The sequence below is a fragment of the Ammospiza caudacuta genome, chromosome 4, assembly GCF_027887145.1.
Source record: "Ammospiza caudacuta isolate bAmmCau1 chromosome 4, bAmmCau1.pri, whole genome shotgun sequence".
In the NCBI taxonomy this organism is placed as follows: Eukaryota; Metazoa; Chordata; class Aves; order Passeriformes; family Passerellidae; genus Ammospiza; species Ammospiza caudacuta.
Genome location: NC_080596.1, coordinates 48,897,215 through 49,041,393, shown reverse-complemented (window position 1 = coordinate 49,041,393; position 144,179 = coordinate 48,897,215). Strand labels below are relative to the sequence as shown.

At 36.3% G+C, this 144,179-nt stretch overlaps 1 protein-coding gene across 1 annotated transcript; it reads left to right on the top strand.

Moving 5' to 3' along the window:
• Positions 1–26,860: 26,860 nt before the first annotated feature.
• TUSC3 (tumor suppressor candidate 3) lies at positions 26,861–141,128 on the top strand. The gene is made up of 10 exons (XM_058803263.1): positions 26,861–26,992; positions 62,410–62,579; positions 70,185–70,302; positions 72,737–72,877; positions 73,432–73,572; positions 91,719–91,808; positions 118,402–118,465; positions 130,830–130,904; positions 133,630–133,720; positions 140,849–141,128. Exons 1-10 carry the CDS (start codon positions 26,864–26,866, stop codon positions 140,862–140,864), a joined length of 1,035 nt encoding a protein of 344 aa, XP_058659246.1. The 5' UTR covers positions 26,861–26,863; the 3' UTR covers positions 140,865–141,128.
• The last annotated feature ends 3,051 nt before the right edge of the window (positions 141,129–144,179 follow it).

Below are 144,179 nucleotides of genomic sequence, written 5' to 3'. Positions count from 1 at the left end.
ATATAATCTCTTTTAGAGAACTCAGATTGGATAAAAGAGGAGAGAAATTTATGTCCACTGAATACTCCTGAGCTAGTAATACAGAGCTCTGTACCCCGTGTTAACTTTAGCTAGAGAGCTCACTGATACCTCCAATGTAGTATAGATATTGTTTGATATATTGTGTGTTGATGAATTAATGCTTAAACACAAGTCTTAGTGGGTTACACATATATATTCCTTGATATTTTGCGAGTCTAGATGGTGAAATAAAAATTTAGGGGTTTTTTTATTTGTTTTTCTTTTTTTTCCTGCTGCTGCTGTTGTTTTTGTAGCAGCAAACCAAAATGGCAAATTAGGTACTTGCAGTCAGTAAACTTACACTAGCCAGATGAGAAATTTGTGTCACTCCTATGTATGATTGAAGTATTTGGTCTGTTCAGGAATTGCCTATTTTAGGATGACACTAGTTATTGCAAATTGGTAATCAAGCTAGACAAATCTGAAGGAATAAAAAGAAAGATTAAAGATGTAGTGAACAATATGTACATCTCTGCCAGTCATAACAGCTGTTAAAAATGTCTGTTCGATGCTTTCATCAGCTTTGCTTTCATCCTGTTATTCTGTGATAGCTGAAAAGAAATGAACAGTCTTTAACATTTTCTTTTAGAATTTATTTCATAGGATGAGTTACTTTAGACAAGAGGTAAACCAAAGGGCATGCAATAAGTATGCTGAATAGAAAAAGAAAATGGAGATATAAATTACATAGTCAGACCTTCACTCATAAAGATAACATTAAGAGAATCTGGAAGACAATACACTGTAAATGAAGTACATTTGCAGGAGAAGGCTAAGCCCTACAAATGGCATGGATGTGATCCCTTACTGAAAATATGACAAAGTTTCTCATTGGCCTTAATGAACTTTAGTCTCTTGTGGTATGAATCTGAAAGCTGAAGGTGAGATGATGAAAGAGATTTGTGCCCAGTAAGAGAAAAGCACACCTTGTTCCACCAGAGATTATTTCTGCCAAGATAAGGCTCTGCATTCTCTCATCTGAGAGCTGGAGAGAAACTTCCTCTCTTTGAATATAGCAGTGAAGGAAGATAAGTTTCTAGATTCCTACCAAAACACACGTCTGTTTGTCACCAGCCAAGATATAACACCAGAGTTTTTGTTGCAAGATATAATTTAGCAGATTTCAGAAAATAATGCTTATTACAACTTGCCTGATCAAATGGAAAATGTCCATTGGGTAAGGCAGGGAAGATAGTTAAAGCTGGAAAATTTTTATCTTCAGCGGAATTTTTTGACCTGTGAGAGTAAAGGGAAAAGCAACAAAGAAGTTGAAGAAATGTTTTCATCTTCAAGGGAGTTAGAAGAAAGCTTAAAAGCTTGCAAGTGTGGCTAGAGAAGGTATTGCTTACCTCACAGCCTAAGGAAATAATATTATTTCGGCTGAGCTTGGTCTATACTGGCAAAAAAAAGCTTAAAAAATATAAGAATTTTGAGAGGTATGTATGTAACTTTACACATGACCATAAAACATGCAGAGAAGAGCTGATAAATGAAGCTATGGCAGAAAATAACACAGGATTAGACATCAGAAAAATGTTTAGGTGAGAACTGCAGGTAAGTAATGTAAGTAGTGAAAGCTTGGATGGGACACAAAAAGAGCAAGCAGTACTTGAAGGGTTTGTGCTCTGTTCAGGGCTTCAGACACCAAATAGTGCCACCAGAATTACTGAAAGCAGTTGTTAATGTGGCAATCATGCCATAGCACAGCTACTGCCTGACACAAGCCACTCTGGAAAGGCAGATATGAAACTAAACATGATAAATACCACTGCAATTGGTTCTGTATCAGATGCAAATAATAAAAGGATAGCCAAGAATAAACTAAAACCTGCTTTAACAAAAAAAAAATCATTTTAGGATTATTAAGGTATATAAACCAGGTTGTGTTTGTGTAGTACTGTAATGAAGACACTTTCATTACAGTATTGGCTTTGGATAGGAAGAAAATACACAGAAATAAAGCTGGAGAATACATACAGAAGATTATATTTGTACTGAAGACCTTAATCTCCTAATGATAGACCTGACAATGCAGTTACAGGTCTCTGTATTCTGGAATCTCACAGCTGACAAAGTTTTTCATCAGCTAATCAATAATGGAAAATAATGCCAGAAGTAATTTCAGTAAGATCTTAAAATGTGCTCAAAATGGTGATTGGCATGAAAGAGAGATGGGAGGAAAGTGGTATCAACTATCAAAATTTATTTCTGTTAAATAGGAGAATGATAGAGTTCTTTGATAAATTTTTGAATTTCAGATGCTCACATTTCATTAGTGAAGAGAACTGGTTAGTAAAATGACAGGAACTAAGAGCTTAAGAGCTTGAATTTAGAAGAGGTTCAGAATTTCTTCAAATCGAAGAAATCTGATTTCTTAGCAAGGTAAAAATGTTATCAGAAATTTAAATAGATTCCAGATCCTTCTTCAGGTCATGATAGGATTACAGAATGAATTTAGAAAAAGGAGGATGAAAAGTTTCATTTTTTGAAAAAAAGTTGAATGTTACAGATCAAGAACTGCAGAGATAAAATAAATATAGCCTAAAGTAGGACTGATTGTGCAATATTAAAATCAAGAGTAAACATTAAATGCTCTACATACAAAAAACAAGCCACACAAATAAAATCAGAATGGGGGAAAAGTGGTCATTAGCAGTTCAGATTATATGGATACAGTCCAAAAGACAAAATGAAACCTTCATCTCATTTTATCCTAACAGGGGGAAATGGTGAATAGAGTTCCAGACTATAAGAAATGAGGATAGAGATATTTTCATTGCTAATTCAAGTAGAAATAATCCTCCAAGATTTTGAGGACCAACTAAACCCTCCTAGGAAATTCAATGAAAAAAAACCTAAGATAATAATGAACAAATGACATGTCTGATTTGGTAGTAAGTATGTTCTGGGAGGGAGAACTGTTTGAACTAAATGATGATGCTACTGGGTGACAAGGGTTTGGAACAGATCACAACAAAATTCATCTAAAATCAGGAGGTTTGAGTACTGCAGGAGTGGTGGTCTGAATGAATGAGGCTACCAGCTGGAGTACAAAGAGCCATGAAAACTGGTGCAAGTCAGTCTAGGAAGAGCTCTACTGAGCTGTCATGTCTCAGGACTAGACTGCAGAGACCCCTTCTAGTTCCTGAATATTCCAGTAATCTTAATGCAATACTTCCTTTTTTTGCAATCTTTTTTTCTTACACAAGAAGAAATTCTTCCCTACTCCATGATATTTCAGAGTTTAAATGTCAAAATGAATTATGCAGTGGAGTTCTCCTTTGTCTCCTTAATTTTGATAGACTTGAGTCTTCTATCTTAGACATAATTTTTCTTGCAAAATTACATGGATTATTCAAACACTAAAAGGAAAAATCAGCAGAAACTGGTAGCAGAAAAAATTAATCAGAATTGGATGTGTAGCTTAAATGTATTAAAATGCAAGTTACAGACTTTATTCATTTTTTTCCCATAATTTTCAGGATATTACTTGAAATTATTGCAGAAACATTTAAAGCCATTCAAGCCATCAGAACAGTAAAACAAAGGAAAAATCCTAACAAAAAAAGAACAGAAGCTACATAACATGAAGACTAAATTCTTTCCTCTAGCATTCAGTTTCAAAACATCCTTAGTTCCTGCTGTGCATCTTTAGCAAAAATGTTAGTGCCTTGGTCTCTGCCTGGCCTTTGCTGTAATTAGTGATAAAGTTCTGTTCAAAGCACCTCTGAACAAGTTGTCATCCTTCACTACAGCTTCCATCTTCAGCAAAGCTGAGCTTCTCTTCAAAGTAGGAAACATCAAACGAGTCTCAGCATTTTCAGAAACAAACTTCAGTTTGATGCTCCCTGTGTCTTTCTGCCCACAACCTAAGCACTCTTGTGGTTAAGTGAAAACTAATTCCTTCCTCTGGGAACTCCTACCAAGGACTGGGAAAATTGCATGGTTTTGATTTTTTTTATGCTGCAAAAGCCATAAAATTTCAAAGACCCTCCAGCTAGTTTTATTAAGTAAAATGACATCACTCAGCAGTCCTGAAAGTCTAGTTCAGTGCACAGAGGGAAGAAAAAGGAGCTAAAGAAATCCAATAGAAATCTCTCTCAAAGTGTTTTAGTTATTTAAGTTTCAAATCTCAGGTACTGTATAAAAATAAAGCTTTTCTACCTCTAAGCAGAACAGAATCTGCAGAATCGCTAATCTGCATAGAAAACATTTGGGTTTTGCTTTTCCCTAACTTTGCTAGACTTGTTGGGAAATTTCAGCAGCAGGGATGAAGAATGCAATTAATTTTCTGAGAAATATCTGTGCACACACACGGGTTTTCATATCCATATGCTGACGTGCAACTCTACGTCACTACAAACTACCAGAAGAAACATTTGTTAGACAATCCCTAAGCCAGTAAGTTTTCTCTTGGCTTTCATAAGATCCTTCATCAGTCAGATGAGATCAGTGGAATTCATTAAAGATAGCACAGATTTTTCTTGAACCTTTAACCAAGGGATATTGTCTGGCAGTACATTCAGTATATCTTGCACTGAAACTTAGACTTCATTACTTGTTGGTTGTTTGGAATATTTTACTTTGCATGTCCCCTGTATTGTTCAACATATTTTGCTCCAAATTTGGATTTTTGTTCACACATTTATTTTATGTCCTTAATTTAGTTTTAGCACTTTTCAAAAAACTTGCTACTTACCAAAGCAGCTATTATCACCTGGCCTTTTTAAGACTATGCCAGGTTTTAAACACATCTCTGTACAGAAGTAACTCAGGGTTGCTGAGTTTCCTTCGAGACAAGCAGCCTATAGCGCTGGTGGTAGAAATCATAGAAGTTTTCTTAGGAATACATTCAGGAATCTGCCATTATGCAAACTTTTGCTCCCCAACCATTACAGTACCTGTTTTCCTTGACTTAATTATGGTCCTAGATGGGCAACAGACTGACTTGCACAGATTTTCATGTTTTTTTAAATAGTCTCTTTAGATTTAGAGGCAAGAAGATACATCTATATTTTAAGCAAAATAAGTCATATAAGAAGCCACATAGAAAATCATTGTATGACATTTATGGGCTGGTTTCCAGTAGTGCTGTAGATGAGAATGCTGATCATTCTAACCTAATGTATTCTGCCTGAGAACAATCAGTGTAAATTTGAGAAAAATGCAAGAACAATGTGGTAACCTATTTTTAGAAGCTTTTTTTTTCAATTCTCCTCAGTCAGTTCTTGCACATGTCCTGGAGCATGAAAATATCAATGGATTATTTAAATTTTATCTAAAAAAACTGTAGAAGATTTTATGGTAAATTCTGAAGTTGCCTGTAAAATTCTTATATTTATTTTTAAAAATGAAGATTGTACAATGGATTAATTACACTTTCAGGTAAATAAATCATGTTCTTTACTAACTTTTAATTGTCTGTCTTATAATTGGAGCATGGCTGATTTTGGATGAAAAGATGAGGCTATTTTAATTTTAGGTAATTTTAAAATCAGATGCTGTTAATGAAATTGTATTTATCCTTCTTTCATTTCCTTATATGTGTATCTTTAAGTGGTAGGAGGTTTTTCTCTTGAGCCATAACACTCGATTCTCATTTTATCATTCACATCTTGTGATATGAAAATAATTCTTTTAGTTTTGGATGAATGGCCCTGGCGGCAATGCTGATTTCAAAAGCTCCTGTCACCTTCCAAACTCTCGCTGTGCCTGCTCTTGTTATTTCTCCTGCAGCTTGGTAGGTTGTCAGCTGTTTCAAACCAAATTACTGCATGGCCAGGTTCAAGCTGGAACAAAATATCCTCTTTAAACACTGCTGCCTCTTCCTCCCTCCCTCCTTTTTTTTTTTTTTTTTTTTTTTTGTCTCTGTACTCTTATATTTTATGCTGCCCTCAGTCCACAGGGGAATCCAGCAAAACACAGAACAGAGGACAGCGAGCTGTGACAGCTTGCCAAGGCAGGAACTTAGGCCATGATGTTTCCACAAACCCTTCATCTTCAAATTGAGGCTTCTGTCTGTTAGAGAAGCTATTCACAAGATTGGATTTTTCCAGAGAGTCAGGAAAAAAGTTTCATTGCTTATATATAATGATCTGACAGTCATTGTGATATGTCCCTGTTCAGGGAAAGGCTCAGTAGCCCTTATTTCTCTTTTGCTGATACAGGTGCAGCTCTTACAGGCTGCACTTCATTTATCTGTAAATAGTTTTTAAACTTGTTTGAGAAGGTGTAAACTGATAGTTTTCCCTTTTGTAACTCAGCAGCTTCCCAGTTCACATGGCATGCAGATAATATTTTTATCTATTAAAGCCTTTCAAATATAGTGTGTAATTTTCATTTTAAACTAGTCAGGCAGGTTGTTTGTGTGTAGCCATTTCCTAGTTTTATGTAGAGTCAAGAACCCAGATTGTATTAAGTGATGCAGTAGATATTTGTCTGACAACAAGGTCTAATTTGCATATATTTATCTTAGACATTCATGAGCTTTGTGTTTTACTGCACCTTCTCAGAACTGTTCTTAAGACTTTGCAGATGAAGCAGCAGAGACCAGCTACAAGAAAAGCTTCCCATCTTACAAAGGTTGAACAACAACTGAAGCCATCTGTTCCAAGGAGAACAAATAAAACAACTTTACCAGCAGCTTAGTTCATCTAGATACGCTCTTTGTTCAGGTGTTGGCTTTTTTCCTCTGAGATCTCAGGCAGTGTTCAAGCCATTATTTATATCCAGGATATAATATTTCTGCCTCAAATCTAGTGCAGCATATCCTGATCTGTTGCTGAATTCTGTTTTTTCTTGCAAGTTGTAAGCACTTAAATATAACCTATAGAAGCTGTAGATCATGCTCAGAAGTCATTTTGGGTTTCTAACTGCACAGAGCAAGGGACTTCAGCAAAGTGTGAGTATGTTGAGTTTATAGAAGCCCTGCCCATAAAAAATAGATTACATTAAGGGTGATTTTTTTTTTTTTTGATAACTAAGAACACTTTACATTTTTCTAGCAAATTAATTTTGGTTTATGACCTTTTTAGGCTGAAGCTGTATTACTAGAGGTGAGAGTCAGTCATTAGGGAAATTAACTTAAAGCAGATTTCTTTTATTTTACCGTTCAAACTTGCAATTTTTGTATGGAACAAGGAGGGAATGTGAAGCACTGACACATGACAGGACAATGACACTGCTATTGAATTTGCAGATACCCGATCATGTCTGTATGACCAGTTTATCCATACAGCGCAGCTACAGTGAGACCAATGTCACACCAGCTGCACGGGTATTGCACAAATGATTTGACTTGCTCAGGGTGGGAGTGGGATATAAATTCTCTGTACATTTGCAGTTAATGCCTAGCTGGTCTGACTCTAACAGGAGGTATGAGTCTGACTGCATGCATGCTCCACAGCACCTGTGCACACATCCCTACTCAGAAGGGTCCCAGCCAGAAATAAGGAAGTTTTCCTTGGCAGTTAGCTGGCATGCACATCCAAAAAAGGCTGATATGAACTACAGAACCAACATGTAATCAGTGCCATTTTTCTCCTGCAAACTATAATGCCAGGGTTAGCTGTACATGAAATTACTGTTAAATATTTTTTTGGTGGGAGAAATAATTCAATTAATTAACAAAAAGGAAACATTTAAAACATGGTTTGCAGCTTAAATTTCAGCACTATGTCTTGGTAAAGACAAAGATATTTTTAGGAATAATTCAGTCATATTCAATTATTAATTAAACAATCTATTGTAGAATACATTTTAAGAAATTGTTAATCTGTGAACAAAATTTCTGCTTTAATATCATTATTTGGTTATTTGGCAAATCAGAAATTTTACTGCTGGTTATATTAAGGTGCACATTTAAGAGCTGAAAATAATGTTGATGCAAATCATAAAAAATAGAGCTAAATTGCCTTTTAAAAAAGGTGGTACAAATTGTTTATAAGCATTATACTTAGAAAAAGCAGATGTGGTCACAGTGATAACAGGGAACATCTACTTTCTACAAGACAATTTTGTTTTTTGGGGAAGAAGGATAAAGGGGTAGGGAAGAGAGAGAGGGATGCTTGATCAGACATTTTCTGTATATAAATAATTAACTAACAGTTTCAAATCCATTCTCTTCCATCAAACCTTGAGTGTTGGCATCCAATTTAGCAACCTCATTGGCAATTCATATAGTATTACCAAGTAAAGATAAATAAAACCTCTTGTTTTCAAGAAAACATAGTAATGAAACATTTGGTACCTTTTTCTTCCCTCACACCTCTCTTAATTCCTGTAATGCCTGGTATAAGGCATCCACGTGGACTTTTAAAGTTTTTTTATAAATTCTCACTACTAGTGATGAGCACATTCAACAGTTTTCCATGCTTCTTCATAAAATGAAAGTGTTTTTCTAAATAATACTCATTTCACTTGCAATCACAGCCCATGATTACTTTTTACCTGGTTTGTTGGGAGCATTTAAGACTAGTCAAAAATTCTTCATGTGAACAATCATCTGCATAGAATGGTCTCTACAGGCCTGTTTCCAGTTTTATAGAAATGGAAGAAATGAAATTTGGCATTTTCTCAGTACCCATGAGAAATTTGCACAGTCTTTATAACTTGCTCAGGAACGTCAGCCAGATCACTGACACAGGTTTTGTAAACAGTTCAAGGTATGCCTATGCTCTAGCTTCCAGCTCCAGCTTCCAGCTAACAGATGCTATGCACTATAGTAAGAGGGAAAGATTTACAAGGAGCAATGGAAGTGCTGCAGTAAACTGGACAGAGCTGGCTTTGGTGTCCAGGAACATGACACAGCACATCACCTCTCCTGTCCCAAGTGACCACCAGAATAGATGGAGACTCAAGTCACAGGCTAAAAGAACTCAGTGGGCATGTTTCAGGAGTGGTTTATAGATTAGGTGATTGACATCTACAGAAATCAAAGGATGGTAAGGGGATTGATGGTTCATGAAAACTTGCAGGTTAGAGTGGGGCCTATGGATGACCTAAATGGTGTGGAATAAGGAGTAGAGATTATGCTAGTTTTGGCTGAGATAGAGTTAATTTTCTTCACAGTTACTGGTATATTGCTGTGTTTTGCATTTGTGATCAAAACAGCTTTGGTAACACAGGGACATTTTGTTGTTTGCTGAATGGGGATGAACAGTGTCAAGGCCTTTTCTGCTTCTCATGTTGCTCTGCCAGGCAGCAGGCTGGGAGTGCCCAAGAAGCTGAACACAGATGATGAAAGGGATCTCCTGTACCCCAGGATACCATGTTCAGCAACAAAAAAGCTGGGGGAAGATGGAGGAAGGAGAGATGTAACTCAGAGTTATAATATTTGTACTGTCAAGTGACTGTTACACGTGATAAAGGGCTGCTTTTCTTTGAATGAATAAATATCTGCCTGCTGAAGTGAATTAATTCCTTATTTTACTTTTCTTGGCACACAGCTTTTGCTTTACTTATTAAACTGTCTCTATCTCAACCCACAGCTTTTCTCACTTTCGCATTGCTGATTCTCTCTCCATCTCACTGGGATGGGGAAGCTGAGCAAGCAGCTGTGGGGTACTGAGTTGCCTATGGGGGCTAACCCAAAAAACCACAGCTAGAGAAACAATGACAACAGCAGCATTGAGTAGGAACAACACTGTGAAAGGTTTAAAAAATAATTACTTTATTTTTAACAATATAGTAAGCCATTTCAAGTAGTGAACAAGTTGTATTACATATCCAGCAAAAATTCTATATTTGATATAATTAGAAACCTGTGTTAGTAGGGTTGTTTAGATTAAACAGTCACAGTTTGTATTTCTGCAAATGTTGAAGAAACCTTTCCTTGGTAGCACCATGCTGTCATAGGGGCTGAGTGAGAAAATCAAAACCTGGAGTGCAGAGAAAACTCTGATTGTCTTATCTAGAAATGCAAAAACTAAGGACAAATACTGAAGAAAGATAAAAAAAGCAAAAAGAAAATAAAGGGGGCTTAACTCTAGGAGGAATCTCTTCACTGGAAAATTTTGTAACTTGCTATAAAAGTCAGGTGAAGCATACAAAAGCCTACTTGAGACTGAAACTTTGTCACCTCCAGGGAAGCTCTTATGTCATGTCGAGAATGTAAAGGATTTATTGGGCAACAGTATGTAACAGAAGAAGGTGTTTGGCAGACTGGCAACCTATCCTTGTAAAGAAAGACTTTTCCCCATTCAGCTTCACTTGAGTTATCAAAGATGTTAGTCAATGAGCACTTATGTCCTGACCTCAAAAGTGGAGATATTTGTGTTCTTTTGTGTTCTGCCACTAACAACTCAGGTCTGTGCCAAGTCCTGGATAAAGATGTTTTAAACAAGGTGGGAGTTGAACACATTTTCACCCAGGCAGTCATATTAAAAGACTTATCAAAGCTTGCCTGCACAGAGGTGTTAGTATACAGAATTCAGGGCTGTCATTTACAGCACTAACTACTTGATGCTACATCCACATGTTGGCCCTCACAGTGACCATTAGTTACTTCCAAGCTTGTATTTATTATAGATTTAAAGTTCCCCTGCCCTGGGTGTATGAGCCAGCAGGTGAAGGCATACAGCTCTGCCTATGCTGTCTGAAAGCAGAAGAGCAAGGTAATAGAGACACTCCAGTTGAAAGGCTTATTTCTGGATGCAGTGGTCAGGTTTGTTTTAGTTTGTCTACTTAATGCACCAGATGAGTAAACTACTCTTCATCTAGATGTGAGCTTAGTACTCCAGGCATCCCTTGCTCGGGTCACTTCTCTGATTCATGTTATGATATTTGTGTGCCTTCAGTAGACATTCTGGGTATGCAGCCTAGGAACACATAAGAATGATTTTGCTAGAGGAACTATAAACTCACAACCTAAATAATTGAAATTAACTTCATATTAATCTTAAAATTATTACCTTTTCATATTTGGAGATGTAAGCTAAAAAAATATTTTTCTTTTCTAGGGCTGGTTTTAGAAAATTAGTGAAGTATTTCTATGATCAGTAAGCCATTAAAAGCTTTCCCTATCAGGATCCTTGTAAGAAAGATAAATTTTTTTTCATTTTATCATTAACAAATTACAGTATATACCATAGTAACCATTAAAGAAAGGAGTTATACAAAGTCTTATTTAATTACACACATTATTAAGTTTTTATTCATATAGAATTACATCAAAATTAATATTTCTATTGTGCCTGCATAAAGGGAAAATTCAATATAGCACTAAAATTTGGGCAGTTGGAGGACAGTATTAAACAGCTGTAAAGCAAAAGCTGCACCTTTTAGATGTCTTTCAAGATTATTTTTGTCTTATTCAGTTGCACTTGACATGTGCTTCTTGCAGTGTGCATTCAAAGAAATCAATCTATTGGTTTTAGAGGAGAAAACAAGTTGTTTCCATTTTAGCTTCTGTAATATGCCAACAATTGAACCATCACAGTGTGTGTGCTTTGTTTCACAAGCAATGGTGTAAAGTCCTGAGTCAGAAGTATCTTTATTAATGTAGAAATAAGGATTATACAAATTTTACAGTGAAAACTTGACAATCCAGAATCAGTCTTGTTAGGGTCCCAGCATGCTCACTGGTAATTACAGTGATCATTGTGATCATTCCTTAAGAGCTACAACTCCTTTTGCCACTGGCAAGTACTTTCAAAGATGCTGCTAAACCAGGAAGGATAGCTTTATTGCAAAAAAAAAGATATATATTATCTCATAAAGGGCCATAATGTACCTAGAAATTATGCAGATGTATGCAGAGAGAAAGGGGAATCAATTTTTTCTTTTCATCCAGAGCATGTGAGGCTTGAATAAGGACATTGTCTAATTGTAGCCTTTGGACTTGCTGGATCACAGGGATTTCTCCTTTTCTACATTTCAAGAATTGTGAGACTGTTCCAAAAGTGAAGTGAGAGAAGTAAAATGCTTCTTGTAAGCCACCTACGTCAACTTGAAATATGTAGAGGAGAGAACATAGGTGGTGCACTTTGGAGATCAATTACCCGAGCAGCATTCAGCTGCCTTGGCTTTATGGTTAAATATAATTAAGAAGGTACCTTGTATGCAAATTTTCAAAACAGACTTGATTTATTCATATGCCCTTGAGGAATTGCTGAGAAAAAACCCAAGTTAATAGTAATTACCTCTAGAAACAAACTAAGCAATGTCTCAACTTCTTTCCAAGGTCACATTCCTTCCATCAGTGTCTCAGCTGTGAAGTCTTTAAGCTTAGTCATTAACATGTAATTTAGATATTGATTGTGAGCCCTTTAATTCTGGTCATGAAGTGTCTCATCAAAATTTACTTATGAAGTCTTGTGCTTCCTTCTGATATTGAAATGCTCTGGACCTCACCATACAGACACAGGAATACCCATTTATCATGTGCACTTTTAAATTCCTCTAAAAATTGTCAGCTTGTGCTTTAAACTTGCACACATTAAATACTTCAGTGAAATGTTTTAAAAGTAATTCAAATAAACTCAGTTACTGTTAAAGGCATTATGTAACATACATCCCCAATAAGGAATACTACATTCTTGCCTTCATGTTTTGTTTTGGAGATACTGACACTGCAATTTTTAAAATTTCCTTTATCTGTACAGGACTTCTTAACTAGATGGCTACCAGTTCTATTCCTTATTCAGGATTACACTGATCTAGTAATAAATAGTTTCTAAAAAATATAACCATTACCTAAGATATTTTTGTGTGATTGGATTCTCCAACTTCAAATCAGACAAATCTATTAATGAAAAATCTTTTTCTAGGTATTATGACTTAACACCTGAGGTTTTAGGTCATAGAGAAAAATATTACCATATGATTTTTGACTTTGCTAATTTCTTGCACTAATTCTTTTCTCTGCAAAGTGAAGTTCATTCTATTAATATAATTAACCTTTATTCCTTAAGAAAATATGTAAATAAGCTTAAGATTGGTTTGCATTATTTATAATAGGAATAAAACCCACCTCAATTTTTGTACAATTGGCAAATATTTCCAGATATTCTTTCCTAGTCTATATGTATCAGTATTATAGGATAGGATGAGGTAAGATACACAGCCAAGGTTTTATTGTCTACTACAAAAAAAAAAAAAAAAAAGGTTTTGGTAAGGATTTAAGGATTTATTTTTTTTTTAATGGTTGATATGGCTAAATCACAGAAGCAGTTGGACCAATTCTTACATTTTAACATAAAAATGAAAATTAAGAGGCAAAAGAACAGCACAGAATTGATTTGTCTAAGGAAGAAGAAAGACTGAAATTAATATGCAGCCCTTAAATTAGAGTTTTGGACAGTTTAGACTGATTATCATTGATTAGTTTTGCATGCTCTTGTGGTGAAGGGTACATAACATGGTGAGTTAGATGGGAGCCAGGCATTGCTGATGCCAGCCTCCTGATGCAGAAGACCTGTCCACACTTTAGTACAGTCACTCATAATCTGTTAAGCCTTTCTGGGCTCTCCAATAACTGCATGAAGTTTGTTTCCAAATGACTTGGCCCTTTATATACACCTTTAAATTCTTCTGCTGAAAAAAGTGCTCTGACAGGTGGGATGTCCATAAGGAGCGGGGGCAACCATATCACTAAACAGAATATCTGTGCTAAAACTTCACCTACTGGTTATCTGCTTGGCCACTTGGTGAAGGATACCAGTGAATTGCTCTTGTTGGGACAGAAGCAGAACTATATTTTCTTGTGTTGAGCTATTGCTGCTCAGAAGCAGAACTATATTTTCCTGTGTTGGGCTATTTTGTCCCCAGCACATCAAGACTCCCAACTTAATATGTATACCCTTGTTTGAGTTGATTACACTACATGAATTAAGTAGCTTTGTTTGCAATAATGCTCTACTCAGACATCTGATTGTAGAGTTCAAGTCCCAAAGAAGAAGATGCATATTATTAGCATCTACTAATGAAACTAATTATTAGTGTCTACCCGAAACACACTAGTGAATGTAAATGTGGCTCTTCTTTGTAGTTCTGATACTTTACATTCATACAGGTAATTTTTTACTTGTGTCTAAGGCCAGAAGGGAGCATTATGTCATCTGCTGTGACCTTATGTATGATATCTGCCACTGGATTTCAGCCAGTTGTTGCCAACTGTTTATTTTTTAAAAGGACATTTGATCTTGTACCAAAAATCAACAGTTAGATTCTGTCTCTTCCATCAGTTTGAGTCAGTGCACAAATATCCTTCTTTTAAAAAATTAATGTCCTCTTTCTACCTTGACTGTGTCTGGATTCTAGTTATTATGGTTCATTAAAGGTTTTCTTTGCTAAAATAGAAAGATTTTTGACGCCAGGTATCTGCTTCTCAAGGAAATACTTATGAATTGTGTCAAGCCACCCTTCAATCTTCTTTTTGACATGCTAAACAGATTAAGTTTTCAAGTCTCTTCATCCAAGGCATTTTCTCAGCACTCAGTGATTTTTGATTCTTTCCTCTGCCTTCTCCAATTTGTTAAACATGAAAAGCAGTAGAATATGCAGTATTCCAACAATGCAGTCAGACACATCACCCTGAGAGATTAAGTCCCCACTTCTTTGTTTACAGCCAAGGATCAGGTTATGCTGAGGTTACTGTGAAATGTTTTTCTCTTGTAAATCCTTTTCAGGATTCCCCTGGCCATGACCAAGGACTGAAATTATTTTTTATAGATGCATAAAACATTGTGCTCTTGAATATCTTACGCCTGCTATGCGATCTAAGTGATTCAACAAGATTGTTGATGATAACAGATAGTAACAAAACAGTCTCCAAGTTTTGTCAGCAGTATGTCTAGGGAGTTTTTTGTGCTAGAACAGTAACAAAAATGCCCAATAGTAGCATTTAGCTGCTCTCAGCAGAGCACCACCAGAAGCATTCTGATTTGATGATTCTTTATTATTCTGATACATGAGATGTAGCTGTTCTAGATCTACGTCGTTGAAGCTACTTAAATTGTTCAACATGCAATTGTATAAAAAAACTATCAAAAGACCAAATTTATTAGATTTACGATTACCTTTATTCACTTAAAACAATTCCATTAAAAGCTGAATATAATCCATGTAGATACATAACATCCCAAGAATTAAAATCCACAGACAATTTGATGAAGTTTGGAACCGCTGTCATTGTCACTTGCCTCCATGCCACTAGGACATTTACAATTTTATGGTTGTCATTCCACTTTTTTTAATGTGCATCTTTGGGATGAAAATCGCCTGGTTTTATTTCTTTGTATCTTCTTACCAACAGCTTCTGAACACAGAAAAACACAGTGTTGCTTTTTTCTCTTGCATTATGCTCTATATTGCAATATTTCAACAATCAGGAAAAATTTTTAGAAACTTATCAACAAAAAATCAACAAATGTAGCATGTGTGTGTTTAATGTGTTCCAGAAGTAACTAATGTGTTAATGTGTTCAAGAAGTAACTAAATAGATTTACAAAGCAGCTGGTTGTACTTTCATTTTTTTGCATTTTTAATGTGAAACATTCAAATAAAAACATATCAGGGCATCACTGGGATTTCAAATTGAAGCAAACATACAAATTGGGAAATACCAACAGAAAGGCCTCATGCATAGCATTGTTTGCAGAATCCCGACACACTGAAATTTAGATTGCATAGCAAAAAATTGTATTAAAAGTCTGTAGTAGAGACATATTTCCCCATCAGAATCTCAGTCTCATCCAAATTCTGTTCAATTATCACTCAGGTAATGAAGAACCAAACCCACACCATGATGCAAGGGTAGACTAAGATATGTGTTTATGTGAATGATAATAGGAACACCGTTTAAATATGTTGCCTTGTCAATGTGTTATTTTTGATCAATGAGGTACTCTGACTTTCTCAAAGCAGAGGTGGCAGTGATCTCAGGAAAATCTGTCAGTGGCACCAATGTATGGAAGTGCCCACACTGCTCTGTGTGCCTGGAATTGCATCATGTACATTTTCCAGAAGTAGATAATCCTAGAAGTATTTGCACCACAAGAAGAACCAGTGGGAGTCATTGTAAATCCCATAGCATTGGAAATCCCCTGGAATCACCTGGATAAATAAAATGGCCATGGAGGAATTGATGAAGAGCTGATCTCATAATAAAGCATTACCTCTCTTGGAAGAAGTGCTAACATAAAATAGATCAAGATACTTCTACCATGAATCCAGCAACAAGTAGGAGTGGATGAACAGCCCATGGTAGTTCTGCCAAAGACCTTGATTTGGCAGAAGAAATTAGTTCTGTACAACGTCTGTGAGTGACTGACATGATAGGGTGGTGGCAATGAAGCAGTGGAAAGGGTCTTGGCCCAGCATTACCGAGGAGAAGAATGAGGACCCGAGGTGCACCACAGCTGGAAAGCAGACCACCCTTGGCACTAGGTCAAGCTCTCAGCCTCAGGTTTGCGTGTAGGTCATGCACATGGTGTGAACCCGAGTGCTATGTGTGGTTACTGCTAGTAATGTTACACTTGGTTGGCACAGCAGCATTTGCAGTTCAAAGAATCACAGAAAGCTGGAATAGCAATTCTTCCTCACTTTAAGTTTCACTAACCAAGTGGGCAAAGCATCCATGCAGCTGCCTGGCTGTGGTGGTTTAACTGGGACACTGATCCTATGGGGTAAGTGACAACAGTTATCAGCTGATGTACAACATGAATCACAGGGAAAAAGAAAAGAAACTGGGAAAATAAAAATACCTCCATTATTAGCACTATAACTAACAGGCGAAGAACATATTTGCAGAGGGCACAGAAGTTTGCCATTTTTCTGATCCGTTGTAGCTTCCTCAGCCAACCAAGTGGGCTTTGCCCTCTGAAAACAAGAAATTAACAATCAGGGAGTAAATATAAACATAGCAACTAGGAGTTGAAAACTGAACGAAAGTAAGTGGGGAGAAAACCTTTCTAGAGCAGAAGTTTTACACTATCTGAGAGTCTGATCTCAGGGGTCAATAGAATAAAAAGGAAATAGTGCTATATTTGTCATGACTGACTTGGTGAGTATCATGTAAAGATTACAATCTAACACAATTTTTTTTAAATCCACTGTCATGTATGGTAAAACAAGAAAACTGAAAACCAAACCCAACAAACAAAGCAAACAATAAACAAACAAAAAATCACTTTAATCACCTGCAAGAAAAAAAATTAATAATCATAGTAAAAACACTTCCTAAGCCCATTATGTGTAGCTAGTCAGCTAAGATCATGTGTATATGGGGGGTTTGTATCCAGCATTGTTAATATCTAAAAGATATTAACTTGTAATATCCAAGTTGCTACTAGAGAGGAGCACTCACACACATTCCTTTTTTTCTTGCATATACAATTGGACTTGTTAAAGGTCAGAATTTCTACTTCAAACTAATTTGAGAGTAATTTAAGAGAATAATACTTTGTCTAAAGAAAAAGAAAAATACAGCATTCAGATCTGGTAAAGGCTTTAGGATCAGTATTTTATCTTGCTCCTCCATTCCCAGCAAGCATGGCAATGACATTTTTAAAGGCTCTTTCTGAATCTGGCCATCCAACTGCTTGTACTGCAGTAAGTTACTGAGACTTAGTAAGTAGCATGTCAAAGCTACCTCTCAAAAGTAGTAAGATCATAAGTGCCCCTGTTCTTTCCCCAGAAGGAGTCTAAACTACCTAGTTGAACCTGAAGGTTCAGGTAGAAATGAGTCTTTCCAACACAAGTGCTTATTGTATTTTTAATAATGAAAGAAAAATTGTGAGTCTGTTACTAACACTGTGTAGGTGGATGAATTTTCCAGAACATACAATCAGTGCCATTATTGACTCTATCTTTCAGGAGTGTCATGGGGGAGGGCAAAAAGGTGGGAGGAAGATGAATTTGAACACTCAGAGCATAACATGCAAAGTACTCACAGCTTTATTTAAGTCAAGACTATTTAGCAGCATAGAGGAGAATTTAAACTCTGAAAATAGACCCTGAAATCTTTACTAACCATATGTTAAGGGAATTAAAAAGCTAAATCTTCAGCTTTCTCTTAAATAATTGCTGTTTTCTGGTATTGCTGATACCATATTATGTGACTATTGTCGTAGAGGGTTGTAACTGTAGCAGATACATTATAGTTAAATAGGAACAGGTGATTTTGGTGTTGGAGGCTTAATTGCCATCAGGCTGAAATTGTTTCCCCAGAATCTTAGGAGACTCTCAGCAAATCCTACAATATTAAGATGCTTACATCCCACAGAACTGTCATAAGGACACTTGCAGCAACTTTACAAGTTCCACGGGAAATTCAATGCAATTTTTTTTTTAAATTAAAGATTATGTTTTTATATGTTAAAGGTAGTGCTGCAGTTCAAAAGTTGCAGGTATTATTTTGTGTTTTAGTAGTAATAAGCACAGAATTCTGGGTAAATTATCCATCTTAACCTGCATCATTCAGGTGTGACACCATCACAAATACACTCTTAAATTTAAGGCAGGCATAATAATTGGTAGGGTTTCAAGAATTAATGGTTTGAGATTGACTTACCCAACAGTGAAATAATGTGCAATATGCATGTCACAAATATTATGTCAGCATAATTAAATTGGAAAATTTAATTAATCTAGCATCTCAAGTAAATTTGTGTGGATAATGTTAATTTACACCTGTCCAATTTCAATGTAACAATAGCCTACTAAATAGGGATGGTAAACGATTTGCCTCTTGCATTGGGTTAAAGCTCTTTGGAGAGCTAGGCTCACAGATTTACCTCAATATCCTTTCATGCTGCTGCTAATTCATCTGTAACAGGTGTGATTCACTGAAATATTTGTGAAGAGAAAATGCTTCAGTGGGGCTTTAGTCCAAATGATCAGAGATGTATACACAAATTTTACTGAGTGGGATACAGCATGGTGCTCTACTTGCTTTGTCTGCAGTCTGAGATAAGAATGGGATCAAGACCTTGAAATGTAAATACTGAAAATATTTAAAAATTTATGTGCCTTTCATTACACATATGAAGTAAGTTAACTCCTCATACAGTTAAGGACAAAATAGTTGGTTTAGACAGAAATGAATATGTACAATATTTCATATGTATCCATTCTAGTAGGAAGACGCTGTAACAAATTAAGACATTAATAATTTCTTTGTTATGCTTTATATATACTCCCAGTTTCATATAGAGAATGCTTCCTACTTAATTTACTAGTGTATGGAGGTATTTTTTGCAATCTTTAACTTTCTAAGGGACTGCAGTTTTGTTGTTGGTTAGGAAACGATCTGAAGTTCACTGCAATTAGTTTTCAGATCCCTTATGTGTTATAATTTTCCTGTTACTTCCAGAACAGAAACTGTGCAATTATTGACAGTTAAAATTTTAAAAAGCAGATCAAACCAATCACTTAATAGAAAACCAGAGCAGGTGAGAGGTGGGTATGTCTGATATTCTCAAAACCGATGAATTCCAAGCTTCTTTGCAGGAAGGTGTCTGTTGGCTAGTCTATGGAACAGAGGTAATGAAAAGCAAATGCTTGCTCCTCTTGAAGCAGAACACAGTGTTGAAGCATTCACCTTACAAGACAAACCTTGAAAATTATTTCAGATGAGACCCCATCGGAACTGAATTCAGCTTTCTCAGTCTTTTCAAACTTGCCATGCAGACAGATAATACAGTTCAGCATAGGGAGCTTGGGGTTTTTAAGTGAGACATAATTATAGTGTAAACATTTTAAAATAGGACTGAATAGTGTGAAATAACCAAAGCAGTTCTGCTATTCTGTGGGCAAAATAAACTTTGGGTGTCACTTTCCACATTTCAGGACATCTTTCAGTTGCACTAATACAATTTCCAGTATTCCCTAGGACATCACTACTTTAACATTTTGTTTATATGGTCTGTTATTTCTACAAACCTTTTAATTTCTTGTACCTAGTGCCTCTCAACAGTACACCCTTCTTTTGACCGATGTGTTATTTAGGTTTGTACTCATATACGTGTGTGCAAGTGTGTGTGCTGGAAACTGAAGCAGTATCAGCCAAGCACTCAAGGTCCCTGCCCTACTGTCTTTATATTTTCTAAGGCAAACCCATTTTACCTGTTTACAATGGGAGTCCTACTATCTCTGTACAGAAACATGCTTGAAACTCAGCTTCTGAATAATATGGGTGAGGCTCTGAAATTTATTTAATTTAAAGTACCTCGCTTTAAAATCACCCTTGACTTGCAGCCTGTTGGAGGTAGAAGGTCTAGTGTGAAGTGTGTGTTCAGGCCTGTGCTTAGAAATGTAGTGCCATGTATTCACTGCAGGAACAGTTTAGTAATTTTACCCTGAATGTTTTTCTTCATAGCTATTCTTGTTCCTGTCTTTTTTTGTTATATTTTTTTGTTCATGACGATAAACTAGTAAGCTCTTCTGAAAGGTAATCCCCTGTTAGCTTTGCAGCTTCTATGCTAATCTCTTGTTAGCTTTGCTGCTGGTATTCCTGGAGCTGATTTGCATTTCCTAATCCAGAGCTGAATCTCTTTGCTCTGGGTACTTACATTTATATGGATATGTATTAAATAATTAGCTGAAAGATTGTCCCCATAGAACCTAACACAGACTGAGGACATTTTGTGTAAGCTGATGTTTAAATGGCTTTCAAACCAAGTATGACTTTTTTTTTTTCTGATTTATCTTTTCATCTGGGAACAGACAAACCATGGTGAGTTTTGTCTCACCAGCTGTGCCCCTGCAGCCCGTGGAAATCCATGGCAGAGCAGAGATCCACCTCAGACCCTGGAGGACCCCTTGCCAGAGCAGGTGGATGCCCAAAGAGGCAAGATCCTGGCAGGACCTGTGGGCCAACGGAGAGAGGAGCCTGTAGTTGAGCAGGTTTGCTGGCAGGAACTTGTGACCACATGGGAGGGACCCACTCTGGAGCAGTTTGTGAACACCTGCAGCCTGTGGGAAGGATTGAGGTTGGAGAAGTTGGTGGAAGATGGTCTCCTATGGCAGGGTCCCTGTGCTGAAGCTGGGGAATAGTGTGAGAGATCCTCCTCCTGGGGAGGAAGGAGCAGCAGAGACTACATGGGATGATCTGACTGCAGCCCCCATTCCCTGTCCCCCTGTGACACTGGAGGGAAGAGGCAGAAAATTCAGGAGTGAAGTTGAGCCCAGGAAGAAGGGAGAGATGGCAGGGAAGTATTTGTAAGAGCTGGTTTTATTTCTCATTACCGTATTCTGATTGAATTGTTGATAAATGGAACTAATTTCCCTAAGTCTGTTTTGCCTGTGGCAGGAACTGGTGAATGATCACTTCCTGCCCTTGTTTTGACCCATGAGCCATTTGCTATAGCTGCGGAGGGCAATGACAGTGGCATCCAGCCAAGGTCAACCCACCAAAAGTTTAAAATGCTTTACATTTTCAACCTGGATATGTTCTTACACTACAATGCTGATTTGGCTCTCATAAGTGTCTTTTCAAAAAATATTTTCCAGAAAGGTCAACAGACCTTAACAAACCTCCTGATACTTGAGGTAGGAACAGTTCAGTAACATAGAAAGCAGATTGTTTATTGGACCAGCTATAAATTACACTTCTTATATATCTATGTGTACTAGAAAATATGATATTGATGGAGAATATAATTTGTGATGATTAGATTAATTAGACTGCTGGGATTAATTTTTCAAGATACTCTATCCTTTTCATGCTTATAAACCCTAAATTGTGATTAAACCATCATATTAATACAGAGCTAAAGAACACTGGCATTTCTTATTTTTGAATACTCCTTAACTGGGAGAGATGATTCAGTTTAAGATTCCCATTAAAGCACTTAATAAAGAGTGCCATTTTTTTCATTTGCTGTGATAACAGTAAAACAAGCATGACTGATAGATACCTTAAGTATTCGTCCCCATAAAAGTTTAAACCATAAAAATATATTATATATCCTAAGAAATTCTTTTTATGCTAAGATTGCTGGTTTAGTTCCCCTGACTATATGGATTATTCTATTATGTATGTGTTTGTTTATCCAAGATAACATGCAATGAATTTCTCATAATATTATGAAAGCAATTTATGAACAAAGCACAAGGAAAGTTGACAAAGAAAGTTTCAAATGTATGGAGTGTTGGTGTAGATGTAGATTATTTCATGCTGAATATTCAAATCCAACTATTAATTCTTTGCCCAATATTTCTTGCATTCTTTGTTAGTCAGTGAAATAGGACGATAGAAATATTTATATCAGTAGATATACACAAATAAGAAGTTTACTAACACTAAATTCAATGAAAAAAACTGTAGTGAAGTTGGTATGAGCTTTTCTAGTCAATCTGGCTTGATAGTACTTATCTTTTATATGAGGGGTATAAAGCATGCTATTAAATTTATTTGCAAAAGCAAACACAGTGTGCTTTGTTGCAACTACTATAGCTGTATTCCCAAGGAAGAGATTGGTGTGTCTTGTTCAGGAACAAAACATTATGACTAAAATTATTAGTCTGGTTTCAATTTAGGTTGGTATTTTTCAGTATTACGAGCCTGGGCGACTGTTCCCTTTTTTATTTATTTTTTAAACTTTTTAAAATTATTTTTCCCTTTTTTGCCTTGTTTCCTTTTTATTTTCCTTTTTTATTTTCTTCTCTTCCCCCTCACCCCCTAAAAAATGGAGGGGTGAAATAGGTCACTCCATAAACTGATAAGCTGGGATGGCTGACACGTAGCTAGGCAGTTTTATTTATGGAGAGTAAACAAAGCTCAGAACAGAAATCAGCAATTGCTACACTACTGCCAACCATTTGCATGAGCAGGTTTTTTTCCAATGGCATGCATCAAGATCTGTGCAATGTCCAAACCCTAGAGCCTCAGTACCCTGAAAAGCACATCTGTGAGGAGTAATAGTCCTATTAATGACAGCAATTGATTAATGGCACCGTGCCTCTCTGGGAGGCAGCTTCACTCAGCAACTCTTAAGTTTTGTTTTGCACGCTTCATCTTCAACAGCAGAAAGAGAATATATAACTCAGTACACCACCCTTCAGACCTGAATTGGATGTGATGTGGCTCATTGGGTAGGGAGAGATCAATGGGGCTTGAATGAAAAAGGGCTCTCTGAAGGTTGACGGCTGAAAGCCAAAAGAGGATGTCTTTAAATTTTATTGTAAGAGAAAATCCATTTTTCAACATTAAAGTTTGCAACTTCTGACTTGTGACTGTTAAATGACCAAATAAAAGTAGTAAAAGATTTTACTTAAGAAACTGCGTTTGTTCAGAAGTTTGTAATATATTCTCTTGTGGAAGCCCTTACTACCACCTTTGACACTTTGCCTGTACCATCACCTACACACCACACCTTTCTCCTTAAAAGCAGGATTATATTAACTTGAATCAGTCTGCAAGCCTATTATCTCTACAAATTTCAGATGCAGGAATTAGAACAGAAGTCTGAAGTTCTTGCAGAAAGTTCTGACACGTTATTTATTTTGATCCCAGGTCACAGTGAAATTAATCTTTTTTTTTTTTTTAATATATATATATATCCTTGCAGTCTTAATGAAAAGTATAAAAATATTTTAGCATCATTAGTTTTAGGAAACACAAAAGCATTCCCAGAGCTAATATGGTTCATCATAGTTCAGTAAAATGATCAAACTGTATCATTTCATGTCAGTTAAATGTTAACTTGTATTTGACAAATGCAATTCCTCTTTCCATTAAGCTGAAGCATATAAGCTTCATGTGACATTTCTCTCATTTGGCCAGACTGCTACTGTAAGTAAATATTCCATAGATGGGCTTCATAAAAATCAAAACACCTGAATAAGTTTGTTGTTTTGGAGCTTGCAATACTGTACTGCTGCAAAAAATATTTGTAGTGTTGTGGGATTTTTTTCCAGTTAAATGTGGAAAATAATGATACCTGACAATCACAGCAGAAACTTTCTTTTATATGTGTTTATATGGCTAACCCTAATTCCTTTAAGTCTTCTGTCAGGATTTGATGGGCTATAACAAAGGTCAGATTTAATTTTAAGGAGACTGCTTGAAAAGAAAATAAATGCTGGCTTGAGTTCCATCTATAAACCTTTGGATCTTTATATATAACTGATTCTCTTCACTCATGAATCAATAACTAAATATTCTTATTAAAACCAGAAAAGTATGCATGCAAGATAGGAATAACTAATTTTCAAAGAATTACTAAAATGCTTTTAATCAGTTCATGATTTTTTTTTCTCCTAGGGAAGTGTTAGGCTAATGTTTCCCCTTCATGCAGCTATCTGCAGTCTTTAAATTTTTTTAAATGTTTCTGGATTGCAAGGTCTGGTTTGAGTTAGTGATTTGTTGACTCGTCATGTTCATGTTAGCTGCTTCTCACTTCATTCCCCCTAGCCAAGCTTCACAACACTCCTTGTCTCCAGAGCCACATATCGGGCACCTGCTTACTACTGCACCTTCTTTTCATTTGCTGTTGTTTTACGTTCCCTCTCTCCATTGTCTGCTCCTGAACTCGTCCTGTCTCTGCTATCTGAGCCTCACACTGCTTTTGTGTTTGCTCTGATAACCGCTCTAGGCAATTCCCACAGCTCCTCTCTGGTTATTCTATTACATCTTAGGAGGGCTACTGTGACACTAAGAAAGGCAGTCTTCCACCCCACAGGAGGCTTTCCAACACTTTTATTTAACACATCTCACAGGAAAATTTAGGTTCACAAGACATGCATAGGTAACAATTTTTCTTTTTAAGCCTTTAGAAGACTTTTACCCAAACTGTGCTTCCCTTGCACAGTTCCCAAGGTCCCCATGACCTTCCCCCAAGGTCATTTGCATTTCAGCACCCACAAATGTTCTAAGGTAAGAATGCCCATTCCCCTCATTATGCTGTTAACAGAGCTAACTCTCAAGAACAACAATACAGCAAATGTAAACCTGTCAGATTTCATGTAATCCTTCACATTCATCTCACCTTCTCTAGCACTGCACTTCTTTCCAGGCTTATACTCCTTCCTCTTCTTATGAACCTCTGAACAGAAAAGAAATAAACCAAAACTGTCTGTGTTGCTGTTTCCCACTTGACGTATGGACTTCAGGAGACTGAGAATTGAGATTATTGGTTAAAAATAAGTGTAAGAAATTTGAAAGTTAGAGTTGAGTTGTGTCAAATGGGTCAAAGGAATTAAGAGCTCCCAGTTGTTTTCATGTTCTCAGTAGTTTTAATGCCCTTTTCATACAGTGGTAATGTGAAGGGTCCACTGTTTATCAGGCTCAGGAGGATACCAAGAGTTTTTCAAACAAGGTTACAGTGAAATCACCTTCTGGATTTAGCAAGAGTGGCCTGAGATCTTCTAATGGAATGTTATTTTTTAGCACAGTAATTAACATATGCCTCTCTTCTTCCAGGGCAAAGTTTCCTCTGAATTTTTATCTCCTACCTAAATAAAGACAAGGAAAAAAGGTGTTTTTAAAAACACACAGATCTCATCAATATATATATACCTATATATTATATCAATATATATATAATATATATAGGACATATATATCCTGTCTCTTTAGTGCAGAGGTCTTAGAAATCTCTGCAATCCAATGTCATGGTTGAAGAGCATTTTATGGTTGTTATTATTGCCCAACAGTGGTCAGAATCTGACGGATGTTGACAACAAATAGTCTGATCTCTATTGAAATTACTGTTTGTTAGATTATTTGAATACATTCTACTATTCCTAGGGATACATGTAACTCCTGAAAGACATGTTGCAAATATAAGTGAAGAGAGAAAAAAATGGCCTATTTAATGTTTTAACTGCTTGGTGTTCAGATGCCTGATGCGTCATCAGACTAGCATCTGATATTATGATACCACCTAAAAATTCTCTGTCCAAAAAAAGGAGATACTTAAAAATATGTTCCTGGGGCCACAGCTTTCTATTTCATTGTGGTGTTATATTATAAAATGCACAAAATTTTCTAGTGATACAGCAAAATCACCAAAGAAATGAATAGTTTTGCTTTCTGAGTCTTCAGCACAGCTGTGTGTAACTAATGTAGCACAGAGTGTTCTTGGAATTCTAAGGGAAAAAAGAGAAGTATGTGCTCATTAATTTAACATTACCTATCCTGTGCACTGCAGCATGCACTTTCAAAAAATGCACAATCACTGACTTGAGGACTGTATCATGAATCAGAATATCAATTTAGACCTGCACAGTTAATGCTCTGGGAATTAAATTCGAATTAATTGTATCAGAATATTGCATTGATATTATTTTCTGCAAAGCTGTCTTTGTGCGTGCCTAATGAAATCTGAAAAGTGTATGCGCATAAACATATAAGAAAGAAGTCTTTGTAGTTTGGGTCTGGTTTTGGTGGGGTTTTGTGGTGTTTTGTCTTGTTTTGTTTTACAGTCTCCGTGCAGGATTGCACGGTGCGCTGCGGACAGCCGGGAGCAGCAGCGAAGCTGAGCCCGGGCAGATAGAACTCCCCGGTCGAGCAGAACCCCCCACCAGGGCGGCCAGAACCACTCGGGCCGGCAGAACCTCCCCTGGGCGGGCGGAACCCCCCGGGCGGGCGGAAGGAAGGAACCCACCGGGCAGGCAGAACTCCCCGGGCGAGGAGAGCCCCCAGGACGTGCGGAACCCTCCCAGGACATGCGGAACTCTCCGGGCCGGGCGGAACCGTAGCGCTGCCCGCAGCACCCGCACCGAGTCGAGCCGAGCCTGCCCCTCAGTGCCCGCAGAACTACATTTCCCAGGCGGCTCCGCGCCGCGGGGCGCTGCGATTGGCCGGGCGCGGGCCGGCTCAGCGTGGCGGTGCGGCAGGTGCCGTCGGCGGGGGCGGAACATGGCGCTGGGTGCCGGGGCAGCGCGGCCGCTGCCGCACCTGCCGGCCGGGGGCTGCCTCCCCCTGCGGCTGCTGCTGCTCCTGCTCCTCCTCTGCGGACAGCTCGGGGGAGGACAGAAAAAGAAGGAGGTAGAGACGTTCGCTTCTTTCGCCATCGCGCCCGGCCGGAGGTGCCCTGTCGCGCTGCCTCCCTCTCCGGAGTCCCCATGTCCCCATCCGTCCGCCCGGCGCCTCCCGCGCTCTGCCTGCCCCGCTCCTTCCCCAGCCCCGAGCGGGGCGCCGGTGGGGCGGGAGGCGCCGGGCAGGCGGTGCCCCTGCCCTGCCCTGCCCCGCTCGGAGGTGATGGCCGCCGGCGGCGGCGGCGTTTCCAGGGCAGCGGCAGCGCAGGGAGGAGCGGCGGGATGGCGGTGCCCAGCGTGCTGTCCGTGCCCAGCGTGCTGTCCGTGCCCAGCGTGCTGTCCGTGCCCGGGCCCGTGCCCGTGCCCTGCGCTGCCCTGGGCCTTGAAATGGCCGGTGCTGAGCAAAGCCCCCCTCCTGCGCCGGGCTCCGCTGGGCTGCGGTGGGCTAGAGGGGCCTGGCAGCCCGGCGGGGCGAGGAGCCCGCGGGAGGTGGAAGTTAAACCCGTGTTTGTGGTGCCAAGGGAACGAAATGCCCTGAGTTAATAACGAGCATCAAAGCGATGGCCGCAGGTGTGTGTGTGTGAGTGCAGGTGAAGGTGATGGTGCTCTGTTCGAGCTGTCCTCTGGGTAAGGGAGACGTGGAGGAAGGAGCAGTTTTCAGATTCATATCAACAGCTTATCTTCACCAACTTTTGTATTAAAATAGGGAAGTGTGCAAAAATGTGTAGTGTACATACGTGCCTTTTCCAGATTTCAATGCTGCTAAAGCTGCCTGTGCTTCTCTTCCCAGGTTACCCTAGATTTCAGGCCAGGCTTTTGCCTGCTAAGTGCTAGGCCACCCAGTAGTCTCTACAGTGTCACTATAACTTCATTTATGGGAGGAGTTAGCTTTTAACCAAACTGTAGAGTTTTTACAGCTGATTCTGTCTCTGAACTAGCAGCTCAGACAAAGAGAAGGATGGTCCAAATTCTAGGATTTTGTTTGTTTTGTTTTTCTTTAAAGAACTATGTAGGTTATTAAGGCTTACAAGCTAAAGATGTAAAAGAACAAGGATGACTTCCCACTGGTGTCCAGTGACAAGAATGGAAGGAATTACTTAAATCTACTTCAGGAGGAGTACAATTGTGGTGTTAGGAAAGAGATCCTAACTGAGAGAGTGGTTGGGCACACAATAAGGTACCCAGGGAAGTGGTCATTTCCCCAAACCTGTAGGTGTTCAGGAGACATATGGACAACATTTTTGTGCATGTGGTTTGACTTTTAGATTGCCCTGCATGAAGCTGGGAGTTAGACTCAATGTCCCTTCCAACTCACAATATTCTATGATTTTGCAAGGCCAAAGTTAGTATGTAAAATTCTTATTTAAGTATTTAAATAGTGGTGGGACTCTGGTCTTAGCAAGATAAGTAATCTGATAATTGAAATAAATCCCTTGAGCATCACTGTGAAAAATGAACACCTTCACTCTAGGCATTCATTGCCTTTTCCACTCTTTCTGGAATGAGTAAGCAGTAAATGTGTTGCCCTTCTGCTGCTATAATTAACTTCTTTTCAAAACTTTAACTTATTAGGTTTCCTTAATAAAATGTGTTTAATGTTTGACACTTGATTCTCTCTTGCTGTGATGTGCTGGCACTGCAACTTTTGTTGACACTTTCATGTGGAGCGCCAGCTGTGCTACCAAGATAGCTGAAATAATCTATCTTTTAAGTGAGATCCTTTTCCTAACAAGTAAATAATGGCAAATTAAAATAGACATGTACAACTACTTTTTAGAAAGTTTCCCAGTCCTACTGTGGAGGTGGTACATAATAGGATGGAAATGCTTGTTTATTTGTCCACCTATTTGGTATTGCAGTTCAAGCAGGTATTTCTCCTCTGTAAAGCTTGTTATTCAGTGTTTTCCTTGTTAACTGATTTAAACTAACACATCCCAGTCTTCTGGATCTTTTTGCTGCCATTTTCCATTTCTGTTTAATATTTTGCTTTTAAGACAACAGATTGCTCATACAGACAAACCCTTGGCTTTATGTTGACATAGGCATAGTATCTATGACTGCATCTTTACAGAAACTATTACAAAATTGTACGTTCTTGCTTCGCTTTAAATGCAAGCTTAAAATAAAGTATAACTTGGTTTTTCTCAGGGTTTTATACACTGCATGCTTCTGTGTTGTATATGTTAGAGCTAAAATCTGACTCTTCTTGCCCCATAACCTTCATGTTAAAAGCTGTAGTAGTTTACCCAATATCTTTAATGAGGAAAACATCTGTATGTGAAAAATGGGACTTGTAATTACAGCAAGTAGTTTGGAAGTAACATTTTAAAACTGTTCTGAGGAAAATTATGTGAATTGAAAGAGTGCAGGATATTGTGCTGTGGGACACTGCTGTTCACACCACTGTCCAGAAGCACAGTGGAAACAGGTAAAGGTGATGGAAGTTAAATGTGTTAAGTGAACTGAAGATGTTCTATACACAGCTTGTTTTTGGGAAGTTGGAAAAATGGTCGAACACACACTGAATTGTTTCGAAGTGACACTGCAAGAGAAAAGCTAATGTAGTGGGGTTGAAATGTGTATCTCATGAGATAAAATCAACCCACATCTCAGTTTCCTGCTTTCTCTGTGCTTTGTGTTTGTGTTTGTTGACATGGTTGTCCAGAAAGAGAGGTAAAGGACTAGAGAGAAGAAACTGGTTTCCCAATCCAAGTTTTAAAAAAAACCAAACTTGATTACTTGAAAAGTACTTCCCCTCATCATGACCATAAAGAACAAGTTATTGTTTGTTTAGTTGTTATTTTTAAAATTAAATAGAAGCAGCTGTATGTTTTTTTAAGGCTTAAGGTGTTAAATATGGTAATTTTTCTGAGAGAGTCTTCAGTCTTGATCATATTTTCCTGTTTTATATGAAAGTAACTGGGATAGATTGGCACTATCCCCTTGTTTCTGCACCATGAGTTTTTGTTTTCCTTTCATAGTGAGCCTGTTGTGTTTATTTGCAGTTATTGATTATTTCCATGTTGCAGCCAGAATGGCATCTTCCACTTAAAAATGTTTTTCCCATCTAATTTCTGATAGTGGTTCACCATAAAGGTGGCAATTCTCACCCATTCAGACCTAGGGCCAGCAAAACCTGCTGTCCTTGGTCTTGCTCCAGAATTGAAAGAATACTACTTAGTTTCTTACTTTATCTCTTAGTGCTGTTTTCAATGATCTCTAACATTCTTTTCTTCTGTTCAGTGTTCTGTGTGTGTATTTAATTGAAAGGTGTATTAGGGAACATGGTAAAGCGAGTGGAGAAAAGGAAAGGAGGAAAAAAAGTTTGTGGTGAATGGGAAGTGTTTAGCATATATTCAATTTTACTTATAGTTTAAAAAATAAATTCTCCATTTTTCAAGATCTCTTATATTATTTAAATAACAGTGATAATTAAAACCTAAGTTTTTCTTCTTGGTCTACTGAAATTCTGTTTAAAATTAAACTTGAATATAAAGCCTTCTTCATCTTGTGGTTGTGAAAATTTCGAGTTTGGTCTCCAGACTGTGGAGCACTGCATGTTTTTGCTTTTGACACAGGATGCATGAAAGTGTTTGGCAGTTACACCAATTACAGACTTCTCTTTAAAAACTTTATTAAAAATTGAGATGTGGCAAAGCTTGAATCTGTGGAGGGAAACTCAGGCCTCACTGTAGATTTGCCTTCAAATAATTTTAAAGATGTATTTTAAGTGGAGATTTTGTATGCATTTATGTAAGTGGACATTTTAACTATTGCTACAGTAGAGATAGGCTTTTTTAAAACAATGCTTAAAGCTTTAAATTAAGTGTTCTCAGTTTGAAGTGAAATAAGTTCTAACCCATGCCTGAAAATATAAAACTCATTAAATGCAATTCTAAATGTTTTTCTCTACTCTTGTCCTAAAAAGAATGGGGACAGCATAGAGGAAAAACAATATTTGCAAGAATTCCTTTTCTCTGCTGTTTTTTACAACCCCATAAAACATCTATATCCCTCTCTCCTTTATTTCTAATTAACTAAAGTTTTGCAAAACTTTGGCAAAATTGACTAGCAGTTCTGGCTTTGACCAATCTGTGTAGAAAACTTCAGTGACTGCATACAATAAGTGAAATAAGGGATGCCTCTAGTGGCCTGATGGCATTTTGTGATTGGGTTACTGAAACCTTTTGTCCCAGATGTCTCTGGCATCCTTGCTGTCATAAGACACATCAGTGACATAATTGATCTTTTCCCCTGTTCTGTTCTATAACTATTTATACAGCACATCCTGTGCAACCACAAGGAAAATACAGATTGTATCTGCTTAAATTCTACATGCTCTGGAAAAATGAGTTAGTGGAATTAGAATTTTTAATTCTAAGCACTGGGTGGAAAGCACTGGGGTTTTTGGATATTGGTTTGGGTCTTCAGATTTATTCTCTTGGTTTTTAGAAGTGTTTTCAAGGTCACATTTTATTGGCTAAGATAATGGCCAGAACTAAAGAAGGACCTTTACCTGGTATTTGGTTTGGGCCTCATTCTCTTGCTCTAATAAATCTGCTAAATAGAGTAGCAAAAGATTTGTACCCTTGCTATCACAGGCTTCTTCATGAAAACACTCTTCCTCCTGGGGGCTAAAGTAGGAGCAGGACCAGCATTTCTCTGGACAGACTGTTCTCCCACCTAATAGGATTTGCTATTAGGATTTTACTTTATTTTGTATCTGATAATACCATTCTGGAATACTCCAAGTTCATAATCTCTTTTTAAGGAATTGCAGTCCTTAGCCTAACTATGCCATTCCATTAATTTTTCTTATCCTTTGCTGCTGAATCTAAAGCAACTAATTTTTGATTTTCAGAGGAACTGGTCATTAAGCTTAGCAGAGTTTGGCTGTGTTGCATAGAACATTTTGTATATCAAGTCCATAACAGAAGTGGTAATTACAGTTATGCGGTCCCTCTGGAATGACATTCTGAGCTCACAGAGCTGCTCAGGGTTATAGGCTGTAGCATCTGCTTCTTGAAGGATAGAAACCATTTTCTACTCTGCTTTTACTTTGGCTTTTTCATAGTTTCAAATCACTATTGCTGTCTTCTCTACTATTAAAAAAATAGCATGTTCAACTGCTTTTGTTAACCAATTGCCTTAAAAAGACCAATTATGACAGTCTACTGAATCAATCAGATATTGACATTTCTGTTTAGCTTTTTTGAGATTTCACTGCGTATATATTCATGTCTGAGCGATGCAAATATCTCCTCAATGTAGATTTTTGAGCTTGTCAAGTAAAAGTTTAGGTAATACTATAAAATTCTCATTTATAGTTCAAGGTTCATTTCTGGGACTTTTAAAATAATTTATACTAGGCATTTTTGTCAACTTGATTGTTTTGTGAAGTCTTTTGATACTTAGCCTGTTTTTAATGAAAAATAATTGACAGTTACTCAGTTAATTAATTAGCTAATTCCCTTTATGTTTTCCTATTTTCTGGTCAGACATACACATTCAGGCTTTTTCACACATTTTGTGTCTCAGATCTTGTCAGTGGCTGGTTGCATTCTGAATCCAAAGTTGGGCCTTTAACTCAAGACTTTGCTGTCCTGCAAGAGTGTTTAGTATAATGACTTGTTATATTACAGTGATTTTCTGCACTATGCTGAGGAATATGGTCCTTTTAACAATAAAGTAGGAAAGGTATTTTTTGATTGGTATTGTTTAAACTTTCCTTGGTAATTGTAGCTGCTTTGTCTTTGCTTGCTTCAGTGGTTCAAATTGTTACTTAAAATATTTTGTTCTTTTTACTTCTCTTACTTATCTACATATGACCGTCTTGTATTTTTGGTAGTAAACTGCAGTGAAATAGAAATTCCATTTGATCCATTATTACTAGATTCACTGGAATACTGATACACTAAAAATATGAAACTTAAAATTATTTTTCTTTTTAATCCTATTAAAGTATTTTAGTATGAATCTTTGTCTTTCTATAAAAGACATAGCTGGAGATTCAGATTCTACACAGGAAATTAATGTAGGGAGTGAGAAAGCTAAGCCGACAGATTTTTTTGAGACACAGTTCCTTTCTCTACTTTGTTTTTTTCAAGGTTATCTAGAAAGATTAAGAAGGTATTTTAATATGGATAGAATACCTGTGGCTGTTTGACTGACCTAGGTAATGCTCTTCTAGATACCCTAGGAGTTACAGGGCTAGAGCTACATACAGTGAAGGAATAAATTAGCTGTATCTACATATGTTTAGGTGTCTTTCCAAGGAGAGGAATTCAGGCTGCAATTAGGTGAGGGAATTGTAAAGCAATTTAATTAAGAGTATAGCACCTCATCATAGGTCACAGTACCAGTACTCTTTGTAGTCAGTGATCTTGAACTAGGGAATACAAAATGCAAGAGGATGTTTCTGAAATCTTATAATTCTCCAGAATGTGGATGCTAAAGTCAAAACTGTAAAAGCTGTGCTGTTCAGAATATGTGCTGATAAAGTATTGTGTACTCTTCAGCTGCAGAAGGAGAAGGTAGTGATGACCACGTATGCTGATTCTTCAGTGTGGATTATGTACATGGTCCTTAACAATAATAACAACTAAAAATCAAAATAATAATATAATAACTTGATTAGAGTAGTGTTTTCTTTTTCTTTAAGTACATGGTGATGTACTGAAGGTGATGTGGTTAAGGTGGTATGTATTCTGGTTTCTGTTCAGGTCATGTGAGATGGTATAAGCGTGCTTATTGATTATGGTTTATAGGATAGCTTTCAGGGATTTTGAGATGTGGGACCTGAATGCTTTCACATGGGTGAAGATAATAGTGAATACACTTCACCCTACTTGAGTCAAAAACTGAAATTTAGAAGAGTGCACAAACTCCTGCACTCTTTTTGTTTTCAAGTGAATCCTTTGTGATACCTTTTACCAGGATGTCTTCAGTTATTGGGTATTTTCAGGTGATGCCTGGGGAAACTAATGCACTTGCCACCTCCTTTATCTGATTCTTAAGTGGGGCTATAAATGATCTCATGGCCAAGTCTGGCATGTTAAAGTGTAGGGCATGCTCAGAGGCCTAGAGGTCATTGAGAATTTTCTCCTCCATTACTGCAATGTCTGTGCAACTTAAAAGTTGGATGTGAAGTAGAATTACTGTGTTGCAGATGCCTGTGGTTGATGAACTTGGTTAATTTCTATCCTCAGATCTAGTCAGTGGAAAACAAGTTAGCTTCAAGATGTGCAAATCTTCTGTCTGGTGTAACATTACACATTCTTGTGACTTAAATGGAAATACCATCACATGTTTCCTGAACATTGTTTCCTGTTTTTCCTGTGTTTTGGAAAATAAAGGGAACTTGATGAAGTTAATTTCTTTGATAAAGTAGGATTTCTTTTTTTATCATTGGGCTGAAGGATAGAAAACGTGTGTATGGGAAAACAAAAACTATTAAGCCAATGATCAATGATCAAATGTAATCAGAAGTAAAGAATTCTTAAATCCTTCTGAAATCTGTTAGAGCATAGAAACTAGTAAAGTTATCTGAATTCTATATTATTTTTTGCATCACACTTCTAAATAATTTAGCCATGGTTTGTACTCTTAATAGCTGATGGCTCAGGTCTAAAACATTTCAGTGGAAACTTTTTCCATTTTTCTATTCTATGCCTGATTTTTACTAAAGCTTCAACTGAAATGGAAAATAAATGGCAGGAATTTCATGGGAATTTCAAGAATGCCATTTCCAAGAAGCTCAGTCCAAAATTGAAGATGTACAACTGTTATGCCTCTTGCTTGTCCCCCGCTGCTGGATTCAGTTAGTGGCAATGTGACAGCACATTGAGTAGATGAGATAGGAATTGTTATGAAAAGGACACGAATGGTGCATTAATGCTGAAGTTATTGCAAAAATATTTTTCTTCTCTTGTGACATACTTTTGCTTCTAAGCTAGTTATTAATAGAAGCTCTTGTCTAATTTTTTTTCAAATCTCTATTAGTTGATAGCAGTGCACTAACTTCTTTAGAGGGCAATTTTTTTAGAAGAAAAGATAAAGTTATTGATACCTGCTGGACAGACTCCAGATATTATAATTGTTCTTTATTTCCTTTATTCTTTTTATGGTTTGGGATGATAGTGAAATCAGCCAGAGAATAATTGTTCTCTCACAATGTGAAGTATTAGAAATCAGGCATTTTATATTATTATTAGTGCCGCACACATTCACAGTATTTTTCCTCTTTTTGAACGTGTATTATGAAATTTTACAACGGGGTATTTATTCCACCGTGACTGTACATGGTCAATACAACATATTTCCAAGCTAATACATAAACACCACTTTTCCTAGAATGAGTTTATGTGTCTTTGCCCCTTACTGGAAATTTTTTTATGTTCTTAGAGGATCATCTAAAGGTGGTCATATTCACTGTGAGCTCCCACAATTTTAAGGGACCTTGTCTGGAACTTCTCTTAGGGCATGCACTCTTTTTTTTTGTTACATGAATGCCACAAAACCACTTAGGTTCCTCATTATCCACTGGTTTATCCACTGGTTCCAGCTACATTTACAATCTAATGTTTACTTCTACATTCTTTCACCTAATTTCCTAGTTACCCCTTAAGCTCTACTTTGCAACTTCAAGGGATCTGAACATTTCTCCCTGTAGTCTGTCAGGGGCATTGCTAATTATTTTCCCCTTCAAATGCATTGTAAGCTTTTTCATTTTTTTGTTTCCTGTAAGCTGAATAAATCAGTCAGTGGAGATGTGGGGCTGTGTGCCTGAATATGCACATACATATTTACACTAGTTGAAATAGCATCATGATGATGGGCTAGATGAAATAGCATTTGCTTTGGTGTTGATGTCTGTGCGTTTTTGTCCTGTAACTCTAGGTGCTATAAATGATCAAAGTGCTTTAACTAGAGTTCATGGAGAATGTAGCTTTCAGAGTAAAACTTTAACTAAAATGCCCTCATGTAACTGCATATTGGTTTCTGAGGCTGCTAACATAGTGCAATTTCTATGAAAGTAATAGTTACCTGAAGTTCTACTTTAGTGCATAAGGAGGGACAGTCCTCATCTGATTTGACATCTTGTATTTTAGCCCATTCTGTGCACAGAAACTGAGCTTCCTTAAGTCATTGTGTGCTATGAACTTGTAACATTCACAATAGGAGTTAAATTTTCAATTAAATGTGACATCTCAGCCTCTTCCACAGTAGCATTATGGTTAAAGCATGTCTGGGAAACTGATACAGTGGGAGCAGTTGATATTAATTTGATTTCTGGGAAATTTTATGCTGCTTCACATAAAGTACCCTGAACACTTGTCTGTTCCTTTGGGTGCTTGGATCTGTTAAGGTGATCTTCATTATTGTAATAATTCAAAAGGTTCCTGCTCCGAAGTATAGCAGTTGTTTTCCCCCTCTAGAGCATTGTTCACACTCTGAACTGTCCTTTTACACCAACACAGAGGTTTGTACAATGTTGCAGAATTCGCTGGGCACAGAGGAGTGACAAGAGGAAGATAATTTTCTGGCTGAATGATGATCATTTGAAAGAGGAAAGTCCTGGGTTCCCACAGCTATTTATACATTTAATCCAATAACTGTTCAGTGTAAAACATTGTAATACAATCTGTTCAAGTAGGTTTACTTGCCCACCATCTGGACATGAGTACTGCCTGCCAAACCAGTTGGGAGGGCAATGGAAGAAATCAAGGTTACTTTAAAGTAGTGAAGGCTTCTCAGGGTAACCTCTGTACTCTTGCTTTCTCTGTTTAAGCAGCTATCACCTTCTCAGTTGTAATTTTGTGTGGCAGTGGAGGTGGCTGAAGGAACTAAGTACAGAGTGCACTATGCACAGTGCTCGAAGAGCCAGCCCTGGAATATTTAAAGGTAGTAGTGGTCTTGGTGGGAACATAAAGGCTCTCAAATCTGCATTTTTATTTCAGTATTCCAGGCCATTTGGATATTACAAGAAAGTAATATCCAAGCAAGGGGAGATAACACAAAATTTAGTATGTTTTGTAAGTACCTTGTGGCAGACAGGAGAAGCTTGTTCAACTTTAGAGTTGTCCACTCTGGTTTTCATTTCTGTTTGCTGTAGATCCAAATTCCTCAATTAACTGCTATGTGTGGAATAATCTAAGTACCTCTTTACCTCTATCTGTAGAACAGATACCAAGAAAACGAGTGTATAGCACAACAATTTAATGATTTATAGGTGGTCAAATGCCACATTCTTTGACTTTGTTTTAATAAAATGATAAATGAGAGGAGAGGCACTAAAGCTGATGAATTTTAGTGCAAAATTTTTTATACTGTAGAAAACATATTAGCAAGTGAGCTATGCCAGGAAGCAATGATGCCTTAAGTCACCCCAGTCTAGAATTTTGTTATGTTAGTATTGGAGCTTTAGCCACCTGTAGGGCACAGTACTGATGAAGATGGTCCCACCTGTGTAAGAACTGAATATTTCCCTCCTTATCCCCTTCATAAAGTTAGGACAGGTATGGTGTTCATTTTACAAGAGACTCAAGTGCACAATGTTAGAGAGGTTGTAAATGCATATATATATATATTGCACATTCAGATGACATGTAGAATCATAGGAAATAGAACTTTATTCTTTCATTTCATTTTTTGTCCCACCATATTAAAGTGATCTAGTTCTGGTTCTGTTAGTGTATTGGTCTATTGGCATGTGTCTTAAGTGATTAAAAAATCCAGCTGAAGCTGTTCAGTTATAGCAATATCAGTTTTTCTGAGCAGTGAATGCATTGTGCTGTCATGCAGAACTCATGCTTGCTTGGCTGTGAGGGAGAAAATTACAAGTTCATTAGCTGATACAGCAGCTTTGTTTTCAAAAGTAATTTGATGTCTGTACTTCTCCCAAGTGAAAATGGAACTTTTCCTGAATCTAATCAACTGTTTTGATAGTAAAAATGTTCTGGAGGAAACACGTCTTTACTCAAGTCTTTACACTGAATGTTGACTCTTCAAAAAATTTAAAAAGTGTGCTTTAAAAGGGGCTTAGAGAGACACTTTTAGCTGGCTTCCATCATTAGAACTATAGCAACTTTTTCTAAAAATGAAAAAGATGTAGAATTAGAAATTTGATTTCATGTGGATTTTAGAAGCTAATTTCAAAAGGTAAAAATATAGACTTCATGATAGTATGAGAATATTTTTATGAGAATTAAATGTAATTTTAGTAAGCACATCATATTTTTATTTTTCTAATGTAGACATTAATTTAACCTCCAGTTTCGTCAATATGACTTATTGAGTTAGTCACTATAAGGTAACTGAATTTTTAATATTCAACGTAGAAAATAATGCTGAGTATTGGTGTTTAAACAGTAATTAACATATTAACACCATTAGGTTTTGCATTAAAGCTTTCTGACTGCTTGTACAGTCATGATTTAATATTCCACAATGAACTTCTGCTTTAGTCCTACTAATTGCATTTTTTTTATTTAGATAAAAATGATGTGCTGGTATCTATGAATAGTTTTTCCTTAAACTACTCAGAAATAGATATAAAAGTGAAAAGTAATTATTTTATATTAAAAGGATTAAGTGCTTTATCTGCCACTGGAGATTGTCTACCTCCTGTTGTACCGCTGAATCCATTAATTAACTTAGCACCATGTTATGTCCTTTCTGTTCTAATGAACTACTTACTGGGAAGGTAGTATTCTGATTAAAGGAAATCCTGCTCAGGAAACTGATACTTCTGTTTCTTAATGTATGGGTAAATGGCAAGGGTGCCAGAACCTCATGTGGATGGCTGAGAGAGGTTAAAGGTACTAGGCACGAGGAAGAATGCTGAACTTGGTGGTTCTGTCATATTTATGTGTGTGGTTTTGCCTCCTGAGAAACAGAATTTGCTAGGAAATTGTGACAATAAAGTGACCAATGAATGGATGGCATAATTAAATAAAACTATTGAGAGTCAATGTCTGCTGTGGCGAAGAATTTATGAATAATGATTAGCAATCAATTGACAGTGAAGTAATGTGAGGGTAGATGCAGATTTCTCTCCCAATGACGATGAGTTGTGATGAAAAGTTTGAAGAAAGTGTTAGGGGAGATAATACTCTGAAACATTCATTAAAATAGATGCAGTGGCTGTAACGTGTACATTTTCTAATTTTTAAAAGTGAAGCTTACACTCAACTAATTGTGATACCTTCAAAACTTTCTCTACTGCCCACTTTTCTAGCTTTTTAAACTTGCATGTAGAATCTCTTTATTGAAATGTTGTATCATAAGAAAAAACAAGGAAAAGGATGGTTTTGCATATCTTGAAAAGGAAGAAGGAAAAATCAACAGTTCGAATTTGAATCCAAATTGTAGTGATTAGTTGTATCATATGAACATTTCTGTGTTACAATTTGTCATTTCTGGCAAGAATAGAAAATTTGAATTTTCTTTATTATGAAGTAGGATTTTTATTCTCATGCTTTACTTTGAACCCTTCCCTTTTGTTCTGATAGTAGGTTGTCCATTAAATTGGCTGGATCATGTTGCTATTGTAAACCATGTCAAGTGCTGTATATATTTTTGATTGTGTTTGGTAATTACTGATAGTATCCTAAAGCAGATTGATGTTTGGAAAAAAAAACTTGGAAGAGTTGGCTTTGAAACCAAAATGGTCTTTCATTAATTTCATGTGAAGCAATGAAACACAATACTACTTTCTGAAGTCCTTGTAGAAGAAAGAAATTTGCTGTCTTACCTTTTCAGCTTGAGAGAGAGACATTGATAGGACTGCCCCTAATGCTGAAGTCATCTGCAGATTTTAGGTATTTGAATTCAATTGTTGGATAGGTAACTGGTTTTCTGTGTAACTTCTTTGGTTGCTTGTCCATTTTATAAACTGTAAAGGATGATGCTTCCCTTTTTTCTTGCTTTTTCCATTTCATAGCAAAGAAAGGAGTATACATTGCCTTTACCTTTATTTTCTTTTCTCTCTTTTTTTTTTTTTTTTTTTTGTTATTTCTGAGGTATGGCAACACAAATTGTTTTCAATCCTTCTTGGAAAAGTAGTGGTCTTTATGTGCTCTATGCCTTTCTTAGTAGCAAATAATGTGTAAAATTTAGTTAATTTAATTTTGGAAAAAAGTTCTGTAAGTGCTCATGATAGGTTTTGTCAATCTGCAAAAGTCTGTTAGACTTAAAAGGATTTATTAAATTGAGTTGGGTGTGTTATGATAGTTTCTGAAAGCAGAACAAACTGAATGTATAATAGAAGTCCATCAAATATTTATGGTTGCACATAGGTCAAAAAACCCAGTTTCCCTGGTGTCTTTTAAAACTGTGACAATGCCAGCATGATATAGTCTTGAAAAAGTGTGGATGCAAGGGTGCGTATTTTTCTAATTTTATGCAGCTCTAGCCATAATACTCATAAAGAAAAACATAATAGTGGATTTGTCTCTTATAATCTTGTATCCTTCCTCTGATAGGGATTCTGCAGACTTTTGACATTTTTCGTCATCTTCTAATACAGTTTTTCATTGCCTTTTTCACCTGTTTTCTTTTCTTCTGTTTTTCAAGGTATAGCTTATTTTCAAAACCCTCTGGGCTTTTATAAAATGCAGATTCACGAGCCTCAAATTCCACTTGGTACAGGAAAAGTTACTTTTATTCTTCCTGCGACTACATTCATATCCTGTTTAACCTAAAAATCTCCTTATTTTCTTCCTATGACCCAGATGGTGGGGTTTTTTTTTGTTTGTGTGTGGATTGATTCTTATAATTTAATTCCTATTGTTTTTAGTTTTTTGTTATTATCCTAGCTTTTGCTGTTTTCTCTAGAAATGGAATATTCACATATATTGATGCGAACTTAAAGCCTGCTCAACTCAAAGAGCAGACTTCATCCTGGAACATTCGTGGCTGCCCTAGGGAAAGTTACGTGTGTATTTTCTGCCAAAAATTGTTATCTAGTCTGTTCAAAGACAAATTTCAGACTGCCTACATTCACTTCAGGCTGAATGTGTCTTGCCTTCAGTGTAATACTGCATTCTTTTTCTTCCAATCTGTTTATTCATGTTGTAACTCCCTGTTATTCTACTTTTTCCTCATATGATGGTTTTCCTTTGTATATTTTTTGTCATCGTACTTTTGAATTACTGTCACACTTCTGTGATTATCTAGATATTTTTCCTTAGAGCCTTTAGTTTCATCTTTTCTACAGTATTTATAACGTTCTTCTCAAGAATTTTGGTATTTCAAAATTTTCCCTTCTTTTCAATATTCTATTCTTCTTGGTATGTACAGATGGATTTTAAAAGTATTCCCACAATCTGTTTTATATCTGTTGTTCTAAGAGAGATTGTCAGATTTTGCTCTCCTCTAAGGAGAGAGATGAATGAAATGCAAAAGTAGGTTGAGTAAAATTTTGATATCTCTGAAGAGATCTGTATTGTTTAGAAATTTTTCTGTTGTTCCTTCCTGTAAACCCTCGGGATTTCTTTGGAGTGGGAGCAGAAGGCATACCTGTAATCATAATATCTGGAGACAAGTGTGGAAAGGAATCAAGGGTTTGATTTCATTATTTGGTGCTTATCTTTTCTCTTCTGATCTGTGTGATTTGTTCTAAAATCAGAGACCATGTGCACATTTAGTGCTGATATTTATACAAGTATGTCCTGTCAGGACCCAGATGGGCTCAGTTGACAGCACTCAAGAAAGACTAGGTCGTACTATTTTCTTCTTTCTCCTGTTTCCATCAGCCTATTTCAGTCATGATTTGAGTTTCTCCCTGTTGCTGAGTTGACTGAATGCTGTACTCATTCTCAATTCAGTTATTTGCCTTGTGTCAGCTTTCCTTCCAGGTCTATACCCTTTGCAGTGAAGACAGAAATTTAAGAATCTCTTTTTTTATTATTTATTTTTCAGCTTTTAACTTTTTAAACTTGCTCTTGAATCAATCATTCATTTGTTTCCAAGATGAAAAGTCACTGTTTAGAAAGTTATCTTGCAGTTCGCACTGCAGAAGAAAATACTCAGTTACTGTTTCATGTGATTCAGGTTTTCTCTGTGGAAATTCCTACTCATACTGTTCTGATTGTTACATTTACAAGTGTCATGTGCTCTCCTTGTGTTTCCAAACACTGCAAAGTAACAAGAAGGATAAATCTTTCAGATACCCCAATTACTATTTCTAACCATAAGATACTAAAGGACATTCAGTTTTACAGATATTCAACACAGATTGTTATTCTGTTGGACCCGACTTTTCTAATCATGGCATAAAGTGTGGTAGTTCTCAGACACTCCAGAGACTCTTCATGATTCTTTTTGTCTATGACCTTCTTTTGTCTTTGAGATTTAATAAGTTCCTTGCTTTTGGCTTGAAGGGCTTCATTGTGAGTTGTAGGTTTTAAGTTTGCATTTCTTCCCTGAAAATTCAAGCTAGTCTGCGTGAATTAGCTCTATTAATTCTTTGTACTTTGCTACACTTGGAGAAGAAAAATGGGATGACATGGTGTGAAATGCTATCAAAACAATATGATCTCTTTTAAATGCTTTTATTTTTCCTGCTTCAGTCCTTATTGCAGTTCCCTGAAATAAATAAAGCTAGTAATGGATTCTGATCTCATCATGATCACTCTCTGCTCTAATATATAAAAGGAATGATTCTCATTCATTAAGCTCTAATCATTGCCTCTCTTATTATCCATCTATTGACAGGAGCCCTTATGGAAGTGATCTCTGTCCTGTTGTTGTGTTCTGTTGCATGAAAATGGTTCAGATGATATCTCTTCCCAGAACAGGAAACCATGTGCCATATTACGATAATCAGAAGATATATTTTCTTTTTAAATTTCTTTCTGAGCAGTGGTTTAAAACTATTTTGTGCTTTGAATATTTTATAACATCAAATCATCTAGGATCTCAACATAAGATGGGTAAGAATGGCTTAAGTCATTCAGTCGAAGTTCACCTAATCCAGTATTTTTTTTCCTAAGGACATCTGCAAATGGGTTATCTCCTCACCAACCTGTGATCTTCCACTCTTCCACTGTTTTCAGTTCTGGTCTTCTTGAGCCTAGTGTTTTCCACTAATGGATCTCTCCATGAGGAATGCTCAGTCATAAGTAGTTCATCAATCCCAGGTCTTGCATGTCTCTCTCCATGCTTTACAGAATGATGCTGTTAAGGAATCTACATCTGTAGTTACAACTGCATTGAGAGAGGATTGACAAGTCTTACAGCTCATGCCTTTTCATTTTATTAATCTTCATCTTTGCCAGGTATTTTGCTGTCAAAGAAAGCAAGTGCTTTTCATCTCTCCTACTATCTAGAGCAGTGTTGTCCATTTGACACACTTCCGAATTTACTGAATAGTTACTCTTCAAAAGGCTTTACAGCTACTTTGCTTCATAGTTAATTTGTTCTTTTACAAGAATCGCTTCTGGCCTGAAGTAGATTTTTTTTCTATCTCTTAACCATGAATATTGAATGAAGTGAAGCTGCCAAATCATTTATATTCAAACTTATTATGTAATCAGACCTATATTTTGCCATGCACAAATTGGATTGCCATAATGTTTTTACCATCTCTGTGGAGGGGATTTGTTTACATCTTAATCAGTGTAGTATGGAAACATGTTCTTCACAGTGGGTCATCATTCTTAAGAGTAACATTCTCCTTTTTCCACTGTATACTGCACTAAGACTCTGCCAAATATTGGCCCCTGTACTGCAGCTGCATAGGAGCCCATTCTTTTACTGAAGCACATACTTCTTTAATGATAATTGAGTTGATATCTGGATCTTTTATTGATGATAGTCTTAGACTGTGAATGTAGTTTCAGCTTTCTGGGACTGAGAGTAATTAAGTAACATTGACCTAGGAGTAAATCTCTGATTGTTTGGCCTTTGAATTGGACATTACCTGTTTGACTTAGAAGAGATGTAAATTTTCAGAACTGGACTTGTATGTTACTATTATGATAAACACATTTGGTTCTTCCTATGCACAGACATAGCTGATATGGCATATAAAACTTAATCAGTTTTTCAGATTGTGTTGGTTTTATATTGTACATGCTTTGAACAGGGATTATTCCCTTTTGTGGATAACTGTCAATCTGAAAATACTGCAGTTTCTGAATTGAAAGTTCAGAGCTCTTAATTTTTTTTCTTCAGGTTTTTTCCAAGAAACACAAGGAATGGTTGTGTTATTCATAATCTAGTAATTTGCATAGTGAAATGACAGAGACAGCCAGGAGGTGCAGGAAGAAGGAAATTTTCAGTGAAAATTAAAAGGAAAAAATAATTAATAATGAAGAGGATATCTTTAGAAGTTGCAGAATCTCCATCCTTGTAGACTTTATAAACTGGATAATGCCCTCAGCAGCCCATGGAAACTTCTGAATTTAACTATGTTTTGAGGATGACCTCTACAACATTTAGAATTTTAAGTATCAAGAAATTGTAAAAACAATTTTAAGTATCAAGAATGTATGATTTTTAAAACTATTTTAATTGAAACTGTATTACATCTTGATAAAAGCAATGGTGCTGCAGTGAATACTTATTAGATCTTTAAGTAACTGATAAGAGATGATAATTTCATATAATTTTTTTAAAATTAGATAATTCTAGAAGTCTTTTTTCAGTCTAATATATTGGTCATCTTCCATCAGTCATTTGGAGAGAGACAAGTAGGTTTATGCATGACATGGGTTATTTCCTGTGATTAAAAACTAATGGTGCAGTATTTCTCTATGCTGTACTCACCCACCTGATTGCTCGGTGTGCCTGGGAACAAAGTGTGAAGGTCACTTCTACAAGATCATCCTGAAATACTGTGATGAGGGGGGATGAGGGGAGAATGGCAGCCATTGGAAAATTAATACCAATTCTAAGCTGATGAGGAGAGAGCAATTTTAGAATGAAGAAATGAAGTAATTAGCCAGTTATATTATTGCATATGTTTATCATACTGGCATGGGATAGGCCATCAATAGGTAATGATAACCATTTCTTATATCACTGCTGATGAACAAAACATGCCCTGCTGAGTGATAGGCTAGATCCACTATCTTGTTAATCATTGGGCTTTGGGTAGTTGAAAGGTGGTTTGATATAGTTTTTTAAAATATTAGCCAAATGTTTTATCGGAATGCTCAGCACTGAAATTTGGTGCTGACATTATAAATGCCATTTGTAGATCTCAAACTTAGATCAGATGAATAATGCAAGTCATGCTTTCATAGCTGTTAAATTTTCCACAACCAGAGGAAATCAACAGTGTGCAGATGTCTAATCAATCAATTAATTTATAGGGTTTTCATCACAAGCTTCAAAGTTGGAATTAGGATTAATTTTTTTTTTAGAGCTCATGTAATTTCTCCAAAACTAGTGCACTTTTTCAATTCTTTGGAACATTTGAACATTGTTTTGTCCTCCTTTGCCCCCTAGATGGCTTAAATATGCTAATATTATTTGAGAGTAGTGTTTGTTCTTAGGAGAAGATTATTTGCATGCATGCATGCAGTTCAGTGATCTGTCAAATCTATCTTAGGATCTTTGCTTGTCAAAGAGGTCTAATGAGTTGCCTGAAGTAACTGTACTAGAATAAGTATTTTTAGGAATTGCACTTATACTATCACCAGTTTCAACGCCATAATTCATATTTATATCATGGTAACACCACTAGAATGTCATTGGTAACTTCCTTGATGATCTTAAGCTGCATTTTATGCTACAGTTTGTGCAAGCATATGAAAATAAGGCTGTCCACTTGCTGAGGGTGGGTAGATTTCATGCTTAATTTCACACAATGATTAAAACAGGATTATTTTAATCAATTACCTGAGGAAGTGATCAGCTGTGGGCTTGATACCAGCTTCTGCAAACTATATTCAGATGCTCTTTAGTACCAAGGTCCCTGCCATGAGAACTAACAGATGGAACTATTGCAAGAAGAGAAATTGGTAGGTAAACTAAAATCAATTTTTTCCATACCATTAATTTGGGGAGAAATGCTTTAAGGTTTGCAAAAATTTAATAAATATGCATAAGGTGATATTATGTTTTCCACATCCTTTACATTTATACTGGCTTATTAAAGATTTAATTAAGTTTTCTGAAAAGGGAGAGGATGCAGTCTTGCAAAAAAATGTAGATGACAGTGTGGGTTCACAATAATTAGGGCTTCGGGGATAAAATAAAGATTCTCTACAGTTAATGAATATTAAGGCAATGGCTGCTTTGACAACTTGCAGAAATGACAGTGTTTTACTTACCACATCTGTCTTTTGTTTGTTTTCTAGCCCTAGTCCATCAGTATATCTGACAGATTACACATCATTTCCTTCTGCAACTATGAATAATAAACAAAAGTTACCAAAGATATTTTACTTTATCCTTTCTGTGTGTAACCAATCTTTGTATCAACTTCTTGCTTTTCATTATCCTGAATCTTCTTTGTTGTCCATTCATTTAAATCTTAAAGACAGGTATGTCTGGATTCATTTTAATAATATTTTCCTATTGAAACAGCTCATCACAAAGCACTGCAAATACTGTGTTTTTTTAAATTACTCTTTGAATCCATTTTGCTCTCAAGTTTCTAAAATCTTGTCTGTGTTTAGACAAAAAATGTGGCGAAGCAACTGTGAACCATGTTAATCCATGGTCTTCACTGGTTCTCTTATATTCTGTTTGTAGGAATATATAAACAAACAAATAACATGTTTTGTCTTCTTTGACTTGCAGCTTTCAAACTCTTAGGGACAACAACTGTCTCTAATGTACTTCTCCAGTAACACACAATTAAATTCTGCTCCTTGATTAGGATTTCTTAGTGCTCTTATTACATAAATAATGACAATACCAAAGAACAATTCCTTTACACATCTGCTTCAATGCAAGTGGAACTATAATATTATACTTGAATGCTGAACAATGTATTTTGGCTTATAAATTCTGTGTCAGTAATATCAAGGAAATATATTGTTCTGCAGTTCAAAGGTTGCACTGAACTCACTCAATTGTGAGTTCAGTACAGTTGTCATGGATTCTGTTGCAGGTTTTTATTTAACACTTTAAATGTAAACTTCCTGCTTCTTTCAGCTTCGTAGCACATACTAGAGGATACTGTTCAGCCATATGCTGTACACGTGGCAGAAGCTTGCATCCTTTGTCCTTGTACCCCTTGACCATTTTCCAGGTCTGCTTTCCTCCCCGTATCCTTGTTGATCCTGTGCTCCTTTTAGAATATCTCCTGGAAATCTTCCTGCAAGAAGAAATTCAATTTCTTTTCCATTCTGTATTCTACTCCTCTGCCCCCACAGTTGTGGTGGCCCAGTCTGCCATCAGTAAGTCAATGGTACTTACCTCTCTTTGTTCACATTAATATCCATGGGAAAAGTGGATATTTTCCTGGCAGTGGGTGTTGAAAAAGGTATAAAATTAAAAAGGAACTGTAGTATGGACTGTGAGGAATGATCAGCAGATAGTGGAGCTTGCTCTAAGGGATTTGTACAGTTTATTGAGGAACTGAATTCTCTCTAGGATAATTTTCCTTTAAAACCTGCAACCTCTCTGAAAACATTGCCTTTTTGCATTAATGTTTTTAAAATATACCCTTTCCTGAAACTTCTTGTATTCATTCAAATTTTGAGTTTCAGTTGTCTGAAAATGGCTTTATTTTTGCATATTGCTACTTCTCCTTGATGATCTGTTTAAATGCCTATTAGAAGTACCAGGAGAGTTAATTTTTTTCTCATTGGTTAACTCTCTTCTAAATGGGAACTGTTAATGTGCCTCAAACAGAGTATTTGATTTTGTATAAATACGAAGCTTTACTTGTGTTACAAATTCTGGTTACTTATCCTGAAGACAGAACTGTGTATCTGCAAATTGACTTAGTCATGCTACAGATTATTTCTCCCAGCCCCTTTTACAAGCAGTTGGTAAAAAGCCATCTGGCTCACAAGCCATGTCTGTTCTATGTTATGAAATCTTTAAATACTTGCCTTTCTGCACTCTTATTTGTCTTTTGAACCACTCATTTACATAGTTTTTGACAAAGAAGTACTTTTTCAGGAAAATATGGTCTCTTCTGTGTGCCTCAGAAATAAATTATTGGGTATTTGGCCAAAGTCAGCGAGCCAAACTAATAGTAAGTTACTTAGGCAGTCAGATTATTTCAGTCAAGTTGGAGTGTGTGTATAAAGCAACCCATTTGTGTTCTCGGTTAATATCATCCAGTTTCAGTCCTGCATGTGTAAGTCCATGTGTATACATAATGCAGAATGTTTAACTGCGTTATTTTTAATTTTTTTTTTGTATTTGTATTTATTGTGTCCTATATACATTGTTTTGCAGAGTAAATTCTATTCAGTTTAGCTACATTCTTGGAGTGGGAGATAAGGACTTGTGTAGCAGCAAAGTAAATTGGAAAGTAATGCCTCATACTTATTTTTAAATGTGATTCAGACCTAAAACTTTATAGCAAATATGTTGTGTTCTTGTAAAAGGATAGGTTTCTGTCAAATGGAGATAAAGTGTATTCTCAGTCTTTGTGTCTGTAGGGATTAGGGCAGTACTTGCATCTAATTTCTGGTGATGCTTTCTCCTCCCTGTGGTCACTGATGTATTATTTCACTGAATATTCAGGGAGGAGTTGAAATGTCTGCAGTGGATTTCTTGAACTTGAATGTAATTCCTATGACTTTACTCATCTTTAGGCTTGTCAGAATAAGAGTTTTTCATACCTGTTTTCTTCTAAATATAGAGGGGGCAAACTAATTCTGTACATTGAGAATTTTAGTTAGGCACATGCACATATATAATGCACAGAAAAGGAAATTTTGACAGAATGAATAGTACAGTTCTGTAGAAAATGTATTTTTTTAATGTCCAGCTCTTGAACTGTGAAACCCTGACTCCCTTGAACAACATGGAGTGTAAATTGTGCCAGATGAAAACTGGAATAAATTGATAAGTACTATTTGCTTTTTCTCTGTCATGTTTTTAAGTCTGCAAGAAGTTTCTGTGATAAAAGTCTCCCAGACTGATTATATTTAAAGTGGTGCAACCAATGTCAATATTCCTGATTGGCATTTTTCCTTGTAATGAGGTGATTTAATGTTTGTTCTTCCATGTTCCATGAATATTCACCAATTCTGTTGCTAAGCTATTGATGTGCTTTTACTTACTTATCACTTACAATTGGTTTCAGGACTATTTAATCTTCCTTTCTATAGCAATTATTCTTTATCTGTCAGAAGATCCTCCCTCTTAGTCTACTTCAGGGAGCAGGAGGGGTGTAAGCTTATCGAAGATTTTTCTCACTTGATCTTCCACTAGTTAACATGTCTCTTAGGTTATCTCTATTAATGATTTTGTCTTGTTAAATTGAGAAGTGAACAGATCAGAACCATTCTGTGCTTTTGGGTCAGTTACTGTTTCAGTTTTCCTGAGTTTTCCTTCCAATAGCACCTGCTTTAACTTAGACCATTGTGCTACTGTAAAAAATAGTAGTGGCAATGTGTCCTGTCTTCTAACTGGCAAACTTTGTTAGTTCTTTATTATGGCTACAGCAGAATTTGTAAAGGAACTAGAGAAGTGGCTGTCTTAGAGAGTGGCATGTCTCTTTCCATAGGAGTAAGTGGAGTATGGACACACTCAATAGGGAAAACTTTTTGTAGGGAAACCATTTCTGTTCATTCCCCAGGCTATAGGTAAGCATTTCTGAGATCCATTTTTTATTTGCCAAACCGACTTGAAAATCTCAGTTGAATGGGAATTGAGAGAGGGGAGCTGGAAGGTGGTGTGCTTAACTAGTGCCTAATATTGACCTTAAAGACTGCAGATACCAAAATTAAAATATTTAAATATTGGATAATATGTTAAATTAGCTATGTTAAATCTTTTTCAGCTAGCTTCCAAGACAGGACAAGAATGTGTGCAAATTTATTCACTTATGAATTGCTTAGCTTTTAAAGATTATGTAGCCTTTGACTTAAGTAATTTTTCAGTGTTAATTCTTGGTTGAATTATTTTAAATACAAAGATGGTATTTTCTACCTCAGCATATCCTTGAGATGCAAATTATGAATGTTGGGAAGATATATACTAGTATATCTGTTTGGTTAGCAGCTGCAATGGTACCTGGTTCTGTGGGAATCCACTGTTGCACATGAACTAGGCTGACTTGTGGCCTGAGCTGGTACTGCCTTCGTTATATTCCTATGATGATGGTGTTGGCATGTAAAGAGAATATATGTGTGCATTAAGGTAATCAGGAAAAGTGATTCTCGGTAAAATTAGGAAAAGTGTCTCTTTTTCAGCTGGGAAAAAAAATAGGGAAAGTGCTTCTCAGATTTATTATTCTAACTTTTCAAAGCAAAGCTCTAGGATAGGTCTGTAGAATGTTAGATTTTATAATCATGCTTCCTTTCTCCTTTATATTTTTCATTATTCTATATCAACCTACTCCTTAAAATCACCCACAAAAAACAAACCACCAAATGATTTTTTCTCTCTATTTTTTTCTCTGTCCTTAAGCACTCTGCTCTTTAAAAGTGGTTTTGTTTACCTAAATTTTAGATGCAGAATAATCATAGATCTCTCCTTGGTCTTTTACAGAATTGAAGCTTATTATTTCTTGACAGGTTTAGGTCTTGAAATTACATTCCTCTTTTGCAAAAGAATAATCTAAGAGGTTTTTTTTTGCTTTTTTGTTTGGGTGGTGGGTTTTTTGTTGTTATTGTTTGTTTTGCTTTGTTTTAAATCTGTAATTGTATTTAACCCTGATAGGTCTCAGATTAGCCAAGTTTGGAGTTACAATTTTTTTTTTTTTTTAGTGAGAATAGTGATAATATTTTGCATAATATTTATTTCTTTTCTAGCATAGGAGGTTTTATCCTATGGATACTTGGTTAATGGGTAAAACATAAAGAACATGTGAAATTTTAAGGAGGAAGTAAAACTTGCATCTGTGGTAGGTAGTCACAAGATGTTCCAGTGCCTTTGGCAGTAGCAACTTTTTCCACTCTAAAGATTAATTATTTTGTCTGCAATTTTTGATTACAATTTTTAAAGTTCTTTAATTTTACACAGACTAGTTTGTGCATAGTTAGATATCTTATTTCAGAAAGTACTTAATTGCCTTTGTCACAAGACAGAAAGTGTTAATTACTTACCACCACATCTTTCCTCTGACATTACTCTCTTAATTCACTTGTTGTGAAGAGGCACATGAGAAATTTAATTCTGTTTTTTTAGCTTCCCAGTGCACTAATCAGCAAGATAACCTTTTCTGTTAAGGTGCCAATAAGAAACAGGTACTTGACAATTCTCTCAGTAATACCAAAAAGACAAATTCACGATGTCTGCCTGTGTGTTGATTTTGGGGTTTCGGCATTTTTGTTGTTGCTGGGTTTTGTGTTTGTTTTGGTTTGGTTTTTTGATTGGTGTTTTTGGTTTTGTTTGATTGTGTTTTTTTTTTTTTTTTATGTTTTGGAAGATGAAGAAGCCAGAGTATTCATTCCCAGAATATTTTTCAACTAGATGCTTTATGTATTCTCTGTATGAAGTTAACCGGTTGTTCTTTGCTTGTATGGAGAACTGCTGATTTGTTGATTTTGTTAAAGGTCACTTAGCTTTCTCCAAATTCTTTTGTGTTATATACCCTCTTTTAAAATGTATGTTATATAATAACAAAGAAAGTTGAAGTACTCTTGTATTCCTTGTTGGAGCAATTTTTTTAAAAAATGCAAGCATTATTCTTAAGGGAATTCTGTCAAAATTATTTCAGTATGCTTGTTTGAGTTCTCGTTGTTTTCATGTTCAAGCAGTTATATCTCTGATTACCAACCAGTGCTTATGTGCTTTGAAACAATTTAATTTCTGCCCCTTCATTCTGGTATGTTTTTACTCACAGAACCAAATCTTCTCTGTTTTATTCTGTATTTACTCTGCGTTTTACATTTCAAATGTTGAATTGATTTTTCCTAAACTTCTTTCTTTTAACAGTAGCTGCTGCTGCCCCTTCCCAGCCTTCTTTATAATCTAATGTACTTTAAGTTCTTGATGCTTTCCCTAGCTAGCCTTTCATAAGATTTTTTATAAGATTTTTTTAATAAAACTTCTATTCGTTGTAGCTGTTCAGTCATCTATTCTGTACTTCCAGGGACTGGAAATACAACATCTGTATTTTAACCTGGTGTTTGGAATAACATAGAAAAGTGAAGAAGAGGAAAAAGAGGAAGAAAGATTTATTTTTTTTTTTTTTTTTAGCATTAGCCATGGTTTGGTTTTCTGGGTAATTCTTCAGTGTAGCACAATGCTTAAGGGCTTTGAGGGATTAGTCTCTATGTGGTTCCACAGAGAGGAGAGCTGAGTTATCAATGACTTTGTAAAATGTGTCTCTAGCATGCCTGTTTACAGAGAGCAAAAATGATCCAGGTTCAATTTAATTTTTTAACTTTGGGGAGAAAATCTAGTAATACCCTGAACTTTTGTTGGTCTTCTGGCTTTTTGACCACTTTCAAACTGTGATTTATTGGTAGCATTCCACCAAAATCAAAGCAACCTCAAATTTCTGAGGTGAACTACCTCTTTTTGAAGTTACTATCATCATTACTTTATCAGCCTTCAACCTAAAATCTTGTCATTCCATAAATATGTGGGAAATAGGCAGTAAGGGATAGAAATGTGATTGGCAGTATTTCAACAGCAATTCAGTTTGTGAGTTACTTTATTGTGAAACAGGGAATTCACTTTGAACAAAGGAACAGTTTTGTTGATGTCTGTCCAAGTCACCTTTTCTTTAGATGCTACCTGCTCTGTAAAGAAGAACTTGCTTTACATTAATGAAAAAAACAAAAATTAGGATGGAACCACTCTTCAGTAAAGTGATGTCATTTCATGCACATCGTTTAAATATCATGCTTTCTACCTAATGTTCTGGAGTTAAAAATGATCTGAGGAAGGGCTGAGAGAGTTGGGAATGTTAATCCTAGAAAAGCAAAGGCTCAGGAGGAATTATATCGATGCAAATAAATACCTGAAGGGTTATGATGACTGGCACAATTGTTGGTGCCCAGTGACAGGCCTGGAGGCAGTGGGCACAAAATGAAACACTAAAGGTTCCACCCGAACATCAGTGAACACTTCTGTACTGTGAAGATGACTGAGCATTGTCAAGAGTTGTGCAGAGGTTAGGGGTGGCTGCTTCTTTTGTTTGGATTTTGTTGTTACTTGTTTTGGGGTTTTATTTGGACTTTTTTTTTCCTGTTTTTTATTTGGTTTTGGGTTTGTTTGTTTGTTTTTCCTAAGGAATATACTACATAAGTTATTTGAATTTTTCCCAGGGCAGCATGCAATTTGGGATACATGGCGTACTAGAGCTACATGCTGTGGTGTATGCAAAACTAGTATATGAGTAACCTGAAACTGCCTTATCAGGTTCTTATGGCTTACTCTGTAACACTTCCTTTTTTAATAGTGTAAGAGATTCAGCTGGCAAAGATATTTTGTGATAAAATTGAGAGGGAACAGCTAGTTATATAGCACTGTATGTAGAACATTCAACTTCATATACAATACTCGAGAGTAAAAAAAAGATCTCATTTTCACATTTTCAGAGACTCTGGACTCTAGTTTTAGAATGAAGAAAACAGAGGAGAAATAGCTGTAGTGTCAGACCTTTGCTTTTAGTAGAGAAATACAATTTTTTCAAATGATCTAGGTTAAATAAGGCTGCCTGCTGATTTCAGCAAACCCTGAAGAAGTGAAGGAAAGAGTTACTTATTTTTAAATATAAATACAATGTTAATAATGTGTTGAGCAGTCAATATTCTCTGTAGGAAGGGAGAGGTACACAAAGAATATTTTAGTTTCCTGAATGGCTTTCAGTAGTTAACTCATAATTCTACTCTGCTAATTGAATGCTCTGAGATGACTCTTGCAGAAAGCTGAACTTAACAAAAAAAACTCCTTGGGGTCCAGAAACTCAGAATGGCAATCTAAATAGAAACTGGTTTAAAATGCTGACTTAGTTAAGTTTAATTTTACCTAAAAATCAGAAATATTTGAAAATGGCAGGCCAAATAAGTTGGTATTAAACATCTTGATAATCTGCAGCTTTGAGATGTCTTCCTGGATTTAGAAAGAGTTGTGATTTGTGAAATAATAATTGTGCATAGAGTTAACTTGAAGTATCTGCATAAAAATAATAAATTTAGCACTCTTAAAGGTATGGCTGAATCCAATTCCCAGGAATCTGAAGGTTCTGAATATTGAAAAAAAATAGCAATTTAGAATTAGGGGTTTGATCTTAATGAATTGAAATATATGTGCAGAGTTAGTTTTAACTTTTTGTGCATAATTTTAATATTTAGCTAAAAATTTCTTCCCATCTTTAAGAACTTCTGCAATATTTTTGCTAGGTCACCCTGAATTGTTTTCCACTGAGAGTAAATGGAGCTTTTTTAGCTTTTGTGTATAACAAGCACTCTTGGAATCATCCTGGATGTCCTATATTATGCTCTCCTGAGACTAATATCCTTCCAGTATAAAGGTGACCTAAGCAAAATGTACTTTGAGGTTTAGCTGGTGCTTTTGTTGTAGAATCTTTCCTCTAATTCATAATTCAACCTTTTGATATTTCTCATTATGTAATGAATTACTTCCATGCTTCTAAAGAAAAAAAAAGTAAAATAAAATTATAAGTGAAAAGCCTGTAGTTGTATAAGTCATCTTACCTAGGCTTATTTCTATAAAACTTAAATAGTTTAACTTTTGTTTATTTAATGCAATACAGTAGGTATTATCTTTCCTGAAATAAGCTGTGTCTTGTTTACAGTACTAGGGTCTTACTCTGTAATTCATATTGTTGATTTTATAGGCTTTATTTAAATCAGATGAACTTTATCTTTAAATGAATGTAAGTTACTTTAAAGTTTGTGACAAATTGTGAAAATTTTGAAAAGTATTAAATAGAAAACAGGGTAAATTTCTTGTATTTTGAAATCAATTGTCAATTTTTGATTGTACTCAGTGGAAATTGCTGGTCTTTGTAAAATCAGCTGGACGAAATACATCCATGTAGACCATTACACAGGTTATTTTCAGTGTTGCATCTTACACAGTGTAAAAATATTAATGTTAATACTTTTATAATGTTCAGAAAATGAAAGCTTCATGTAATACCAGATTTTTCTGAATCTGCTAATAGAACAACATATGGGCTAAAATAATAATAAAAAAAAAAGAAACCAAAAACCACAGTAGTTTTGATTCTCTGTTCATTTATCTATTCATCCTTAAAAGGACATTTTTTAGGTATTATGCCACAATGTAGGCATTTTACATAAAGATGAAAATCAGCATCTCATTCCAAAAAGCAAATTCTCAGTCACAGCTAAATGACTTTGAGTCAATGGAGCATAATATTAAGTCAGTCATACTGTGCCAGCTTACATGGCTTCTCAATTATGTTCAGGCAATGGCTTTTTGTAAATAAATAAATAATCTGAGAAGGAAAAAAAGTATCCAAACAGATTTCTGTATATCTTAGTGGTTAGTAATATTTGCATTAATTCATGCTTCTCTTTTCTTGCAGAAGAGAAATTAGAGAAGAAAATATTTGCTGTACTGATAGTTATTCTCAATAGAAGAATTAGTTTATGAGTGTATGGCTGCAGAATAATGTGTTGCTCACTGGAATATTCAGATACTTTATCCAGGAGTTCTCCATTAGGCCTATGGTTGTGAATCAAGGAATCACAGTTTGTAGCTTTGACATGACCCGTGGTTTCTGTTCCTGTTTAAAGACAAGTTCAGAATTGAGACTAAGTATTTTTGATAAAGCTACTGGTGGTGCTTTTGTTAATACAAAGAGAATAAATTTTGACAAAAGTGAAATATATTTAAATCTTTTTCCCTGGGTTTTAGATTAGCTTAGAAGATATTAGAGAGAAGAGTGAAGATGCAGACAACTCAATGAAATTACATTTCAAGTCCATGAGCTATTTGAGATTTTGTTTAGAAGACCTATATAGGAAAGTAGCCTTCTATCTTCTCCCTTTTTAGTGTGTAGGAAATATTATATGAAATTATCTAAATATATGCCATTATTGTGTGTTGAGTTTTACAAATGATAAGAATGTTTAAATATGCTCAAGGATACTGATATGTTGGTAGCATAATACATTTTTATGCAGACATCAGCTGACCAAGGGACAGCAGAGGAATGAATGCCTGTAAGAACACTTTGAATGTTGAATCCATCATCTTTCTGCCACCAATTTAATGGGGTCAGTAATTGCATATCTGTGAATGTTTATCAGACACATTTTTAGAGAAGTTAACTGTTCTTACAGCAAACTGGTGAAATGTGTTTATTAGTGCAATTAGTTTCTCTGTACTATTATTCTTAGTGTAATTAAAGACTAAAATGGAGACTGTTAAAGTAAATTGGAATTTAAGCTACATGCATTAGATAGATTTATGAGATAGTTTACATGCAATATCAGTACAACCTTGTTTTGTGGTTTGCTTTTTGTTTGTTTAATTGGGTTTTTTTTCCACAATGAGTGTTGTCCTGAAATAATTGTGTACAGAGCTAGAATTTCTTGGGGATTTGATGCACCTGAGTGAACAAAGCAGAATTTTCATCAAGGGTGGTTTTTCAATCTGCCTTAGCTTGTTTTGGTAAAATACACATAAAGGAAACATGGAAGTCAAGCCATCTTATTTTTTTTTTAATTTGCAACATCATTTCAGAAATAGTTAACAAAATCTGTAGTTAGCTCACCTCCAGTAGCAAATGTAATATCAAATCATTAATTAGAAACTCCTTTCTTTATTTTTTTCCTTACAAAAAGTGAAATTTGAGGTGCTGGAGTGAATTGGAATTTATCAGGAAAGGGGAGTGGCTCAGTAATAAACAATGCTTCAGCCTTATTAGTAGATTGAGTCTCTAGCTAACTTATACTTTTCCTGGTATAGGAATCTCATGTTACTGCTTTTGACCCAGTCTTTCTAAAGCATATTGAGTATTCAGGACCCTCTTACATCAGAAAAACCTGAAACTTCTTCTGGAACCTGAAAGATGTCAAGTGTTAGAGCTGGTGTTTTTCAAAGGGAAGGAGTCTAATTTGAACACTGAATCATTGAGTAATATCATTGGACTTAATTCTTTGCTTTTTTCCAATAACCCTTATGCCTTAGGTTACCTGTGTCACATTATTCTAACAGAAGGCAAAGTAAATGAAAAGAAGTCTAAAGAAGAAATCTTGAAAATATCAGGGCCATCCACTGGACAGACTGAGCAAGCAGCACTTAGGAAAATATGTTTGGTATTTTGTTTTTTTTGTTTGGTACCTCCTGCCCACAACTGTTTTATTTGGACCAAAATAAATTTAGAACATCTGGCCAAGAAAGATTAAAAATCAAGTGAGGCAGCACGTGTGTATGCAAGGTGATTCTTGTTGTTTATGCTTTGTCTTCTAGGCACTGTGTCTTGGGAGAATGAGTAAGTAAAGCTGTGTTTTCAGCAGCTAATCTGCTGGTCACAGAGAATGAAAGGGAAGGCTTGTAGATGTCAAGCTCTGTTGGGTTACGAAGCAGAGAGGAGATGTGAAGGATCACTGGGAAGCAGTCCCTAATAGGGAATTGCTTCAGGTGCAGATGCCAGAAGCTTGGCCTGCTGGCATCTTTAGTTTCATAACTTGTCACACTTAGTTTTTTGACAGGTAGCTTGGTTGTTTTATCACATCACTGGAAACCAAGATCTATAATAGATCAAATCTACCTTTTGCTTCCTTCATTACTCAATAATAGGGAAAACTGCAAATGGAAAAATCATTTACTAGCCTTAGGGATAAAAGAGGAATTTTTTAGAATTGTTTTCCCAAGCAGCTTTTTTTTTCAGTGGGGAGTGATCATCTGCTTAACAGGATTGAGGAAAAGATGCCAATGACTGTCACTATTTCAAGAGCAAGGACAGTTTTTGTAGGTGATTGCCTTACAAAATAATACTGTTTTCTAAAAAAATAACAGCTTTACTTGTTGTGTAAGAAAATTCCTGGATTTTGGATCTTCTCAGATTTTTAACAGTTATTTAGTTTTGTAAAAATGTTGATGTGCTATATATTTTCACTTGCAACAAAATAGTGTAGGAGCAGCAAGTAATGATGTAGTTCTGTTTGTTTACAGAAATTAGCATTAATTTTGTTTGCACACATAGGTCATACATGTTCCTACATTCTGATTGTGGCATCAGCTAATGAAAATAAGTAAATGATACATGGCTTCTTCTTCATTCATTGATTGAATGTTCTCAGTGCTTTTACAGACTGTTAAAGACTGTTATCTGTTGATCCTTTTGTAGCTATTTGCAACATCACACCCAGAGTTTTCTTCTTACAGGAAGAATTTTCTTTGTCATAATTAGGGTTTGAGTTTCTTGGTTTTTTGTTTGTTTGTTTTTGGGTGTTTCCCCCTTTAGTGTTTCAACTAAAACCCTTTCAGTTATCCCACATAAATCTGGTAAGTGCCTTAGAGGAATACTGTAAATTAATAGATTTAAATATATGTAGAGTCTTTACTTGCAGAGACTATGTCAAGGAGCAGAAAAATAGAAATCCGGAGTGAAAATGAGGTAGTGTCCCTTGTTTTCTGGATTTGAGTAACAGTTGTTGTGTCTGTCATCACAACATGTGCTTTGGTAGATTTAACCTCTCTCTCCTACTTCCAGATTTTGTCTGGCAGAAGACTTTTCCCAGGGGGTAGAAAGAGGCAAGTTAATAAAATTTTTAAGTGTCTAGAATCCTAATGAGAATTCACTTTGTTGACAATTGTATGTATGGATTGTATAGTTGGACAATAAAGGGTGAAAGAAAATATGTTTGGTTTCAGTATCTTCAAAGCAAAACCAATTTGGCATAGACCATTGTCTTTTCTAACAGTGCTTTCTAGGATATTAGTGGATTATTTTTCTAAGGGTAATATAAAAATTTTGCCTTTTCATTCTACACATTTTTTTGTCAATTTTTCTTCACTTTTTAACGCTTTTCTTTTGCACTGGAGAAAATTTTTGACTGACATAGAGGTCCTGCTTTTACTCAACAGTATGTTTTTTCTGTTTTCTATACTTCTATCTTGAAAAAAATAATTTTCTTACAAAAATATCCGAATTAGATTCTGAATTATGAAATCCTTAAGACTGGTCTGCTGGCTTCAGTATACATAAAACACACTTTAGCCTGCCCCCTGCCTGTTAACACACTGGCCAATTTTCTGAGTGTAGTGTCTGTTAGGTGGGTGCCTTTTTGATGCAGAGCTGATCTAGACCAGTGGAATTTTAAAATGTGCCATATTTCCTTAAGACTCAGCTTTAAAGTCAAATACATGGCTAAAATGCAAACTTTTATTACTCAGATTTATTTCTTTGATTTCATTATTAAATGAAAGGAGGAAAAGGTTGCTAACTTACTCAGGAGCATATATTGTGAACATATTTTGGAATTGACAAAACCAATATCAGACCTTCATATTTTTCTGAAGACTTACAGGTCAGAAAGACTGCACTGTGGATTCTAGAAACCTCAGTCCCAAGGTCTCTTCTATTAATTACTCTGCAAAAGACGTCTTCTGAGATAGTGTCCAAAATATTGGTAGGATATTGAAGTGCGGTCAGTTAACTAAAAGAAGTGTAGCCTATAGCAGAATGTTTTATGAGGCAAGACACTATCTGCAGTCTATTTCATAACTTTCTATTTGAAAAAAATAGATTTCTTCATAATGCAGTGACGGAAGTATATACATTGTACCTAATGTCCACAATCCTGAAATACTAGCTTGATTTTACCTAGTGTAGTACACATATAAAATTAGCGCAGTTACTAAGCTTTTTACTAGAAGAACCAAACAACAAGAAGTGATAAAAGTGGTTGAGAATGTTATAGTGAATAGTGCACAAGAGCTATGTAAAGGTGATGTTACACGTGGCTGAATCTAAAGGAATCAGGACTAATTTTTACTGGCAACTAGCTTCCAAGTAAAACTACAATTGGGACTTCTCTGAGTAAGATTCTTCTATATAACTGTATTTTATAGAAGCAAATTATGTAGCACTAATAGAGCTGGATTTATTCCCTCTCCTGATTTTTTTTTCTTTCTGTCAAGATCATGGTTTTGCTTTCATACCCTTAATGCTATTTCATGGGTTTCTTTTCTTTGAATACGGCCTAATCTGAAAAGTATTTGTTTTTCTGTACCAAGTAGGATATTATGCATAGTTCCTTTGTTAATATAAAAGTTATGTCTTTTTATTAGTTCTCTTTGGTTTATCTTTTTGCTATAATAATTAAAGCTTTTGGATATTCTAGTTCCCATGCTTTTTAGCTCCTCGTATTTTATTGTGCGTTACTGTCTGGAGTGCCTGATGCAAAACAAGTGAATCTTTTGAAATGAACAAGGATTTAATCCTGACACTGCTAATTGAAGGTAATCGTGCAAATGTGTAAGCTTCATTTTTGTGTACTTTGCTTTGTCATTATTTTTAAAGAAAAGAACTTACATAATATCTTCTTGAGGCAAAACCACCAAAAACATATGTCTTTTAGAAGAAGAAAAATTATAGTTTTAATTGAATCATTGATATTCTCATGATAAACAGAGTTGTAATCTCTCCTTCACATTCATGATTACAAATACTAGCTAAATTCTGGTACAAAACAGGAACAGGAGCAAAAACCTAAAGGATTTTTTTTGTAAGGTCAAGTAAATGCAGGTATTTCAGAGCTCTTCATGATCCACACTCATCAAAGCTTCTTTTGTACTCAAGCCTTGTGATGACCAGTGCCTAGGGGAGCACAGCCCCTAAGGGGCTCTGATAATTTTGGAGGTGGAATTTCTGACAGGCAAAATATAATTTTTCTTTATCCTTTCAATTCATTCCTTCCTTCCCCTCATATATCTATCTCTACTCTCATTCATAGCATTACTGATTTGTCAAAATGTTACTAGATGACCTAATTTTTCTATTCTATTCAATTTTTAAAAAAAACTCAGAATAGCCACCTTGTCTCATTGCTCAGTTGTTCTTGCACAAGTTGTTCTTACACAAACTTTCTGTTTGGCTTCTACACGTCATCAAGCTCTCTTTTCTGAGTGTGTCCCTACTTCTATAGGTTTTTTAGGCTAGTTTGTTCTACTCCTCCTCGGTGGAGCCTGACCAGTTTGTAAACCCTACTAATTGATGTGTATTTTAACAGAGTTCTAGCATCTTCAATTTTCTGAAGTTAGTTCCCTCTTTGTTTGGTCTGCGTTCCTCACCTTCTGTTCCTGTCTCTCTGCCCCCTTCTCTGTCCTTCCCACTTCCTCTCAGCACTTAGCTTCTGAGTTGTAATATTCCAGTGTCCTCCACTCTTATTTTTAGTTTTTATTTGATAAAGCAGCTTCCACAGGGCCAGTGAGCATGGAGCTGAAGGCTTTACCAAGATAGATGCATTAATCCTGCTACGCTGTATGCAGCAGTCCACTATAGCATGGTCAGTTCAACCTTGCTGAACCTAGGTAACTTAGGAAACCAAACACTTTCTGCTGAGCATGTGTGGCATCACATTTACTTGATAAAATAAACAAAACCCTAAATAGATTTTCATAGGAATAGTTAGATAAAGAGAGCTGTCTTTTAGTATGTCTCATAGCTTGCTTTTAAATCACTCGTGGGGTGGAATGCTTTCAAGCAAAAGACAGTACACCATCAGATTTTTTTTATACAATGGTAGTTCAGTCAAAATATTTTGTGCTTCTCAGTCTTGAGATCAGCTTAAAATATTGATCTCATAATGAAATGTACCTAGATGAGTTTATATGACGGTGCAGTCTTGTCTCTAACAAAATACAAAACTTGCATGAATTTAAATTCAGTATGATACATTTGTAGGAAATTCTAAACATAGTAACTATTTCTCTCTCTTTGTAGGTACATTTATCTTTCATCTTTATACTCAAGTGACAGACAATATCCTGCTGTGATTTTTACTAAATACAATAAATATAACATAAGGCTGTGTTTTCTAAAACTTCAGGTTTTTTAATGGAAGTTAAATGATTGCTGTACTGGTAACTTCTAGTTAGGCAGTGATCCTTACTCTACTCCTTTGTCTTTGGTAGCAACCTGTTTGATTTTATTTTATGTATTCTTTCTGTTTCAGACCACATTGAGTTATTCTTTTAAATACTTAAAGTCTCATTGACTACATGAAAGACTAAATTATGCTATTAGCTAAACTCTGCTACATACAGCAATATATAACTTCCATCTTGAGTCCAGAAGAATTTGGAGAGTGCACAGGCAGAATATAGGTACAAAGCATTTAAATTTCAAGCTTAAACATTCCTCATGCTTGTCCTCAATTTCAGAATCTTTTGGCTGAGAAAGTGGAGCAGCTGATGGAGTGGAGCTCAAGGCGTTCAGTCATCCGCATGAACGGAGATAAATTCCGAAGGTTTGTGAAGGCCCCACCTCGGAACTACTCTGTGGTGGTGATGTTCACGGCTCTCCAGCCACAGCGGCAGTGCTCTGTGTGCAGGTAATTTATGCCTTGGTGACCTTGCTCACCTTCCTTACCTGTTTTCAAGTGAGTGTTGGAATCAATGTGCAGTATGCCAAGTGGGGTTGTTCTTTGCATGGGGTAGATGCTCACCAATCAACACGCTCATGTGGTTGTTACAGCGTCTTTTCAACTGCATTTCATCCATGTGTCACATTTTACAATTAGTCCAGGTTTTGATTTTTAAATTGCAGATGAATAAAATGTACACAGCTGAGGAAGACTTTCTATTTAAGAAATCAGTTTATTTTATTATCAGTTAACTATGATCTTTCCAAAGACATTAAGTGATTCATTACCATTTAATAATAATGGCACTTCGGTGATTTCTTCAGTTAAGAGATGCCCAAGGTGCTCATGCAGATGTCTTACCCTCTGATTTCACAGCTTTGGACAGTTCTTATGTGCTAGCACATTTTTCCATGAGGTCATAGGTATTGTGGAATACTGTCTGTCACACCAATTTGATGTGTTCTGGTAACTCCACTCTGAATATGTATTAGAGTGCCTCTAGTAGTCTTCTAAGTTCAAGATCTCTCTCTGCAAGTCCCTAGTGCAATAAGTTAATCCAAAAATGACTAATGATAGGGAAATAGGGCCAAGACACTGAAAGGTAGTCATGCACTTAATTACCTCACTAAATCAGAAACTGTGCTAATAAAACCTTCTTCAGCCAAAATATGCATTAGAAATTACTGTGTTTAGCAATAAATGGGATTATTGAGCAGGGAACTCTAAACACTATTTAAATGGGTGGCAGAATATTTTGTAAGACTGAAAAATGTAGGCTGTATATGAGGTAATACTATTTCTTGTTTTTAAATACATTTATTTAAACTATATGCGAGGTTGGTAAATGTAGCAGTGTGTTAGATTTCTGATGTGTTGGAATGTGACATTTACAACTGATACTTTGAGTATCTGTAATTGTCTATGTTTTTATTAGGTTTTTGGTTTTTTAGATATTAATTTTGTGTCATTGAAGTCAGTTGGTCAGTTTTGAGGGAGAGTATATAAATTGTCTTTCCACTTCACCCTCCGTATATGGACTGTGAAGCTGAAGGATTAGGTACAGAAATTGTCCAACATTCTCAGATGAAGTTAATTTTTAGTTCAGTAGTTTCTTTTCTGTTGTTTCTTCTTTATGTTGGCAGAGTTCAGCTTCAGGAGATGATACAGGAGTTGAAAGTTTATTATATTGTTTTATATCATTCCTTATTTACCAGTGGGTAAAGCTACATGAGATGCACCAAGTTCAGCTTTATAAGGGTCATTGTATTTGTCATTATAATGGCCTTGGCAAATTGTTTCCATGTTCTACATATAGGTCTTTTGTAGGGCATGTTAAACTACATAAATATTGCTGATATTAAGGAAGTTTATTTTGCTTGCAACTGTATATTGTTTACTGTGCTAAAAAAGAGCCTCTAAACTTCATCTTAGGAAAGACCAGACTAGATATCTTGTACAGTAGCAACTGAAAATCTTTAAGCATAAAATGAAGGAAAAATGAGCATACTACTTTCAGTTGGGTTTGTTTAAATAAATGTGAAATTGCGATCCATTTGTTCATGTGAAATAAAAGGAATTTAATGAGGTTGATCATACTGCACATAAAACCATTATCAGGAAAATCGACATTTTCAAATCAATGGTTAATTAATGGACAGGAGCACTGTAAGGATATATAGAACTGAAATGCATGCATTACTTGATTGTTAGATATTCACTAGTCACTTTGCTTAAAGGCTAAATTGATTTTTTAACTTAATCTGTAATGTTCTGTGAAGATGCTCTTGTTCAAGATTTAAGTTAACTGCTACTAGTCAAAATATTTTTGGAATAGTTGCATAGAGAGAAAAAATCAATGTCATATTTCAAATATGAAGAAGTATCTAGTCTGAAATCTTTAACTTTGAATAACTTTGCCACAAGAATGAAAACTTTTTTCCTCTCTAAAAATTGAGCATGGTTGGTTTATGCACCACAAAACTATTAAAACAAAAAAGTTTTCCTTTTGGTGTGTAGATTTGACACTTCTGTATTTTATCTTTCTATGATACATGTGGAAAGCTGACCAGATTTGTCTCAGACAATCTGAGGATTTTCTCTGTGCAGCAAGGAGGATGTTACAACATCAGTCACACAAATCATGTGATTTGTGAAAGTGTATGGAAATCATATCAATTTAAAATGATGTGTTAAAATGCTGCATAAAAAGAAGTCTTTGGCACACTAGATATTTAGATAAGCTTTTGTTTGCAAAAAATATCCTTTCAGTCAATTCTGTCTGAATCAATCTAGTCCTAACACATGAAGACTTCTGAAAGCCAGCAGCTATGTACATGTATTAGTACAGCCCATAGTCACACTTCTGGAGTTTTTTTCAAGGAAATTTTATCTTCATTCTAAAGCAGAACTCCTTTATCTAGCTTTGTGAACAAACAAACAAGTTCCAGTTTTCTGATCTAAAAAAGTATTGAAAGACATGTGATGCCTTTACAACTGTGTTAGCGGTAGCATAAATGTCAGTTTTTCTGTTGTCCCAGTTATTTAAGTCCAATATGACATAGCTGGTGTTAGGAAATGAAGTAGGAATAACTGATTAGCTATTCAATGTGCTCTCAAACAGAGCTGGAATGCATTTCTAATGGCTTAGGATGGGGTTTTTTCCATGCATGTTTGGAAATGTGTCTGATTAAACTGTTCTGGTTCCAGGAAATTAAACTTGGTTAGTTTTAATTGATTTACCTGTTACTGCTGGTTTTGGTGTATATATTCTTCAACAGTACACTGGAAGTAGATACTGAAAGGCCCTTTGGTGCACTGTGATGATGCATCAGTTTGGATGAGCAGGCAGAAATAATCTCACTCTAAATAGTGACTCCTCAGGATGTAAGACTAGCTTCCTTTTTCCCTTTGTCCTTAGGTCTTCACTCAGCTAAATAGTTTATCTCTGTTACCCACATCAGTCCCACTGCTGAAAAAAAATTACTTATGTATGTAAGAAGGAGAAAAAACCACATTCCCTCTGACAGGAATATCTTCATAGAGATGGAGGGACTGTTCCTCAGCCTGTACTTCGTATTGCATACAGGCAAATGGTAACTACTGGACTAACTTGAATGATTTTGGGGGGAAAATTTGCTGCCAGCTTCTCTGCCTTTCATCTTCTTGCATCTTGCAATCAGCTCCCTCATTTTATTATCACTACATTTTTCCAAAGTGATCAGCACCTTTTACCAGCCAGAATTCAGTGACCCCCCTGCCTCACTTGATTATTAGTATTTTGATTTTTACCTACAAAAGGGCTTTAGCTCAAGCCTGCTCATGCTGACTGTCCCCTGCATCTTCCGTTGTTATAATTAGCTCCTTTTTTGTTTGTTGCTGTACCATCTGACCACTCCATAAACACATTATATGAAGGCTTTTAGTTTGGTTTCTGAGCTCTGCTTCTCTTATCTGACTGGCAGAAGCAACCATCTCTGCTTTGAATACAGGTGCATACAAGAGGTGTTCTGTTTGTTATCAAACAGTTCACAGTTTTGTCTAGTTCGTTTTTCAAATTCATTGCTGGGATATTTTCATTTAGAAAGGGATATCTGGGTCAGAGGAATGAGACTGGTCACTTGAGCTTTTCCCCAACAGCTGAGGCCCATCAACAGAAAGATGCATATTTTGTGTTAGTTTTTTTTCTTAGTGTTCCTTGAAAAGATGAGAAGAAAATGGAAAAATACATGAGAAGAAATTCCAAATACTTTTATTAGCATCTACCATATCAGTGAGACCTCCAAGAGGTTTTTTAATTCTGAAAAAAAAAAATTTGTTGGTTTCTCACTTAAAAAAATCTCAGAAGACATCAAATAGCTGATGCAAGAGTAGATCAACAGCAAGAAGAATTGTGGCAGTCAAGGAGCATCATCAGAAAGATGAAGCAGGATCCAATGTTTTAGTTTTTTGTTAGCTGATAAAGAGTAGAGAGTGAGAAAATCGTTGACAGGTCTCTTAAATGTAGTGAGACCTTTTGTTCCAGGAAGGAATAGGAAATTTAGAACAAGCTTTTTAAAGTTCTGCAATTGCTTTTCTTGTACACTTCAGGACCTTGATAGAAGTATTGATGAGTCCTGCTTAACAAGGCAGTGATTTTATACTTGGATCATAACAGACTCCTTATTCTTCCTGAGATCACAATTTTTTATTCTTTTACTTTGCAACTTCTACAGAAGAGGACCTCATAGCTTCTTTTCATCTGCAGAATATTGAAAATTTCATGGGATGCTGTAAATAGAATAGCATAGATTTTAGCTTGATTCTCCTTTTATAGATACCTAGATTGCAAAACCTGCATGGTTTTCAATGTGTTTATACTCTCTGTTGCATTTAGTTAATTTGCTGGACACATTTGTAGATTTTTCAGTGCTTCTCATCAAGACATGTCATCTTAAACAAAATCAAATAAGCATTCTGAATTTATAGTCTTCTTGACACAGAGAAGATGTCAAAATATGCATTTATCCCTTTGTTCCTTCAGTTTTGGGGAGCACCATTGCAAATAAAAACCAGAAGTTGTATTGGAAGTAAATTGCAGCACTGATCACAGTTTACTTTAAAAAGATGGTTAAGAATGTATAAGTAACCTGGTAGTACATTCTGTGCCAACTGTACATTTTTAAGCATTGTACATACTGTGTCAGAAAATAATGCTTTACTACTTTCTTTCTCAAATAATTCCATACTCTTTTATTCTTTTCCTAATATTCAGTTTGTGTTTTCCTTACTATAATGTCAGACCAATAGAATAAAATTATTCTCATTAAATATATCTCAAGTTATACAAATCTGATTAACTGCTATAGACACACACATAATTAATATTTTTAAATAAAACTTTTAATATTTCATGAGCACCTCTTGCATGATGGAAGAATTTCTGTAGAGCATTTGCTTAGTAGCTTACTTCCCAGTATATTGAATTTTCTGAGTAAATCTAATAGTAGCATTCCCTTTTGATCTGGCCACTATTTTCTGCCAGCTGGTCAATATTACAGTTGTTGCTAGCTCCTGTGTTGCTGTTATGATGAAATTCCAAAGAGGTGACTATAGCAGTGATAACATTCAAATCTTCTCCATCTATTAAAAAATCCTGTCAAGAAAATGAGCAGTGCTAACATTATATTCTGTCGAGTTCAGACCAAGTGTAGTTCTTTGCTTTATGCCTTTATAGATTTTCACATAATTATTCTAGTAATTTTGTATAATTAACATTGCTTCCTAGAAACAAGCTGGTAGAATGGGTATGAACTAATTATAGAGATAGGTAGGTAAAAACTTGACAGTTGATATTGTCAAGTTGATAACTGATAATTGAAGACTGAGTTTTTTCAGTCAAGTACTTATGCTTTTTACTGTTATTGTGTCTGAGAAGGATTGAACCAGTGCTACAAAAAGTTACTAATGTTATTCTATCAGAAATTTTTCAATTGGAAATGATATAGTGGTGTGTAGGATGATCTTCAGTTATGAGTGTGTGGTAATCCTTTAACTTTGTATTCCTGCTGCTCCTTGTTTCACTCTTTTCCACACCCTTCAGGAGCTTCTGTGAGGATGCATCATAGAATGGTTTGCTATTTTCAGTGAGAGGATGAAATTGTGCTTTGAGTCTCTTACAAAAAAATGCAGCCTTTTGAAGAGTAATACTTTAAATATTACTCATTAATTCAGAATAGTTTAAAGATGCAAAATATATGGAGATCAATGGGAACAAGAGACCTCTCAAATAGTGGGGCCATAAGTGGAGTATCTAAATTTCCCAGAAACACTGTTTCATCACAAGTGAAAGGTAGATAAAGAAGAATGGTGGCGTCAAGATGAACTGATTTTCATCTTTTTCTTATAATAAAAATGGTTCAGCTTAAATATAGCAGTTTTAACAGAAGACTGCACTACAGATATTGCTTAAGATTTTACAGCGTTCCTTTGATGTGGTCTGACTGCCCTCTTCAGGATGACAATGAATGTTAGTCTGCTTAGTGATAATATCTGTTTCTAGAAGTAACCAATCTAATGCCTGAATTGCTTCTTTTCTTTTTTTAATTGCAAACTGCCCATTGAGTAAGGGTGTTAAATAGCAAATTTTACTGAGTCAGGTAATAAGGGTGAAAGTTGAGTTTTATTGTGCTTCATGTTATTTAATTCTTTGTGGGAGTAAGAAATCATGAATATTTATTTTGAGTCTTGGCATTTTATGATTTTTTTTTCATGTACAGTAGACTTCGTAATAATACACAACTGTGCTGGAGTTTGTATGTAATACATTTCATGTCTAAGGTTGATCTCAGTTATGGAGAAATGGGGAAGGTCTTATGATATCTGTGATCCCGTAATTGTCTTCCCTTCTTTGCTCTCTCTTATATATGTTTAGTGCAAAGTTTCTCTTGAGCAAACAGATTTTTGAATTTACAGCTTTTAAATAGCATTCTGCATCATGAAACACATAGAACTGTTTTTCTAGAAACACTGTTTTGAAAAAAGCTGCAGAACACATTTATACTACTTCAAAATCTTATCATATGCAAAGCTGAGTTGTCAAGTGGTAAACCACTGGTTTGGACTCTACTGTGGATGTGATTAAACAGTAATATGGAAATTAGCCAAGGAGTCTCTCTAAATGAGAAAGTGTTGCAAGCATCCCTTCATTTTGGGGTTTTTCTCCCCTGAATTTTTGTTGGTATAGATTTGTCCTGTGGAATAACCTGTGGTTTTATGGCACTGTGGTTAGGGGATGTCATTGCTAGTATTATTGTCCTGGAATTCCCTTTGTCTTTCTCTTCTTAGTAAAGTCAGAGCAAAATTGTTTGTTTTGGTTTGTGTTCTCTTTGGGTTTTATTAGTGGATTTGTTGGTTGGTTTTTGTTTGTTGTTTGATTATTTTCTTTAGAAGAATATTTAGTAGCAAATAACTTTCTAGTGCTGATGGAATAGATTAGATATTAATAGATTACAAAATCACCACATCTAGAACACCTTTCAGAGAAATGGTCTGGAGTTTGTCATGCTGCTTACAAGCCTAGTTTTTATTCCCTTAGGATCATTTCCCCAGTGCTTAGCAGCTTCTTTGGCTCTCTTATGGCTCTGCTATTTTAGGAACATAGTGCTTTCACTGTTGTGCGTTATTTGTCCCCTAGTTTCAGAATTCCTTATGTGTAGCTGTTTCTAGCAAGGATATCCTGATAGCACCCTCAAGGGCCACATAAGCATATCCTCACATGGATCTGTTAGCAGATCTATTTGATACTTGCAACTCAGACCAGTCCTATTTACTGAGACTTTAAATATGGAAAACATTACTTTTTCTTAATGTTATCTTGGGATTTCTCTTGTATAGTTTAACGTAACACATTTCTAATTTTGGAGGTGACAAATTTGAAACAGAAAGTTGCATAAGGAGCTGAAACTTTTTAGTTCATAGTATGGATGTGAAGAATGATACTGCAAATGTAATTCATCTAACCATTGCAGCTGATTATAGGATATTTTTTTCAAGTGAATGGCATATGGATATACATTTGTTTCTTTTTCTTAACAGGCAAGCTAATGAGGAATATCAAGTGCTGGCTAATTCATGGCGCTATTCATCTGCTTTTTCAAACAAACTGTTTTTCACAATAGTGGATTATGATGAAGGGGCAGATGTATTTCAGCAGGTAAATGTTGAATACTGTAAAGCATTGTTGATTTTTACATGTCAATTTGTCAAATAATAGAAGATAAATTAGTTGTTCTTTGCAGGTGTGTACCCCTGTTTTGTATACAGTTTCCTCCTGGTTAAAAACATAGCAGTTTCTTAAACATCAGTGAAGACAGACTCTACTAATAACCACTTCTAGTATTTTCCAAGTGTAGTTTATAATCTTTGTTTATAGATTCCATTATATGTATATATATAAGCAACTTTTTTTCTAGGCAATGGTTTAGGCCATTTTTTAGAATTAAACATGTTTTAAGTAACATTTTCATTTAAAAATTTCCTTTATTTTCTCTTTAGGGAAAAAAAAAAGCTCTTTAGTATAAGAGCCTTTTAATTGCTTTTATGTAATGCAATATTCTTCAGCTTCAGTAATATTTAGTCTGGAATTTCTTCAGGATAAAGAGAAAAGACTGTTTTACAATTTAGTTGTTGGCTGTGAAGAGTAAAAGTTGGAGAATAGTTTAATGTCTGCACTGAAATTGAGAAGTCAAGGAAAAAGTCATCTCTTGAAAATGAATACTGAATACTGGCATGTTATCTTTGATATTTGTCCATTGGTTGAAGCTAAAAGTGCAGATCAGGAGGAGTGAAAAACTTTGAAGTTATCTGTATATTTTAAATACCTTTTGGTGAAGAGTGTGACTTTAAATGTTCAGGGGAAAGATTATTATGTCTTTTCAGGATACTTACTTTAAATAGTTTAAATAGTGTGTTTAATAACTATTTTTACTTCTAGTTGAAATATTAGAATACAGTGTGTAAAAATGGTTATTAGTGGCATAAGATTTTGCTTTAAAAATTAAAGATTTTTTTGATAGAAACATTTAAGCTTTATAACCTATAGACTATATAGACTGGAGAACTTTATATATGTTGTAACCTGCATGGTTATAATAATACAAAATATTTTGTTTGACCTTTCCTTAAGCCAATCAGCAGATGTTAGAAGAGTCCAGTTCAACTTATTCCTTGTATAACAGGGCACAAATTCAGTTTATTTCAAATGGTATGCATTTAAAATCATGTTTACATTTAGACAAAATTGAGCATAAATATGTAAGAGTTTTTTTTAGGAGATAGAGTGTTAAGAATAAGTTTTACCAATGACTGTTTCAACATGGATTTGAGGGAAATGTAGTTCTGACTTTACATTTATGTGTGCAAAGTCATGTAATACTGATGCCATAGCAAAAAAAACCCCCATAAAGTAATGTGATTTTGATTTTTGCAGCTTTTGCCATGTTTATAGAGAAATGATAAACCAGTTCCAGATCAGCTGCCTCCAAACACTGTACAATGTCTGGATGTTTCTGTATCTCATAAAATATTTTATTTAACTATTTCACAGCATATGTTTTAGCTTCCCTTGGAATATTTTTTATTTCCAAATCATTTCAGTAAAAAGGGCTATTTTTTTTGCTTAGATTGAAAATATTTTATGAGCTGATAATTTCTATTGATAAATTCAGCTTTGTACTTGATTCAATATAAATTTTTGCTAATGTGGTGTGAACTTCATTTTTCAGGATATTAAAAAACCCCTTACTTCTTTATTTAAAAAGCTCCATATTACATCAGCTTTAGGCATTACCCCTGATTTTTTTAATGTTAATTTTCATTTCTTCTAGTGCTTTATTGCATGATTTCTGAGATGGTCTGAATACAGAGGAATTTCATATAGTGAAATGACATTTTCCTATACTGCCTTGTGAATCTGAAGTCAAAATTTCAAATAGCAAATGTATATGTAGATCTATTTGTTCATCACCTTTGAGGTTAATATCCTGTGAATAGTTCCAGTGGCATCATCACATAAATAATAGTAACTCCTAGGGCAAGTTATGTAGCTTAAGCTAATTATCCAGTCAGTTTTGGATTCCAAAAAAGCCTGGTCACTGGTGGTTAGTCTCTTGTAGCCAAACACCATCAAGCTACTTTACTCCCATAGAATTATAAGTTAATATACTATTAAAATAAATTATACTTTAATAGTATATTAACTTATAATTCTATGGGAGTAAAGTAGCTTGATGGTGTTTGGCTACAAGAGACTAAAGACAAAGATCTGGTTGGGTGCAGATCTTTGTTTTATCAATTACAGGAAAGGTCTTACAATGTATGAGAAGTTTAAAGCACTAAGATACTCTTATATAGAAAAGCTTGTGGGTGAAACATTCTAAATAATTAAACATCTTGAAGAATCTACAGGAAGGAATATTGTGAGCACTCTTTTTGGAGGACTGTATATGAGAATATTTCAAAAAATGTAATGCATGCTGGCAAGTGATATTTTGGTGCTAATTAGATTTGTGTTATTGAGGCTATTGTGGTATTATATTTTGAGGATAAGGTTACTAATTTTTTTCCTGCTGTTTTTCCTGATTTTGTAGCTGAATATGAACTCTGCTCCGACTTTCATGCATTTTCCTCCGAAGGGTAAACCCAAGAGAGCTGACACATTTGACCTGCAGAGAATCGGATTTGCAGCTGAACAGCTAGCTAAATGGATAGCTGACAGAACAGATGTTCATGTAAGTCTTTCAGCAATTCCAAAAGTGGAAGGTAAATGTATCTTTGTGGTTTGAGACAGGTTGACAATAAATTCCATCTTTCCTTAATAACTTTCTTTGTCAAGAGAGGGTTCTACAACACATTAAAAAAAATAACATTTTTGATACTTGTGAGAACTTCTGCAGATTATATTCCATTCTTGCTTTGTTATAGTCTAATTCTGGATAAAAACAAGCAGTAATAATTAGTTGTTAATAAATAAAATATGCTTTACAAAACTATATACAAAACACTTAGATTCAAAGGTAGCTGCTTTTAATTCAGACACAACCTACATATCTTTTGAAGAAATAATCTTTCAGAGTTGCACAGTTCCAAATTAAACATGAATATTTTTCATAGTATGTGCTCATTAAAGAAAGTACTTTTTTTCTTATTAAAGTATATTTAGGGACTAGTCTTGCTGACTCTGAAACCAAATTTCAGAGGTGCTCCATTGTGTTTGGTGCTCCACATGGAAGATGATCTGTATGTAAGCATTTATTACAATCTGTATTTTCATTTTTCCTTCCAGATTAGAGTGTTCAGGCCTCCTAACTATTCTGGTACAATTGCACTGGCTCTTCTGGTATCTCTTGTTGGTGGCTTGTTATATCTGCGAAGAAATAATCTAGAGTTCATCTATAACAAAACTGGCTGGGCCATGGCAGCTCTGGTATGCAGATTTTTCTTTACTAATATGCTTTTTATTGATTTCCTATCTTAGGGTATGTTTTTATTATTTAGAGGATAAATTAACAACATTTAAATTAGTACATTGTTCAGAATTATACTGTCAGAAAAAGATTCATAATCCAGATTTTGGGTCTAATTCACATAAGAAGTGAGTATCAGTTACTATGAGTGACTCACTGAAAATGAGAAAATTCTCTAATAGGTTCAGTTTTTTATTTGAATTTCAGTATGAAAATATTTTCAATAATGGTTACTGATGTTTATGACTATGGTACAACTTGCCCTTTTTTGATAAAATCCAAAATGTCAATCAATTGGTTTAGCACAGATATTGATGTCAGACTGTATCAATTTAGAGTAATGAGAGTTTGAGAAAAAAACCAGAGGCTTTTATGTCCTAAGACAGTGATAAAAGATCTGAGAAACAAAGAAAAAGAGGGAATTGTTTCCAAAACTGGTTTCAGTAATACTGACCTTAACATTCTACTGCTGACCTAAATGCCTGTAGGATGATCTAGAAGACTAGATCTAGCCAAGTGTGTTTGAAATATTAGTCAACTCAATCCTCAAAACCATAAATAATGAATGAAGCTTGAATTTGCTTAATTGTGTATTGCACTGTGTTTATTTACATGGTGGTTTTCAAATAAATGAGTAGACTGATGAAAAATGCGGGATGTGCAACTTAGCTGTCTCAGTTTTAAACTGGAAATAGTATTCAGGGATGGTAGATTTGTTGCAGTGCATCAACAAGCACCCATTACTCTGACATCAGTGTGACTGACAGAAGAGGAAAAATCTGAGGAACAGCATCCAATGCTTAATTTTCGGGGACATGGCATCAGAAGCATGAGTTTCAACACTAGAATAGTATCTGTAATTAGTGAGTCCACTCCAATATTTTACTGTTCTAGTGGTTACATCAATGGAGAGCACTACTTTTTAGAAATTCGACATTTTTTTTTGCAATATAAACAAAGCTTTTATTCTTTTGACATTTAGATGATTATTTCCTGTGATCATTTTAAAGACTTCTCCACAACTTGTATCAATATGAATTAACATTTCTTAAAAGGACATGGCTAGGATTTTATATGGAATATGAGTTTTGTTTCTACATCAGCATTCATGTTGTATTTCTCATCTAGGCTCTCTTTCCCAAGAAAGCTTGCACTTGGTGATCTTTCGAGGTCTCTTTCAACCTGGGCTATTTCATAGTTCTATGTGTTTTAGTTCTGCTAGACTTAGGTTATCATAAAACTGTTTCTTCCTTTTCAATACCATATTACTGGTTTGCTGTTCTGCTCTAATTCAAAATTGTGACAAGATGTCTTCTTTTTGTGGTACTGTCACCTGATGGGCCTTTGGCAGGCTTTATCTCATAAAGGTCAAAGATAAAATTACCTATTATCTGGTGAGTTCTAATTTTTATGTCTACATTATTAATAAGATATTAAGGAAAGCTCTTTGTTCTAAATTCTTAAATATTTGGCATTAATCTTGAATAATGGCTACTGATAATGCTGTTTTCTCTCATGTGCTGCCATAGCTTTTCCTACTAGTGTAGGAAAACATTTTTATTTAAGCAGTTTTTTATTCTACATCATACATTGAGGAAGGAATACAGAACAAGTTTTCAAATAAACCACCACTAAGACTATATTTCAAGTAGAATGAACATTCCTTTTGATCTAGGGAGCCAGGTTCAGAATGTCTTCTCTGTACCAGGATGTAATTTGGAATATCCCAAGATCTAGCACAGAGTTTTGACATGTCTCTCCCAAAGTCTTTCATATTTAATTCCATATATTTTTCTAGGTTATTTTTCAATGATAATGCTTTCTAAAGATGCTCTGCCACCAGTTAGTCTCGCATTTGATATGTATCAGCCTTTTTTTTTTTTATTTCTAATTTTTAGCAACAACCTGACTAAAACAGTAATTATCACAAGAAAATAGATACTTGTGTCAAAAAATCAAATAAAGATATATAATCAGTGGTATTTCCTTTGTTTAACCATGCACTCTATCTCTGGGGACAACAATTTCATCTCAATTTCATACCTCAGACTTTTCAGATGAAAAGTTTGTTTCAGTGTTTTGTGGAATTGGTTTTTTTTCCTCTTGCAGAGGTTAAAAATGAGTCCTTCAAATCATAGAATCATTGTACTACAAGCTGCAGTAAATAGTAGAAGATGTAATAAAATTGAGAAAATAAATGCATCAATTTTTTCTTAGAATGTTTGCTGTTCTCTTTAGCAGAAGCTGAAGAGTTTGCATCTGAACTGCTGATCGCTGTGTAGAAAACCTATAATGACATTCAGTTGAACTCTTGAGGACAGATCCAAATGTAATCAAATATTTTAAGAAATGTATTAATGCAATTCAGTAATTGTCATCCTGCTGATTGTATAGACAAGCAAGTAACTAAAATGGCATTAATGCCCTATATTGTTGCTAATACTTTTCCTGTAAAATTCTGTTTACATTAAAAATTAATAGCACTTAAAGGATGTTTTAGGAAGTGGTCTTATATCTGAAAGTATGTTGTAATTAATCATGGCATTGAGCCAATGCTTTACTATTACAATTGTTACTGTTCTGACTTCACAATGTAGTAAAAGCCCCATACCCTGTAAAGTGATGGTTTAGCAAGGATCATACATTTACCAGAAGTCCTTTCCTTTTGGTTTTATTTAGACCTGCACAGACATACACATTAATTTTATAACTTCTTTTTGGTGGAATCAGCAGGGACTCCTGATTGCAGGCTTTTGGACAGATGACCTCAGTTAATGACTAAAATTTGTTGTGATTCATAGAAGAAAATGGGCAGTCACTAATATTTTATATATATATATATATATGTGTGTGTGTGTGTGTGTTTATGTGTGTGTGTGTGTGTGTGTATTATATAAAGTAATAATATATTCAATATCATGTAGTTATGATTCTCTGACATAGTGTTTTTTTTCTACCAGTAAACTTAGAGCTTCTTTTTTTTTTGATAAAAGCTCATTAAAAGGAAAAATTGATAAGATGGTGTCTAGTTAAGGAGAGAAAGTAATGCCTAGAAAAATGCTTGTTATGAGGGGTATAAATACGTAATTAATGTTTAATTATAAATCATTATGTTCTTCATGAATATTTTTTCCTTTTTGACCTTTCAAAACCAAGTTAAACAGAAATCCTGGCAAGATATTTAAAGGCTACATAAAGCCCACATTTTCAGCAGGAGTGTTGACAATTATTTTGCTCCTTATTGGCTGTTGTTTTTTCAGATGGTATAGAGCTGAGAAAGCACAAAAGCACTTTTCTAAAAGCTTTATGTTTGAGTTTTAAATTCTTTTTGGGTGTACTGCTAGGTGGCTAGTATTCATTAAACAAAGTCAAAATAACATTTTTAAATTCCAACTGAAACCTTTTCATAGAGATTATGGCGTTCAGTGACTGAAAACTGTATCATTGCAAACAGAGGACTCTTGTTTTCTTCTTCTTGCTTTGTTAGAGCTTCTCAGTTTCCTATGAACAGTTTTCATGTTCTCAAATCTTAAAAAAGGAAAAGGTGGTTACTTTTCATTTAAATGAAAAATGGATTGTGTCACTCTGCCTGATTGAATGATCTGTTGCTAAAAATTAGAAGAAAATTCTCAGCATAAGGCGTGTGCTGTTTTGACAGAGGATCCCAGAAATGTTAATTTGATAATTTCATTGATATAAAAATGTTGTCTCGTAGACAGTATTTCCAGTAGTGTTTTAGAAGAATATTTAGGAATGCAGTTTTTAATGATGCATCTAGTTTTGATAGACTTGTAGAAGCAAGACCACAGGTTTAATCTCACACATTGATTCCAGCGCCAGCTCACACAAGACCATCAAATTGGTTTTGCCCTCAGCATTAGATTGCACCACAGCAATATTTGTGGTTTCATCCCTTCATTGAAGCACTGCAGGCTCTGGTAGTATCTTGTATGCCTTTGGCATTTTCACTTGCAACATTACCCAGAAGAGTTTTAGGATGGCAAACCAGGATGACTTGAGTCCCAGTACATAATATCCCAAAATATGTCTTTTGAAATCACATGTAAAATTTATCCCCTAGATTATTCTGTGCTTTAATTCAAAATCTGCTATTCATCTATGGATATTTTTCCCTCTGACATGCCAATACAAAGATGACAAAGGACTTCAGTCCTTAGATATTTGCAGACTCCTGTCCTTTTATGCTGGTAGCAAGAAGCAATCCAGACTCTTCAGGATTCTTCATTTCTTAAGCAGAGAGAAGAAAAGGTCAGATGGTATAAACTAGGCAAGGTTCTAACAGTTTAGATAAGGAATTGCTTCATTTTAGACAACAGTATGTGTGCTGAGAGTTTCTGTTCTGTTGGCTAGACTGTCTTTTGACAGCGTTTTCTTTACCAGGCTGTTGTTTTCTGCATGTAATTTTCAGTTTTACTTTATGTGTATATTTGAGATTTGCCTATATACCTGTGGAATCAGGGAAGACAAAATCTGTGCTCAGATTAGAAGGCAGCTGCCTAGGATTTAATTCTCTTGGGCAAAATATGACAGGTCACTTGAATGAAGAGACAAGGGGTGTGTTTCCTGTTCTTATAGCAGTTAATGGGTATGAGAAATGTGTACTCTGTGGATATACTCCCCAGTACTTGCAGCACATAGTAAATTCATCAGCAGTTATTGGTCCAAAGGAGCTTGGAGGGTCTTATGGCTACTAGTGACTTTTTCACCCCTTTCTGGAAATGAGTATGAAAAATTAATGTGCTTTATTCAAAGATAAACGCTAGAACAAAGGTTTCTCTGTGTGGCTAGGTAGGCATCCTAAAGAACATCAATAAATTCTGATTGTTAATTTCCTTTTTTTTCCTATAGTTAGAGGTTTTAGAGATGTAAAATTTAAAGATACAATTCTCTTTGCTCTTGTTTTGCACTCTCTTCTTTAATTCTATCTCTCTTATTGGAGAATCTGATAAGTGATGGATTTAGAAATGGATTATATAGCTCATAGCATGAGAGCCTTCACTGAGTGCAAAAGCAAGGCTAAACTGGATAAGAAAGGATTACATTTCTTTAAAACAGTAATTCTGAAATGGTTAGAATTTACATATACAGAACAATATAGAAATAAAGTGTAGAACTAGCTGTCATTCATTTTTATTGAATCTATGCTTGAATTTAACTATATTCATAAATGAATCTAAAATTTCATTATCTTTCTTACATTACCAAGTTTCCCATGTTCTTGGGTCCAAACTTGCAAAGAAATCTCATTATTTTTGTTTTGTATACTATCTGCTAATAGGAAGCTTCTCTTCAAAAGGCATACTAAATGACTTCTTAAGTCTGCAGTTTTGTTTGATGAACTAGCAGACAGTGTTAAACAAAACTTGGGCCTTTGAGAAGGGGATATATTAAACATAAATAAATAATTTGCAAGGTTTGCAAGACCAAGAAGTTGAGATACTCTGCTTATGTGCCTGTGAAGTTGTGTCTTGCTTGTAATTCAGTGTTCTGCTGGGACTCTTGGTGCTTAATTTATCTTTTATCTGTTCTTAGAAATAATGTGATTTACACAGAAATGCACCATGGGTGAGCTTAAAGCAGTCTCCCCCTTAGTGAAACTTAAGGATAGAAGCCATGAAGGAAGCATCACTTGTAATTTGTTAACAAGGTCCTGCAGTGGAGCCATCTACACATGGACTGTACTCACCTAGAACACCACTGTTTGGCTGCAGAGCCAAATACTCTGCTTGCTTTTATCATTTAGATGCAAAATAAGCTATCTAAATCTGGAAGCTCTTAAAATAGCATAAACCCTGAAAAATATAATGAACTCCATTGATAAATCCGCTGGCATGCAGCAGTCAGTGGTGTTCGTGGGGTCTGAAAAGGAGAAAGAAGGAGCAGATGGTGAAAAGGTGTTTCTGTAGTCTTCCTCTCTGTAGAACTGCTGAAATGCAGACTCTACTATGGAAAAGTAGCATTGTGATTAGAGATAAGTACTCAACTTGACTCTTCTCCTTTACTCCAGTTTTCATCCTTTGAACTTTGACAAGATCCAAGAAAACTGCAGAAAGGCACAATTTCTCTGCATATGAGAGTAAATATGAGCTAGTTGATAATTTGTAGGAATTAATTTGGCAAAGTTTCTAACTGGGAAAAATCAACTTGCAGTAAGGGTTAGTTTGGAAATATTTGGATCCCAAAGTATAGGATCCTATGGAAAGTATGCCATTTGGAATGGCAAACATTGTTTATCAGTGTGAATTACAGATGCACTTACACTTGACATTTTCCTCTCCCCACTATTGTGTCTCCTAGTTACTTTTCTTGCTAGATATTATACTGTCTCACAATGTGGTATTTAAAGCATGAAAGATCTTCAGTAGTTTGGGAGATTTATAATTTATAAAATATTTGACTATATATAAAATGGGGTAGAGTATTTTTGATCTTTCCATATGGAAGCAGATTTGGCCCTAGAGAATATAAATTGCAAACAGTCAAAATTTAAAAATGAGAAAATTTACTTCTCAAGGAAAACACACTTTCAGAGAGGCACAGTTTGTGCACTCCATGCATTGTTGTGGTGTGTTGGTATGTTCTGTTTCTTCCCCCCCTTTGTTACGATGGTTCTGTCCTCCCAGTTTTCCCCACCCTAGTTTCTGTCTATTACTTAGTTGCTATGGTTGCCCCCATGTCATGTAATTTCCCCACCCTGTATCTCCTAATATGTATTATTTTCCCTCCTCCCTGGGCCCAGTCAATCACTCCCCACCACTCCCAGTCTTCCAGAATGTTCCTCTCAGTGGGAGTAGTGATTGGCTGAGGTCCCGGGGCCCCTCCTTTATAATGTATCGATTAGTTCTCCCTTACAGTCTATTATGTTAAGCACGTCCCCTGACTTCCCCTGATTGGTTTTTTGTAAATCCCACCTCCAGTTACCACCTCCCTTTATAATCCCATGCCCAACTTTTTTTTCGCGCGCGGTCACTCCCTGCTGGTCGCCCCCCGGGACATTAAACTCGTTTGACCCCAGAGAGTGTCCGGCTCTTTTCTGCTCCGCCCTATTCAGCAGCTCTACCCCGAGACCTCGTCCTGCAGGCACAGCCCAAGGCTATTACTGCCGAGGAGTGCTTGAAGCTGCCAGCCCTGGGGCCTTGCCACCGGGGCTGACACCCCCTGCTGCAGTGGGACTGTTGGCCACCTTCTCAGCTAGCCAGGTCACAGGGTCTCCGGCCAGTCATCGCTGCAGATTGGCGCCCACCGCGTGGCCCTTGCTCGGACCCCGTGGACGAGGTCATCGGACCTCTGGACACTAATCTACCACTGGTCGCAGCAGGCTCCATTATAGGAGCAGCGCTCCCGGTGGACCCGGAGCTACAACTCCTCTCACCCAAGGAGAGCTCCGAGGGCGGAGTTCTGCCTCTACCGGATCTTCTTTTCGCCGTTCGTCTGATTGGTAAGCCCCTGCCTTGGGGGTCTTCCCTCCCACCTTTTTAATCTTCCCGGGACCTGAGCCCTGCTTTGGGGACAGCTCCCAACCCCTCTTTTCCTTCACTTTCCTGCTGTCTTGCTGTTGGGGGCTCATGCCTGCTCTGGGACCAGTCTTCTAGGCAAGCGGCAGCGTGGGAGCGGGCGGACGGGCAGTTCTTGTTTTAGTTGTTTTTTTTACTTCGGTTTAGGCAGTCAGTGTCATCAGAGGAGTGCTCTTTTCTTTACTTTCTCTGTCGTTTTCTTTTAATTTACGCGATGGGTGCGCGTCAGAGCTCCCCTCTAAAAAGAGCCTTTCACCAGGTTAGAAGTTTGTTGCTTGGGGGAGGTTTAGATCCCCCGAAGGTTGCTTTAAAGAGTTTAGTAAAGTGGATTTTTTCTCAGTTCCCCAACACTACCCCAGAGCAAATTAGAGACCCTCTCTATTGGAAAGCTGTTTTAGCAAAATTAGATCAAGAGGTCAGCTCTGGGGAGGCAAAGCTTTACCCGGCCGCTTACTGGGCGGGTAAAGTTTTGCAATTGTTGTCTCAGCAGAGGGAACTGCGAAAAAATTCATCAGTGTCGCGGTTGAATCCCAGTTCTCCCGGTTCTGTTGTCCCTACCCCGTCTACCTCACCCCGTGTCCCTCGGTCGGAGCCCTTGAGGGGGGTCCTCAAGGCCAACCCACAGCAGAGGCTCCATCTTCCCTCTGCCCCCTCTCGATCGGTCCGACCTGGCCCTCCAAAAGGAGGACTCCGAGGAGATCCTGGCCAGACTCCTCGGAGCAGGTTTTCCTACCCCTTTTCCCAACCTCCCCAGTACCCGGTTGACATTCCCAAGAGTGTTCTGTTTAATGTCCCCCCGGTTAATGTCCCACCGCCTCCACAAGATGGCTCCTATGGAGCCCAAGATGGGGGCGGCCACGTGCATTTTCCCGCCGATTTTTCTTCTCCTTCCCATAATCCCTTCACCCCTCAGTCAAATCCTTTCCTATCCCAAGATCCACCCTTTCCTCCCCTGCCTCCACCCTCTGTTCCTCCCTGCGCTCCACCCCTCAATAGCTCCTCCTTCACCCTGCCTCCTGTCTCCGCCCCGCCTCCGGACTCCACTTTGGAGGCGGAGAAAACCCAGCTGCCACCTCCAGTTCCACCATGCCCATCAGCTGGCCCCTCCCAGATGCCAGGCCCCGCCTCTGCCTCCCTCCTTTCCGGTTCCCACGCCTTCCCTTCCGGTTCCCACGCTTTGTGTTCCGGGGGGGGGGGTGTGGGTAACTGGAAGCCAGGGCGAGCCCCTGTTTTTGAAGCTGCCCCGGTTACCTACCGCCTGAGCGGGGAGGGGAGCTCCCAGGCTCAGTGGGTGCCAATTGCACAAGATCGGATCAAAGATCTGTGCAAGGCCCAGAGAGAGTACTCCCGGGAATCGGAGTATTTCCGGGGACTTCTCTGTTCGGCCCTTGCACCGGGAGATCTGATCCCTGCTGACCTGAGAGCTCTCTTTTCCAGCCTTTTAGGACCTATGGAGTTTAGGGCCTGGGCGGTAGAGTGGGGGAGGGAAGTCGCGGAAGTTCTCCCAGCTCTCTGGGAGAACCAAGCGACTGCACATGACGCAGATGGCCAACTGATATCCACGAATCATCTGGTGGGTACAGGGGCATGGGCCAGTGGGGCGATTCAGGCGCGGGTGCTCTTCCCGATGCAGATCACCGAGTCCTGTCGGGCTGCAGAGAGGGCCTTTTTCAAGCTCCCAGCGGTCTTCTCTCAGCAAGACGAGGAAGAGCCCCAGCAGGGGCCACACGAGTCCTATTTACGTTTTTTAGAAAGACTTTACAGATACGTGGAGACTCAAGCTTCCGAGGAGGGAGAAAGAGAAAACCTGTTGCGGCGGATGGCGTTCAAGAACGCAAACTCTGAATGCCGGAGAGCCATCCGAACCCTCCCCCGTAGTCCACGACCTACCATCGAGCAAATGATGGAGGTCGTGGCACGAGAAGTCCCACTGCCAGGAGCGCCTGACTCCAAGCTGAAGAACAAGAGGAACTCAGTAGCGTTCGTGTCGACCTCCAGCGCCGATGAGGAGGATTACAGCGCGGCAGCAGCTGGAACGTCTACCCCAGGAGCTGCAAGGAGACATCCAGAGACCCACCCGTGTCATCTATGTGGAAAAACGGGGCACTGGATGCCTGACTGCCCACTGCGGCAAGAATTTTTAACATTTAAAAGGAAGGAGTGTCCTGCTGGGAAGCAGGAAGTAAAACAACAAAAAAACTAGAAAGCGAGCGCAGCCCCTCCCTGCGCCATGATACAAATAAGGCGGGCAAGGTTGCACCAGGCAGGGAGGAGGGAACAGGGAGAAGCCCGCCACATGCTTCTACTGGACTTGACTTTTCCTTACCGGACTTGACTTACTGTACCTGTTGGCTTCAGCCTCAACCTGCTTTAACCACCACCTCTTCGTTTTCTCCCTTTAGGCTGCAGCTGACCCGCGAAATACATCTCCCGGACACCGATTTCCACCTGGTGACTGCCGACATTCAACATCCCGGCAGCTGGAGGAGACTTGGACGTAGCAGGTGGATCATTGTTGGGGACACCAAACACACACCATTCAATCTTCACATAGTCCCGGGGTTAGTAACAACTGACCGGGACAGATTTGCATTAGGGCTGTACTGCGTCCAGCCCCCGCTTTCTCTCCCCAAGGGCCAAATCATCGCCCAAGCCATTCCAGTGCCGGAGGAGGTACAGGATTCCCAGTCATCTAAGGGGTCCTCACCTCCAACGGTTGCTTGGGCCCAAGTTGTGGGAAGAGAAAAGCCCAGGCTGACATGTCAACTGTCCCTGGGCTCAGACCGTAAAATCGTGCGGGGGTTACTGGACACAGGGGCAGATGTGACGATCATTCCCTCTAGGGATTGGCCGTCACATTGGGATTTGCAAAACGCAGCCGGACACATACAAGGTGTAGGGGGTCTAAAATTGGCGAAGCAGTCAAAGAGCATTGTACAAATTACGGGGCCAGATGGGCAATTGGCTTCTGTACGCCCATTTGTTTTAGATTACACCGAGCCCCTGTGGGGAAGGGACCTGCTAGCCCAATGGGGAGCCAGAATTGACCTCCCAAAGGCTCCCCAGGTTTTTCGGGCAGTGGCCACTGAGGAGCGCCCTACCTGGAAGCTGGACTGGCGATCAGATGAGCCAGTACAGGTAGTGCAGTGGCCACTTAATAAACAAAAATTGAAGGCGCTCAATGAGCTCGTTCAGGAGCAGCTGCTCAAAGACAACCTGGTGGAGACCATGTCACCTTGGAACTCCCCAGTGTTTGTTATCAAAAAACCTAATAAAGACAAGTGGCGGCTCCTGACCGATCTCCGCCAAATTAATGAACAAATAATTGACATGGGTCCCCTCCAACCAGGGATGCCCTCCCCTACAATGCTCCCCCAAAATTGGAATTTGGCTATAATCGACATAAAAGATTGTTTTTTCCAAATTCCTCTGCATCCTGATGATGCCCCGCGTTTTGCGTTCACGGTTCCCTCCATCAACCGTGAGTCCCCGGCCAAGCGCTATCACTGGCGAGTTCTTCCGCAAGGATTAAAGAATAGTCCTGTGATCTGCCAGTGGTATGTTGCTTCGCTGCTGTCTCCTGTCCGTACAGCCCTCGGGGATGTCGTCCTGTTACATCACTATATGGATGACATCCTCATCTGTGCCCCAACAGATGATCTACTTGCCCATGCGCTTGACCTGACAACCAGTGCGTTGGTTGCTGCAGGGTTCGAGCTCCAAGCAGAAAAAATTCAAAGGATGCCACCTTGGAGGTACCTGGGCCTTGAAATCACCAAGCGGACCATTGTTCCGCAGAAATTGGCCATCCGGACGAAAGTCCAGACCCTAGCGGATGTTCACCAACTGTGTGGGTCTTTAAATTGGGTGAGACCCTGGTTAGGTATACCAACAGAAGACCTAGCCCCCCTTTTCAATTTATTGAAAGGGGGAGAGGAGCTGAGTTCTCCTAGGGAACTCACCCCAGAGGCTCAGGTAGCCCTGGAGAAGGTTCAGAAAATCATTTCGGCCAGGCAGGCCCACCGCTACCATCCGGGCCTGCCATTTAAATTCATTATTCTGGGGAAGCTGCCACATCTTCACGGCTTGATCCATCAGTGGGACAAGAGTTTAAAGGACCAGGGTCTGGGCGACCCCCTCTTAATCATAGAGTGGGTGTTCCTCAGCCACCACAGGTCCAAAAGGATGACAAGGCCACAAGAGCTGATGGCCGAACTGATCCGAAAGGCGAGATCTCGGATCAGGGAGCTGGCAGGCTGTGATTTTGCATGCATTCACCTTCCAATTCAATTGGTTTCGGGCCAACTCAAATTAAAGACCTTCAATGAACTGCTGGAAACCAATGAAATGCTTCAATTCGCATTAGACAGCTACACTGGCCGCGTTGCGGTCGATCGGCCGGCCCATAAACTTTTTAATTCGGAGTTTAAATTATCAATCAAGGGAATTCAGAGTAAGAAGCCTCTAGATGCTCTGACAATATTTACCGACGCGTCCGGGGCATCCCACAAGTCTGTAATGACTTGGAGGGATCCTCAGACTCAGCGGTGGAAGGCGAATGTTGCCATTGTGGAGGCCTCTCCACAAGTAGCTGAATTAGACGCAGTCGTCCGAGCATTTGAGAGGTTTCCTGGTCCCTTCAATTTGGTCACAGATTCCGCATATGTGGCTGGTGTAGTATCTAGAGCGGAATCAGCAGTTCTGCAGGAGGTCTCTAACCAAAAATTGTTTAATTTGCTCTCAAAACTCGTAGAATTAGTCTCCCACCGAGAGCATCCGTTTTTTATAATGCATGTAAGATCACACACTGATCTGCCAGGGTTCATCGCTGAGGGCAACCGTCGGGCTGATTCTTTGGCCGCGGCTGCTGTCACGGTGGGCCCGCTCCCAGATGTGTTTGGCCAGGCTAAGATCAGCCATCAGCTCTTTCACCAAAATGCACCAGGCCTGGTCAGGCAATTCCATCTCACGCAGGATCAGGCCAAGGCGATTGTGGCTACATGTCCCCAATGCCAAGCCCATCAAATGCCTACCATCGCAGCTGGGGCAAACCCCAGGGGCTTGGTGAGCTGTGAAGTGTGGCAGATGGACGTGACACACATCCCGTCCTTTGGGAGGCTGTGTTACGTCCATGTCTCCATCGATACCTTCTCAGGAGCTATCTTTGCCTCTGCCCACACAGGTGAGAGGGCGGCGGATGTCCAGAAGCACTTGCTTCTGGCATTCGCTGTCCTGGGCATCCCTAGGGCTTTAAAAACTGACAATGGCCCAGCGTATACCTCCAAGGAGCTGCGGAGCTTCCTGCAACAATGGGGAATAGAGCATAAGACCGGCATCCCCTATTCCCCGACAGGCCAAGCCATGGTGGAGAGGGCCCACCAGAGCCTGAAAAGGATCTTGGAGAAACAATGTGCGGCAGTGAAGGTGGAGACCCCCCACGTCCGGTTGTCGAGAGCTTTGTACACCTTAAACTTCCTAAACTGTTCTTTTGACAACCTGAATCCTCCAGTTGTCCGGCACTTCGGCAGTCACCAGCAGCTGCAGCCGAAGGCCAGGCCTCCGGTTCTGATAAGGGATCCGGAGACCTGGCGGATGGAAGGGCCATATGACCTGGTTACCTGGGGGAGGGGATACGCTTGCGTGTCCACTCCCTCAGGGCCGAAATGGATACCATCAAAATGGGTCAAGCCCTTCCTCCCCAAGCAGGCAAAAACATCCGAGACTGTGCCACAGGTGCAGGAGGCATGTTGGCGGCGGAGGAGGAAACCTCTCACTTTCTCTCACCTTTATTTTCTCCACAGGTTCCCTCCGACCGGGTCCCCTTCCTCTCCACCATTGATTCGCGCCCCTTTTCGAGTCGTTCTTGATTCCCGACCTTCCTCCCCTGTCTCAGATTCTTCCCCCGAACTTAATTTACTTTTTGAGACAGAACCATCTCTTTAAGAAAATATTTAAGTTATAACCATGCTTGTTTTGTTTTTTCAGTTTGTCTCCCTTTGCCTGGCCCACACCACGCCAGAATGGCCCAGCTCAGCCCTCAACTGTGGCAGCGCCCAAGCGCTCCTTTACATCTCCTGATTTTCTGCCTCCTCCTTCCACCCTGGGCAGCGTGGATCGTCCCTCAGCCAAAGGTGAATGTCTGGCGTACCTTGGCTCAGGCGTTAGGGCAAGATCATATCTGCCTCGACGCAGCATCAGCAGAGGACCCGATGTCGTCGTGCCTTGTGGGGATCCCTTTCTCTCCAGGTGAATTCCCCTCCGCTTTTCAGTCAGCCCTTTCCCCGATTTTGGCACGGAGTCTTACTATCCTTCCTAGTTTTGATTCCAGCAACGCTTGGAGAGACGGAGTGGTAAAGCTGGATCCTTTGCCCTCCGAGCCCACTGAACTCCACCTGCTCGGTTCCGCCAATTCCTCTATTTGTTTTCAATTTGAGTATACCTTTTCCTCTATTGAGAAGGGCAGTGAGGTGGTGCAACAGAATAAAGCTGAATATCAAGCCTACCAGTGGTGCAAGGCCATTTTAAAGATCAGCGGCCCCACCACCACGGGCCGCACCCCATACGCCCTTCCCAGGGGAGCATTCTTAATTTGTGGCGACCGAGCGTGGGCAGGCATCCCCTCTGGTCTGATCGGAGGGCCGTGCACATTAGGCAAGCTGACGCTGTTTACCCCCAACATGACTCAAATTGTGAATTGGAAGAAGACTAACATCACAGCAGAATTGGCCAGGTCCAAAAGAGATCTTAAAGATCTCCCAGAAGACTGTGATGATGAAATTACACATTGGTCCCATTCCAAAACCGTCGCTTTTACCATTCTGTTGCCGTGGGTATCAGTGGCGAAGTCTCTAGGTGAATTGGGCCGCCTAGAGTGTTGGGTGGTTAAGCAAGCCAATTTGACTTCGGCTGCTATATACGACCTCCTCACAGACGAGGAAATAACAAGGAAGGCGACACTCCAGAACAGGGCAGCAATAGATTTCCTATTGCTGCTCCATCATCATCAATGTGAGGAGTTTGAGGGCCTCTGCTGCATGAATTTGTCATCAAGAGCTGAGAACGTCAGACACACCATCCTGAAGATGAAAGACCAAGTCCATCGGATGGAGCAAGAAACATCAGATTGGCTGAGGGACATTTTTAAGGGCTGGGGCTTGGGCAGTTGGGCCAGTTCTGTTCTAGAATCGGTTATGAAAGTTGTTTTAGTTTTATTTTTACTTTTGATTTGCTTTTCGCTGGTCCGTGGGCTGGTCCAAAGACTCGTTAATAAGATCACAGCTCCAAGTGTCAACCAGGTGGTAGCGGGAGAATCTGCAGAGGGAGACACCTATCCTTCGGAGGCAGAGGAAACCGCAGATGAAGAAGAGCTCGCTGCGCCTCCCTTATACCACCAGGAGCTGTGTTTCGAAGAAGAAGACGCCTGGACTGATCAGCCCCGGAATCCAGCCTTTTGAACCTTTTAGTACAGATTTTTCCGTTCTTTTCAATTTTATTTAACAAAAAACGGGGAGATGTTGTGGTGTGTTGGTATGTTCTGTTTCTTCCCCCCCTTTGTTACGATGGTTCTGTCCTCCCAGTTTTCCCCACCCTAGTTTCTGTCTATTACTTAGTTGCTATGGTTGCCCCCATGTCATGTAATTTCCCCACCCTGTATCTCCTAATATGTATTATTTTCCCTCCTCCCTGGGCCCAGTCAATCACTCCCCACCACTCCCAGTCTTCCAGAATGTTCCTCTCAGTGGGAGTAGTGATTGGCTGAGGTCCCGGGGCCCCTCCTTTATAATGTATCGATTAGTTCTCCCTTACAGTCTATTATGTTAAGCACGTCCCCTGACTTCCCCTGATTGGTTTTTTGTAAATCCCACCTCCAGTTACCACCTCCCTTTATAATCCCATGCCCAACTTTTTTTTCGCGCGCGGTCACTCCCTGCTGGTCGCCCCCCGGGACATTAAACTCGTTTGACCCCAGAGAGTGTCCGGCTCTTTTCTGCTCCGCCCTATTCAGCAGCTCTACCCCGAGACCTCGTCCTGCAGGCACAGCCCAAGGCTATTACTGCCGAGGAGTGCTTGAAGCTGCCAGCCCTGGGGCCTTGCCACCGGGGCTGACACCCCCTGCTGCAGTGGGACTGTTGGCCACCTTCTCAGCTAGCCAGGTCACAGGGTCTCCGGCCAGTCATCGCTGCAATGCATCTGTTATCTTTCGATGTTTGACTTTTCAGCTAATTTTTTGCCTTTCTAAATATCTTTCACGTCACTTTTGATACTTTAAATTTCTACACTTTTGTGCTTTCACATAAGCTATTATGTGAGTCATCACTAAAATTGCAGTGTAAATTTTTCTGCTAAAACAATCTGCAAGGTATAGAAATAACTTTGTTACTCTTCTCCCAGTAATGTCATTGTATACTCTTTTCATTTTGTTGCATGTTATTAATAAAAACACAATCCGTTTGCTAGCAATCACTACGAGTATGTCTTCATCTGCTATGTTAGTTTTTATGCTGTTACATTCTTAATCCTGTTGAAAGCAAAATGAAACACATTTTATATTAAAAATAACAACTTTTTCTTGTAATTAAAATTCTAGCACTACAGCAAAGTAGTAATTAAACTGTATTTGAAAATGCATCTTTTCTTTCTATTAGGAGAAGTCTCATTAATAACACCACAATTAAATAATTCTGCATGCATTTCTTGGTATCTTAGCATTTCTCTTATGTCATGGCCAATCTTCCACTGTTCTCTCTGGATCTGCAGATCATTCTTTTGCCTTGGGGTGATGTGGTATTATGATGAGTTGTCAGCATTCCATGGTCTTTGCTGGGAGGAGTATGATGCTGCTGCTTTCTTTCTCCTTGGTTTAGGGTCCACTTGGGGCTATTTCATGCTTTGTGCTTCTTCACTGATCTGCAACAAATGTTTACAGGGTAATTCGAGATGATCAGAATTACAGGGTAAATCGAGGTGATATTAGATATGTTGGATGCTTTTCCTTTGTTTTCTTTGTTAACACTAAAACTGTTTTCTGTGTGCTCCTATGTCTGTGTTTCTTTATTCACTATTGTAATATTTATAAGATCTCCAGTGTAATCCTGTGCATCATTTCTTGTCATTCCATACTGACACATTGTAGCCTGTGTTTACACTTCCTCTGTCTCTGTTGTCACCTCATCACTACTGTAATGCATCAATATATTAGTCCTATCTATTTCTTCCTAAACAGAATAGAGGGAAAAAAGTAATATGCCAATGTAATGTAACCTGGGTATGGTCACCTGGTCTTTGGAAAAATTGCTGTTTAGCTAAATAGGTAGTACCCCCCCCTCCCCCAACAACTACCTGACAGCAACAGCAAAAAAAACCAAAAAACAACCCGACAAAAAAGCCACCCAAACCCCAAATGACAACAAAACCCAAAGCCAGGAAAACCAAGACAGATTTGAATACAGTTTGACAAGATTTCATAGTAAGGCCTTGTTGTTATTTCTAGAGGTAGCAATGCTGCACTTACAGAGATACAGAGCTACGCTAGCTTATGTTTATTTCAGGAGCATGTTACAAAATGTTTTTTAAAGAAAACACTCTGAAGGGTTTTAGTAAACCCTGGTTTAGTCAGTCACTATGGTACATAGTTTTGCATTCATGATCCATCTGCCTTTATGGCATGATCCATCTGCCATATCTTTATGACTTTATGATGCTAGTTGGAATATTGATGTACAGTAAAAATGAGCATGTACTGAACTTAAAATGTAGCTTTTGTAAAGATTATCTACACTGATAAAACAAAAGACATATTTAGATGATATGTGTTTCCTATTTCTCTCCCTTGGTAATCCAAAATACTGTACTTTCTTCTTTAAAATAGTCTTAATGACTCTTGGTACTACTGGTGTTTGTCATGGATATTCTACAGTATGATCTTCTACAAGAATTAAGGTCTGTTTTTACAGTTGTCACACATCCCTAACCTAACCTCGCACTTTTTTCTGTTGGGAATTTTCAACCTTTCCAGCAAATTAACCATTGCTATTTGTCATAGCTAAAATGAATCACAGTCATATAGGACATAATGAGAATTTCATAAAATAGGACAGATTTGGTTTTTTAATAGCCAGCTTTTTTCTATTACTTTATGTATAATTTCAGACATGTGAAAACAAAAGGGCAAGATAAAAATTTGTATAAGATTTAGAGGCAGAAATATTTTCACGGAAGGTTGTATAAATGTTGAATACTGGTTTCCAGAACATTTGCAATGAATGCCTTCTACTGCTGCAAGTACTTGTCATGTAGATGTGTAAATATGGTGTATAAATTTTGGGTTATTTCAAGTGAGATTTGGAAAATCTGTCTTGAGGTAAGTAATTTTCAAAATGGTAGAAGTCATTAAGAATTTTACGAAAGTAATGCATCTGAAGATACTATCCTAAAATTCAAATAGAGGTAGATGCTGTGTCTGGGTAGTGAAAAAATTACTTATCTGAAGAAAGAGTAACCAGCAGAATGGTTTTCTGTTCAGTCCTTCACAGTAAATTAATTAGTATATTGTTTTTCTTTTCTTTTTCTAGTGTGTTGTATTTGCTATGACATCTGGTCAGATGTGGAATCACATCCGTGGACCACCATATGCACACAAAAATCCTCAGAATGGACAAGTGGTGAGTTGGTTATTTTAGTTTTATTTTGAGGGCAAAGGATGTGTAAACAGTCGCTACAGTGAGCCTACAATTGCAAATAATTGCAGGTCCGTAGATCTGTATGAAAGTCTGTCAGTCTTAAATGTTGCAAGCAGAGTCTCTTTTGGGATTTCACATCTTTAGAAGGTGCCACCATCTCTGATTTGAGCAATGAAATGAGTGGTTGTGTTGTTCAACCTTCTCTCTCTGCAGCTTCTAGTGGTAGTGAATGTGTGATAAATTGTTCCATACCACATAATTCCTGCTGCCCAAAGGTAAATGTTGATGTTGTGTCTTTTTGTAGGGATGTGCTTCCTCACACAGTGGAAAACAAATGTTTTGTTTCCTACATTTAGACTACAGAAATCTTTTTTTACATAAACCTTTGAGGTTTGTAACCTCTTACCTTCCTTTCCTAATCATGTCAGTTAGAAAAGGAGATGCTCATGTGCTTTATACCATTTTCCATCATGTCTATAACTCTTCCACTACGTTTTACAGAATGCTTTTTCCTGTATTTCTGTGCTCTTTCAATTTAATCTCTTTATCAGCTTTACTAAGTAGTTACCATTGACTCTTGACGAAATTACTTTTATATCCTGCTACTGCTGCCTATAAAGGATTACTTTATTTGCTTCTCCCTGCTCACAAGTTAACAAATGTTCATCAGATCTCAGAAGAATAAACTCTCTTTGCCTATTAGGATAGTACAAATGACCTTGGCTAGTTCCTAATCACTCCTTGTTATTTACTACTTTTAAAGCAATTTCTTGAGATGGAATCTACAAAACTTGCAATAACCAGGAAGATTTTTTTTTAATAATTCACAATCCATTGAGCTATTTTCTGTTTTGTCCATCACTAGTTAAAGGAAACTGTATTTACATCTTAAAGAAAAGACTTATTTTAAGTTCTCTTTGTGTCATATCTTAATTGGAGTAGGAAAAAATGATGGTTTGAAATTAATTACTGATCTGTGTTTTATCAGGAATGAAGCAGAATATTGATGTCATAATAGAACAGGATTTCATCTGTGAACTTTGTTATTCACATATAGATTTGATGATGCATAAATAATCTCAATAAAATGCTGTTTATGAAAATTTGGAATTTTTCAGTACTGCCTTGCAGGAATAAATTTATGACACTTTTCAGTGGAGTGACAGAAAGAAGAAATATTGACTACAAAGAGCACTGTTTGTGACAAATTATTTTTTACCATATCCAATTTTACACACATTGCCTGTCCTAAACCCTTTATTGAAGTATACTCTGCATTTAATAATTTTAAAATATTCCTGAATTTCTGCTGGCTTGTCTGCATTTTCAGAGTTTGAACTCATATCCCACAGGTTTGAAGTGCTACTACTTTGGGAATGTTAGAACACACAGCTAAGTAACGAAAATAATGGCAAAAATGGTTTTAAGTTCTAGATACTAATATATTGTACTGGTTGAAATGCATTCTTTTCTGGCTCTGATGCATTTTATGACTTCAGGTAAGTTATTTGTGCCTCTGATTCACCTGTCTCTCCTTGTTCATATGTGTCAGTGCTCTGACTGTTTTGTATGTGACAGTAAGTAAAACCAGTTAGATTCTAAGAATTAGAAGAATAAATGCAGGATTACCAAGATCCTGCTTTAATTAAGCTATCACTGACCAGTATAGTTGTCATTTAAAGCTCTAACTTGAGAAGTGTTAGAAGCTTAATAAGTAGGCTATAAATCCTTACCTATTTTACATTGTGGTTTGGGTTTTTTTTTTTCCTTCAAATAACACTTGAACATTTTCCTGTTTCATTTTTCTAACACTTATCTATGTTTCTGTGAATTTGAAGCAATAAATCTGCTTATCTAGCCTTCTGTGAGATTTATTCAACCATGATAATTCACTGTAACACTTCGTGAATTGTCACTAGCTGCTGTCTTTACCTCTGGATGAAATTTAACTCACCACTTTCTTTCCAATGTCTAGCATTTAGTAACAATTCCAAATTCTCATGCCAGTTTTTTTAAGGATTAATTGCATGTAATACTCTGAAACTTTGTTGACAGTATTACCACGGAGATCCCTGGTTTTAAAAGGATGCATGGAATAGCTCATCAGGCTTAATAGTTTTATTATTAGGTTCAAAATTATGGATTCTAAGTTTTTCTTATTTCATATAAGTTAGTGGTTCAGTTCTATACTAGCCTGATATGCCAGCAGACTTTGAAAATGGTAATACTCTGTCTGTATAAACTGTTCTTTGCCTCAAATATCTCCTATTATATGCTTTGTTCTTGCTGTAATTTTAGATGACACTTAATTTGTTCTCAAATTCCTGGGGGTTTTTCAAAAGATGAAAGAACATCTATTTCCTTTGCTCAGACAACACTACTTACTCTTGCCAGTATCTTGTGCACATAACTTCACCAGTTCTTAAAACTTGGCTTTTGCATTGTGTTTATGATGTCCTAAGCCACTTTAACTGCATGGCTGTACTCTTTGAAGCTTTGAAATATTTTTATATATTTCTGTGTGGTCTGTTCTATAAAGCTGATGGTCTCTCTTATTGCAGTTGTTGTAGGTAGTTCCTTCATTCCCTACTGCTATCAGCTAATTTCAGGGTTTGGGTCCACATGGAAGAGCATCCATTTTTATGTAGAAAGCTGAATCAGACAGTAACATTGTTTGCTATTTCAGTTCTGGTTTAGGTTTATGAAACTGTGCTAGTCTTCAGTCTTGACATGTACTTGATTTCTGTTTTATTTCTAGAGTTCTCCATCTTTTGCCAAATAATCTGTTTAGGATTGGGCCCTTACTGACTCTGTTATTCTAAAATCTGAACCTGTTTTACTGGGACCGAGAGTGACAATTAAACATTCTGTTGGTGTCTGTGTGTAAAGCCTTGTCAGACTTCTGATTTTTATTCAGAGCTTGACCTGTATAGAGCTGGTGGTGAGAGAAGTAGAAATGGAGAAAGCAATTACATGGGTTTGAGCCTTCTGTAGAGGTAGCTCTGCTGCTATTTAATCGACCTAACAGCAAAGAATTCTCCCTAGATTTTCATCAACTTTTAAACAAATTGCAGCAATGGCTAAGAGAGCATTTATGTATATCTGTCCATGAGTTAGCTGCCCTTTTTATTATTATTATTATTATTATTATTATTATTATTATTATTACAAATTCTACAATTTTTACTGTGCAATATGCTCAGGATTGCATCTTTAAAATGGTTGGAAGTTTGCTCTAAATGAGAACAGGGAAAAGGACAAACTTGATCCAAAATGCTGAATTAACATGGTTTCCAAAGCTCATAGTTTTCATGCCTTCTTTTAAAAAAAAGTATTAAAAGTTAGAAAAGTTTCTGTGTGAAGAGGAAAATATGGTATTTTATTATCAGATATTAGGTGGTTTTCTTGTGTAAGTTGATGCTTTTTGAAATGGACAATAGTATTATTTGCCACTATATTAATTGGATTTTTTTTATTGTCTTATATTTAAAATCTTGTTGAAATTCCTTAAGTATAACACAAGTTGTGTCCTTAGGAAGCAGTTTGTATATTAAAAGATCTTTTACATCTTTTACTTTATAATATCACAGTAAATATAAATATTTGTTTAACTGTAGAATTTATTCATCCCGTTTGTTCCCCTACTTACCTTTTTATAACCACTGATCTTTACTCACTTCTTTTGCTGATACAGTTATGTAGTAAGCTCTCTGTTTCTGAAGTTAAATGAAAAATATATTCGACTGCTGGTATATTTTTTTCATTTGTTAGTATAAAACAAAGGTATTTTGAAACATTTATGCTAAGAATATTAGGATTCTAATTTGCACTATCCTCCAATGCTAAGCAGGACAAAATGTCACTTACCAAGGTTAATTCTTCTATGGTTTCTGATATGAATCTAATTAAAATCTATGGAATGGTTTCTTGAAACATTTTTAAATAACAACTCAGCCTTTCAACCTCAGTCAGTCACATTAAATTCATTGTCCTTTGGCCTTCAGTGTATCTGGAAGCATGTTTGAAGTAAAGTTTGCCAAGATTGTCTTTGTAATGCCTGGCTTTTAGAAAAGTAGCCACATTGATGGTAGCAGTGCAATACAGACAAAAGTCACTTTATTGTGTGATAAATTATTTTGTTTGTCTTGCTTCCAGATAACAAAGAGTTCATACAGGTTATTATCAGTACCTAACATAAGGAATCCAGATTGGCCTGGCTTTTACTGCAGCAATATTTTGATGCATCTGTTTCCACTCATCACAGCCATAGTCTTGTTAAAAATATATCTTAATATTTTATTGGAATAGCCACTTATTTATAATGGCATGCTGGATTGAAATGAGGAATGCATTGCTTATGAGTTTTTTTAATGAAATAGCTTTCCTGTTGTTATCAAAGCAGTGAGCCTATTCAGAAGCTACAAGAAGTATAGGGTTTCTAAAGCTTTTAAATTACATTTCTGTTATGATTTAGTCAAAAAAGTTATCAATTGGCAGTGCAAGGTTCTTAAGATTCAAGGGTGATTGTGTCTGGCATTCTGTATAACCTGTGTTTCTACCTTGACATTAGAAAAGGGAAACCTTACACAGTATTTGGTACTCTTTTTTTTTTATTGTGGGAAGAATTTACTAGAATTTACTAGAAGCCATTTACTTTCATTTGGAAGAACTATTTTCTGCAGAACAGCTCTTATGTCAGAAATCAGGGAGGCCTCAAATACATGAATTTTTGAGGTATCTGAAGATAGAGCAATAATGCAATGCAGTAAAATATACTTTAAGGCAGAAAACCAGCATGGCACATGGGAATAACTGGTTCATGTTCCTCTGTTGCTAACAGAACAAGAACCATTTTTGTAAAGCCAGCTTAAATGCCACGCAGGAATGTAGTTTTTCTGTCTTCCTGGACTTTACTGGTTGTGGAGATGTATATGGTAAGAGCCTTATCTGTTAAAACAATTAGTAGGTAACTTTGAAGATTGTGTAGTCTGGCTGTTTGCTCAAAGGTTGCTCTTTCTCCTAGACAAAGGGCTTTGTCTAAGAGAATTTTGAATGTCTCTGTGGTTAGAGATTTCCCAGCCTATACCACTATTTAACCATCCACAGAATTTTTTTTTAGTTTTATCTTTTAATATATTTTATCTTTTGTTTTTAATTTTCCTCAGAAACAGTCATGCTAAAATTTGTCTTCCTCTTCAGTAAAGCTGATTTAGCTGAGTTCTTAATTAGAATTTAACATTGACTTCAATAAAATTTGGACTTGGATGAGTGGTACAGCTTTTGAGAGCTTCTAACAGCATACTTTTGCTTAAGTGACACTGTGATATCACTACAAAATCCACACTGAAAACAATAAAAATATTATGCCTGGGGTAGTCAGAGATGTTTCTCTATATAGATTCTGCTCTCTCAATATACATATGAACAGAATGTGAAAGTAGGTGCTCTGGTAGAGGCAGGAGTTGACTGTTGGATTCAACTGTTTTTGTAGTTGGTTGGAGCAGAGGAGGAGTTGGTGGTGTTTGTGACTTCTCTAACAATAGACCTATTCAAAGCAACTGTGAAAATCAATTTGAAGGATGAACATGTTTGTATTCCTTTTTCTTTTGGCACAATAATACTTCAATAGCAGAAAAAAGTTTTTTCTAGCTTTAGAAGAAACAATGAGAATCTGTTAATAAATTAAGGACCTTGTTTCCCGAGTCTTTTGTATTTCTCAGATTAATAATTTCCTTATCTATTTTCATTGGTTGTTGTTGTGCTTCTGTTTATTCTAATTATTGTAATTGTAAAAGAATTTGAAGGTATACATATATACTTTTGTCTTCTCAGTAGTCACTGTAAAATATCCTGGATATCTGAAAATTGTTTTGCAAATTCTATAAAGCTTTTGTTACCAGAAATACCATACCAAATGTGTTATTAATATTAAAGCATTTTGCTCTTCCATTATGTCCAAAGGACATGGTCAAGCTAAACTATTTGGTGAAAAGTTTGATTTATATTAGTTCCCATTAGATCTTGCTCAAGAATTGCTTACATGGCTGTTGCATTATAAATGCTTATATTTAGAAGCAGACATTGCTAAGTCAATCGTCTTGCTGTGTAAGCAGCAAGCAGTATTTCTCAAATAAGTCACCAAAATGTTTGTAAGGGAATTATTGTTTTTAATCTGCTTTGTCCTTATTCTTGGAGTATGGGGCGGACATAATTTAACTTCTACCCTGATTTCTGGTCAGCATTCAAACTTCTTTTATGTCCACATTGTTGAGAAGCAAGTTCACAAAAGTAGGCTTTACACAAGCTTTACAACAAGGAATTATTTTTGTTTCACACTAGCCTTTAGGCACACACACATCTGTCTGTCACTTAAAAAGACATTGCAGGATTATAGCCCATCTTAGGAGAGTTTGCTTGTGCGTAACAGCTATAATTGATCTGCTCTTTAAAGATTTCAAAGGCATCTTTGTAAGCTAATATTATGTACAGAAGTGGGTTGAAGAGCAGATTTTGTGTGCATCACCTGCTCTTAGTATTCTGTACTCAGAGAATCAAACTTTCATGTTTATTTGAAATAGACTGTAGTTCTTCTGTATATGTTTGTACTGAAAAAAGAGGCCCTTTTCACTGCTCCCCATAGAAGTCTATCATTAATATTTAAACCAAAGCTGTTAAAGGCTGCGGCTCTTCAACTTTAGGTACAGTGCAAATTAAAAAGAGTTCTCTACTGACAGTCTTGCAAGTCTAGCTTTTGAGCAGAAAACAAAAGCATGAAATAATCTCCTTCGTGTTTACAGGTCCTGGGGTCACTTAGCATAGCAAAATGCTCTACATGAAATAAAAATAGCACTACCATTAAAAGAAGGAAGTTGTCTTCATTTACAGTCTCTCACACTCCTAATATGGCTCAATGGAATGAAAGAAGAATTTGGTTTATGTTTTTTTTTTATAGTCAGTGTTCTAAAAAATATTTCAAAGAAAAAAATGTATTCCATAGTTCATATTAACCATAGTAATCCCTATCAGATATATAAAAGTAGGAATTTTTTCATAGTTTTCCATGTGGCTAAATACCAGTCATTAAAAACAAAAATTTCAGAGTAGGTCTTATTATTGATGTTTTATTTGTTTATAGAAAGAGAACACTTCAATCAGTGTCATAATGACTTAATAAATACTATCTGTTCTTGTCCAGTACTGTCATTTAAGATATTCTTAATGCTGGAAATGAGGAAATTTCCAAAAGGAGAGCAGGGAGGTAAGTGGCTTATTTGAAGTTTAATTTGCCTGCTGGTGTTAATACCAGTACAACATGATAGTATCCACAGCCCTTTTGTATGGCTCTGTAAAGAACTGGATGAGCATTGAACTAGAAGTGTGCTACAGTAAATGCAGGTATTGGATCAGCTGTACAATTTAAAAACAGATTTTAAGAATTGATTGGAGATCAAAATTGAATTAAAATTATGCTATTAGTAATTTAAAATCCCAATAAATATTCACTTACATTATTATTAATTAACTCTGGAAAATAGAGAACTACAAGGCTGTGATGTGAATGAATATGCCACTTCAGCTATTGCTCAAGCTCACCTGTGATCTGCTGTATTGCTCTTCCCTTTATAACCCACTGGATCAAATTCTGATATACAAATATTTTGAAAAACTGCAAAAAAAAGAAAAATCAAAAAACTCAACAGTACAAAGACTTTGATTTGTATTTTTTCTGGCTTCTTCTCCTGTTTGTTTAATTTGCGAATTTCCTAATTCTGCTAAAATATTGGAAAACTTCATTTAGTGAAGAACAAACAATTGAAATCCCTCCACACAAGCTTCTTTAAAGCTGAGGAAAAAATTTAGAGGGAACAGGTTAAAAACACATTCAAACCAGTCTTACTCAGAGGATTCTTTTCTGTATAAATTTAAGAACATCTGTTCTGAACATGCTGTCTTCCAAAAAAGACAGCATATATAGCACAGGGCAAAATGCATCCTGAAAATAGAAAGCACACCTGTAATTGTAAACACAGAACAACAATTTGAAAAAGAAAAGGATAACTGGGGAAAAACCCCAACAAAATAAACAAATAACAGAATTCTGGATTTTATTGCTATAGGTTACAAGTACACTGATTTATTTAATGAACCTCTGTTCAGTTGGGTCATTAACATAAATACCAAGCTAACAAGTTCAGTCCTTATGCATAATATACATTTGAATTTGCCCTCTTTTGCCCTTCTTCTTTTCAGTCAGTCATTATTATTAAATAATAATAATTTAAAACATCCTAATTTGTAGTGCGTGGGTATGCAGTAGCAGGAGGCCCCGTATGCATTATCCAGTCATGGGCAAATATATCTTATAAAAGTGTCTCACTTAAGATTTTGCTCCCAGACTTATTTTGTAGTGCTATTTTACCACCTTTTGTATTCAAATGAAGTTTTTAGTTATTGGGTAGATCATGCATGCAACACTTTGTACCTTGATTTTGACTTATTTGATCACATATATTAATCACATTCAGCCCATACTTATAAAATGGATACTTTTTCCTGTCTGAGTTATTTTCATACAATGAGAACAGAATTTCTGGAAATCATTCTGACTTTCAGTTCTTCCTGTGTAAAGTAGTGGTGGTTTTTATCTCAGTTCCTTTCTGGCCTCAGCTGAATTCATTAATACCAATTTTTGCACCCAAGTCATCAAATTCAAATTTCATAATTTCATAAATTAGTTCCAAGATATAGACATCCTTTATGCATTTTTAAACAGCCTGTCCTGTCCCCTGTTGAGCCAGTTATTCAAACTGCTTACCCAGTTTGTTCTACCCGTTTTTTAACACCTTTAAATATAAAGGAATGAAATACCAAAGTCCAGATAAATAGTAGCTTTTTTTTTTGTCAGGAGCATTAATTACTTTAAAAAAATGATTATATCTAATGGATCTGAAACCTATCTCTTCGTATCAAATGTGCTGTATTTCATCTTATTTTTCATGTTCCTTCACATGTTTAATTGTTAATTTCAAAATTTTCAGCAACATTTCATGTTAATGAAATTCTATTTCCTTCTTTTCAGGATGTGTTTGGTTTCTGTGTATGCTCTTCTGTAGATTTACTCAAACATGGACAGATAGATTTGTCTCAAATCAATGCATAAAATTGTTACTGGGCTTTAAGACTCATATACTAGTTTTGGAATTCTGCTTTTTGAGTTTTCCTGCAGCTTTTTATGTGGTATAGATGCATCTTGTCAGCTGTGGATACTTGTATTCCTTTTATTCATCAGAATTAGGAAACTGGATTGTTACCACTATTTACTGCATATTAACTTTTTTTGCTTTTTCTCTGCTTTAGTGACTGAAATGTGAGCTACCTGTTTGCTATGGGGCCACCTTAATTTACCTCCTGGCAACTTCTATTTTGTCCATAAGTTTCTTGACCTTTTAAGAGGGAAATGTATTTGCTAGTTATTTTCTTTCCATTCTTTCTGAGCTCTGGTTGTTCATTGTATTCCATTGGGGATTGTTCATCAGTTAGCTCTGGAATTCTTCTCCGAAAGGTCAATAATTTATTAATTGCTTATTTAAGATGTGTTGGATATAAATTCAAGATAACTTAAGGAACTTTAATGGTTAGTCTCTGACTCACTCAGTTCACCAATTTTTTCTAGTGTGCGTGATTTCCCTTGTTAATTTTTCATTTCATTTGAGCTCTTTTCAAGTGCAAAAATCCTAAATTGAAAGTTTAAAATGTGTTACTGAATTAGCTCAAGTCATTTTACCTGAAGCTATTTTGTGCTTCCTGTGTCCTTACAGTGCCCCTTTTTATATCAAAAGCACACTTAAAATATTATTGATTCTTGTGGAATCAGTAGGTAAATGAGAATGGGATCTGCCAGGTGTCATATACTGATCATTGAAATCGTCTCTTAGTAGTATTTTTTTCCACTCTACCTAGAAAATTAGTCTTTACTCCATAAGGAGTTCTTTTTCTGAATGTTTTTCAATTCTTCTACTCTGCAATATCCCTCTCCAAGAGTGGGGTCTCAGTTCTCTCTCGACTTCATTGTCCTCCTCCAAAGTGTGAAATGTTTACTCGCAGCATTCCTAGTTCAGGCAAGGGTCGCTCTTTTGGTGTCTGTGCCACCTTAATGCCCACCTTCTGTACTTTGGTTTACAGTAAACAGGGCACATGGCCTATGATCCTTGTGCATGAAATAGTGCTTGCTACAAGGTGAACTTCAGGAATTTGCCTGTACACTCCCAGATGGTACTGGTTTGTTCAGTCTGTTGGACCAAAGAGGAACTAGTGTGAAATAGAACTATTTGAGACATGTGTAGTGTGTATATTGGGTTTGAATAATTAAAATACACTACTTGCTAATCTAAACATGGTCTTTGGGTCCACAGCAGCTCAACATAAGCATCTTTGTATCAGTCATTGCGGTGTTCTTCCAGTCAAATTTTGAAATTCATTCTGATACAAAGAGTGATTTTGTGCAAGAAGCTCTAGTTCCATGAAGGTCATTTCAGCCCCAGATATATATCTAATATGCCTGTTCCTAAGAGAAGGTGTGTCTTATGTTTTACCAGTCATATTCTGGTAAAACATCATTAAAAGAATATAATCTTGTACATAATAAAAATATGTCCATTTCTTGCTTTTATATATATATATATATATATATATATATATATATATATATATATATATGAAAAAAGCTAAGATACAGCTTTTAGTCCTGTCTACTTTTATGTTAGTAGAACTATATTGCTCTTTTCTCTTATTTCTTGAAAAGACCAAATGTCTATAGGTGCCTCAGAATCTTTACTGAAATGCTTTGCTTTCCTAAATTAAGGGCTTTGTAAGACTGTGGATACGAAATTATTGGATACGAAAATATATTGTCTACTTAGGTTGAAGATCCTTTCTCTTCAATCTTGTAATTTTTTATTGAGAGTAAAGATGCCTCTTTAAATGAATTTTTAGAAAATGAGTATACCAAAGGGTAAACTTCCTTATTCCAAATTTGTAAAGTAGTTTTGGTGCTGAGAAGAGATGTGGTGGGGAATCGGGAGGGTGTCTGTATGTAATTAATAGCTAAATCAAATTCTCAATAATTTTAATTAATATTTCAGTTTAACATCTTGACTTACTTTACTTAGCTTTTGTAGTGACAAGTTTGATGTGATTTTGTTTAATTATCAAATTTAATTTCTCAACTGAGAAACTATAAAACAATTTAAAAGCTATTTATGGGTGATAATAATTTCAAAATGTGTCACATCCTTTGTATGTAAAAAACTTTTCAGTGTAGATTATCTGTAATTTTTGGAAGTATTACAGTGGTTGAATCCTGGCCTCTTTGTCACTTATTCATTTTAGTGTACTATGAGGATAATTTGCTTTTTTTAACATGCTATCAATAAAATTTTTTCTGTATTTAACAGGTCACACCATAGAAATATTTTTATCCTGTTTCCCCCGACTTTCCAACACAATTTTCAGACCTTTAATATTTTTATAATTCTCTAGAACTCTTTGGAAATTTGAGTGAAAATACATGTTCAAGTTGCTACCTAGATCCTAGACATAATCAGTTTTAAAAGCCTAATCTTTTAATATAACTAGAAAACTTTTTGTATGTATAGGTATATTTCCTAATCGTAGTGCTGCTTCTTTTAATTTTAAAGGTCAGTTCTATTATTCCTGAAGGTTTTTTTTTAATATGTCAAGTTAAAAAAAACCTGACTAGAATACTTTCTGTCACACAGTAGTTGCATTTTAATATCTACCCAAATAGAGTGCATTTCCAAAGAAAGAGTTTCCCAGAAAAGCCTTGCTAGATGGTATTAAAAACACCAGTTTCAAGGGAGACAAAAGAATGACCTTCAAACTTTTTCTGACTTTGTCTCTTATCAGTCATGCAAGTGTCAGAGTCATAATGTGAATACTTTGAATTGTCAGTAGAGGGAAGCTTCCTCTTTGAGGTTATATTGGCTGGAACAGAAGAGATAACACTATTATCAGTGCTTTTGTAGTGTAGCCAATTTCTCATTGCATGTACTGAAATTCACTTTTTAATACAGTTTTGATATTAATGTAATGATAAATATGTCAGATTGTTAAAATAAATTCTGAATGTTTCTGTCAGTCCTGATACAGTATGAAATAACACTCTGGTGTCTTTCAGAGATTTTTATGAGCATTTTGGGAAAAAAAAAGAAAAGTCATTTTCAAACACATTTCTAACCTCTTCTTTAGTAAATTGACATTAAATATGGTTTTTTTTCTGGGGTGTGTTGAATTACCAGAGAGTTGGAACTTCAAAGTTTAGCTCTGGAATGTGAAATACAGAATATAAACTAGCACACTGTGTAGTATAGAAATACTGTTACATGCTATTTGGTCACCATCGAAGGAATTTTAGGGGTTTTTTTTTATTATGCATTCCAGCCCTGTCTTTGAGAATTTGTTTGTACAGCTCTTCTTGAGCAGCTTGTTAGTTTTATTTATTAAATATTGTAATTTATTTCTGTAGGCTACCTAATGCACAAAATAACAGTGCATTCAAAAGTATTGTGCAAATTTTGCATGGTAATAAAATTATGCTAAACTTTCACATGGCCCATTTCAATATTGTTAGTATTTACACTGAAATTAATCAAGGGCTTAACCACTACTGGTGGACTGTAGAGAGCTTTGAAGACTTGAGAGCTTTGACATCATTACATTTCCATTGATTTACTGATCATTGTTAGCAATAGTTCTCTTTATTACTTGAGATAATTTCTACAAGAATTATGTGTTATCTCAACTAAAAGATATAGGTAGTCTTATGAATAATTACTGCATTTAGATATTCTGAAGTAATATTTGTATTTTACTTAAATGAAACTCTGATCTTCTAATATATAGGTTAGCAAATAAAGATTCACAAAATTTAAGGTTCCACCAGCAATCACAAGTATTTCAAGTGTACAAAAATAACTTACATTCAATAAGTCATTGTTAGACAACAAAAAAATAATCAAATATGTTAAGTGCTTGCAGAATTCTGTGTAGGCAGAATTGTGGCTCTGCTGAAAGCTAGACCTTGTTAGTATAACACAAAATTGACCATATTTTGTCATGATTGGAACTTTTATTACTGAAGATCGTTCTTTTGGTGTGCTAACAGTACCCCAAATCTTATAAAGTTGCCTGGTTTCCCTGTTAGCATCACTCAAGAGGCTGATAACAAACATGTTGGTTTTGACAGGAAGATTCCAAATGAATTCATATAATGGCCTTTAGATCAGTTTTGGATGTTGTGCTAAGAACTCTGTAAGTTGTAAACTTCTGTCAGAGTATTACAGATTTTACCAAGGTACATGGTTGATAATACATATTTTATGGTGTATGAAAGGTTGGACTACAGTGTTCATCTTACAGAATGATGCTAAATTTGGGGTTATTTTTGCTTTGCTGTTTGTATTACCTTATCTCTTCCCCTGCCAATCTGGCTGCCTTCAGGAAAGCAAAAATGGTTGAAGCAGTGGTCAAGTGCATTCTTTCTCAGTTTTCCTGTTTCTGATGGAGTAATTGAGTGCACTAAAAAAGATAAAAATATTTAATGTTGAAATCCTATACCTAAACTGAAATTATTTTCAAATATATAAATTCATATTTCTCTTCATACCTTAACAGGTTGAATCTTAGTAGATTTTGTTGTTCTAGAAGGTTCCAAAATGTAAAAAGAAAGTAAAGACAATTGAAAGAAATTAAAATACAGACGAGATGAAAAATACTTCATTTATTATCCAAATTTTCTTTCAATTATTTAGTTCATATAATGATAAAGAACAGTATTCTTTGAGGAAGCTTCTGAAGACTGTAATCTACCAGAGTAATTCAAATCATAGTAGTTCAGTTACACTTTTCTGCTATAAAAGGTAGTTGTTTTGGGGTTTTTATTAATGTGTATGCAAAAGACTGTCTTCAAATTTCCAGGTACATAAGGAACTAAAAACTTTTTTTTCAAAATGGTCTGACAGCAGCACAAGCTTACTGGTAATGTTTTACTTATGATATTGCAGACTAACTTTTAGAAATAAAGGTATTGTATCTTTAAGATAGCTGAGCAATTATCCATATTTGAAGCTACTCTCAGCTTTTTGCTAGCCAGCTTACCTGTTTCAAAGGTCATCCTAAATCATTTACACAGTGTATATACTAATTCAGGTTCTTTGGAGTTAGCAAGGTGTAAAGGGAAAGGAAGAAGAGATGTGGGCTGGTAGGGAGCAATACACAGTTATGCTAATACATGCAGGTGCAAAGCATGGCAGCTGTTCAGATGAACTTCTGAGGGACTGTAGGTCACTACAGATACTTATAAAAGATGTTCACTAATAGGGGGCTCTTAAACTGCTTAAGGAAAGACATTAAGATGTACTTTCTAGTGCTGAAAATAGCTTATATTTTGGAGTACTTTATCAAGGCAGATGCCACATTCCATATCACTTGAAGGAGTTTTAGGACATGTAAAAGATAGTTAGATGGAATTGGCAGAAACTTGCTTCCTACTAGCAGGAGTTGAGACGTAGTAGTAGTACTAGTAGTTGAGAGTGGTAGTAGTAGTAGTAGTAGTAGTAGTAGTAGTACTTAGTACTTAGAGGACTGTGACTGTTTTCCTCCTCATGTGTGTTCAGACCTTCCTTTCAGAGTCTTTGAGAAGGGTGAGCACATACATTACATACAGAAGCTTCTAACCATCACTGTTCCTTCTTGAGGTAGACACTGCTGTAAATGTTGGAGCTCCATCTGTTAGTTGCATTTTGGAGTAAGCAAGTTATATTCACTAATGTTAAAAAAAAAAGTATTCTCATAACAAGCAGACAAAAAATTCACCTGAGAAACTTCAACTGCTAAATGTGTGACACCAGATTGAATATGGAACATTAGGAGGATGTCATTAAACTTTACTTACATGTTTTTCTTGTTCAATCACTCAATGTAAGTCTTATTTTGGTTCACTAAATAATTAATCTCCAGGTCAGTTTAGAAGGAACTTGGGAGAGAGGCATTTCTAACCACCAAAAATGTGTCTGACAGTTTACCTGCTGAATCTCTTGCCCAAGGTTATTTGCAGAGCCTATTCTTCTATATTGAAAGCTTGATTTTTCTTGTGACAGCCAGTTCAGCCTTCTGCAGCTAAATGTTATGTAGAAATAAATGTTATATTGAAATTCTTTAATATAGAGTAAATGGTTTTACTTTATCGTTTGTTCTATGCAATTAAGTGGCTTACTCAATATTATATATCTTTCTAAATATTAATGTTCTGAAATTCTATCAGCAATAAACCATCAGAATGAAATATTGGCTCGTTGCAATCAATAGCAAAGTGCTTATTGACTTCTTTTGAATCTTTATTTCATCCAAGTTATTTCAGGTACAAAGAAAGTTCTTAGCTCTTCTGCAAATATGTGGGACTGGGAATCTGCTTACGTCAAAGTCACCTTGAGCTGTTTTAACTACAGCTTCATACCTTGTATAAAGTAAAGTGGTGTGTGTTGAAGCCTTTTGTTTATTTTTGACATCAGTTTTTTGCCTTTTTCTAGTTAATTAATATACTGTTCTTATAACTGAACCATCTTAAATGGTTTTTTTTCAACTTTGCCCAAATTAATAGTACTTACTTGCAAGCCATGATCTACTAAAGCCAAGAAATTTATTCTCTTACTGCAGAGAAGTAGAATAGTTTATCATGAGATAATGTTTTTGCTCTCAAAATTCTACTTTGCATTTCAGTCTTTGTTAATGAAATTAATTATATAATCTTTGCCTTTGGCCTAAGAACTTATTTGTCCAGAGTCACCTGTTTATTTATTTCAAAATAATAACTTTGTTGAAAAGCACAGCTTTTTTATTTTATTATTTGAGGCACAATAATTGAACATTAAATAACTGATTCTGATATTTGAAGAATGTGACTAAGCTTATTTTCTCCTTTCTGAGCTGGAAAGAAACTGCAATTTCACAATTATATACTTGTAGTACTCTTAACTTCCTTGCACACTCTAGTCCAAGTATCAAAGTCACACATGAACAAGCCCTTAAAATATCATGAGATTTTTTTATTTCACATCAAATAATTCCTAGTTTTCCTTGTCCCAAATACATGGACATTCACTGTTCAATTTTATTTTTTCTCCTCTTCTAGACATTAATATATTAATGTTGCTTCTTTAGTAAAGCTAGCACTTAAAAAACTTCAATATAAGCTTGAATGTAATGATAAATCGGAATGTGTATAAAACTTGTGTTGCTTTTTGCAATCCTGAAACTTTTCAGTGCTTGACTCTTTGGGTGTTTTTCTTGGCAACAGCAGATGGAAGAAGCTTGAAATACAGCTTCTCTTGCTGACAGCAGTATTTGATTTGTATTCATTTTAGGCTGGAGTACTTGCTAAGGATAATATAGCAAATAGGTCTGAGGTTTTGTGTCATAACATAAAATTTTTAGTTACCGGTGTTTATGTTATATTCAGTGATTGCCTGCCATCATAAACAAAACTTTTTAAAAGATATCATCACAAATGTGATAGTTGCTGAAGTACAAGATTCATAATGGCATGCACTTCCTTTGAAAAAAATGTTCTCACTCTTTATTCTAATAATTAGGAATCATCTCCTAGTGCATTAAGCAATGCCTTTAAATAAGTGACTCTTATACCTGCTTTCATAAAGCATAGATTCAAAGAGTTTGTTACTGTGAAATAAATTCCTATTTGTCAGGTGTGCCTGCTCTCAAACTTTACATTCTAAACATGGAGTGATTCTTGTATTCTCAATTTGTTCTACTAAAGTCTTCATTTTACTCAGTTGCTCTGTCATGTCAGCAGTACTTCTTCCAATTTGCTACCTAGACCTAATATACCATATAAAAATTGCTCTGGGCAACACTGAACACTTTTTTTATAATAACTCAGCTGCACAATTCTGATTAGCATAGGCTTATTCTAGGATACTAATAGAAATTTTAAAATCAGCTGCAGCAAATTTATTAGGAATTTGGTTTTGACCCTTTTTTTAGGTATTCAGTTCTATTTTGATTTTTTTTACAGTCATGCTAAGCCTGTATTTTTCCTTAGTTCTTTTCTCCAAGTGACTGCTTCTTTGTGATCTTAAGTGTTAATTAGCAAAAACAAAGAGCAAATGAGAGAGGTTGTACTGGGATGAAGATAACAAGATGTTAACATCCAATTATTGAGGGATGCCTCTACAAGAATTAGGGTGCAAAAGATATCATATGCCAAAGTCAATAGTAGGGATTTTATTTACCAGTAAAATGGGAGGTAGAGAGATTAGAAAGAAATTGAAAAGAGAGCAGAGCAAGAGAGAGGCCAGGAATTGGAGTTAACTCCTTTAAGGCAGTCCAAAAGGGGAAGATTGACAAGGAGTCCTACCTATTCTGTAACTCGATACATTACTGGTAATAATGTACCTTCAACAAGGCTGCTTGTGCTTATGAAGTTTTTATACAAAATACAAAATGTTCCCGTATAAAATGTTTTCATGGAAGCACATCTTTATGTTTACTCTATTCTTCAGGACATAGAGTACAACTCCGTGTAATTTAATCCTGACACAAAACAGAAATTGTGACTTTATTATTGGTGAGGTCATAAAGGAAATTATTATCCTTTTTATGTTTAGTTGTATTATCCCAGCTTGCTATTTCTTTCTTTTGAATTTCCTCCTTCTGGTCTAGGAAGGCGTACTCAACCATTTTATATGTAACATTTTCTTTTGTCAAGATTATTTAGTTCACTTGTTAGTGTCTCTGGAAAATTTAGTCAAACCATGATAAATGTAAAACTTTCTGAGAAAGACCTGGGAAGCCTAATACATTTTCCTTGATTCCAAATATAAATTCTTGTACCAATTCCAAGGCTAAATTTGGTTGAGACAAAATTATACATCCATAAGATAAATGTAAAAGCTTTTCCTCACACCATTTTTTTCAGTAAAAAGACAACGTTAGCAAAAATCAAACTAATAATAGATAAAATGTGCAGTCCTGCTAATTTTTTTTTCCAAACATGGTGCTTGTGATGAAAACACAGATCACAATCACATTAATAAACTGAAAATTCAGGCAGTTATAGTGGCAACTGAAAGTTTCATCCATTCATCACAGCTCAATTTAATCTCTTAGCAGGTTCCTATGTAAAGAAAAATGACAATTGGTCTACTATAGACATTTTATTAAAAAAAGGAACAGTCCATCGATTATGATAAGGTTCCTGTTACCACAAAAGTAATCAAAAAGTTAAAAGGGCCTAAATGAAAGTGGCTTTTGCATCATCTTGGCTGTTTTCTGTGTGCTTTCTCATGTAAATTGCGAGAATTGGCAGTTCCCCCACTTCAAACTGGTTCAGTGAGGGTGTTCTGGCTTTATTCCTGGAATAGGACAAAACCACAAGTCTCAGAGGGGTTTGTCCCGATAGATTATCCTTCAGTGTTTCAAGCTGTTTAACTGCCTGAACTTGATATCTCTCAAGGTGGAGTTATAACTTTTATTTCATTAAATGCTTGCTGCACTGCTGGTGATGCATCTCCCATCTTTTCTTGTCATGTTCCGCATCATTGGCACTAGAATTAGGAGAATGTGAAGTCACCCCAGGTAGCTGTATTGTGCCTGTTAGGTTTCCTCTCTTTGGTATTGAAGCTGTTAGTGGTGCCAAAGTAGCTATAACTTCATTCATTCATTTTGTGCTGCAGCAGAAATACAGCAGTGTGATACACCAGCAGTTCTTGAATTAGGGAGTGCAGGTGCCACACAGAACAAGTGCACTTCAGTCACTGCATTGCTTTTAGGGTTAAGATGAGAAGACTTGTGCTGCTTGCCCAGGAGCCACAAACTAACCTCAGCAGTTTGACAGATAACACTTGCTTCATTTACTCCTGTGATTTTAACACTTTGCCATCCATATCGTACACCCAGCTTCTCAGCACCCCACTGCATTCATGCTGTGCTCCCATATCTATTAGAAATGGTATTAATTGCTGACAAGACCCAGCTGGAATCCGAATGTATGGCTTGCATTGATAGGATTCCACTTGCTGGATTTCAGTCCCACCTGATTTATAGCCACGCTTTGATATCTCTGTAGCTGTATACAGCACTATTTTAGTAACATTTTGCTGACCCTGACAATCATCTGTGGTTTCAATTGTAGTTAAGGGTTGTAATGTTACTTCCTTATCACCAGATGTCAATGTAAATGTTTTGGTCTTTATCAGAACAAGACTCTTTCACAGTGTCCCAACTTCTCCGCTGTTGTTAATTGGATTGTAGCTTTGAAGTAATTTGGCATTGACGCCTGCTCTTGCTTTTGCTACAGAGTAAACTTCTTTTTGTTTCTGTTTTTCACAGCCCTTTGATTTCAGCATACTTTGCAACTAGTGTCATAGTAGTCTGTCCATCTTCATTTCTGCTTGCAGCACTTCAGTATTTAAGTGAAAATACCTTCTATGCCTCACAGCTTGAAATCCAATTCAAACAACACTTCAAAATTTCAAAAGAGAAAATATTGCAGTTCCTGACTCGGAAATTAAAAACATCTTTTGAGTCATAAATACTATGAAAAGGTATATGGAGTTATGCTGAAGGCTTTATCCAAAACGGCTGTAATTTCTTTGTCAAAAGAAAATATTACTACAGACCTAGGAGAACAGAAACTTAAAGCTACAAATTTTTTTTCACTAGTCTTAGATTCTAAACCATAATTTAGATAACACGAACGACATGAGCTTAGCTGAATGGCTCTTTCAGCTCTTCCATCTGTATAGTTTGTAAGGAAACCTTCTGTTCTACTGTACTGTAGCTCTCTTTCCTGTTTTGCCATGACCTGTCTTTGTCAGAACACCAATTTTGTGAAGATCATCACACTTCCATGCTTGGAAATAGATAGATATATGGCAGAATCTAGGTGCATACTTTGTCTTTAATTTTCTTTTTCTTTTGAGACTAATGAGATTTATCCCAGATTGTGCTCAGCATCAGAGGGCAAAAAGAGATATTTGTGAAGTCAGAAAATAGTTGTTATTACAAATACATTTGTATTTTTAGAGAAAGGACCAAGGAGGTCATTCTTTCCCTGTACTTGGCACTGGTGAGGCCACACCTTGAGTGCCGTGTCCAGTTCTGGCCCCTCAGTTTGGGAAGGATGTTGAGACACTGGAGAACGTCCAGAGGAGGCAACGAGACTGGTGAGGGGCTGGGAACACAAACCCTGTGAGGAACGACTGAGGGAGCTGGAGTTGTGCCTCCTGAAGAAAAGGAACTCAGAGGTGACTTTATGACTCTCCTGAAAAGTAGAGATAAGTCTCCTTATCACTTCCTGAAGGGTGGTTCTAGTCAGGTGGGGGTTCACTCTTTCTCCGGGCAGCACTGACTGAACCAGAGTACACAGACTTCAGCTGCACCAAGAGAAATATAATTTGGATATTAGGAAAAAGTTTTTTACAGAAAGAGTGATAAAATACTGGAATTGTCTGCCTGGGGAGGTGGTGGAGTCACCATTCCTGGGTGTGTTTAAAAAGACTGGATGTGGCACTGGGTGCCATGGTTTAGTTGAGGTGTTGGGGCATGCGTTGGACTTGATGATCTTGAGGGTGTCTTCCAACTTTGTGATTCTGTGAAATGCTGTTCATGAAAAACATCTCAATTTCTTTTGTTTCCTAATTAGAAGTAATGTGGTTTGGCTTCCATGTGTTATGCAAGCAGTCCATACTCCAGAACAACTGTTTACAGTTGAACTTCTATCACAGCTTTTCTTTCAGTAGAATCACTGTTTTGGTTGTCCAGCTGTAATGAAATGTGCAGTAGCATCACTTTTCTCTCAGAATTTTTTTACTATTTTTAAAGTTGATCAAAAAGTAGTCAAGTTGTTAAGTAAGGCATCACAATTGCAAAAAATCTTTTTTCCTTAGGCAAGTAGGCTAAGCTATGTCACTCAATCTTCCCCAGCCTACCAACATGCTGTTTTAGACATCGTGGAAATCTTCATCTCTGTTGAAGTCTCTGACCTATATAGTCTGTGTCATATTTCACATTTAGAGGGAAGATATTTGTTCCATCCATTTTGTAACATGGGAATTAAGGCTTTAAGGGTAGCAATGTTTTATTCCTAATGAGAGGTTTAAGTTCTGAGGTTTTTTTTAAATCCACAAAGTATGATTCTTTGAAAGCTTTCTGCATCCTTTGTTCTTTTATTATTTTGTGATGAATAAATATGGAAGAAGTCCCTCAGAAATAATTCTTGTTCAGCAGGTTATGTCAAAGCCTCTATATCTGAGCAGTGTTTGCAGTTTCTAGATTTGTGAGATAATCTCTACTAGCGGACTCCTTTGATAGTGCTCCTAGCAACCCTAAATAATACAGTATAGGTATAAAAGCTGTCTAGGAACAACCAAAGCAGCAGCATAAACCAGGGTTTGTATACTAACTTAAATTATACCAGCTACCCTTTCCAGCCTGCTAGTCTTCAAAAGTAAGGCAGCATTTCTCCACTTTTCTTCTAGGGCTGGAAAGCCAGATTATATTCTGTGCTTGGTGCCAGATGGATTTCATGGAAGGCAGCCAGCACAGGCTGTTTCAGCCAGCCAGTCCTATGAAAACTGGTTGCTGTCTCTTGTCTCAGTTTTTGGTTTGAGCAATGGTGAACACAGGAATGAGCTCAGGTCTGGAAAGTGTAACTCATATTCATTGCATTTAAAAATGAGGGAATCAAAGAGTCTGTATGAGATTGTTGTGTTTATCTGTATTACAAAGATGCTTAAAAAAACACCAACACTAAATATTTCTTTAAAAGGGTTGATTTCATCCACAGCTATTAAACCCACCCTTCAAAAGTGGCTGATATGATTTATGGTCTTGTTTAGTGAGTCTGAATACTTGCACTAACTGTTGCACCAAGGACGCAGAAAAAATAATGAACACATGGAGTTTTATTTGAGGTCCAGTTGATTTTCTAGATATCCTGCTGGAGTAAGGTGCTTGACTAAATGGACTAAAATTACGAAAAGTACATAAGTACAACATCTAATTATTCTGTCTATTCCTCACTATTTTGTATATGCTGGTGTATGCATTTCAGCTGTTTTGTTAATCCTGGTCTTGCTTGTCTCTAACTGAGCTAGATGGCATTTCATGTAGAGACATTGCTTAGAGAAATTACTTGCTAGGATTATAATACATGAAATTTTCACCAGCCTGGTGAACTGTTGGCTTATATTTGAGTTAGAAATGTTTATAAAACTAGTAATTGTTTAAAAGAAATTGTTTAGTTCAGGTGGGTTATTTTCAAATTGAAATTTATTGTTTCTGTTTATTGTTAAATAAAATGAAGATTCCTAGAAAAGATACTGTCTTAAATAGCTGACTGCACATTTCTTACTGTCATATGTGGTCTTCATTTTACTAGAAATGCAAATTCATTTATTTAGGATTTCTGTTAGCAGTAAGTGATTTTAGATTTATTTTGTGTTTAATACTACATTCATTTTTGAAGCCATTAAGCATAATTTACAGATGTCCCTTTTATATCTGGTTATCTACAGTAATACCAATTGCCCTACTAAATACTTGGACATTTTCCTAACTATTGAATAATGATATGTGATAAGTTTAGTCAGAGGTTTCTTTTAGTAAATTACTAGCTTCAAGATTTCTTGTCTTTCTTTAGTTTTTGAGATGGGATTAATATATTTATTTACTGAGATTCAGTGTAGTTTAAGTTCTTTAAAATAAACTCATACCCATATTATGTTCCCAGCTGGTAGCCATTCTCACACATGTGAATAACTTAGGCCCAAACCAGTATCATCTCATGGTTTTTCACATCATTCGTCCCAAGAATAGTATTTTAGGGTTGGCTGCTACAGGAGAAATAGGTCACTGGACATGTGCTATCCCCAGCAGATAACAGTATTTTCTGTGATGGAAAGAAAGCAGGAAATTAGATTAGGCTTCTACTCTGAGATTTTCACAGACCTGACTAGACCAATAACTTCAGAGCAAGTCCCCTGTTGAGTTTGTAAGTAAGTTAAAACTGATTTGCCTGTATGAACTGAACAAATACTACTACATTGGAATTAAAGAAGCATATTGGGAGTGCATGCTTCAAGTGAAGCTATGTGAAACTGTGCTGGTTTTAGAAAGCATAATATTGAAATAAGTAACTGCTGTAACAGAGTCAGAAAGCTTCAGCTTTAGAGCTGAATAAGATTTTTTTTCCTAATCTTGCTGGGTAGTTTAAGCTGCTTTTGAAGTGTTACATAGTTTGCTTAGAAGAACACCTGTCTGGAGAAATGCAGGTATGGTAATGAAATCATACTGTAAAACATTTATTTATGTACCTTGATGTTGGGTTTCAAAGTGTTTGCTTTACTGGATGAATCATTTGTCTTCATAAAATGTTTAAGCTTTTTCTGTACTCAAAATGAAAAGGTCTTGAAATGATATTGTGGGACAATGTTTTAGAACTTCTGCTTTTTAAACATTTAAATATTGCTGAAAGTCCTGCTGTTCCTGGACTTGGAAATTATGTAAAATCTGAATTGATAGAGAAAGTTACATAGTTATTTTTCTCTCTAAATTAAGAGAAAATAACATCTGCTTATATCTAATGCATGTTCTTGGCAAAATTGGTGGTCTTTAATTAAAATATGCCATTCTGAAGGCTCAATCATAATTAAGTAATCCATGGCTTTCTGTAATGTTCCTTTCTCTGATGAATTTCACCCTGAATGTTAATGTAGTGAAAGAAGACAGATTAATAGTGCTTATCCTAATGGTGTGGAATTCATAACTCTCTCTTTGGGGCAGTTAACTACTCTGTTGCTTCATTGCTTTCTACATATGTTAGCTTGAACTTGGCCTGTTGTCTCCTTCAGGGCACAGTCTCCATCTAGAGATTTCTTCAACATACAATCCAAATTCAGTTCATCATTTTCAAGAGTAGTTATTAGCAAAATTGTCTGCTTTTGATCAGTTTTCAGTACAGTTTTTAATTAGGTATGTGTCATATCTCGTAAACTCAGGATGAGTTATTTCTCAGTTATCCCAAATTATACTTTGTGAAGTAGCCTTGTATTTTAGGCTATGACTAAACCCATCTCAGTTTAATCAGCTCCCTTCCCCCTAGTATCCTTCCTGTGCATACCAATGGAAAATAAACATCGTGATGTTTGTTTTAAGAAAGCATCTGAAATCATGTTTAATTTTGGGTAGTCCAAAATTCTTCTTGCCTTAAGAATTAGCTAATGACTTCCAGAGGCCCTATTTCTCCTTACTTTGTTTCTGGTTTATTTACACTGCTTTAACAGAAAGGAAAAAACCAGCACAGATTATACTTAAGTATATTACTGAACCATGACAACTATGACTTTTGAAGGGAAGTCACAAACATAAGCTGCATTTAGGGAAATTAAAAAAGGATATTACATTGCTGTTATCCTGGAGTATTCTGGTGTGGGATTTTATATTTATTTATGTATATATGTGTGTGTGTGTGTACCATCTGCAGTTCAATAACACTAAATATTTAATGAGTTTATGAATAGTAGATAAACATTTAACACAATTTTGTAAAAATATGCATGCATTGAACGATTGTTTTTCACTGTCGAAGAAAATGGCCTGGTTTAGGGATATGATTATTCCAGTTCCAAATTAAAATATTTCTTTTTTGAAATAAGACCTGATATGGGAGAATATTGGAGGTGGAAAAGGACTGGTTGTTTAAAGTGTGTTATTCAGGCTCTGGTTCCCCTGTAAGTCGTACCACCATGACATTTGCTGTTGTCTGTTGTGTGGCAGTGCTAATTGTGTGGCTGTCCAGTTTTCTGCTCAAGCTATGGTTGCCTCTCTTCCGACAGATTTTATCTTTGCATCTTACCTGTTCCTCCCTCTTGCTACCTTTAAAATAAAAGAGAAAATCTGAGTTTATTAATGAATTTATTTAAAGCACTTGCCTAAAGCATTTGCAGCCAGATAGACTTCACAGAGTTTCCAAATATTAAGTGGATTCAGTGTCAAAAAGCAGAAAACATAGCAAAACCAGAAATTGTACTTCTCAGTGTTTTAATGGTTTGCAGCTTCAAATAAAATTTCATGAGAATGTCATTCAGCAATCTTTTTATAGAAGGAAAGAAGTAGTATGAAGATAAAGAAACCTCACATGTGATCAGTTCCGCTCTTTAGTTTAAGAATTGATAAATAGGTAATCCTTCAATAGACCTTTAAAAATGTTTCTTTAAGTACATTTCTATTTTAGGTAAGTATGAGTCACAGAGAGACATGAATTTCAAAACTTGATGAGTCAGTGGCCATTGCAGTGTACAGAACTGGTGTGTGGGGGGGTACATTTGCATAAGTATGCATCAATACACATACAGTCCATTCTTCAAGTGGCCTCAAAGTATTGTCATATGCTGTAGAGAAGGACACAAAGAAAAATACCATACAGTTCTCACCATTCGCTCTTCAATAAAAGCTGCTTGCCATAATTTTTTTACATTAAATACTGTTCTTCTGTCTTCTGAAAACTTCTACTCTGTTTTTTTTTGTCTCAGAAAGTAGGTTTTAAGGTTCACTGAGGAAAAAACAAACTCTGCAATTCTTTTGTGAAGTTGTTAATATCAATTCCTCATAAGAAATGGGATGAGGTACTGTCATAAATTCAGATGACTCACAATAAGTTGTCAAATGCAAATTATTTTGGTTAATCTTCATCCCTGGAATAGTCTGTCACTTTGTGTACTTACCAAGCATTGCTCCTGTTGACCCATAGCTATAGAGGAGATGTGCCATGCTACTGTTTTGAGTATTTGGAGAAAAATGTCTCGGGGAAGCAATTTGAGGACCCTGTTGATCACACACAGATCTATTGCTAGGTAACTTTTAAGAATAATCTACCTAAAACATTTGTAATGTTCAATGGGAGCCCATTAACAATAGTTTTTTGGAAGAGAGGGCAGTAGACTGTGTTAGATTAGTATTAACATTTATTTTACAATATTTTCATTTAAATAAGATGGTTTATGCATTGGGAACTTTGATGGACACTGTACCTTACTGGAGAACAACAAAATAGACTTTGTATGAAGAAACTTCACTCAATCTGAGAAAGACTAAAGTAGAATGATTTGTTTAAGGCAGGCTTCAGTTTTCACTTTTGTAAAAACCATGCTGTGGCATGCCCTTGATTTCATCATCTGCCTTCTGAAAAATTGTATCACTTGAGCAAATAAATGCATGTTCTTTATTTTACATAGCAGCACTGTGAAAAAGAGCCCAGCATAATGCCTTCCTGTGTGAAACATTGCATTTACTCTATATATGTGTTTTGCCTAAATTTTTAATATCCCTTTTTACTAAAGCTATATAAATAAACTGTACTATTAATTTCTAGCTGTTGCTGCCTGCATTTTTCTGCAAAACAGGTTTTATTCTCACGTATCTGGTTGTGCCATTTTCAATGGATTTCTTAAAGAGGAATTTTTTCATTTTTATTTTGCAGAGTTACATACATGGAAGCAGCCAGGCTCAGTTTGTGGCAGAGTCGCATATTATTCTTCTGCTGAGTATCCTTCAAACAGTGATAAATATTAAAAAACCCAATATGAGGTGCAGTGTGCTGTTAAATAAAATTGCTCTGGCAGTGAATATCATTGAGCATTTAAGCAGGTATTCTATTTTGCCTTACTTATCATATGTTTAAATAATATTCATTGTTGTTTCTATTTACTGCCAAGTAACACTGGCATTGCTTTTCACCTATGTGCTCCTTGTTATCTCCTTTGTTAGTCTTGTGCTTGGTTACTATTCTTAATTATTTTTTTCTTTTCAGTGTTCCCTTTCCAGTGGCAAAAACTAATTTTCCTTATTTTTTAATCTTTCTTATAATAATTAAAAATTCAATGAAAAATAATTTTATTTCTTTTTACTTACAAGAAAGGCATACAGAAATTTAGCGAGTGTGCATGAAGATGATTTGTCCTCCAATAGTCCTTGGATTTTTTTCCCCCACCTAATATAAACAGTTTACTACTGCTTCTTGCAACTAATAACTCAATCACTTTTGCTCTGACATCACCTCCTCACAGAAAGACTTTGAGACCTACATTTGCTCTTTCAGTCCTAATGGGTCAGAGAAAGTTAAGTTGGGGTTTTTGGAGTAGGGCTGGGGTTGGGTATTTTTTTTGAAAGTTTTAATAAACTGTAAGAAAAACTCCTATTCTCTCTGGGGTTTTAAAATCCTGATTCTTTCCATCTTTCTTCACTGAATGAGAACTTTATTGCCACTAACCATTTTTAAAGTTCAGTAGTTCCATCACAAATACCTTTCTCTAAGGGGAACAAGCAAAAGAAAATAGTATTTCCCAATCTGCAGTAATAGATGGATCCCAGGTTTATGATCGTGGTACTCTTTTGTTCTCCCTCTGAAGTTATGTTGCCTTGGAACCTGCCCTTCCTTTAACTTCCCTGTCTGCCTTCATCTTTGGCATTTCCTATCCAAAGAGAACACCCTCATTACACCTTCATTGCATTCATTTGTTTGGGATCCATTTTTCTACGTTTGAAACCTTATATGCTTCATAAATAGCTATTATTAATTTGGTTCCAAAGTTATGATCATATTTTGAAGACAAAATACAATATTTGCAATTGGACTGAAATGCTGTTTCCAGTTCTGGATCTCCCAGTACAGGAATGTTGCAGACTTAAATTGAGCTAGTCCAGCAAAGAGCCACAGAGATGATTAGGGGCTTATCCTGTGAGAAAAGGCTGAGGGAGCTGGAGCTGTTAAAACTTAAAGCAGACTCCTAGGGAGATCTCATCAATGTGCATAGATTCCTGATTGGAGGACATGAAGAGGAAGGAGACAGACTTTCTCAGTAGTGCCCTTTGAGAGAACAAGAGGCAGTGGACTAAAACTGAAATCAGGGAAATCAGTCTGAAGACAAGAAGATGCTTCTTACTCTAAGATGTGCAAGCGTGGAAGCAGGTTACCCAGAGGGGCTACAGAGCTTCCATCTGTGTAGAGTTTCCAGCTGAAAACTACCAAGTCAAAACTCAGTGATTATTACTTTTGATGCTTCATTTTTTGAAAAGTACACAGAGACAGATATTGCATTTCATATGAAAAGTTTCTTGTTTATTAGATAGAGTATGCATCTTACTGGTACCATCTTTATGCTTTCCTTTGTAGAGCTGCAATTTAATATTTCACAGTTTTCTGCTTTTGTGAACTGCCACAATTTAAACAAATCTGTTATCTAAACCAAACCCATTGACTGCTTGAGAAAATAGGTCCCCAAACCAGAGAATATTAAAAATAAAAATTGATTTGATGACATACTTTCTCTGACTCAGGCATGAAAGTGATATTTTTTGTTGGCAGATACTGTCTTTAAACCAGGAAGTTGGCTGGCTACATTAATGCTGCTGTCTGAAAGAATCCTTTCAGTGATGTTGTTCGTTGTCACTTGCAGAAAGAATTCTCTGAGGTTTCATTTCATGGCTCAATATTGTTGAAATGAGTTTTTGGTCACACACAAATTTCTCAATGAAATCTTTCACACGAAATCTTGACAGAGTTTAACAGTTGCTCATGAAAAATAATATTCCTTTATTTTTTCAGTGTTGTTAGTAATTTTGAGCTGCTCAATTGCTCCTTCATTATTTTTTTTAAATGTTGTTATAAAATGTGGGAAATAGAAAAAATATGCAAGATTAATCGTATCCTCTAAAAGATGCATTGTATTTTAAACCAGGACATTACTATTCTGGCAATGTACATGTTTCATTTGGTTGCGTCTTTTTACTTTGTGGTAGTGAGCTTGTCACTTCTTGCTAGATGTTGAAATGCAATGTTTTATTGCTCTATAAAGTGAATTTTTAATACCTCAGATGAAAAAATATGAGTTTCCTTTGCATTTCTGTATTTTGTTTTAAATAGCGATCCTACCCCATCTGCTAGTTGATTTCTGTATAAAGATCTGGTTTTCCATGCTTCAGCTACATAATTGGGACTTGGGTAAGAAGTACTTGTGAAGATTTCAGATACAGTTTAAGTCTTTTTATAAGGCAAAATTAAATTCAGTAAAATCTATAAAATTTACTGATTACATACCAGGTATATGTACACGTACAATGTACTCACCTAGGACTGGTAATAGGGGTGAATTTCATTGGCACTAGGGGTGGGCTGACCCTGGCCGGACAGGGGCCTGCCAAAGCCACTCAGTCACTCCTCAGCTGGTCAGGGGAGAGAAAATGTAGCAAAAGGTTCATGGGTCAAGATAAGGACAGGGAGAGACTCAAGGAAATTAATTGAAGTTACTACCAGTCAAATCAGAGAAGGGTAATGAGAAACAAAACCAGATCTTAAAATGACTTTCCCTCCACACCTCCCTTCCTCCTAAGGTTAACTTTACTCCTGATTTGTCGACTTGGTCTCCCACAGTGGTGCAAAGGGATTGAGAATGGAAGTTGTGTCTGGTTCATCACAATTGTCTCTGCCTCTCTTTCTTCCTCAGGATGAGGACTCATCACACTCTTCCCTTGCTTCCTCCAATGGGAGAAAGTTCTTCATGGGCTTAATGAACTACATGTCTTTATGAACATGTAGCAGAGAACAGTGAAAAGACATGGCTGGATATCTGAGGATCATTAAGGTTGGAAAAGACCTCTAAGATATCATGGTGCTTATATTACACACTTCTGTGACTTCCAGGCTATTACTTCGAGCAATCTGTGTTATGCTGACAAGATGACTCTGACTCAGTTTTGTTCTTTGGCTCCCTTTTCTCTTGTATTGGAGAGTTAACTTCAGGACATAATTATGGAAATCATAAAAGTCTTGATTGAAAGGGATCTTGGAAGACTACATACTGCAGTCTTCCTTTTAATGAAAGATTATCACTAACACTGGAGCTTGGCTTTCTTGGTGTTGTCAGGAGCAATTTTTTCAAAACTTCAGGGATGGAGATCACGTAATCTCTCTGGGCAGTTTCAGCTGTGAAGCTGTTTTTCATCCAGTCTGAACCTTCCCACCTACAGTTCATGGTGCATTCTGGTATGAATTACAATCTTGTCTGACATAACATTTGGCTTCCCTTTGGATTTCTTTTGCCAGCCTTATAGAATTGGTGGAAGAGCTTTAGTGAAGCTTTCATTAAAAAATGAAGAGAACACTCTATGGAATAAAAGTATGTGATCCTTTATGTTTTAGCTTTTTATTGCCTAGGAATAAAACAAAAGCCAAGTTTTGCTTTTATTCATGCCACATTATACATCATTGTTCACCATAAATTGACAGTTTAAAAAAAATTTTAAAAAGAAAATATTTCTATCATTATTTCCAGAAAAAAAAAGTAATATGGAAAAAGAGTTAGGTATAAATTTAATTTGAGATTATATCCATAAAAATATGCTGGTCTTTTCTATCTGCTTTCAGTTTTCTTTGAAATTGGCCAATTTTTACATCCTCCCCAGAAACAAGAAATCCTTGTGATTATATGCAATTGAGAAGTTTTATGTAATATATATCCCCACATCATCTTGATAATCAGTGCTTCAAGCAACTAGACTCAATTCACACACATAATGCTTTGGAAGGGGTTGTAGAATTATTTCTGTATAGAGACTTCCTGATGAAGTAGAAAATTTATCAAAAAGTCATTACATAAATAGAAGTATAACTGCTGTAGAATAAATATGGCAGATGCCACAAAGAAAACTTTAAGAGCATGGAATAGATTTTTTCAAAGTGAATTTTGTTTTGATAAATTTTATAAAAGCAGTGATGTATATGGAGCTGTGAACATGCTAGGCATTGTGCAGTCTGTTATTCAGGGTTTTGCTCTTGAAGAGTTTGCGTATCTGTAAGGACCCTAGGACTACACAGTTTACAGAGAGCAGTAACTTAGTTCACAGTCACAGTCCTGGTAAGGCAGTGTAATTGTGTGCTCAATATCCAGTTCTACCATGCAAAAACAGCACATATCTAAACAGATTCTGATTCAGCAATAAAGTTTATCATCTTCTCAAGTTATCATTAGTTTGCATCCACATGTATTAGTGCAGCAATTACTTTTAAGAACATAGAGAAAAATTGTGCAAAACAAAATAAACAAACGGAATAAATTATTCAGGCATATTTTGAGCCAGATTGACTATAAAGAATGTTATAGATTCTAGTAATCAATTAATAAATTCTTAGTTCTTTTTAATCCTTTTTTGAATTAATTATGGGATAATATTCTATAGAAATGAATTTTCAGTGTAAACTTCATGTAGTATGCAGAATTTATTCCTTTAGGATTTTTTTTGCCTAATATTTGCACAATAAATATATTGTGTAACTTTAGTATATAAGTCATGGGAAGCAGTCCATTCTCTCTCTTTTTTCCTCTTCTATTTGGAGCTTTATAGAGTTCACCAAAGATACTTCTTTTTTCTTATTTCCAAGTTGAAAAATTCTCTTTCCCCATGCAGAAGATGTTCCAGGCTTGTGGTGTCTATTCTTGCAGCCCTCTTCTGACAGAAATTGGGTCATAGATAAGAGGAGTCAGCAGAAATGATTGGGTACTAATAAAATTTTTTTAAATGCTGAGTAGGTTGACATTCTTGGAGAGACAAGAAAGAGAAACTAAAGACAAGGGTATTGAAGTACTGTTGCTAGAGTTATTAAGAAGACATAAAGGCAAAAGAGAGATAACTTTGGAATGAAGAGCTGTCATTGCCTAAGAGAAATGACATGCAGTAGACTGCCCAATCAGTATTACTGTTGTAATTAACTAGAGTTGAATACAGATAGTGGATATGCTGTTATATCCAAAAAGGCATTGAATGTGCAGCTGTAAATATTGCTCTGGGTGTCAAGATACAGCAAGAAAGATAAGGAGTAATAATTTTTGATAAGTTGTGTTGAAGTTAAAAGATTTCTTAAATTCTTTTATTCCTCCTTTTTGTAGACACCATTCAGTATTTCTAATGAATTTTCATCAAGTTTTTATGTCATTCCCCAGAGAAATAAAACTGTTTTGAATGTAATATGTCATAGTTTTTTCCCCTTTTGTAGTACAGTGGATCCCTACTTTAATGAGTAAATTTAAAAGTAAATATTTTAATTATCAAAAGAGTTTCAGTTATTAAAAAATTTCCTTATTTACTTATATAACATATTTATATAATACAGCTCCTATACAAGAGATATATTAACCAAAACCCATTATTATAGGAATTTGCAGTTATGATTAACCTGGTATGTTTTCTCGTTATTACTATTAAACTTTGCATTGATGCTGATTAAATACATGCACCTAAGTAAAAATGGAAATATTTTTTCAGTTTCCTAATTTGAATTCCCAAGGCAAAGTTTAATGGGACACCTGTGTAGGTGGATATGAGATACTGATTGAAAGGGAAAAGGACAAAGCTTTTTGGTAGCATTAAAATGACACCTATTATGAAAGAGATAATATTTCCTGTCCTACAGAGAGAATTTAAATTAAGTGTATTAAGTGCCTCTGTGGTGTGAGGAAACTTTTCCATAAGATGAATGTAAAGAGATGACTTTCTGTATATCAGAGTCACTGAGCATAAGAATCTGAAATTTTGAGTTATAAGTTAGTAGAACAATATTCACTTAGCTCTCAGCAGTAAGATTCTGTCACTTTTGCATCAACATGCACAACTAGTTGTGTGTTCCTCAGAGATTATATGGTAAAGTGAATAAGGATGGTAAATAAAGCAGTGAGACAAGATTATTGTATTCTTGATCTTAAGGATAAAAAAGAAAGAAGACCACGGTGGATAAAGTTAGGACTAAAACCAAAACATTATAGCATATTTAAGCATGCTTCCTAATTAACTTTGGAAATCAACATCCAAAGCAGCAGAACATCCTGTACATTTTCTGTTATTTACTTGCATTAGCTGCCAGTACTGCCTGTTAACCTTGTAACTTATTCTGATTCTTCTGGAAGCTGTCTGATTCCTCCTAAATGGAGTGAAGCATAAGGAGATGATAGCTAGAAAAATCAAGACAGTTTTGTGTTAACAAAGTCTCCTACTGCTCGCAGCGCAACACTTGGCCTTAAAGCAATTCATAATATGACCCTTTAGAAAAGACATTAAGGATCCTTAAATGGGAGAGAGATATGCAGAGATCTTAAATTTACAGTTGGGCATTTTTAACACAACATGAAGCATAATTCATAATCTTTCATCAGCTAATGGCAGTACTCTGGAATTGGTGAACTACCTTCACACATGGTGTGTGTCGTCTGTATGAATTTACCAACTCTGAATTTCAGTGATTTTCAACAGTTTTCAGTTTCTGGTTAAAATTTTCCAATGCAAGTGCAGACCTCTGCAAAGCTGATCTAGCTGTCAGCTCCTCTGGCAATTGGCCCATTTTTATTTGCCTTTCACAAACAGCTGACTACTAGTCCACACAACAAGAGGCATTCACTGACCATGGGCTGAAGACATTTTTAAGGGTTTGTTTAGGCTTCAGTTAATTATTTTAGTGGTTAAGAAACATATTAGCTTGATAAAAGATGCAGAAAACTAGTCCAAAGTTTAATGTTTTACTTTTTGGATCCACAGATATCTTTTACTAAATGGAGTCGTCCTCAAGTGCATTCAGCTAAGAAATAAATTATATTGCCTAGATCCTAGCAATGTTGGAGAGTAAAACAACAGCCTAGACTCACACTGATGATGACTTATAGTGAGGAAAAAAAATTGTGATATTCTCAAAAATATTTATAGGTTTATAGAGAAAGCAAGAGAGACTGGGCCTGTATGCAAGAATCAAGTGTGTGCTAACAAACAGATGAGACATCATAGGTCTAGTGTTTGAAATAAAGTGCTTGAAAATAAGGTAGATAAGGTAGTTTGTAATAGTGTTAGAATACTGAGAGAAAATTATATAGCCTCATCAATACTTAAAAATAGGTCAAATGAAGTTTGTTTTAGGAAATGTGTCTGCGTTTAAAAGTTAAATTAAACTGTTAAGAAATTCCCTCATTTATTTGTTTCTCTGGTATGCTTAACATGAATGAAAGTAAAGTACTGTTATACATCTACCTGTTCTAGAGGTGTTTATACTTTTGTGATTTGCATATTTATTTGAAATACATATTTGAAAATTTAACTAAATGGTTTAGAAAATATAAGTAAAGCTAGAAAAAGATATTATGGGGCAAACCACACTATAGAAATTTGCAAGAGGGACAGAAGTTTCATTAGATGTAATCTATTCAACCAAAAAGGTCATAAATAATAAATGTAAAAATCATTTCCCCAGTGTTAGTTTTAGCTGATCCTAAATGTGAATAATTAGGATGTAAATCAGGCTGAAAAACTCTGAATGTTTGGTTAGTGATTTAACACAAAATTAATCAGGTATCTCTATGCTCCATTTTGCAGCTGAATTAAAACAGATTCCAGAGTCTTTTTCTTCTTCTGATGCTGTTATATGGCCTTTCCATTCTCAGATGTCTAAAAGCACCACAAGAGCAATGGTTCTTTCAGACTGTCTGTGGATTAGAGTGACAGTTTCATAAATTGAAGCTGAAATAATCAAATTAATAATAAACTTCTTCACTATAGGACATTCTATATTAGTGTGAAACCTATTCTCTGCTCTGTTAAAATGATGAAAAAGCATGAAAAAGGAAAGTGGTATAGTATAGTTGGAATTTTAATGGTAGAAATGCAAACTTTGAGCTACTTCACTGTTGTGACATGCATATTTCAAGGAGCTGAGTAGAATTCTGTGAGTGCCAAGACTTCTGGGATACTTCCTAAAATTATTGAAGAACCATTCAGTTAAGCTGAAGCCAGAAGGTTTTAAACAGCAAGAATGTTTAGTGTTGTTGTTAGTATCATTACTACTGGATTTCAGGCCATTAAAAAATACTTAAATAGAGCTTGACTGTGTATTCATCCATAAATCCATATTCAGAAAATTTTCAGACTGTTCTCCACTTTTTCAACTTCTGATTTAGAAATCATCCTTCTTAAGTGAGATGAAACATAGGGAAGTTGGCATCTCTAACACAGAAGTTTAAGTCTCATTAAGAAAAAGTAAATATCTCTATCAGCATAATATGCCCTCTTGTGAGGGGCGAGCAAAGAATTTCTCATGTTCTAATCATCACTCCCAGCAAAAAGCAAAGCAAACAAAAAATAAAATCAAAAGAAAAAAAAAAAGAAAATTGAACAAAAGGAAAAAAGAGAGAGAAGACAAAACCTCTGTAGATATTTCTGTTGATCGTATTACTCCTTGAAAAAAAGTATGTGCTTTTATTTGTTCCATGTCTGCTAAATTGAACCATCAATTTTTAAAGATTGAATGATAATCTATCCCCATTTTAGGTAACAGTAAACTGAGCACAGGCTCAAGTGGATGAATATTTTGTTCTCTAGTTTTTCTTGCTCATGTGTTATTAAGCAACTGCATGATCTGCATTTTAAAAGGTACTTGTTTCTTTCTATGTTTGTAATGCTAATGCCAGATTTTGCACCCTTGGCAAAAAAACAACTGAATATGAATGAGACCACCAAACTTTTTTCACAAAAGTAACAAAATGCTAGTCAGGCTATTTTCTCTCTTTCTTTCATTCCTCACTTACTGCTAATTACAAATAAATTTGTGATATAAAGATATAAATTATGTATTACAATCATAAACTTTGGATTGATCAGGTTTTCTTCCTTTTGGGCATTCTGTGATTAAATTTTCTATTAAAGTATGTTAATAATAATAAGTATCCAAAATTTACTAACAATTAGTTTTATTTTGTAGGATATCTATAATTTTGATTTTATTGATCCAGTATTTTTTGTTTTGTTTTGTTTTGGATTTAGTGGTCTGTTTTTTTCCCTATTTCTGATAACTCATATTGACTTTTTCAGGGCTCAATATTTTATTCTGTTACTACTGACCATTTTCTGTGTAAGCTTATAAATTGTGATTATTACTGCCTTTTTCATCGTGCTTTAAATCTGTTGTTCTTTCTCTATCAAAATTCAAAACCTTTTCAAAAACCCTATGTAAATAATATGTTTTCAATTTTTATGAAAACCTATCAGCTGGGAAAAGGAAAAGCAGAAGTTTCATATGTAAAAGTGTAATAATTTGGGAAGGTATATAACAGGATTTACACAAAAAATATCAATAGAGGAATAAATTCATAAGAAAACATTTGCTTTCTATGGCTTATCTGAGTGCCACATTCCCCTCATCTTTTCAAAATAGTTTCATAATGCATAGTGAGGCAGATAAAGAGGAATTGGAAAATAAGTACATCTTTTGATGCATCTTACATTCTGCACTATTAGAGAATTGTGATACTGTAAAAGATTATTTTCAGAGCTGGGACTGCTGCTTTGTGTTGTATAATATCAAGGATTGTGAAGGCATAAGATAGAATGTTAGAAATGAGTGAAAAATAGTAACAAGCTATATATTCTCTGTATCAAAATGACAACTCAGGTTGAATTTTTATTTTAGCAACAGAGAGCTGAGGCAAGTAGCGTGCACAGTGTTATAGTGTGACTGTGAAGCTGATGTCATTGAAGGTAAAAGGCAGCCAATGAGGCTGAAAGCTCAGCAATGTTGATTAAGGTTAGAAAGCAACAACTGAAGCAAAAATAGTGACAGCGTTAGGGAAGCTTTAGGGGTAATGATGTGAAGCTCCAAAAGAGAGGGGAAGAATTCCCCAGCACAATTCATGTGGTTACAGATCTATAGTTCTCAGTTGCAGAGCAAACAACTTACTTTGGTGAGATTGTTGTTGCTGATGATAAGAAAAGTGAATCAAACTCATGGTCTGCTAAGAAAATAAGAACTTTGTTACAGAAGAGAGGTCTCCCAAATGGCTTTTTAGTGTGTGGTTGGTTGGTTTGTTTCTCAGAAGCAGTCAGGTAAGAGAAATAGCAAAGAACCACACTATGTACTGGTACTGCATGAGATAATCAAGGAAAAAAATAAAAACCACAAAAACATTTACAATGCATTTCAAAACCTTTGCAAAAAGTAGCACTTTCCCAAGAGGACCTGGTGAGTTACCTTTACATCTTGGGACTATGAGTTTTTTTTCCCTTGACTGTTAAACTCAGGAGAAAAACACTACTAAAATCTAAGTGAGGAATTGATAAAATAAAGTTATTAGGTAATGCTGCCTTAGGGGCTTTTCTTTAATAGGGTAGAAATACATATGGAATATTTTTTCTCAGCCCTTTTTGTGACAACTGCCTCAATTAATTAATCTTTATGGTTTTGTAACATTGAAAAATGAAGAACTGAATTATTCTCATTACATTCTCCCCAATTCTTTTTCCCTACGGAGAGCATAGCAGTAGAACAGGAGATTCCCAGTCTCATGTGCTCATGTATCTGAATCTTAACAGGTAAAACTTTTAGAAAGCAATTTTTGTATCACGGATTCCAAGATTATTTTTTTTCACAGTATTTTGCCTTTTTTTTTTTTTTTTTTTTAGTATTTTTTCAAGTGCAGTCATAAGCTTTTGGAAGACTTGAATGTAACCAATTATTCACAGACTAGCTCTGTGTCTTGCAGCTTGTACATGTGTGAGGAATTTAATTTGAGTTACTAGCATGATTTTAATTGGAGCTTAACTTAGGACTGTAGGAAGATGTCTGCATCAAAGAGGTGATGTAAAAATTATATTTCCTCTATGTTGCCTATTTGCTTCTGCCATCTTTCACCATTGATGTATACTTCTAAAAATCTTGTTATTCTTCATTTGACTTTTCTCAGTTTGTGTGTATAAAATTTGGAAGTCAAACCTGAATCAGGCTGCTCATCTCTTAGGAAGTGTGATTGTGTTAGCATTGACAGTTCTAAATCCTTTTGCTCAAGCTCAGCTTAATTAAAATTTTACAATGAAAATTTCAGATGCCTTTGAACATTTTGGTCTAATTTTGAACATTCCTAAAATGAAAAATATTAATATATTATGATTAGTGCAAGTGTAATGTTATGAGAGGCAGGTATTACTTATGGATCTAGCACATTTGAAGTATCTTCTTGAATGGTGTGCATAAATAATAACATCTTATTCTTGAAGTCTGTAGTCATCATGCCCTCGGTTAAGTAATGTTGAAACCTGGAACCTTATTTGACCATCTGTAAAAGTGTGTTGAAGTTTGTGTTTGCTGCTGTTGTGACCTATGCTTCTCATGATTCACACCTGCTTCAGAGTAGCATTCAGGCTTGCCTCTGCTTCAGAACAGATGTTATGCACAGTAGTAACTGTTCCTTTTTGTTGATATGGTTTCAAATAAACAATCAGGAGAATGGCTTAAGAGCTTGCTAGATTAGTGAAATTGTTTTATTGTTATGTACTTGTTCACGTTTGTAACAGTCATAATGAGACAACAAAACACTGAAAGTGACTGAGGACTTTGCCTCTGAGATGTTTCTCTGCTAAACTGTTAAGCAATATGACACTAAAGAGGGAGTTAATGTCTTATCTAAATGCAGAGGAAGATAAACCAGTCCAACTGCTTCACTCTGTGTCAAATAAACAGTGAATTTTGTGCAATTGCAGTGAATGATTTCTGGATCTTACAGTTTTTGCTTTTTAAAAATCTTCTGCTACAATATACAGAATATTTTAAAATATTGGGGAATGGATATTTCCATAACTGTCCAAAATTTGTGTCCTACTTGATGACTTCTCCTTCTTTGATTTTTTTAAAATCCAGAATGCACAAAGAAATTCCTGCACATTTTTGCCACAGGTGAATGTATCAGTACAGTACAGATTGCGATATGCATTTGTTATATATGAATACCTTCTTTCATTTTATGAACTTGAGAGCTGTAGTTCATAGATGTACCTTTGTGGCTTTCTGAGGTATCCACACATCTGCTGCTTTCCTTGACAATGGCAATTCAGATGCTGCTATCACCATGGGAATGGTACTCCTGAATGAAGCTGCTACCTCCAAAGGAGATGTTGGAAAAAGGAGAAGTAAGTTGTACTTTATAGCTAAAGTAATGCTTGGACAATTAGAAGACGCTGTGAAATTACAAGTGAATATCTGATTAAGTTTTCAGACAGTCTCTACTTAAACCAATGTTTACCTTTAGTTGTTTGGAAAAGAGGAAAGCATAAAAATTCTGTTGATAAAACTACATTCACATGAAATAGTAACAGTAAAAAATTGCTTTAAGCATTTTCAGCCAAGGTACAGCTTGACACAGTATCTCTACTACATTGCATAAATGCTTTTTGGCTCTTGAATTATATCAGAAGTCGGTGGTATTAAAAAACAAGAGTTTCAAAATGTTGTTTTAAGATGGCAACATCCAAAAGAGTGTGAAAATTATTTTATTTGGTACTCTTGCCAGTATCAAGTCTCCAGAGGAAGGTGGAAGCCCAACAGTAGGTTTAATACAGAACATACCTAATCTGAAATGTCTAAAGATATTTAGCTTGAAGTGCAATTTTTAATGTTTTTCTGAATTTAGTTGGTACTCAGAATATTTGTGAGATTTTTTTTCTCAATGAATCACATAAACACACAATATGAAAGTGTTTTATCCAGAATCAAAATTCCTCACTGTTATGTCAAACAAGGTTTTAATGAGTATGACATGGGTTGAAACAAAGATGCCCATCTGCCTTTGCACCTTGTATATACCCTTATTTTTCTCATACAAGCCATTGAAGGTCTTTGGAAGATATCAGAATTCCTACACTGCCTCCTCTTTCTTTTGAGGCCAGTTCTTTAGGTTCCCTGTAATACACAGTATTGCAGATAGAGCTGGCCAACCATTTTCTTCAAAAGGATTCTCGAACTCTTCATGATAACTGGGTGAATAACTAGAGATATCTCTATAGTGATTTGAAGGTCTCCTTCAGCAAGCTGTAGATGTGTCATTAATTCTGAATATCTTCTATAGCAGCTAGCTATAACAGTGGTGTCAAAGTGATGCCTTAGGTTTTTTGCTTTTATATTTTTCAGATTCTGTACTGCTTTAGTGTGTAGTTCTGAGCTTCATATAAAGGGATGGTGAGCTCTCTTCACAGAGTAGGTAGACAAAACAATTCCTTTTCTAGCTTGGGAACAAGGACAACTTATCCAAATTTCAGGTCCAAGAGCATAAACAACAGTGGAACGAAGAGAGAAAAACAGGAAGGATGGGACTTCATAACCTAAAGCTATAATTGGACCATTAACTCCAATATGCAAATGTACCAGGACTTATAAAACTATGAGACCTTGTGACCAATCGCCCATTCTGTACCATTTTGGTTTATCTTGGGTGTAGCCCTGGCTGGGCTCTTGTGCTGCCCAAGGTGTGATCATTGAGGCCTTTAACACCTATTTTATTCTTTAGCTCTGTCTACTCTGTTCTAGGACAGCCTTCATAAGGTATCAAAAGGATACAGTGCCATAAGTTTAACTGGAATATGATTGAAGATCTGGGCCTGTGAACACAGGCACAGTGAAATATCAGTGGATTGCAGTAAAAACTCAGGCTCTTTGTGGCCATTATGTGAATGTTTTTTGTGTATCTGCTTTGCACTGTTCATGCTTCCAGTTTATTCATCCATGCTTGTAAATCATATTTGTGAGTGGTGATTTCTTTATAATGAAGTATGTTTATTAGGTTTGTACCTGGCTAGTTTTCTCAAAAGAAATTTTATATTCCAGTTGACATGTGTCACTTTCCACATGGTCAGTTTTAATGAAAAAATGCATCATTGTCCGTTTCCTTGGCTTCATGTTTTCTCATCCTTCACTCAAAGGCAGCACACTTTTGAAGCATGAATATTGCAATTAAATAGCAAAGAGTTGGCTGAAGCAGGAATAGTATAAGAAGAGGAATTTTTAAAATCAAAGTAGCTCACTAGAATCAAAATGTTATCTAATGTAGATGAGCTGCATCTCAGTTTGGAACATGTGCCCCTTTTTAAAAAAATTACTTGCAGTAGAGTGGGCTATCACAATCAAGAAGGTTTTATGCTATTAGTGCACAGGATGCCAACAGATGTTCCAAATTTTGTTTGTTAATTTAAGCATTTACTTTGTTAGTTCATTCTTTGTCTGAAAAGATGCAAAGCACTTTCACCTGGACGGTATCAGAAGATCTGCATCATTGTTATCATCTTCAGAACCTGAAGATTTATATTGCTAGTGAGCTAAGAGTAAAAAGTAATTTGGCTGCCAGCCTTGGAACTTAGAACAGTGACATTTTTAGCAATTATTAACTTGATATAGTAGTTACTAAGCTGCCTTTACTACTACTTCAGCCATAGACGGTTGGCTAGAGACAACATGATTCCATTAGTCAAGGGGCATTTTTCTAAATGGAATTTTTTTTTTCCAAAAACAACAAGCAAATACCTGAAATGACATTATTTGATATGTATAATTTAATGGGCTATTAAATCCATTATCAGCAGTAAAGTGATTGCATCCACATACATTTGACTTTCAAATTTCTGCTTTTTTCTTGAAAATACATTTGCCCTGACAGGTTATTTTTTCCTAATAACCATAAATGTTATTTCCATATCTGTTTGAAATCCTGTCAGAAGATAGTGGGCTTCAGTAGTCAAGGCAGTAACATTTTGTATTTAACTGTGTCAGAATTCTCTATAAATGATTGACATAAATAATATTGTTTGTAGAGATTGCAGTTTTAAATCTTTTATGTGCTAATAAACAAAGTTATTTTCTTTCCAGTAATATGTCTGGTAGGCCTTGGTCTTGTGGTCTTTTTCTTCAGCTTCCTGCTGTCAATATTTCGCTCCAAATACCATGGCTACCCGTACAGGTAATCTGTCTTTAAATTCTCATCCTATAGACTGTAATAGCTCTGTAGAAGTTTAAGAATTGCTTTCAGCTAAACAATCTTTAATCTTTACCACTGAAGTCAATGGAAGGTGATAGAAGCAGGAAGACTGGTGATTAATTTAAACAACCCAAAAAGGGCTGGAGTGCAACTGTTAAAGCAGACCAGTTAAAAGGGTTTGAGCACAGATGTGTGACATACGCAGCGGCCCCCTGAAAAATGCAGAAAAAAAACATGCTTTGGTTTGTAAGGCTTTATTAGATGTTTATTTTTGTATAACTAAGATGTACATAAGACAGAGCACAAAAAACAAAGCACTGTATGCTGCTAAGATTTGACTTCACTAAAAGTACCCTTTTCTTTTGTCAGTCGCACCATGCAGGAGAGAAAGGATTATAGTTTTTCTAACTTATACATATACCTGTCAGTTAAACAGCTGCAGTTTTTCTGACAAGTGAAAAAGTAGATTTCTCTGATTCGGCCACATGATTAGTACAACAGCCAGTTTTGTATTTTTTGTTAAATTCCACTAAAAAGGATTCAGCCTTGCAAAGCCAACTTAGATGTAACATTTCAGCTATAACCTTACAATTTTTCTGTTAGTTTTTGCTCTAAGACTTCAGTAACATTTCAGCTATAACCTTACAATTTTTCTGTTAGTTTGTGCTCTAAGACTTCAGAACTATTTGAATTTTTACAGAGCTTGGTCTCTTTACGCTATTTAATTGACATTTAGGTTTCTTCAAATTAGTTTTATTATTTAATAACACCATACTGAAGACAAGGAAACTCTTTCTGTTGCAATATGTGCACAAGGTTTGCTCCTGCTTTTTAGTAATTTCTGCTAAGGAAAGAGTTCTGTAAAGGACTCGGTAGCATCATACTGCAAAATTTCATCAGTATGAAATTAATAGACATTTGGGATAGACTGTCCTGCTTCTCACCATCCTCTCTGGAGATTACTTCTAGCTTGACTGAGTTGGGATGAAAGGCAGGATCCAGTTTTCCTAAGTGTGCCATGCAGTTTATTAGTTACTAAAGAGAGCCTGACAATTCTACTAGTTTCATTTTTAGTTCACATTAGGAATGTTCATACCACCTATTAACATCATGCTTCTATATCTGTGCCAGACTTTGCATTGCTTTTGTGAATGTTTGCAATAGGGGATTTTGGCTGCTGCCTGATACCTTGGATGTCTGGTGCTGAGCAGCGTTGTGAGCATTAGTGTGCTCTGTGAGTTTGCCTGCCAACACCATACCATTGGTGTTAGTGCAAACTTAGTCACTGAATACATCTTGTACTATCAGGTATTATAAACTTTGAGAATCTTAATTTAAATAATGTAGGGCTTTTCCCTCTTGTCTTGCTAATCTGTTTGCTGTAAATGCTAGGTGGAGTAGAGTTTTAAATTTTATTCTCCCCACAATTAATCTAGAATTTATTGAAATACCAGATGTCTTTTAATGGGAGTGTCTAGCAGAAGTTGGAGCCTATGTAGATTTCATACTTCTCTTTTATTATCCAAGCTAAGAATAAAGGAGAGCAAGATTTGGGGCTAGGGAGCAGCATTGTATTAAAAGCTTATTCATTTGATAGGTGATACATATTAAAAGTGTAGCTGCTAGTATGCTAAAGCTGGTTAAAAAATAAATAAATTCAGGACAATGAAAAAGGATAATTCATCACAATCCTGATAAAATAAAGTAGTGCCATATCATGTTGTTACTGTGAAGAAATTACTAGATCCATAAACCAAATTCTGTCTTAAGGAGCTAATTAGACTCAATACCACAACTTATAAATCAAGTAAATTCATAAAGAAATTAACAGCATTTATGCCTAAACTCATAGGAAACATTTAATAGCTGGGTAAATGTGATGCAGTTTTCTTGGGGTTTTTTAAATACTGTTACTGCTTCTTCATGATTAAGCAAGATCTTTTGGGCTTAGTTGGTCTGTCCTGGATGGTTCCAAGTTTTCATGGTAATAAATTAATCATTCAATCTTAAATCCTCACAATCCTCTAGTATTGGAAACCATCACTGGAGCTGATCCTTTTGCTCTGCTATTATCAAATTTCATTTACTCATTTAAAATGTAAATGTGTAATTTATTTATCAGGTCCTTTCCAGTGCTAAATCGTTCATGTTTCTGTTGGTCTCTTGGGTAGCTCTGACCCAATTTGCTGTTATTTTAAATAAACACTGTTGATTATTTGACACTTCAGTAGTCACAATGTGTCATCTTCACAATCCCGCAGCATTTTTTAGAGAAGCCTCTTTGTTTCTTGTGAATAGTTCTTAAGGATTTTAATGAATATACAATACACTGAGGCGGACCAAGTATATAAACTCTTATTTTTTCTTTCCTCTTTTAATTTAGTATCTTGCATTTTAACTTCAGTCTTATGTGCTAAAATCCATTAATCTTTTTGTCTGAATTCCTTAAGATCTTCCAAGAAGTTCCATTTCCACACCTCATCAATTGATCCCAATGCAGATATATCTTAAGATGTGAAATATGTCTATCCTTTTCCTTTCACTGGTTGTAGATTTCACCTTGAAACTCTCAGTCTTTATGTGATGAATTGTCCTCAGGCTAGTAAAGCTTTGCCTTTAACAATACTAACAACAATGCATACTAATGATCTGTGAGGGGAAAAGTGACATTATGTTGGCCTGCCTAAAGCAACAGTTAAAGAAAACTGAAATTGCTTTAATGCTAGATGCATGACCTCAAGCATCAACTTCCCTAGCCTACTTAAAAAAGAAAAAAATTCCAATGTCCTAAATTGTTTTCATTCCCTGGCATTGAACAGCCAAGTCAGTTCTTTGTGAAATATCATGCATTGGTAAGAAGTGAAACAATAACACAATCTGCTGTGCATCCTCTTTTCTGCAGTGACCTCCAGGTAGCGAAGATAACTGAAAACAGAGCTGGGTATACATAAACAGTCAAAAACTGGAAAAAAAAAATTATTTATTTTTCTAATGGGGTCTATAAGGTGCTCTTTAGAGGGCATGTATATAGGAAGGGACAGTAATTTTGAAAGACTTTTCGATCCACTTCAGACATTCCCATTTCTGATTTGATTCTTTCTTTCACAAGATTTTCTTCTTGAAGGCTAATGTTGGGCAAAAATTGTTTCATTAATATGCTGGTAAAATACTCTTACATAGTATAGCTTTGAAATGGGAAAGGTGATTCAAAGTGGGGGGTCATCATGAAGGTTACTCACTAAGCAAGTACAATCATCACAGATGAGCTCACATGCAGCAAATCTTTCTGCTAGGCCCATTTTAGCCATGGCAGGAATTTTTCATGGCTGTATTAATCTACCTTTTTATGGGGACGAGATGAAATTTTTCATTTTGCTAAACCTTTCACTTTGATATCATTAACTGTTGAAAGATTATGTAATAATTTTATTTTATACTCTTGAGCATTTTCTCTTTATAATTCTTTCTGGATATAACAAGTGTGTTGATATATCTTGGACAATGTTTTTAGGAAGCCTTCTCACACTATTATTTAAAGTGAATAAATGATATATTAAATATCAGATATACTCAGTGACTGAGCAATAAAATGTAATTATAACAATACAGAATTTCATCTGTCATCTCATACACATGGGAGTGACACAGAGACTGTTCTTCACTATATGCCAAAATAGTGAAGTCTGAGTTGACTTTGCAAGTTAGGAAAGAGCTTGGCTCTCTGGAAACCACACCATAGGCAGTTCCAGCCCAAAAAGCATACAGAATATGAAAAAGAAGGAGCATGCTAAGAACAGAAGATACCAGTTCATAAGCACAGTATTGTATTATTGGGAATTTTAGGCATGTAAATATTTGTTACACTGCTTCAAGAGGATGCAGAGAAAAGTTTCATCCATGCCTTAATAGTATTAAAAACATTTCTTGTTTTTTTCTTTTTTTAGCTTTGGCTGCAACCTAACTGCCCTAGATTGTTTTTTCTGCTTTGTTTTCTGAGTGAAACTTCTACCACCATTTCATTACTCTTTACACTTCAAATTGATCTTTCAAGCCTACATTTTATCATTAGTTGTTTTAATCTCAATTTAAATGAAATAAACACCTTAAAATTCTATGTTTTCATAATTTTTCATTAATTAGATTTTGAATTTTTTAGAACCTGCCTTGCAGTTGAATATTTCATTATCCAATTATCCTTCATAGCCATTATATTTCAGTATTATTTACAAGAGTAATGTGAATTTTTTTTAGTTAAACCATAAAAAATAATCAGCCTTCTGACCTATGTATTGATGGAATAGAAAATACATATTCTTTATTGGCTAGCAGATAAAATGAACTAAGCTGTGCAAAGCATGATAAATAAGAGATGCCTTATTTTCATCAAAACCCCATAAATGTTAAGTCAGACATAAAGTATTCATTTATTGCGTGGGGACGGACAGTCAATGCAACAGGACACACAAATTGTAAGATGCCCCTGAGCTTGAAAAATCCTTATATTCACTGTATACACATCTGTGTTGTAATTAAATTAGTTTCAGTAAAGAAATCCTGTATAATACTAAAGTTGTAATTAAATGCAAGTGACTAAAATAGAATAGTTATTTCTTGGAAATATGGCGGAAAAAATATTATTACATAGAACAAGTAGTATTTACAGACATATGAAATTAAATTTATTAATAAACATGCGCATACTACTAACAGCTTTTTAGGTATTTCATGCGCAATTACATTTATTTACCTCAAGTTTATGAATTGGTAAACCTACTTCTGATACAAAACAGCATTCACAATTTGATTTATAGTGTCCAGCAAAATTGGCTACTTTCTTTAAAACAGCAGAAATCAAGATTATTTTAAAAGACAGGAAAACAATAATACACAGTTGTCAAAAGAAAGCCTTTACGTTTAGTATATTCTATACTACTACAATTAATGTGGCTAAACAGTATGTTGTTCATGAAAGAAGCTGCCCATGGAAGTGGAAGGCAACACAGTATAAAGTCCCTCTATTCATCTAAACCATCTAACAGCATGCTGAGTTCATGAAAAGCCACAGACCTCCATATTCTTCTCTATAGGAAGTGTTGACATCAGTGCTGGTTTCTAATCCTTAAAAAAAATGGAAGATCTGAATTCTAGATGTCTGGACCTGTAGCAGGTCTCTTAGGAAGGATGTGCTTCTTATTGTGGCAAACAGTGTGGATGCTCTTCTCCCAGTAGGACCTTCCTTCTTTGATTATCACCACTAAAAACAACTCTTTTTGCTCGTATGCCTTTTACTTTTACCTATTTCTATCCATTCCCATCTAGTTTTATGTCTGGAGGGGCACAGTTTATCCAGGCTTTCCTATTCTGCTTCACCCTGTTTTGCAACATGTTTTCTTCTGTCTGTCTGCAGATCTATGCCAATGGATGTTGTCCAGTTTGTTACTCTTGATTTTTTAGAAACTGCCCACCCCCCATCTCCTCCTTTGTGGTACTCTATGGTTTTTTCATGGCGTTTTGGCTTTTTATAGTTTTCCATAAAGTCAAAGAATAGCTGGGGTTGAAGTGACTCCTGGAGATTAATCACTCTTCTAAAGTAGGTTCACTTATAGCAGTTTGAACAAGATCACTTCCAGGCAGGTTTTTTGACAGAAAGAACCTCCACAACCTCTCTGGATAGCCTGTTCCACTGCTCTCTCACCCTTGAAATGAAAAAGTTTGTCCTCATACTCCGATGGAAATTGAGGTGTTTCAGCTTTCTGCCTACACTTGTTTTAGAACTTTCAGTGTTTCTTTTGTCTATATTCTGTATCATGTCTCTTAGCTGCTAAAGGTGCAGTTCCCTTATAGACCGAAACTAAGGATCAATAGCTGTGGTAGTAGCATGTTGATCCAACTGCTGTATTTGTATTTCTTTGCTGTTACATATTGAGTCATCTACACCTCTTAAGTGTATCAATTCTAGGCTTAAGAAATCTTCAGCCCTTCCTACTCTTCTCCAAACTTTTTCACTACTATTAGTCCTCTCTCTTCTCCTCTCAGTTCCTTTCCTATACATGGCCTTACACATCTGTTCTAGACCTGGGTTTTCAGTCACATGTGCTCAGCATTCCCTTACTTCCCCCTTCAGTCCTCTGCAATTCTTCTCTCCATGAAGTAGTTCTTGCTGGCTTTTCCCAGTTGTTAATCCCTTCCCCCCCCAGCACCAGACAGTTGCTGTCTGATTTGCTTTGCTTTGTATGTCTTGCCCAACGAGCTTGTCAGCCTTTTGCAGCAGCGAACATCTTTATACTGATAGAGTCTTTTAAACTTGTGGCACTGGTATTTATGTTTTGTTATGATTAACTAATTAATGCCATGAATGGAAAAACAGGTGAAATTCCTACATCATGTATGCTAGTGCACACTGCATGTCTAGGAGTTGAAAGACCTACCCAGCAAAGCTAGAGGCAGTACTTCCATTTAGCAGTTGCTAACTTGTGTGTTTGCACAGTTAGTCCATAGTCTTGCACAAGTCTCTGTCTCTCTGGGTTCCCACTTCCTAGTCTATGGGATTTGATTAAGTACTTAGAAAGCTGTGACACACAATATATATCTACATTTTAGAAATAAAAAGTTCCCTTCCAGGTGTAAAGAAACAGCAATGTCATTGGAAACTTCTTAATTTATTAAAATACTAAGAATTTAAGAGTCTGCAACCCTACAGAGCCTTGCCAATTGCTCTATACTCTCCCAACTCTGGGGCCACTTCAGCAGTAAAAGAAGATGGTTTTAAATAAACCTGAAACATCCCCTGGGAAAGATTCCTCACTTCAAGTAATAAGAGCAGATGCAGAACTTGATTAAAGAGAACAGATGTTTGAAGAGCGTTTTTCTTTTTAATTTTTTTAAATAGGCAAATTTAAGTTTCAATCACTTATGTTTTATTTGATAACTTTCATGCTTGCTTAGTAATTACTAAATGGAATATAAAAACTTAAGAGATTATTACACAAATGTCAAATGACTTTTCAAATTAATGTTTTGACGTCCTTGTTTATTATTCTTTTCGAATAATTTTGGTGCTATGTTTTATATGCATTTTTCAGCATTTAATCATGTTTTCTTTCTTTTCAGCTTCTTAATTAAATGAATTCAAGTGGGATTCACTTAGAGCTGCTTACCATGAAGATAAGCTATAACTGCTATTTTCAGCTCACCAATGTTACATGTATTCAAGAATCTTTTGTTGGTTCATTTGTTTTTGTGATAATTTATATAGTATCGTGATAGAGAAATGAATGCAGTTTTATGCAATGAATGCATAATTTATAGAAACATATAGTAAATATCTCATTGGGAAGTGCTAAAATGCTATGAATATAGTGTGCTCAAGAATTTAAATAAATTTCAGTATAATGGGCTTCTGTTTAAGTCTTCCTTATTAACTGTACTACATGGATCCAAAGGGTATTTCTGAGATTTTTCACCTGAAGTTTGAGACGTGCTTTTGAACTGAACAAAATAAAATCAGTTCTTCAGTTACAATTAGGAGACACACCCTGGTGGAAACTATTATTTAATGACTACACCTTACCCTCACTTTGCTTTGTAACAGAGTATTTGTATAGAGTCTCTGATCAGCTCTGACATGCTGAGCCATTAACATAAAATTCTATTCTACACATTTTCATCCTGGAGTTCTCTTCCTGACTCAGCAGTGTGTAGAATACATACATTATAAGTTCATCTTTCTCTTATACCAAAGGATGAAATTCATAATGGAATTCATTGTGTTGCAGCAGTCAGAACTCAGATCCTTTTAAGGACTGAGTCTGTGGTGACAAAATGGGAGGGTGGGGAGCAACAATATTTTATAACCTAAAACATGCTTATTTTCTGAAGTAGCAACAGGAGGAAGGTATTACTCAATGATGCTTGTAACACAGTACAGGTGAGCCTATTGGCACTGGGGTTACAGCAGTTGCCAGTTTTATGTGTCCACTGAGCTCTGTGAAAAGCCTGTATAGGAATTAGTAATGCCATTTAAAAATGCCATTTTTTAGCAGTTCACATCTCATATTATGTGAATTACTCATAAATCCTTGTATACACCTACACAGTATATTCTCAGTGGCTCAGGAAACAATCACAAGATACTCTACCTCAGTCCTACTTCTTTTCCTCCCTACTGGCAGTTTTCCAACTGGAACTTTTTCAAGTACCAATTCACTGTCAGTAGCATTAGGAATTTCTTCATTCATAATATAAAAATGCCTCTAAATATGAGGAGAAGATTGACTAGACTTTACAAAACTCACTTTATCTTATGTATTTACTATTTCTTCTCCAGAAATACTGGTATGTTAAGAACTGGGAAACATTTTTGGACAAGGAAAAAAAAAAAGAAAGAGGAAAGACAGCTTATATCTTACACAAAACCAGAGCAAGACCTACTTGTTACCCTAGTGAAAACACTAGAAGGTTGTAGAGCAATATTTAAATTAGAAGCTGAGTAAAAACAAACTCAAAACCCCTGGTTCACTGACTGGTATGGACTGTGAAGGGAATTGCAGCCTTTTCAGAGATGCTTCAGCTGTTATTCAGGAAGGCAGATCAGCTTGCCCATGATTCCAGTTGAGTGGCACGTACCACTGGAAGCCAGGACAGAATTCACAAGACCTTTATGTCAGTGATAGAGGCTTGAGAAAGGGATGGAAAAATTAAGTTGTATGGTATTCAACAACACCCCTGGTATTACAAGCATTCAAAGCCCTGGTAGGATAATAAATAAATCACTAGGACAGTTATCGGGCTAATGGCTTAAGGATGGCACAGCTAGATTTGCAGGTGACAGAGTGGGGCTGTATGAGAAATATGACATAGAGTGTGACAGCACAAACATCTTACAGGAAAAACAAGAAGCAGAGCAGTAAGTCTCCATGGCTGGAAGTTGTATTCTAAAAAAAGAGTTAGAACTGTGCTGCTTGATGAAGATGAGAAGTGATTAGAAAGTGAAAGAAGAAAAACTGCAAGTTTCAGACAGGAAGTAATAGTGAGAGATCTTAAGACCTTGTGCTAATGAGACTAAATATTTCAGCTTATGAGGTAAAGCAATCCAGTGACACATGACTGCCTGCTGGAACAGCTAATAGATCTCACATAGTATTCAACTCAAAAGCAGCAGCTTGAGTATTGCATGGGTACTAACATACTATGTAAGAGGTATTCATGGGATAGCTACTCTGTAACAAGAACCACAGTACAGTACATGTTGTTGTAAGACAGGAAAAGTGAAATCTGAAATCATTTGGAGTATATTAGAAATAAAGGCAGTTAATAATGCAAACTACCCCCCTCAAACAACAACAAACAATAAGCAAAAAGTGAGACACCTACAAACAGCCTGGTGGCTGTTTAATACTTCATTAGAAGCACAGATAAAATATGTGCCACAATTTAAAAAGCAATAAAAAACACAGCAGCACACAGATCAAGTGTAAAAACAACAGGTTCAAAAAAAATCATCTGAAAATGATGCTCATCATGGTAGCATGGTCTTCTTAAAATACACCTAAAGCAGGGAACTAGTCAGAGAGTTGATGACAGAGGTGTAAGAAGGGGCACCCATTGATAAAGACTGTGACAGAGAAGCCAAATTCTCTGCAGCAGCTAGGCCAGAAGATTTAGGTCAACATAGTCTGGCACATTCTGTGTAATTGTTTTAAATAGATAAGCTAGGTGCTGGTAAGATCTTGGGACCAAATAGCATTTATCCAAGAGCTCTGAAAGAAATCAAATGTGAGATTGCAGAACTGCTGAGCAAGGTGCCTTTACCTATCATTACAGATTGCCTCTGTGTCAGAGGCCTGAGAGATGGCCAGCACAGCTGTCACCTATAAAAAGAAGAGTCTAGAGGGAAAGCTAAGCTACAGACCAGTGAACAATTTCAGTCCTGATGGGATGGTCTAGTTGGCAATGAAGAGTAAGGTTACTGAGAGCAAGGATAAACATAGTCATCTGAAAAAGGTATAGGACTTACAAAGGAGAATTTAGGTTCACAAAGCTTGTAGATGGCTAAAATAGTGTCTGAAAAGCACAAGGATAAAAATCCCTTGGTAAGGATTTATTAATCTAATATGGAATCGGAAGAGATGTCCTTCTTGAAAACCCAATTAAGATACCAAGAGAAGGATAGGGCTTAATGAGCACTTTTTATGGCACTATGCATCCTTCCTGGAAACTAGTGCTGGGACCACTGGAATACATCTTCATCAGTGATGTGTAGAAAATGCACAGACAGTGCAACCTGTGTTACAGATAAGCTCACAGTACTGTGCTGAGGGAGAAAAGTCCACCAAAACTTTGATGGGTAAAACTGGAGTGTTTTGATGGGTAAAAACTTGGGAATACATCTAGAGAAAAATAAATACCTTGTTCAGTTAACACTCAGGAAAAAGACACAAGT

Excerpts from the sequence above, each read along its gene's own strand:
- TUSC3 (XM_058803263.1), top strand. The coding sequence starts at position 26,864 with ATGGCGCTGGGTGCCGGGGCAGCGCGGCCGCTGCCGCACCTGCCGGCC. Across the intron at positions 70,303-72,736 it reads GGGCAGATGTATTTCAGCAG|CTGAATATGAACTCTGCTCC; the intron begins GTAAATGTTGAA and ends CTGATTTTGTAG. Across the intron at positions 73,573-91,718 it reads GCTGGGCCATGGCAGCTCTG|TGTGTTGTATTTGCTATGAC; the intron begins GTATGCAGATTT and ends TTCTTTTTCTAG.